General features: G+C 50.2%; 1 protein-coding gene and 1 long non-coding RNA gene across 43 annotated transcripts; both read right to left on the bottom strand.

Annotated features, from left to right (window-relative positions):
- Positions 1–28,901: 28,901 nt before the first annotated feature.
- MYLK4 (myosin light chain kinase family member 4) lies at positions 28,902–97,867 on the bottom strand. Of its 42 annotated transcripts, none has more exons than XM_081523377.1 (15): positions 97,686–97,867; positions 96,167–96,506; positions 56,162–56,240; positions 55,367–55,811; positions 54,049–54,221; positions 51,929–52,034; positions 47,926–48,019; positions 47,745–47,854; positions 46,506–46,647; positions 43,584–43,654; positions 42,676–42,804; positions 41,747–41,899; positions 39,809–39,887; positions 36,578–36,650; positions 28,902–32,935 (listed from the first exon to the last, which is right to left on the bottom strand). In XM_081523377.1, the coding sequence occupies exons 2-14, from the start codon at positions 96,317–96,319 to the stop codon at positions 36,603–36,605; spliced, it is 1,782 nt and encodes a 593-aa protein (XP_081379503.1). In that variant the 5' UTR covers positions 96,320–96,506; positions 97,686–97,867; the 3' UTR covers positions 28,902–32,935; positions 36,578–36,602. The 42 variants fall into 42 exon arrangements, with proteins under 42 accessions (XP_081379503.1, XP_081379505.1, XP_081379515.1 ...); XM_081523379.1 differs by having other exon boundaries at positions 47,748–47,854; XM_081523389.1 differs by having other exon boundaries at positions 54,118–54,221.
- LOC145518591 (uncharacterized) lies at positions 64,373–69,684 on the bottom strand. The gene is made up of 2 exons (XR_014063009.1): positions 67,306–69,684; positions 64,373–67,266 (listed from the first exon to the last, which is right to left on the bottom strand). It is a non-coding gene; the product is annotated as an uncharacterized LOC145518591 (long non-coding RNA).
- Positions 97,868–104,020: the final 6,153 nt, after the last annotated feature.

Here is a 104,020-nt window from a genome sequence, read left to right as displayed (position 1 = left end):
ACACATGGCCAACGGCTCAGCCTGCACTCAATGAGTCAGGCCTTCACGGAGCACTTTGGGGTTTACCCACTCTGAGGTCCCCGTTTGGAGTCTGGGCCCCCATGGGACGTGGGGATTGGCTTTACTCTGAGAGACCCCAGGTGAGTTTGGTAAAAGGTTGTAATGTAGAAAATTTTCTCTACAAATCAGGAAAGCAACTGATTCTCAGGAGATTTTTATATGTAGGTCAGTAAGTTTGCTGAACTTGTCTTTCAGGTCAGAAACTGGAAGAGATCTTATTGGTCACCTGCCTTAACCTCACTGTTTGCTGATCACAGTAGTTGGGGCCCAGAGCAGGGTGACGGGCCGAGGCCACCCACCAGCAAGCGCAGGGCCACGGCCAGCCTGCAGCCAGAGACTCCAACAAACCTCCTGGGTTCTGGGGAAGTTCTTTGTTTTAAAAGTTAAATATTTCTGTCTCAAAACAGCTGGACTTCCTGCTTCTGTAGGGAAAATAACACGTGTGTGTGTGTGTGTGTGTGTGTGTGTGTGTGTGTGTGCGATCGCGCCTGCGTGTAATCAGGAGGGGCTTCCCAGGTGGTGCTAGGAGTAAAGAACCCGCCTGCCAATGCAGGAGACATAAGAGATGTGGGTTTGATCCCTGGGTTGGGAAGATCTGTGGAGGAGGGCATGGCAAACCGCTCCAGTGTTCTTGCCTGGAGAATTCCACAGACAGAGGAGCTTGGCGGGCTATAGTCCATGGGGTCACAGAGTCGGACACGACTGAGTATCTTAGTACTCCCAAGTGTGTAGTCAGGAAAAAGTGGTAATAAAACATCGTGCCATGTGAGAGTGTGATGATGGCATTCAGTTCAGTTCAGTTGCTCAGTTGTGTCCGACTCTGCGACCCCATGGACTGCAGCCTGCCAAGCCTCCCTGTCCATCACCAACTCCCAGAGCTTGCTCAAACTCGTGTCCATCGGGTCAGTGATGGCATCCCACCATCTCATCCTCTGTCGTCCCCTTCTCCTCCTGCCTTCAATCTTTCCCAGCATCAGGGTCTTTTCCAGTGAGTCAGCTCTTCACATCAGGTGGCCAAAATATTGGAGCTTCAGCATCAGTCCTTCCAATGAATATTCAGGACTGCTTTCCTTTATAATTTACTGGTTTGATCATTTAAGAGTGTAATGATGGCATTAAATTGGTATTAACTTGTAATTATGGTCATTCAACTCTTTTCTATTTCGGAACAAGTTGCTGGCTTGAACTGTCTCCAGATAAATGTGCCTCACCTTATAACCCATGCTACTGAGATGTCATGGAAATATTCCTCTTCTTAGACATTGCAGTCAATTTGCTTTGGTTAACAGAATCGTGTGTGTGAATCCCATTCGGTCTCCTAAGTGACACACATGTTAATTTTCCTGATATGTCAAGTGTTTGAGTTATCTGCTGCTGCATAAAAATTCTGCCTCCAAACCCTAAAAGCATATTGTTAAATGAAAGAAGCCAATCTGTAAAGGCTATGTGCTATATGATCCCAGGGATTTGACACTCTGGAGAAGGCAGAACCACGTAAAAAGACCACAATGGGAAGATCAGTGATTGTCGGGTTGGAGGGTGGATGAGGGAGGGATAAACAGTGGATCGCAGAGGATTTTTAGGGCAGCAAAATTACTCCGTATGATTCTGTCATAGTGGACATATGACATCATAGTGTTAGTCAATTCGGTCACGTCCAACTCTTTGTGACCCCATGGACTGTAGCCCGCCACACTCTTCCATCCATGGGATTCTTTCCAGGCAAGAATACTGGAGTGCTATGCCCTCCTCCAGGGATCTTCCCCCCTCAGGGATCAAACCGGTGTCTCTTAAGTCTCCTGCATTGGCTGGCAAGTTCTTTACCGCTAGCGCTACCTGGAACGCCCTATGACATCATACATTTGTCAAAACCCGTAGGATGTATAACATGCTGCAAGAAAACTAAAGCCAAACAGCATTGTTTCCTGCTAATCAACAGGAAGGGTGGCTTAAATCCATGAAAATTTTCAGTTATAGAGAAACATTACTTTCAAGCAAAAGAAGTCATTAGACGTAGGCTAACGGTATTTCTTACTAAGCTCTTGAATACTGCAGCAAACACCCATCCCATAAAAGCCACCAGGAAGGGACAGGTAGGTCCCTCCGGGGGCCTTCAGGGCTGATCTGGTTCTTCCCTCCGAGACAGGGCCCAGAGTCCCGGGGGCAGCCGGTGTCTCCCAGGCCGTGGGCACCGCTCCTCGGGGGCCTGCCACCTCTCCAGCGGCCCCTCCCACCCTGTTCCCCGTCTCGAGGAGTCTCTCTTCTGGCCGTGCCCCCCTGCTTTGGCGAGCACATCTGGCGGCATCCTAAACCTTTTCTCCTCTAGTGACTTGCATTTTGGGTGCACAGAAGGGCTCCTAGACCATTTTTCTTTCTGGCCTGGGGCTGCCTCCAGCAAGTCTGAAGAGACTCGGACGTTATCTGCCAGAGGGGTCACTGAATTCAGTGTCACGGAGGGAAGACGAGCCAAGATGAACTCAGGCTGAAAAAAATCCGTGGACAGCAAAAACAATGAAGTCACAGGGCTGTGGGAGAAGCAGAGTGTGCCTGTCACGATGGACCTCATGTCAGGATGGACAGATGCTCCGAGGGCTCCCTGGAAGAGGAGGTGGGAGAGGGTGGGGGAGAAAGAGGCAATGAAGGACGAAGAAGAAGATGCCTGCAAGAGAGCCAGGGTCCATGGGGAGCCGGTGGAGGGATTCTGACAAATACTTGGATGCAAGATACTCTGCAGGAAGGCCCAGGCGGGAAAGGCCCTCCTGTTTCTGGGGTGCTAAGGCCAGGAGTCCATAGGAAGCCATGAGCAATGGGCTGGGACTGCGGGGCTTGGGCTGCGGGAAAGCTCTCCTGGGAGGCGAGCGGCAGGCGTGAGTCCCCTGTGCTGACCGGCTGGTGGGGGCCGGGGGCCACTCAGCGCAGCCAGCGGGCAGCAAATGGGCACCTGCAGGGCCCCGCCTTTGTGACAGGGACTTGCGAGGCATCGAGGCTCTCGGGGTGAGGGGAGGAGGGGAGGATCGCGAATCCCCCTGCAACCTGAGACTGAGCTTTTGGAAAGGAATGTTTTCCTCATCTTTTCCCTGGATGACAGCAGCCAACTGTATCCAAAGTTTGTGTCTCAGGACTCGGGCAGGAGACACTCTCCTCTTGGTACTGGAGCAGTTAGGAAGCTTTGGAAACTTTATTTAAAACAAGCGAAAGTTCATCGTGTAGCACGCACCACCTAGAAGGGATTTTCAATTGTTTGGAGTATTTTGTGGATGTAAGTCAGCAGGGTGTTCTCCCACAGTTGCCCTATGAACACAGCCTTTCTGCTTGGAGAGAACAAAAATAAACTTTAGTTAATGCTCCCAACCCCAATTGCAAAGCTGGTAATCTACATGCTCCTCTTTGTCTTTGTACCACTTCCATTAGAGAGAGAGGCACCCATGACCCGTATCAGCCCACAGTAATCGCACAGACGTCACTCAGATACTGCGCTCTCGGAGAACATGGGGGTGGATGCCAAATGGTGTTTGTAACTGGCTAGCGAGGGCTTTGCCTCTTGAGCACAGTTACTCAAGTTCTGAAAATCATTTCCATCTGAGGAGGGTTTGGGGGCCTGGTGTGACAGGAGGGGACGGGGTCAGCCAGTAATCTGATCGCCACGAAAATCGTCACAATTATCACCTGCGTGGGTGGTCTGGTCCCGGGTTCAAACTGACCTGGAACAAAGCAAGCATCGCATCGCTCTTTCTTGTCCCTGGAGGCATGGCTCTCGCAGCGCCGAGGCCCTCCGTGGTTAAGGAAAGGGAAAAGGCACGCTGTCCGCAGGGCTGGAGCCAGCACAGGACTCGAAGACCCCAAAACTGCTCCCCTCAAAGCCCAGGACATGGGCTCCAAGACCTCCACCCTTGGTGTGTGCACGCCTCCCAGCCATTCGGTTAAAGATGGTCCTGAGCACTGCTGTGAAGGGCTTTACAGATGTCAGTAAGCTCCCACGTCAGCTGACCTTACCGCGGGGAGGTGACCCAGAGGGCTCGAGAGTCAGAGCAGCAGAGGACCTGACCCGCCCTTGCCGGCTGAGGGGGGAGGGCCCGTGGTGAGGAGGCGACCCCCGCAACCCCACAGCAAGTCTCTGCTGACACCGGCGGAGAAAGGACCCCAGTCTTGCAACCGCAGGGAACTGGATCCTGCCAATAAGGAGCATGAGCTCAGAAACTCCAGACAAGAAGGCCGCCAGACCGTGCTGGCCCTCTGATCTACAGACATTAGTAATATCAAGATAACAAATTGTAGCTTTCAACCACTATTTGTGCTGGTTCATTATTCCATGGTGGAGAACGCACACAGCCCCCTTTGAAAGTGTTAGTTGCTCAGTCATGTCCAGCTCTTTTTGACCCCTAGAACTGTAGCCACACACACCCCCACCGCAGGCTCCTCTGTCCATGGGATTCTCCAGCCAAGCATACTGGTGTGGATGACCATTTCCTTCTCCAGGGGAACTTCCTGATCAGGAATCAAACCTGGGTCTCCTGCATTGCAGGCAGGTTCTTTACCACCTGAGCCGCCAAGGAAGCCCCCTTTACATCCTTCCATATTTATCTTTCATCGTTTTCACTCACTCTCATCCTCTATTTCTGATGCACATTAAATAAGGTAAGCCAGACAGAGAAGAATAATTTTACCTCAAAGAGCTTCCTCTTACAGAAAAGACCCTGGAGATGCAGGTTCTACCCCTGGGTCAGGAAGATCTCCTGAAGGAGGAAATGGCAACCCACTCCAGTATTCTTGACTGGAGACTCCCATGGACAGAGGATCCTGGTGGGCTGCCGTCCATGTAGTGGAAGAGTCAAGATCAGACGTGGCTGAGCCACTGAGCACATGTGCGCTCTGAAAAAAGAGGGTTCTTATGTGTTTAAAATGGAATTCAAGCTTTTATCACAGTGTTTTGGCATCTACAGTCTTGTGTCATACGAAAAACAAAATAAAATACGTTGTTGTCTGCATCAAGTGTAGCCCATCTCTCCCTGCAGTGTGGTGGTTCACAGCCCACGACACCCGCAGCGCTCAGATCCTCAGAGGTGGGAAAGCGGGGCTGGGACGAGAGTGAGACCAGGACGCAAATTCAAGGCGAAGAGGAAGAGGCGAAAAACTCAGTCGTTAAGGTAAATGGCGCATCAAAATTCTGATCAAACGCACACAACACAGAATGTGCCTTTTAACCATTTTTAGGGTCAGCGGCTTTAAGTGCACACTGCCGTGCCATCTTTTCCTCCCTGGAACTCTTTCCGTCTCGTGAAACTGAAACTCTGGCCCAGTCGTACGGTAACGTCCCAGTAAGTAACATATTAATGCAATGTTTGTATTAAACTTTAGTTTTTAGGGAAGCCTTAGGTTCACAGCAAAATTGAGAGAAAGGTGCAGAAATTTCCTGCCTGTCCCCTACCCCCCACACAAGCCCTGTTCCCACATGATCGGCACCCCCACTGGGGGGACAGTCGTTATGATCGATGACCCTACGCCGACACACCGTCAGCACCCAGAGTCCGCTGTTTACGTTAGGGTTCACTCCTCGTGTTATACATTCCATGGGTTTGGACAAATGCTTAACGGCACGTATTCATCACTCCGGTGTCCTACGGAGGAGTTTAACTGCCCGCCCGGACTCCTCTGTGTGCTCCGCCTGTTCTCCCCTCCTTCCCTCCCTGCCCCCCAACTCTGGGACCCCCTGATCTCGTCACCGTGTCCATAGTTTTGCCTTTTCTGGGATGTCATCGAGTTGGAATCACAGCACACAGCCTTTTCAGATTGGCTTCTTTCATTTAGTAATATGCATTTAAGTTTCCTAGTACAATATTTTTTTTCAAAGATCAAAATTAATACCAAAAAAATCCAGGATGAGCAAAATATCGAAATGTAAAGGCTAGCTGGGTCTTCACACGTCAACTCACTCTGCAATCCGATCGTGTAACAGACTCCGTCCTGTAATAAAACTGGGACGTTTGCTCTGGCCATTCGCTGCCAACAGTTCCGCTTATTTGAGGAGGTCGTCTACATGAATTATGGAGCTGGCCGTGACAGATTGGACCTGGAGCCTGGCGGCCACGGGCATTCCTGCTCGTCCCGCCCCTCCCCTGCCGGACGTTTCTGGGAAGTTCATAGGTGGTGGGTGGTGTCGATTACAGCTGAGAAATTAGTCCAGATCATGAAATAAATAAGGCCTGGAGAGTCGGCATGGAGCTTGCGTCCTCAGCTTCCAGCACAAGCTCCCATCACTGTTTCCAGAGCTTTTCCTGGCTTGACTTCAAAATAACTGCGTTCTGAAGTTCAGCAGGAAAGTGCTTCCAGGGATGAGAGAAGTACTTTGTGCCGGGAAAGGCAGGGTCCTGTCCCTTCCCAGCCCCCGCCCCGCCCCTCGGGCGGTGTAAGGTGGGGTGGAGGGGCTGCCAAGGCTGGTCCCCTCCTTTAGGCAGGAGGACCACCCCCGCCAGGAGGCAGCCCCACAGCCGACAGTGCTGAGCACATGTGACTCACCAGGACTAGCATCTCCAAGGAGCTCATCGAGGGGACCAGGAAGGGAAGACGTCACTCCCTTGAGCCCGGTCCAGGGAGGGTCAGAAGATGCCATTTCTAACGCCCTTCTGATGGAAGAGGGTCTCCAGGATTCTCCCAGGCCAAAAAGAGACTTGGCCAGAGTCAGTTTCTGAGGGCGTGGGGTCCGTGGAGGAAGGAGGAAATGCCCCAAGCCTGACAGCAAATGTATGGGGAGATGGAGGAGAGAGAGGGTGATCGGGCCGGGCTCAAGCAGGCACGGGGAGCAGGCTGAGGGCTCTTCTGGGCGTGAGAAGCTGTCAGGTGCTCTTTCTTGCTCAAGAGATTAAAAGGCTCCCCCTCCTGCCCCCAGGGGAAGGGACTCTTTCTGAAGTGATTGTGGATGCCCACAGCCCCGCAGGAAAGAAGCACTCGCCACTCTCTCACATCCGTCCTCCTACCCTGAACGCGCCACGTGGACGTGGAGCACGTGGTTGTCGTTCAGTCGCTCAGTCGCGTCCGACCCTTTGTGGCCCCGTCGGCTGCGGCACGCCAGGCTCCCCGGCCTCCGCCAGGTCCCGGAGTTGACTCAAACTCATGTCTGGCAAGTCTGTGACGCCATAAAAGAACTGGTTTTTATCGCTGATCTTCTGGCTAAGAAGTTCTTCTAGCTAAGAACTAATTCTTAGCTCCTAGAGCTGAATCTCCTTGAGTTTTCAAGGACTGACAGAAGCAATGGCTGGGAGTTTTGCATCTCTTCACGTCGCTTGTGAACCTTGACTCCAGGAGAACAAGGCCCACGGCCTGCACTGGAGTCAGGCCTTTCCACGGCAGGGAAGAGAGCAGAGGGAACGGGTCACCTGTCATCTCCTGGGCCGCTCTGGAGCTTGTTGGGCGAGGGCTCTGGGACCCCTGGGTCTCCACCCAGGCCTGGCAGAGGTTGGCTCTTCTCTCCTGCCCTCAAGTAGAGGCTGGGTGCTGCTCCCCTGCTCTTGCCGAGTGTCTCAGGGCTGGGTGACGAGGGGTGTCTGAAATATCCACATTCTCTCAGGGTGAAAAGTCCAGCCCGAGCTGCCCAGGGGCGGCTGGAGTGGGCTTCCCTGGAAATTCCACCCATATTGAAGGATGTCATGTAACTACCAGGGCATCATGCTGCCTTTCCATCTCTTCACAAAAATAACAGCAGTGAAGTTCAGCCCTAAACCGCCTCGTTCACCAACACAGCACTTCCCTGAAACAACCTCCAGGACACACACACACACCCCGCCAAGATTACCTCCCCTGATGGTGAAATGCAAAGCAAGAAGCAAAGAGGAGAGGGGAAAGGGAAACATTTCAGACCGAACAGGTGCGCTTCTGGGTCACCCTTTTAGCAGGGAAGTTTATACAAAAACAAAACAAGATGCAAATAAAGACACACTCTGGAGCATCGAGTGTTTATTCTAAATCCGTCCCCATTGGCGTTACCACTTGCTGTGTCTTTGCTGCATCCTGGGCCTCTAATTGTGATTTTCTTTCCTCCCCCGTTGGATTTTTGTTCTTTTGAAGTTAGGAAATGTCAGTGGTTTCTTTCAAGCGTTTTTGGGCAAGACTCTTTTTTTAAGAGTCAGAGCAGGAAAAGGCCATTCAGCTTATCTCGTTCACTTCCTGAAATCCAAACAAGCTCTCAGAAAACCGCATCACACCCCATCCATTCAGCAAGGGGCTCTGCACTTGGACAGGAGATTTCAGGGCCATTTCGCTTTTATAAAAACCTTCAGAACTGGATCTGAAAAACCTCCAGAGATTTGGAGAAATAACGTGAAAGCTTGAGGCTAAAATTGGGTGGTTATTTCCCTCCTGAGGAAATGATTCAGAAAAAATCCTTTCTTTCCTCAGAGAATTCCATCCCCGCTGGCCGCCCAGAGCCCCCACGTGGACCGATGGCTGAGTTTTTCAGACTTGTGGGCTAATTCTGTGTCTCTGCTGAGCAGAGGATGCCTCCAGCCGTGCCCGTCCCTCCCTCGGTCCTAACTGAGGACCAGACTTTGAGATCCGCATGTGATGGGAAGGAAGAGTTCTGAATGAATCTACTTGCCCCCATCAAATAGTACTTGTTTAAGAGTCATTTGCAGGGACTCCCCTGGCGGCACAGCGGAAAAGAATCCGCCTGCCAGTACAGGGGATGCATTGATTGCTGGTCTGGGAAGATCCCACAGGCTGCAGAGCAACTAAGCCCACATCTCACAACTGCTGAACCCCGAGTGCCTGCAACAAGAGAGGCCACCGCAGGGAGAAGCCCGTGCACCTCAACGGGAGCAGCTCTCACTCGCCGCAACTAGAGAAAACAATGAAGACCCAGCACAGCCAACAAAAAAGAAAGAACTTTAAAAAGTCACTTGCAGAACATCCATTTTCTCACTAAGGAAAAAAAAAAAATTAGAATTCCAACCCCCAAACTCTAAATCTCATTTTCTCAAAAACAAAAAAAAAAACCAACGTTTGAAGGTCCCTGCCTTAAAAAGACAATTATGAGAGGGCCAGTGGTCAACACAAGTCAGCTCTTGGCACCGTGACAGCAGCGTGAGTCCTTAACGCTGCAGTCATCAGGGCGACTAATGACCGTGAGTGGTCGCATCTCTGAGTAGAAGCTGTCGCTCCCGGGGGCCCGCGGGGGTCGCTGTGTTCAGCGCTGGCCGCAAGGAATCTGCTCAAGGCAGACAGTCCACCTATTCATCCTTCACCCCGATGCGTGGCAGTGGAATCCTGAAGCCCACTCGTCAGAGGAGCAGCAGAAAAGGGCCCAGTCATCCAACATGGGCTTTTTTTAAGTTCTATTGTCAAACCACAAGATTTGTCATCAGATTTCATTGTCAGAGTTTAAAAAAAAAAGCCAGTCCCCAAATCATGACATCTGATTCTTTCTATTAGGACCCAATTGCTTGCTGTGTTTTTTGTTTGTTTGCTTGCTGATTTTGAACAAATTCCAGTGACATCGTGACCATCAAGCTTCTGTGATAAAGGAGACACTTGCTGAGTCGCTCAGGAGGAGAGAGCCTGCTTATCCTTCTGGGCAGCACAGTTTTATTTTGAATCATATATGTTTTGGTTATATTTTTTTCCAAAATACATTACAAACTTCTCAGCCCTCCTAATGCCTGATTTTTTAAAAGACAGCGACACACATGGCATAAGGCTTGCCACCCTCACCACGTTGAAGCGTGTCATTCAGTGGCGGTAAATACGTCACACTCTTGTGTGACCGTCACCCCTGCTCCTGGGACTGACTATCCTGAATACAAGAGAAACTCGCTTTGATAAAGACTCAGCGTCGCCCATGACCCTCCAGCGCTGTGCGCGTCGTAACATTACTCACGGTCGGAGGGGGGGCACATGAAGTGTTTGCGCTGTTTATGCTGCATATGAGCTAACCTCGAGCCCCTGAGGTTTTGGGGTCGTGAGATGGTTTTTATTGCTCCTGTTTCTGTTATTCTGTCTTCTCCCAACAGGGGGTAACAACCATTTTCTCTGCTTCCAGGCCACTTTTCTGTGACGCCCACTCTTTCCTAGTCTAATGCAGGAAAAGTCAGCGGTCAGACTCTCTAAAATGTGCTTAACTGAGAGTCCGGCCGTGGGGAAAACTTTCCCTTGAGTTAGGGTCAAAATAGCCTGTGAACGGACCTCACGATGTGCGTTTTCTTTGGAAAACATTTCTGCTTCTTCCGGATTCTTCCCTGTGTCTTAGGTGGTGGTGATTGACGTACATCTGACCTGTGGATAAGGGAAGTATCATGCTTGGGGCTCTTGGTTGTCCGGAGCCCCCTTAACTTCAAAAGGCAGCAGTAACATCTGGAAGCCTGGTCCCCACTGGGAAAACAACAGAGAAAATTAAATTAGGGAGACAAAAATTTAAGCGGACTCCCTTTCAGGTTCCTATCATTTCCTGCCATAGAAATAAAAGACAGATTCTTTCTCTATTTGCTCTCAATTTGTCTTGACCATATCGTTTTTACTCATGAAATTATCCCTCCTAAGTGTCGCCAGCGGAGAAATAAACTCAGAACCTAGACCTCGAGGGCAACCTTGGAGAGTGAATCAGGTTGCACATCCTTCCCTCCTTTCTGCCCAGTCCCTGCAGGCAGATCGGGCTGGCGTTTTCTCTGAGAGCATCTGCCACGGGGACTTCACTGTGGGGTTTTAATTAAGTCGCTGGTTCTCAGTTTGGTGCAGTTTTGCCCTCGTGGGACATTTGGCAAGGAATGGAAGCAGCTGTGATTTTCACAACTGGGGGAGGGGGAGAATCGAGCAGGTCGATGCCAGGGAGGCTGCTGAACAGCCTTCAAAATCAGGACCCCCCCCCCAGGGGGGGACTCTTCAGTCTCACATTAGCAGTGCTAAAGTGGGGAAATCAGAGCTGAGAGGTCCCGAGGACGACAGAAGAGACGGATGCTGCAGGTGGGGACAGAGAGGACCTCGGTGACTACTCGGGGGGCCTGTGGGGGGAAGAGTTCCTGCAAGTGGATTTTTTTAAGCTAGAGAACTATTGCTTTTGGGGGTTTGAGCCTATAAAATGTAAATGATCCTTGTTGAGGCTTCGAAGTTGAGCTGAGCTGAGCTGAGCATTCTGAGAATTGTTGTAATTGTATATATTACAACCATTTCATATAAAAATGTATGTTTATATATATTAAATATATATAAAGAGAGAGTGTGTTCTATACCTATACGCATAGAGACATAGATAATTACTTTACACACACACACACACCCACTATTGGTTCCATTTCTCTCATGAACCCTGACGATCATTCACTAACTAGTCTGTAAGAAAAGAATTTGAAGACAGTCTAAATTTCCAACATCAGGAGCCAATATAATGGAATACAAAATATTTATTAAAAGGAACAATTAAGTTTATGCCTTGAACAGCTCTTGAAAACAAAATGTTGAATATACAAAATGGTCCTAAACAAGTACACAACGGGATGCCACTTATGTAAATTTTGAAAATACATAAAACAATCCTATGCCTTTATTATGGAAAACAGAAGTGTAATAAGTATAAAAACACATGACCCACAAGGGACCCCATCGAGTTAATCCGAGCTGTGTCCTCTGAGGAGGGAGTGGACAGGGGCGGCAGGGATGTGGAGAAGTGGGGTCCAGAAGGAACCCAAAGAATTCCAGTTTCCTTGGTGACACTTGGTTGTTTCATAAAAAATGTCTGAGGCATGAAGGACAAGATGTTTGCTCTTTGCAGATGGTGGTCATCGTAGGTAGGATCCTGGTTCCTTCCAACATCCATCCACAAGGAATCCGAGATGGTGGCATCGTTTGGGAAGAGTCTGTGCAGAGATAACTAAACGAAGATTCCAGGTGAGACAGCCCTGGGTCTGGGTGAGCTCCAGGTCTTAGACACCTCCTTTTCATCATGGACTTACATTCCACTTCCACAGTTCTGGGCCTGTTATTCCCAAATATGTTCATATACTGGTGAGAGAAGAGCTAACCTTCACATTTCTTCATCAAATGTGAAAGTTAGAGCTTGTCCTTCTTGAGGTGGTTCCGAATCTCTGACTGTGGCATCGGAATATGGTCTTAAAGCACTGCACCCGGCCTTGGGTCTTCACTTCTCCGTGGCAGTGGTGAGACCTGACAGCTCCCACAGGCCCACGGGGGAAATGGCCAGGACCCCTGCTCATCCTGGGGGGAGAGCTGCTCGGTGAGCTGGCCAGCCTGCACTTGTACAAGAGATCAGCTTTTGTTGCATTAGGAGACCCAGGAGCTTGTTTGTTATGCAGCATGACCCATTTTCCTGACTAATACAAGTCCCCAAGCAGCTGTCTCATTATTCATTCTTCTGACCTCCTTGAACATTTATATTTACAAACCTGCCAGAGAAATTCTCTAATTGACTACGGCTCAGTCCATTCTCCTTCAGATCACAAAACCATTAGTAAACAAGCATTGAAATCACTTCATGATCTCTTCCACCGGGATTTCACAAATACCATTTCACAGCTAACAGTTTACCTCCCTCATCTGACTCAGAAAAACACACTGTAATCAGAACACCTTTTGCACAATAAGGAAAACAAAGGCGCCTTCACAGCTGGTGCTGGCTCCCAAACGCGGCCGGGCGCTGGGCTCTGAGTCCCGGCCAGCACAGGCCTGCTCGCTCACAAGCTCTTCTGAAAGAGGGAGGCCCCGTGCTGGTGTGAGGTGTGTGCGCACCTGTGTGTCTGCTGAGTCTAACGCCTCCTGCCCCTAAACCGCACTTTCCTGTAGACTCTCCCACACAAAGCACCTCCTAGCGACGGAGACGTGACTCAGGCAGACAGTGAAGGGATGCACAGCACAGGCTCCAAGTGCCAGAGGCCAACCCTGGCCCTTCTCAGCTGTGTTCCCACCCAAGCGACTCAGTTTCCTCGTGTGGAAAATGGACCATCATGTCGCCTCGTGGCCTTTCTAGCGACTATTGAAGGTGCTTCCTGGAGGGCCTGGTTGAAGGGAAGCCCCACAGTCAAGGAAGATGAGGGTGGACGCGGTTGTCGTTCTCCAGGACCCGGCCCCGGAATCCTGCCCCCAGCGGCAGAGCTCACACCCCCTCTCGGAAGCTGGTCAGAGCCCAGAGAAGGGGGCAGCGGCCTTGCCCGAGTGGGTGGGAGCAGACATGGGCGTGAGGACACCCTGCAGCCAGGAGGCCCACCCCACTGGGCAAACCTGAAGACCAAAGAGCCAGACACTTCCGGTCGATGAAATGTGTTGTGACTATTTTTCAAGTAGGAAAAACTTGCGTATTGACAAGTTCATCTTGAAATGAACGCAGCAGAGAGACGTCTTCAAGGAGAGTCACTGAAATGTTCCTGGTTACCGACAGCTGATGACATTTGAGATGATTTTTCAGACTATATTTTATAAAAGCAATAATGTCATGTGCACAAGACAAATGAGATATGTTTTCTTATTTATTCTTATTTCGTATTTATGGAAATAACAGGGAAGTGCCCCAAGTTCTGAGTCTGGGCCCAATGTCCAATGCCAGCTCTGCTGCCAGCAGCCAAGGCCCCGAGTGACTCCGCATCTCCAGGGTCCTCGTGTCCACACCTCAGCAAGGAGAAGGCAGTGTTTACCTCCTGGGAAGATCTGATGCGTCACATGCATAACTTACAGCAACACAGCTAGAACAGGATTCGGAGAGCAGTCAATTTTTTTTAAATTCTAACACTCCCGAACAACCTGGCTTCCCTGTGGTTCAGCTGATAAAGAATCTGCCTGCAATGCAGGAGACTCAAGTTCAATCCCTGGGTTGGGAAGATCCCCTAGAGAAGGGAAAGGCTACCCACTCCAGTATTCTTGCCTGGAGAATCCCATGGACAGAAAAGACCCTGGCAGGCTACAACCCATGGGGTCGCAAAGAGTCGGACAGGACTGAGTCACTTTCACTTCCAAACCAACCTACTGGGGAAAGTCATTTTTCAAAGAAGGTACTTCCTGGACACTGATCAGCCCCAGCAAAGTGGGAGAAGGCCGTGTTCCTTCTGCTCCTCCTCCACGGCCTCCAGTCACGGGGGTGGGGGAGTGGGGGGGGGTGGGAAGACTTAGCTGTGGACCCCGGAAGGTGGTGTTGCGTCTCCGTCTGGGTGTGTCTCTTTCGGCCACACTGAGGAGCAGCCCAAAGCAGGGGTGTGAAGCCGCGGCAACTGTGCAGCCCCCCGCCCGCCCCACGCCGAGCGGCCTGGCTCCAGCCCGTCTCCACTGGAATCCGGCACCCGGCTCCTCTCTGCCGGGCTCCTTAGGCGCGGTGGGGCGGAGAGGACCCCGCGCCTGACTACGGGCGCCATCCACGTGTGCTCTCTGCTTCCTCCTCCCCTCGGCCTGCACCTTCCGCTTGCCGCTGTCTCTTTCCAGAAGTTGGCAGGTCAGCTGGAGGCCAATCCCCACCAGCTCCTCTGTCTTTCCCATTGTCAGGTTAGATGTCCCATGAGGGCCGGGGATCCACACTCTGCTCATCAATAACGTCCTCAGCAAATCCGTCGACGTCCTCCCGGCTCCCCTGGCTCCTCCACTCGGTCAGGGCGGCCTGAGCTCCAGCCTCCTCGTCTTCCCACCTCCTTCCTCCCGGGAGCTCAAGCTTTCCCTCCCTGTTTGAATCCCACGCTCGCCATTTCATCGCCGCAAGGAGTCTCAGTGGCTTGTCTGTGACATCATCATTCTTGGGCGCTTGCAATGTTGTAGCAGAGAGAGTTTCTGCCTAAAGCCGAACAATGGTCTTGTTTTAAAAGTGGCAATAAACTAAAGGGATACGGTGTTCAGCCTGCAGGGCTCATGATGAGAGAAGCGAGTTTCCTGTGCAGTTTATCGTCCCCCAATCAAATGGGCGCGGGCCTTGGCCTCGGGGACAGCGCTCGGCCACCCTCAACGGCTTGTCGGACAGGCCCCCCAGGAGTGACCAGCAGGGTCTCCTCCTCTCTCTAGCGTAAGGCGAGGGACCACCAGAAGAGAATGGGCCGCAGGAGACCCTCTGGGCCCGGGTCTTCACAGCAGCCCCGCTCCCGCCCCAAGCGGGGGAGGAGGGCAGACAGGCCCCAGAGCCCTGGACGCTCCTCCTCTCGGCCGGCGGGAAGGCCTGCGGGATGGCCTGCGGGATGCAGGCGAATCCTTCCGAGCCTCTGTGCGGCCAAGCCCGCCCGCGTCTCTGCTTTGTTCAGGACGCAGTGCGGTGCCACTAAAGGACCTGGGAGCAGAGGGGCCTTCGCTCCGCTCCCAGACTTACCTTGTTGGCCACGTAACCTTGACCATCTGCCTTCAGCGTCCTCCTCTTTAAAGTGGTGACGGCAATGGCTGCTCCGCTAGACCGCTGGGAGAACTGCTTAGCATAAAACAGGCAATGCACAGGTTTGATGGGCGGGGACTCAGCACGCGGTCTGATGGGCGGGGACTCAGGGCACGGAGTGTGATGGGGTGGGGGTACTCAGGGCACGCGGTCTGATGGGGGGTACTCAGAGTATACGGTCTGATGGGGGTACTCACCACGCAGTCTGATGGGCGGGGACTCAGCACGCGGTCTGATGGGCGGGGACTCAGGACACGGAGTGAGATGGGGTGGGGGTAGTCAGGGCACGTGGTCTGATGGGGTGACTCAGCACACGGTCTAATGGGCGGGGACTCAGGGCACGTGGGTGCCTGCACCGCTGGAGGCGGACACCCACTCCCACCTGTGTCGTCGGCCGCCAGCCCGCAGCCCACGATTCCACTTGGCCTCCCACAGTCGTGCTGTTTTCATCAAGCTTCTGTATTTTTGTTTGCAGCCCTTCAACGTCCTCCCCTCTGGCTCGCACCCACTCATGGCTTACCCCCTTTCCAACGTCCCAGAATTGGGATGGGGGATATAAGTTTTCAGCTGCTATTACAAAGGCTCCACCTGTAATGACCACCCTGTTCAGAGCACTGTCCCCAGAGGCAGGGTCCCTGGTGTCCGCAGCTCCCCGGCCCGCTCAGGGTCTCAACTACACCAGTTCCCTGAACCATGAGGAGCGTGTTTGGCTCCCTGCAGACTGAACCCAGCCCCCGGAGCCAGCCCAGCTCTGCACGGAACACAAGGGCTGAAGCAGGCCCAGCAGGTCCCAGCTCCAGTGTTTCGATTGCTCACAACCAAAGGAGGTCTTGCCTCTACCTTTTACAGGAACAGATTTGCGCATGTGTCCACTGGAGGGGCTGCCTTCCGTGCTAGCTGGGACACGGGTGGCCCTGGGGCTGACCTCTCTCCTGCTGGCCGGGGCCTTGGCCACTGGGCCCCTTGGGTCAGCAGATTTCTTTCCAGATGTCCACCTGCGCGCGTCCATCAGACCACCTTACGCCTTGCCGGAGTCCCTCCCCTTGCTGGGTAATGCTTCTGCCAGCCTTCTCTGAAGCAGCTGCGGCCAAGGAATCAGCGGAGGAATGGCGCTTTATAAATCAAAAAATAATAACGGAGCGCAGGCTGAGCGCTGGAGGCTGGACGTGCCTGGGCGTCCTTGCCTGCCCGGGAGCCCCGGGCGCTGGTGAATGACCACAGTGCCATCTGGTGGCCAAGCTGAGCTAGCGCCCCAGGGTGCATGCGAACCAGTGTTAAACCACTAAAATCCCAGAGAAAGCATAACCCAGCAATCGAAAGCGTTCCCCCGGAAGGAAGAGTTCCTTCCTTCAAGCTGGGAAGAAGCATAGGAGAAAAATCTCATTTTTTAAGACTTTGAATTTATTTATTTATTTGGTCCTCAAATAGTGAGCTGAATTTCTGAGTTCTTTTTAGTGAGAGTTCACTAAAGAATAGACTTTTTTAGGGCATTTTATAATATTGCTTTTCATAAGCAAAATACTTAAGACACTGCTATCTCTATTAATAAGAGTGACCAAAAATGCTTATGAAACTCGAAAAGGAATGAAAGTTTGTGCTTCCTTTGTATTACGTAAAAATGCCAGGTTTTAAGTTTAATTATTCAAACTGGGGACTTCCTATCTAAACTCAGAGCTCAGGTTCTTTCTGAGCCAGAAACCTGGCTTCTGCCCTCATCCACAAACCCGTGAGAAAGGCATGCGTGACCCTGGATGTGTAAGCCAAGCTTGAAGAAGTCTGCCTCTAACAGAGCGTTTCATTAAAGTTCCAACCTCTCGCTGTAAATGTCTCCAGTCTAGACTGAGGAAAAAGCCGTGGCATATCTGCAAATCAGGGTGGGGTATGGCAGTTCAAGGAGGCGTGTTCCTTCTGGAATTTTCCACTCCCTCGACTGTTTCTTCATAACTGGAAGAACCTTACCACTTCCCGCTCTACCGCATTGCTGTGTGAGAAAGATTCATAGAATGGATTTTTATAAAGCTCTTTGAGCTTCTTTCAAGAGAACAGCCTAGTGAAAGTAACCAGTAAAGGAGCAAAAACTCGACTGACGCTTAGGTGTGATGGTTCCAAAGAGGACGTGCTCTAAACATTACGGATCAAATCCACCTTAAAAGAAATGGATGTAAACTTCAGGGAAGCGTGCAAGTGGCCTTGTGGGTACATTCTACGTTGCTTACATGCCTGATGGATAGAAACGCGGGTGTGAACCAAGGGACATTTTCCAACAGAGCCATAAGTATCACAGTCAGGAAAAGTAAAACCCAAACAAACCAGAGAAATAGACAAAGGCCCAAACGACAGGAACCGAGTGCTCGCCCCTCCTCGGATCCAGGAGAAACTGACCAGAGCCCCGTGTGCAGAGGAGCAGCAGCCGCCGTGGGTGCAGGGGGGCGTGAGCCCGTCCAGGAGTGCAGACCAGCTTCTCCACCTTGAGAGCACCTCGTCCCCGGGGTGCAGAGCTGCTTTCTTCTTCTGTTACCAGGTGGCTCAGACAGCAAAGAGTCCGCCTGCTGTGCAGGAGACCTGGCTTCAATCCCTCGGTCAGGAAGATCCCCTGGAGAAGGAAAAAATGGCAGCCCGCTCAGTGTCCTTGCCTGGAGAATCCCACGGACAGAGGGCTGTAGCCCATGAGGTCGCAGAGTCAGGCACTGAGTGACTAACACAACAATAGAAAATTTACCATCTTAACCGCTTAACGCATATAGGTCAGTAGCGCTAAGAACAGTCACACAGTCGTGCAACCATCACCACCGTCTCCAGAACTCTTCTTGCAAACCTGAGACTCTGTCCGCATTAAACATTCACTCTACCCACTCCCCTACCCCCTGGAAACCACTTTCTGTCTCTGTGAATCTGCTCTAGGGAGCTTGTATAAGTGGAATCATGCAGAACTTTTTCTTCTGTGGCTGGCTTATTTCACTGAGGATGTTCTCAGCGATCCTCCGTGCTGTAGCAGGTGTCAGAATCGCCTTCCTTTCTGAGAGTGAATCGTAAGCCACTGTGTGGATGGACCGCATCTTGTTTACCCACCGTCCATGGACAGGTGGGGTGCTCCCACCTTTCAGCTGCTGTGGGTGCTGCTGCTGTGAACAGGCACCTTCTTTGAGTCCTTGCTTTTCATTCTTACGGGCATACACGCAGGAGAACGAAATTGCTGGTCATGGAGTAACTCCACGTTTAAGGTTTCAGGAACAGCTGTGCTGTTTTCCCTAACAGATGCACATGCTGCGTTCCCACCAACAGCGCGCCAGGGCTCCACTTTCTTGCCAACGCCGCCTTTCGGTTTCTTTGATGGGGGCTCTGACAGGTTTGAGCTGACAGAGTGCCTTCCTCTGGTCAGTGAGACCCTCACACCCCCTGCCTGGGGGCTTTGCAGAAGGTGACTTCTTCCCGCGACGTCTCGGAGGAGGAAGTGCCCTGCTGGACGTGGCCGTTAGCTTTCCTCTGCGGGCCTTGTGATGGGCCTGTTTCTTCTGCCCCATCTGCCTCCAGAAGGACCTTGGGAGCTGGAGGAGGGTCTTCCCCCGAGACTTGGGGACCCTGGAGGCCATGTGACTCGTGCCCGGGTAGCATCCAGAGGCCAGCAGTGCCCAGGCTGGACCTTCTGCTGCCTCTAAAAGCCCCCGCACCCCACACGCATCAGCATTGAGGGCCAGTGGCCACCTGGTTGGGGGAACTGTGCAGATTATAAAGGAATGAGACTGAGACAAAAATGACCCAGGGGAAGCCAGCGTGGCCCCGCCAGGTCTGGGAGTGAGCGGGATGGACGGTCACCCCAGTGGAGCCCATTTACGGCCAGCATGGATCTGCTCATGCAGAGTTTGTGTGCGAGGTGGTCACTGTGAAACAGTTGTTCTCAAGTAGTCATTTTTCTCACTGGCCTTTTATTTACCCTCGAAACGATTTTATTGTAGGGAGCCAGGAATTATAACCCCAGACTTGCTGTGGTTGGAAGACATGCACAGCTTCCCACGGAAGCTTAACTGGTCTGCCTGTCTCAGTGTTTGCGTGTTTAAGACAAGATAAAAATAATCTGGGGGGATCAGCTCTATTTTCACATCTCAACACTCATCTCAATCCCTCAGTCTCCTACTGAAAAGTCTAACGCTCTCTGCAAAGGGTCACGAATATGAACAACCCTCTGTTATGGGCCCATTTTAAAGGGTGGTAAGTGGGGTCACTGGGGAACCAAGGACCCTACAGTCATGGGGACTGTCCTCTTCGGGGAGGAGTGGAATTCCAAATGTGGTCAGAGCTTCCCCCGCAGTGGGACACACCCGGGGGATAAACTGAGTCCTGTCACCCAGTGAAAAACCCTTGTCTTCCTCCTTCCTACCGTGAGGATATTTCCCCGGGTCTCACGGTCCAGCAGCTTCTGCTTGTACTCTGTTCCTTCTGCAGCGAGTGGTCCCCGACCTTGATACCCGTGAGGACCACTGGGGAGGCCTTGAAAAACCCAAGGCAGGTGCGTGTCGGCTGGGAGACCACCGCCTCCGAGCGGAACCCCAGGAGCAGGCTGCTTCCCAGGGAAATCAGGTCACTTGACGTCCTCTTGCCCTCGGTCATGTGGTCACACACGAGAGGGAACAGAAGTGACCTGGGCGGGCGGTGATTCTGTTGACGTGTGGATTTAGCTTGGTGTCTGTTTTCGTTTGAGGGATCTTGAAAGCAAATCCTGAGACGTGAGCTTGGACACAGTTGGTTTACGGGGAAAGTCATCCCACAAAGGAGTGAGGGGAGGAGTGCGGAAGAGCCAGAGGCAGAGGAGCCCGTGGAGCCCTTGTCGCTGGGAACGGGCTTCGGGCATGGGGTGGGGAGTGTGCCCCTGCCCCTCTCCGGGCTGGAGCAGGCATCTCTCTCTGGTCCAGCTGCTCTGGGTTGAGGGTCCCCGGGGCTTTGCTCCAGGGCTGTGCCCACCTGGACGAGGTCACTTCCTGTGGCTCAGGAAGGGGTCCTGCATGTTGAAAGCCAGGGGAGGGCTGGAGCCCCTGCAGCCACCATGAGCCCAGGTGGCTTGAGGGTGTGGCTCCAGCTGCAGGTAGAGTTCAAGCATGGACACCGGCAGGGAAAGTCTTTCTGGCCAAAGAGAACACAGGTCCATCACCCTCTGAGATGCTTCAGGGGCAGGGATCACCTGGGGGCGCTTCAGGTGCCCGTCCGTGCTGCGCCAAGGAGGAGGGTGAACTCAAGGGCCTCCCACTTTGTCATTAGCCCTCTGGCCCTGGGTCCCTGTCACAGCGAGGGTCTCCCTGAGGCAGGAAGAATCAGAGCTGTGAGACTGTCACCTCGCACCTCTCATCCCTAGACTTAGGCTGAATCGTTGCACAGACAGACACGGGAGAAGGGTTAACAGTGTCCAGTCCCTCCAGGCAAGCCAGGGGCATACTTCCTGCCCTGGGCCCTGCAGCCGCCACGAAGGCCCCACATCTAATGGAACCCAAGGTGCACAGGGAGAACCCAACAACCCAGCCTCACTCCCGGGGCCAGTGGATGGGACATGCACGTGTGTAAAGGAGCTCTGGGCCACTAGACGCCTGCCGAAGGCCTACACGTCACCTGGGCTTTTGGAACTCCTCCCTGGAGACAGGGGCCGACCAGCAGGTTTCTGCCATTTTTGAAACATCAGCTGAATGCTCCCAGCCTGCTCTGCAGAGGCCTTTCCAGCCCGGACTGCTGGAGAGGCGTCTCTGAGTCTCCACAGAGCTCACATCCTGAAACAAAACCCTTGTCCTCCCGATGGAGGAGAACCGGAGCCCCGAGCAGCACAGAGGAGCCCAGAGGTGAGGGGACGGAGCGCAGATAAGCCCTGAGCCATGACCAGCTTTTATTAACAGCGGTGCTTCTCTGCACCGGGACTCCCAGGGCCTGCTGAACATTCTGGGTAACGGTGAGGCCGGCCTTGCCCAGAGCAGAGTTGACACTTAATAAAAAACAAAAACCCGCACTGATTTAAACTGCTCCAGGATGGCCGACGGATATGAACAAAGCTTTAGACTAGCCGGAAGAGTGAAAATGTAACAGAGTGCTTCCTTGTTGAATGAACAGATGGATCCTCAAACAGACATGATGGGTCAGAGTGTCTAACACGTGCAGCCCGGAAACACGTTTCCCGGGAATGGTTACCTGGTGAGCACTCACCTGGCCGCGCAGAAGGTGGGGGCATCCGGTGACCCCCCCAGACACATCCTCGTCTTCCACTTTGACCTGTGACCCTTCAGGGCAGATGCTACAAGGGAGCGCTCAGGAAGCCCTTCCCGTGAGCACCCAAGTGCATCTGTGTGCGATTAAACAATTTTCCATCCTTAACCCAACTGTGCTCCGATGTTTGGTGTATGAATTCATGATCATTTAACTTAACCTTTGTTAAAGGTTTGCTTGAGGGTAAAATCGTGTGTGTGTGTGTGTGTGTGTGTGTATTCATAGACAATAGAAAACAATACAGTGAACACGGGCCTAAAGAGAGCTTCACTTTGCCCGCTGGTGCCCGTGGGTGCTGGCTGACCGTGTGACCGCAGCCACCAGTGGGCCATCTCGTGAGCTGAGGCAGCTTCTCCCAGTAAGCCCCCGGGAGCAGACACGTTTCTCGCAAGGGAGAGAGTCGCAGGTTCTCAGGTTTGCGGTGCTCACCCGGTTTCTCCCCTGCCCCGTGACTTGGAGCCACCTCACCAGGCCAGCCCTCATCAGGGGTCACCTGCCTGTCTGTGCACAGGCCGTGGACGCAGTCAAGAGGGAGAGGGTTGCTTTGTGATTTGGGTTAGAAAGACCTTAGGATAAACCCATGTCCACACTCACAGAGAATCACCTCAACCTCACTGTGGAGGACACAGCTTTCTGGGGTGGAAAATGGCATTATCGTAGGACCAGCACCTCACACAGGTTACCCTGGAAGTGAAGTTAGAGAATGAGAGTAAATCTTACACACAGGATCCAGTACAAAACATCTGCTTAATTAATGGTGATACGCATGCGTGTCATACGCCAGATCACTGACTTTTTATGCACATAAATACCAATGCTTATGTTGACTGAAAAAAAAAAGCACAACGTGAGAGTTACGTTTTCTCTGGGGCAAAATGAAGACTATAGCCGGGAGGCAGCACCGCAGAGAGCCCTGAGCAGCTGCTCTGAACAGGCAGGGGAGGCCAGTGCACGCGTGGTTGTGGTAAAAGTGCAGTCCATGCAAGCAAGCACACGTTTTTGCAGAAGGTTTCTGCGTCTTCTGAAGGCTACTGCTGGTCCTGAGGAGCAGACATCACCATGAAAAAATTTAGTGCTTTCCTAGACATGAAGAGACGCAGGAATTGAGCTCATAAAATCTTCTGGAAATATCTAACTATCTAAAGGTGTGTTCTGGCAGTTTTTCCCAGAGCACAGAGTGCCTCACTCCTGATCTCCACCCTGAACTCGTTTCGGAGGGTGTTGAAGGTCAGTGGTCACGGCAGTTTGTGAATTAATCCTTGTAGAGGCAGACGGCGAGTGCCAGCCTTTGGGTGAAGCACATTAGAACCTCGCTTTTAATGGTACATGAGAGCAAAAACTCAGCAACACTGCTCTTCCACGGGCTGTATCCAGGGAGTGTAGTCATGAAGGAGTTAATTAGTTTTGTCTGCAACGATGCCCGTTGAGAGGGCCCCATAGGCAGTGCTATCAGGAGACAGCTGGGTACTCTATTTTATGATGCTACCTGGATGGCCTCCCCCTTGTATCACAGGCTTCCTCAGGGTGACAGGAAAAGCGATACTTAGGGAAACCATTCACCCTGAGTGCCTACATTAGAAAAGGAGAAATATTTCAAATCAACAGCCTATGTTTCCTCCTCAAGACATTTTACAAAAGGACCAAACTGAACCCAAAGTAAAGAAAAGAAAGGGAATATAAAAGATAATAATAGAAAGCAATTAAACAGAAAAGAGAAAATTAATAGAGAAGACAGATGGGTGGAAAGGGTTAGTTATTTGAGATGATCAATAAAATTGATAAACTTCACACCAGATTGATCAGCAAAAGACGTTCATACAAAGACCCGCACATGAATGTTCATAGCAACTTTATTTGTAAAAGCTAAAATTTGGACCAAAAAGGCTGTTTTTAACGTCAGGAAGTCCATCACCATATATACCTATCTGAAGTATGAAGTGTTAGTTGCTCACTCGTGTCTGACTCTTTGCGACCCCACGGACTGTAGTCCCCCAGGCTCCTATGTCCATGGGATTTCCCAGGCAAGAATAGTGGAGTGGGTTGCCATTTCCTTCTCCGGGGGATCTTCCTCACCCAGGAATTGAACCTGGGTCTCCTGCGCTGCAGGCAGATTCTTTACCACCTGAACCACCAGGGAAGCCCCGTGTGCCCACCTAAGTCTAATTTCTGTTGCGAGCTGCCTCTTTAACGTCACCACGTAGTAACTACCAATGACTAATAAAGTGGCTGTTAAGTTTGTCGTTGTTCTTTGTCACTAAGTCGTGTCTGACTCTTTTGTGACTTCATGGACTGTAGCCTGCCAGGCTTCTCTGTCCGCAGGATTGCCCAGGCAAGAATACTAGAGTGGGCTACCATTTCTTCTGCAGGGAATTTTTCCAATCCAGGGATCAAACCCACACCTCCTGAAATGGCAGGCAAACTCTTTACCACCAGGCCACCAGGGAAGCCTGACATTTACGTTACTCTGCAATAAAACTCCTATATGAAGGCTAAACAGTAAACTCTGTTTGCTGCTTATTGTGACAAAATGTAAACCTTACTTTGCCAACATGGACAAGGCCTCCTCTTCTATTTTGAAGAGTATTATTTTGAAATTTCAAGTCCCCGTAGATTGTCACAACAGGAGCCATCATTACTCGATTTGTGGTGGCTCAGCAGTTAAAAAAAGAAAAAAAATCTTCCAATGCAGGAGGCTTGGAAGTTCAATTCCTGGGTCAGGAAGATCCCCTGCAGAAGAAAATGGCAACCCACTCCAGTATTCTTGCCCGGAGAATCCCATGGACAGAAGAGCCTGGTGGCAACAGTCTCTGAGGTCAAAAAAGAGTCGGACGTGACTTAACGGCTAAACGATAACAACAAAGTAATATCCTGTGTGTTCAAGTACCTTAACCAAACATGTTTTAAGAAACAGGTGGATGTCAGACAAATTTCTAAGGTAGCACAGCTGTCCCTGAGTGAGACAGAAGGAAAGTGAAAATTGCTGCAGGAAAACCGACCAAAACCACAGCATCTGAGACTCGAAAAGTCAGTAGAAGGCAGTGTTGACAGAGAAGCAAACTCCTGCCCCTTGGAAAATCGTGAGCCCTGCTCACGAGAAAAGCTGCTAGTGAGTTATGGAATGATAAGATTTGAGATAAATAGGAAAATTTTCCGTGAAAGGAGTTTTTAAAAACAATTTTTAAAGCATTTATAAAGGCAGACTGTACATTGTCGTTTGAAAAAAAAGTAGGAAAACTTCATAATGTTTTAAAGTTCAATTTTATTAAACATATGGGTAAGTCTGAAATTATTCAGAATATTAAAATTGATTTGAGAATAATTAAAATTCAGAAAAACCTCAGGTGTGTGTCCAAGTTCTGGACAACATTAATATAGTATAAAAAGTTCCTGGGAAATTTACAGTGAACAGGTGTGTGAAGTCATTGAGGGGGAAAGACGTTCAGACATTAATTAGCAAGAATTATGAATTTCCTCGTTAGGTTGTTTTCTTTCAAATTGACATATTTTTGAGCATATGCACAGGGGAAATATTTTTAAAATCATGAGTACACATGGTAAAGAAAATCTTACTTATTAATAGTATTCCGTACTTTTGCCATCAATCACTTCATAACCGAGTGCGCTTCGAGGGGACCGAGCTCTGCAGGCGAGGCCCTGAGCACAGGGAAGCATCTTTGTCGGGAAACTATTTGTCCCCACGGCGACATCCGGGGACACAGGCAAGCTCTCGGGGATCCCAGTGACGGGAGCAGGAGCAGAGACTTACTGAAGGGGGGCTTTGGAACCCTCTCAACCCCTGATGGGTCTGGATCCCAAGGTGGGGTGGGGCCGCCTGTTAGAGGGGGCCGGGGAAGTGACCACGTGTCTCCCCTGGGATGCAGGTGAGGGAGACCGCCGGTCCCCTCCCCCCAGGGGAGGCCGAGGTGAGGGCCCAGGAGGAGGGAGCAGCCCAAGCCCCCAGCCCCAGCGGGCAGACACTCCTGGGAAAGGGTGGAGCTGGACCCCGGGCCCACTTGTGCCTGTATTGGAGGCAGAAGACTGCGTCGCTCCTTGAAACACTTCTGACAGCGAGTGTGTAGGGCTTCCGCACACAACCGCCGTGACACTCGCCTGGAGTTAGCGCAGACCCCGGTCCCGGGCTCAGTCCCTCAGGCCCCCCACCCCCAGACAGCCTTCTGTCCAACTCGACTGCAGATCACGGCTTCCCAGGACGCCTCCTAGGCTGCCACCGTCTTGAGTCGATGCTTGGTCCACAGAACCCAGGGACTGCCTTCACTCCCGGGGAGCTACGAAGGACATAGTGAAGGACACGGACGAGCAGCCGGAAGAGACGTCCAGGGCGAGGCCTGCGCAGGTCCTGGGAGCAGGAGGCTCTGACCCGGTGGGGTTAGGGTGCGCCCCCTCCAGCACATTCATTAACCCAGAACCTCTCCAGGTCCCTTCGTTCAGCGTTCTTAATAGAGGTGTCAGTACCCAGGGATGACGGATCAACTCTGGGCCACCGGTTCTAGCTCGGTCCCGGCTCCTTCCCCCTCCCTGGGGGCGGGGGTGGAGGGGCCAGGGGAGCGTGCCAGCCTCCCCCCACCGTCCCCCGATCCTGAGGTTGGGTCCTCAGACCACCAGCCTCATCTGCCCAGAATCACCAGAGGGCAACAGCTCAGGTGTGGCCACTCAGGAAATTCCGGGGCATTTAGGAGCTCCGGGCCAGGACCCGGAACCTGGGTCAAACACACGGCTGTGGTTTGTGTCACAACATCACAGAGGCCCAGGAGGGTTCCTCCTCCGGGAAAGAGGTCAGAGGGCCTGGCCTGACACCGGGTGGGGAAGCCTGAGTCTCGAGTGAGTAACAGGGTGTCTGTGTGAACACAGGGTCCATTGCTCCCAGCAGAGACCCCAAGCATCCCAGAGGGACCATGCCAGCCAGTATGAGTGGGCAGCCACCCCTGAGGGGCTAGACTAGGGATGCTGGCCTGGCCCCACATCATCCTCAGACAACGGCTAGGTTCAGAGCCCTCACAGCAGCGTTCCTGCCGGGAAAGCGACTGGAAGCCCCAGGCTGGGCAGCCGTTTCATCCTGAGTCCCTCAGCAGTAGGTCCTCTGGGGTAGACACACACCCCTCTGGGTCTGAGGAATCACCCCAGGGCTAAAGGAAGGGTGAGCTCCTGCTAGCTGCCTTCGTGATTTCTCACACACGGTGCTGGCACTAGGTGCTTTGTATTTATCTCAGTCTGTATCTTTGTGCTAAAATTAGGGGAAAACCCCTGCAGCTTGTGTTGGTTCCTTGCATCCAAGTTGGGGGAGTAGTTTTCCCCGGGGCTCCTGTGGATGGTCTGGGGCCCCTGTGAGTGTAGCCTGGGTTCTTGATATCATCAGATGTCATACACCATCCTCGTCCAGAGGAGAGCATTTGCATCGCGTTTGCCACGTCCACAAATTAGCTCATTCAGTTCAGTTCAGCTCAGTCCCTCAGTCGTGTCCGACTCTTTGCGACCCCATGAATTGCAGCAAGCCAGGCCTCTCTGTCCATCACCAACTCCTGGAGTTTACCCAAACCCATGTCCATCGAGTCGGTGATACCATTCAACCATCTCATCCTCTGTCGTCCCCTTCTCCTCCTGCCCCCAATCCTACCAAGCATTAGGGTCTTTTCCAGTGAGCCAACTCTTCGCATGAGGTGGCCAAAGTATTGGAGTTTCAGCTTCAACATCAGTCCTTCCAATGAACACCCAGGACTGAGCTCCTTTAGGATGAATTGATTGGATCTCCTTGCAGTCCAAGGGACTCTCAAGAGTCTTCTCCAACACCACAGTTCAAAAGCATCAATTCTGCGGCGCTCAGCTTTCCTTATAGTCCAACTCTTACATCCATACGTGACTATGGGAAAACCACAGCTTTGACTAGACAGACTTTTGTTGGCCAAGTAATGTCTCTGCTTTTAAATATGCTATCTAGGTTGGCCATAACCTTCCTTCCAAGGAGTAAGCGTCTTTTAATTTCATGGCTGCCATCACCATCAGCAGTGATTTTGGAGCCCCCAAAAATAAAGTCTGACACTGTTTCCACTGTTTCCCCATCTATTTCCCATGAGGTGATGGGACCAGATGCCATGATCTTAGTTTTCTGAATGTTGAGCTTTAAGCCAACTTTTTCACTCTCTTCTTTCACCTTCATCAAGAGGCTCTTTAGTTCTTCTTCACTTTCTGCCATAAGGTTGGTGTCATCTGCATATCTGAGGTTATTGATATTTCTCCCAGCAATCTTGATTCCAGCTTGTGTTTCTTCCAGCCCAGCGTTTCTCATTATGTACTCTGCATAGAAGTTAAATAAGCAGGGTGACAATATACAGCCTTGACGTACTCCTTTTCCTATTTGGAACCAGTCTGTTGTTCCATGTCCAGTTCTAACTGTTGCTTCCTGACCTGCATACACGTTTCTTAAGAGACAGGTCACATGGTCTGGTATTCCCATCACTTTCAGAATTTTCCACAGTTTATTGTGATCCACACAATCAAAGGCTTTGGCATAGTCAATAAAGCAGAAATAGATGTTTTTCTGGAACTCTCTTGCTTTTTCGATGATCCAGCGGATATTGGCAATTTGATCTCTGGTTCCTCTGCCTTTTCTAAAACCAGCTTGAACATCTGGAAGTTCACGGTTCACGTATTGCTGAAGCCTGGCTTGGAGAATTTTGAGCATTACTTTGCTAGCATGTGAGATGAGTGCAATTGTGTGATAGTTTGAGCATTCTTTGGCATTGCCTTTCTTTGGGATTGGAATGAAAACTGACCTTTTCCAGTCCTGTGGCCACTGCTGAGTTTTCCAAATTTGCTGGCATATCGAGTGCAGCACTTTCACAGCATCACCTTTGAGGATTTGAAATAGCTCAACTGGAATTCCATCACCTCCACTAGCTTTGTTCATAGTGATGCTTCCTAAGGCCCACTTGACTTCACATTCCAGGATGTCTGGCTCTAGGTGAGTGATCACACCATTGTGGTTATCTGGGTCGTGAAGATCTTTTTTGTACAGTTCTTCTGTGTATTCTTGCCACCTCTTTGGGGCCGGGGGCGGCAGCCGACAGGGGCTAGGCAGGGCTGGGGGCCGGGGGCGGCAGCCGACAGGGGCTAGGCAGGGCTGGGGGCCGGGGGTGGCAGCAAGAGGAATTACCCAAGGCCCAAGGAGCAGGGGCTGGGTGGGCACAGGAGGGCCGAGAGGAGTTACTCCACGTTCAAGGTCAGGAGGGGCCGTCCTGAGTAGATTAGCTCATTAACCAAAGGATTAACAAGGTCCAAGTTTATTTTTCAATATGATACATATATATGACTGTTACACATCTTTATAGGGAAAAGGAGTACAGCTGAATGAAACTATGCCAGAAATAGAAAATACACACGATATATATGGTCACTGCTTTGGGGCTCCATTTTTGTTTCTTGTCTGCACTGAAAAACTTCGTCCAGAGGGCTCACCGGCATCTATCCGTCGGGATAACTACAGAATGTGCAGGACTCAACACAGGCCCACACGGTCCAGGACTCTTCTGCCCCTTCGAGTGGGCAGCAGCAGGGGAGTGAGAAGCCTTCACGGAAGGTGAAACTGTCCACAGAAAGACCACCAGGGACGACGCACCTGCCTGAATCAGAGCTGGGAGGAGAAATACACTGACCCTCTAGGGCGACAAGCTGTGAGTTTCACACAAGGCCCAGAAGTCATCCTAGCCGAGGAAGTCCCGCCCACTGAGTGCGCATCCCAGTCCTTCAGGACAGAAAGCAACTCGCATTGTGCAAACATAATTTTCATCTCAAAGAGGTTCTAGGGGAACATGGTGATAGATAAGAAGCCAGATTTTGATTTTAACTTAAGAAAAAGAGAAAGAAGTAAAATATTTTAAAAGATGGGGCAAAAGTAAAGGAGGGCATCGTGGCCGATTTGAGAAGGGTGCCGGTACAGAGGAACGGCCTGAACCCAGGGCGGAATCTCCAGCGGAGAGAGCTGAGCTCGACCCCGCCCTGCCCCTAGTTATGAGCTCACAGATCAGTTTCCAAAGGAGGCCCCTCAACTGGCCTGGAGTCCAGACCGAACAGGCTCAAGTCTAATATTGGCCCTCCCACAACCCAGAGGCTGGAGTCGGGGTCGTGGGAACAGAAGGATGAAAAAAGAATAAAAGGAGAGCCTGCTCACTTCCCTCGTAGAAAATCCATATTTGGTTCTAAAACGAGGACAAAACGCTGCTGCACTAATTTCCATAAAGATGGTGAAAACGTTGGTTCTCACAGATCTGAGACTACATCACTCAGAGTCTGCCTCGCGTGACAAATCATCACGCCTATTTGCATCTTTGAGAAAAGAAAGCAAAAAAATGTCAAGTCAGACAGAAAGTGACTCCAGGCAACTCTACGGCACCCAAAGACGTGAGTCACCCAACCTCAACCGGACATGGTTTCCTCGGTTAATCCAGGTGGGAGCCCGTTCTAGGGGTTTTTATGTCATGAACAGCGTGAGCCCTTTTCTCCCTGATTTTTAAGCAGCAGCTGATTCCGGGTCCCTGTCGGTCTCTTTTTCCTGGACGGCTTCTTTCTCCCCAGGCTGTGGGACATGCTCCCACTGGCACTTAATTTCCTCCATTTTCTGGAGGAAGAGTGACGGCCTAAAGCAAGGCCACCACATGCGCCGAGAGGATGGAGAGGCCCAGCACAGCCTCTCGGTCCTGGTGACTTCTGGGGAAAAGGGATCACGAGGACCCCGGTCCAGCCAGACTCTGCTTCTGGGTCCACGCTTGCCTGTGGCTTGATTTCTCCAATGTGCGAAGCCCGTTTCCCATCAGAGTCGCCACGTCCCGCAGCAGCACGAGGGTGTGGATGGAGGGGAACTGCTGAGCAGGAGACGGGAACCCCCCCATTTCGTGTAACTGGAGGGCAATCATCGGCTCTTCAGCACACTGTCCTCAGCGCCCTTAGAAAGCCCCCCGCACCCTGCCCTGGCACTCCCCAGCCAAGTGTGCAAATCTAACTACGCAGTCTAGGGAGAGCCACTTTCAAAGCAGAGTCTCCTTTCTAAACCCTAAAACCCACGCCTGCTGACTGCGGGGTCATCAGTGGGTGAATCTGGCAAGCAAGCACTCGCTCACGTGGCCCGAGCTGGGTCCTCCGCGTGCGGTGGGACCGGGAAAGGCGACCAGGACCGAGGTGACCCACACGCCCAGCGGAAGGTCCTCCGCGTGGGCTGGAGGAGAACCCACACTCAGGCCAGAACACGCCCTCCACGAGGGGCTTCTGATCAGACCCGTGTCCCGTTCAGCAGCTGAACGGATGCCAGCTCTCTGCGGGCTGAGTATTAAACCTGGACCACCTCGTGTTTTTCCAGACCTGATGAACACCAGCAGCTAAAGATAGCGAGGTAACATAACACTCGGTCACGGGGCTTTGTGTGCGTGTGTGTGTTTTAAGGAAACCAAATGAAACGCGGAGCAGAATCACAGAACAGGAAGGAGAGAAGCCAACCTTGGCTGAGCGTGCAGGCCCAAAGGAGAGAGATGCATCGCATTGCACGACCGGTGAGCTGGCGAGAGGCCTGAACTAATTACACGTGTCTTCTGTCTCTGCCTCCCCCGCCCCTGAAACACGTGGACAGGCGAGGAGGACTCTCGGGTGGGATCAGAGAGGATGGGGAACTGTCAGCGCCTGTCAGAACCCCCTCGCCCAGGCGGCCCCCGGAGCTGTTCTTAGTTCATTTCATCACTATCGAGACAACTGGAGCCTAGAGCGACTTAAGCTAAAAATAAAGACATTATTATAGCTGATCTCAACACAACAGGTATTTGCAAGTGGAAAATGTGAGAGAAGCTTAAGAAGTGAGTGATGGGCGTGGTGCTGGACGCGTAACCACCGTCTCAGCTTCCTGGAGAAACAACCCCCGTTTCTGCAGCAGGGCTCGGGGCCCCTGTTACACATGAAGAAACAGCACACGAGCTCAGGAACAGAAGAGGTTCCAGCTGGACATCAGGGTCACGTCCAAGCAGGGGTGCCCTGAGCAGGGCTGAGCCAAAGAGCCGCCACGTGGTGTGGCCACTGGTCCTATTTACCCAGGTCGCTCGACAGGAAGCCCAGCACTGTCCCCCTAAGGACTCACCAGAGCCACCCCTTCTCGTTCCAGCCCCATTGAGGGAGGCTCTCAGGCCAGGTAACGTTACTCTCAAGGCCATGAATGGGCAGACTAACCGTCCCCTGCCTCTCGAAGCCCGAGTTTCATGTGGATGACGGTTCCCTCGGAAGAGAGTAAGGTGAACGGCAACAACCCGTGTCCGTCAGCAGAAAGTAGACCAGCTGCTTGGAAGACTGCTGCTCTCGAAGGAGATCTCAAAACAAATGGAAGACAGGCCATCTGATGCCTATTGCTCAGAATTCAAAGAAAGCTTATGTTCCAGAAAGCAAATTACTCATCAGTTGGATTCACTGGATTTCAGTCCAAATCAAAATAATAAAGGCCGAGAAACTAAGCGGTCAAGGGTTCACCGGACTTAGAACTTTTTCTGGCAACATATTCACCCCTTTGAAAGGCAGTGCTCCCTCTAAATGTACCCAACTTTTTTTTTTAATGTATATCCACATTCTTTCTCATATTCTTTTCCATTATAATGAGCTGACTCATTGGAAAAGGCCCTGTTGCTGGGAAAAGTTGAGGGCAAGAAGAGAAGGGAGCAAAGCAACAGAGGATGAGATGGTTGGATGGCATCATCAACTCGATGGAAGTGAGTCTGAGCAAACTCTGGGAGATGGTGAAGGACAGGGAGGCCTGGCGTGCTGCCGTCCACGGGGTCGCGAGGAGGCGGACACGACTGAGCGACCGAGCGGGGGCACACGCAGCGGTCTGCCCCACGACGCTGAGTGCCAGTCCCTGTGCCAGGCGGCAGGGCCTCGCAGTTCATCCGTCCTGTAGATAATAGTCTGCTGTGGCATCCAACACAGTTTAAACCCCCAGTGGTCTCCCATATGACCACTCCAGTGATCTGAGACGTAGCAGAGACGAGGCCCGCTGGGCCCCAGCAGCCAGGATGGAAAGCTTCAAGCTCAGGGTGGCGGGGACCGTCTTCTCGGGTGTGCCCTGGCACAGGGTGTGAGGAGGGGGTGCAGGCTGGCCTGCCTCCAGGGCTTCAGCTCTCAGTGCCCCCTGCCCCCAAGCCTGGCAGAGGTGCTCAGAGTTCAGAGTGGCGGCTTCCCCCACCCAGAGCCACCCGTCTCCGTAGGGGTCAAGGCATCAGAATTGCTGATTTTTCCAAAAATCTTCTCAAGGCAGCAGCAACCGCAGCAGTTTTCCTGCAAAGCAAACAAAATATGACTCTTGTTAATTCAGCAAGGCTTTTAAAATTGTAATTAGTTGGTTGCGCCCCTTAGGAAAACCACAGAGGACTTTTTATAATGTATGTGTGTCTGTGAGAAAAAAAGGAACCCCTTGAAGGATCCCACTGCTTACAAGAGCTGGGTGGGTTTTGTGTGTGTGTGTGTGTGTTTTCAGTTTATGCAAGACATTTCGGTACTATGTGCAGGATCGAAGGACAAGGCCTCTTTGTTTCACCTGAAGCACAGCCAGCTCCAAGCCGCTGCCACCCCTGCCTCCCGCCAGCTCCATCGGCATCAAAGTGCGGCCGGGGACGCGCATGGGACTCTCTCCACCCGCTCTTGGCCACGTGTGGCCCACGTCCTCCCTGCAGACCCAAGGGCTTGGCCCCGGCGCACATCTCCTGGGCCGCGGCCAGGACAGCAGGAACCAGAGACGAAATGCCACCTGGTTTGTTTTTAGAGCGCTTCCTCAACCCACCAGAAAACCTCTGACAAATTGCAGGAGATTTCTGTCCTCAATTTGCGTTGCGGGTTATGCTTTATTCATAAGGCTCTTTTTCCACAGGAATCATCTCCAACCACCAGATTTTAAAAATCAATATTATCTCAAAATTGGTTTTACTCATGTTGTGTCTTGCCAAAGCTCCCAGCTCCTCCTGGCAGGAGAGATTGTGAAGCATGATCTACTGCTTTTACTACAGCATCCTTCTCAAGGAAGGCTGCCCCCAGTGTTAATTTCTTAAGCTTACATTTTAGTTTGAGAAAGAAAAAAGAAAGTGAGAAAGCAAACCAGGAAGCCCCTGCATTGCATGGACAGTCACTGTGACCGGGGTGGGTTTCTGTGGCCCCTGGAGGGGCGGAGGGGGGAGCTTCCTGGGGGACCCAGGAAGGGAAGGTGGCCAGCCCGAGAGGCCGGCACGGAGTGGACCAGGCCAGGTTTGGAGTGGTCTCGCTGAGCATCTGCGACAAAGATGCTGCGTTGCCAGGGCGACCGGCTCAAAGCGCTTTGTCCTTCGGGAAGGTCATGTATCCACGGCTACATTTAAAATGGATAACCAACAAGGACCTAAGGTACAGCACACGGAATCTGCTCAGTGTTGTGTGCCAGCCTGGATGGGAGGGGAGTTTGGGGACAATGGGTATATCTACACCTACACATACAGCTGAGTCCCTTGACTATTCACCTGAAACGACCACAACATTTTTAACTGGCTATACTCCAGTACAAAATAAGAAGCTTAGTTTGGGGAAAAAAGAAACTCAACACTTTGTCCTGTCGCCCTGGCTGCCACCACCTTCCATCGCCTTGGGTGGAAGAGCAAACCTCCTCGGAAGGACTCAGCCGTCACCCACTGCCTTTTCGCCTCATCCTTCCCACCAGCCCCTGGCGCCAGGCCTCCTCCCTGGGCACCTCCTGGCACCCAGTGACCTCGCTCCCACCAGCCCCCAGAGCCTGCCCGGGGCTTATGGTGGGAAGGTGGTTTGTGGCAAACCCTCAGGGCTTGTGGTCGCTGGGGACGGAGCTGCCTCTGGGCGGGGCTGGGGGAGAGAAGGACGGCCGGGGTGCGCTGCCTGCAGACCTCGGGCTCACGGCTCACAGTGAGGCCAGGATGCCCACCTCAGGGGGCGCAGATAGCCCTCCTTCTCCACCATGTCACCAGACATGAGGCTGCCCCCTGCTGTTCCCAATGCCAACTCCCTGCTATTTTGGACAAACAATAATGGTCTTTGTATGTCTAAAGCAAAAGCTTTCCCGTTGACGTCACATCAATCTCTAAACAAACGGTAGGGTCCCCAGTAAGGGACCCTCGTGCCAAAGCCGGGGTGTTCACCGACGCTGATTTGTGACTTGTGTGGTGATTCTGATTTATTTCTACCCGATGTTACTCTCCAACAGATTCAAGGCAGCTTACAAGAGCACATACAGTCAACAGACCAACAAAACCTCAGGGCCAGAGTAGATACTAGTCAGAGTGAGAGTTCGGACGGGCCGGCAGCAGAATGCCGCCTCACGAGGCTCGAGTCCAGCAGGGCCGCTGAAGCCGAGCTGCCCAGCCGGCCACGAACTCGCAGCCCAGGCGATGGAGCGGCCCCCGAGTGTCCCCCGCACCGCACAGGGGTGCTGGGGCTTCTCGAAGTCCTCTGTAATAGTGCACCGCCCTCGGCCTCTCCTTTGGGCCACGCGCGCGTGTGCGCGTGTGCACGTGTGCGTGTGTGTGCATGTTGCATGTGCGTGTGTGTGCGTGTGCACGTGTGCGTGTGCCCAAGTGCATGTGCTTGTGAGTGCGTGTATGTGTGTGCGCGCGTGCGTGTGTGTCTGTGCTTGCACGCGCGTGTGTGTGCGCGTGCATGTGCGTGTGTGCGCTCGGTCTCTCGCCGTGATCGATTCTCTGAGACCCTACGGGCCGGAGCCCACCAGGCTCCTCTGTCGATGGGAGCCTCCAGGCTAAAATACTGGAGTGGGTTGCCATGCCCTCCTCCAGGGGGTCTTCCCAAGCCAGGGATCGAACCCGTGTCTCTTATGTCTCCTGCACTGGCAAACGGGTTCTTTACCACTGGCGCCACCTGGGAAGCCCCCGTTAGGCCATAAATTGGACCATTTATTGATGTAACAGCACATGCTAATGTGTAACACTCCTTCTCTGAATCATTCTGACAAAATTCTAAGCAAGGCAGAGGCTTTGTATGAAGAGGCAGTTCCTTGGGGTGCAAGAGGGGGTCTGGGCCTGGAGACAGCTTGGGAAGAGGAGAACAATGAGCAGACTCCCCGAGAGGGTCAGGCTCCACCGTGCCCCGGGGAGTGCCCCTGGGGGCAGGTCCTCAGACCCCCCGACTCTGCAGACCGCGCTCCCTCCCCTGCTACTTCAACTACGTACAACTGTGGCAAGGACTCCCAGGAACCTTCTGAGTACCTACTGGGCACCAAGCCCTGGTCTCCAGCTTTGCTTGGGAGGTCTGGTTGGAGCCACTCAACAAACATGGGAAATGAGACCGTCCCCAGTCCACACAGGACAAGACAGGGCTCTCTGCTAGGGGACAGCCGAGCAGACCCAAGCACAGCCGTCCGGCCTCGGGGTGAGACTGTCCCCAGTCCACACAGGACAAGACAGGGCTCTCTGCTAGGGAACAGCCGAGCAGGCCCAAGCACAGCCGTCTGGCCTCGGGATGAGACTGTCCCCAGTCCACACGACAAGACAGGGCTCTCTGCTAGGGAACAGCCCAGCAGACCCAAGCACAGCCGTCCGGCCTCGGGATGAGACTATCCCCAGTCCACACACGACAAGACAGGGCTCTCTGCTAGGGAACAGCCCAGCAGACCCAAGCACAGCCGTCCGGCCTCGGGATGAGACTATCCCCAGTCCACACAGGACAAGACAGGGCTCTCTGCTAGGGAACAGCCGAGCAGATCCAAGCACAGCCGTCCGGCCTCGGGATGAGACTGTCCCCAGTCCACACAGGACAAGACAGGGCTCTCTGCTAGGGGACAGTTGAGCAGACCCAAACACAGCCGTCCGGCCTCGGGGCCTCCCCAGAGGAAACGCCCCCCGCTGCCCGCGCCGTCAGACAGCCACACTCTCCCCGCCCTCGCTCTAGGCTCAGAGGCCCCTTCAGACCAACCTTTCAAGAGGGCACTTTCCAGACACTATTTGGTCACCGGGTCCTGGGCATCAGAGCAGCAGTTCTTCCTCTTCTAGGAAAACCAAGAAGACATTTCAAGAAGGGTCAGAACTGACGGTCTGACGATACCCGAAGAGGCAGGGGTTCCTACAGAGACGTTGCTGGACCCCGAGTGGCTCACAGCCGCAGAATCCGGCCCGAGGGCGTCCCCCTCCCTCTTCAACTTCCCCGTCATCACCGCTCTCCCCCTCGGAGTCCCGGACAGAGAGGCTCACACCCCATGACCCTGGGCTCTAACACCTGTGTGTTTAGTCGAGACTCAGGTGGACGAAGCACAAGAGTCAAGATAGACTGACCACAAGGATGAGCCAGACACACACATGGCTGCTGGCAGACGGTCTCAGACCAGCAGACGAGAGCTAAGTGACCCGGGAGAAGCTCCAGAGGACACAGGAAGCCCCTCTGGTTGGCGCTGAGCAGACCGTCCTGGAGAAAGATCACCGAGAGTGGACCTCGGACACGGCCCAGGACTCGGGCCGACCTGGGCACGGGGCTGGGGCACCAACACTGGCACGCGCCGGGGGTGAGCTGCTGGGCATGGGGGCTCAGGTTGCAAGAAGGGGAAGACTGGGAGATTCTCTCATCAGGGGATAATATGGTCAGAGCTGTAATTAAGGAAGGGGTGATTTGGTGACAGGGAAGAGAGCGGGTGGACATAGACTCTGAGCGCTTCCATTGTCATTAGCTCCGTAGACGGGAAGCAGAGGATGAGGCCAGCACCCGGGAGACGGGGAGGAAAGGTGGATGGTCACGAGCCGCGGGAGGACAGAATCGGTCCCTCCTGCTCGGCTTCCCCGCCTCCAGCCCCAAAGCGAGGACTGTGTCTGCACAGGGCTGGCCAAGGGCTCACAGGTTTGCCCTCCGGTAGGCTCTGTGTCTGACGCCGTGGGTCCCATGCGGGCTGTGGACACAGAGGGATGGCGGGGACCTGGTGAGCCCAGCTCAGGAGCTGGAGACCGCGGGCCTCACTGTCTAAGGAGAATCCTTCTAAGTTCGCGGATCACAGGCACGCTCAGTGGTTGGGAAACAGGAAGTGCTTTTAAGCACGAAACAATGAAAAGAGACAAATAGAAGTTTATTACGAAAACTTTGAAAAATCAAAATTTAGATTTAAATGGTTTGGGTAAGAGTTGAATTTTCAGTATGAAGTTGAATTCTGGTTCTACAGGACATGGAAACAAGATTCTCTGAGAAGTGAATCTCCTAGAAAAAATTAGTCTCAATATTTCACCAAAAAATAAAAGATATTAAGCTTGAGTGTTGTCTTTCAGTAAATGAAAGATGTCATACAAGGGTGGTCCTGGAAATGTCACAGGCCCCCTTGGCACATCAGCCTGCCTCCAGCGGGACGGCAGAGTGGGGACCCTCGTCCGACTCCAGGGCCCGCTGCCTGTGGTGGGATCCTGAGGGAGTCTATAGCCCTGTCCTCGCGGCCCATTCACATAAAGGGAATGATGGCATGTCTGTTTCAGAGCATCGACCCGAGGGCCAAGTGAGTTCATTTTCCTGAAGCCGTCAGAACAGTGCTTGGCACAGTGCTGTACAATTATAACTCTCATGGTAACTAACTGGATTTATACAATGGAATTTTTTTTTTTTGTTTAATCCTCACCATCCCTGAAATATCTATTCACCTTAGGTACCAGCAGTTGGATAAAATAACGAAAAGGTGATTTTTGTTGTTGTTGTTTATGGTTTAAAAAATATTTTTAAACACTTTTACACTGTATAATGTCATTAATTTTCTGTCGTGGTTTCCATATTGTCCACCACGTCAAAGTGTATTTGGACACCAATAAGCTTGGATAAAAATACATGGGTGGAAAATTGGCCCAGAATAGGTTGGTAACCCTAATAAGCAGTTTATGCCGTCTGGGTGAGGTACCTACCAGGGAATCAGCCTATTTTTACTTGACATCCGCACCAATTATCAAGGAAAGGTATATTCAGGCACAAATACAACTTACAACTGATGCCGAATTTAGAAGTAATTTCAATAAAAACTGGATGTGGAAAAAATGAGTACCTGGGGCCCAGTCATCCCAGGGTTTGGTCAGTGGAAAGGCTCCACTGCAAACCCCACAGGAGCAAAGATGGAGGGAAGGGGGGTGTATGAGGCCGGCCAGCCGCGTCCACGGCGAGTCTGACGGCAGGGCCTGCCCACTGCCTCCCTGAGCTCCTGCCCCGTTGACCAGGCTAAATATTCAGGAGAGCTGCTTAGATGCGACCCGTCTGCCTCCGTGCTGTTTTTGAGATCCACGGTGATCTGGATGCGGACATCGGCAGGAGGCGATGGTGGTCACTCAGGTGACAGGTGGCCTCAGCCTAGACAACCATCATGACGGTGGGGACTGTGCAGATTCCAGGAATAATCAGTGCAGAATTTGGGGGCAAATTACAGATGAGATGAGGGGACTGCGGGAGGGAGAGGGAGCACGCAGAGGCGCTGGGTCTGGGAGGGTAGTGAGGACGGCGGGACGGGGGGAGACAGTCCAGGCAGAGATGGCCAGCTCACAGGGGAGTATTCGGACCCAAAGCTTAGGAACGAGACCTGTGCTGGAGGGGCCGACGAGGGAGGTGAGATGTGAGCGCTGACTAGGGCAGGAGAGGCGGTTGGGAGTTTGCGTAGGAAATGACCGCACGGGGTGGCCAGACCGCTCCCAAGGTGGACCCCGCCATTCAGTCTGTGCTCAGACTTTGGCGAGAGTCTCCTTCACACGCGCTTACGTTAATCTCTTGTCCAAGCTGAATAGTACCTTTTTTTTTTTTTTGGTGCTTAGAGCACAGTAAACCAGGCAAGCAGGGAAGTTAGAATTCTAAGCAGGAGATTTACCTTGAATGTACATTAGCATGTATTCTCTGAAACTTTCTGCGTCCCTATGCCCTAGGCTAAACGTGTAAGTGTGGGCACTTTGTCATGGATACAATAATTAAATAATGAATGTACTACCTAGTTCTGCTGAAAATAATTCTCTAGTGTAGTTAGCATCATTAAAAAGCACAAATTGCTCAATAAAAGCATTTTAAGCAATTTAGCACTAGCACAAGATTAGAAGGCTGTGAGAAACTAATTAGAAGGAGCTTCACTCAAGGCTAAGATGCCGCTGGCATCTGATCATCAGAAGGTTGAAGCCAACTAGAAAGAAGAGGAAAAACAGCAGCCGTGGTTACCTGGGCGCTGAGCCTGGAGTGGAGCTTGTGATCCGACAGCCAAGGGTGCTTGAGAGCCTCACTCGCGCTTATTCTCCAGCTAAAGGGAAAGGCAGGGGTTATCAGGGGCCCAGCAAACAAGACCTTGGCTCTGGCCACCGCCTTTGGGAGACCAGATGGCCTCATGTCAAGTTGCCAGGCAATTCTGTCTTCCATGGAATTAGTATCAGAGACAGGTTACCATCCAATCCCATTGGGGTAACACTATTGGTAAGACAAGCAAGACAAACAATTCTGAAATCTTATTGCTACCTGAACATCTTCCTTCAAAGAGAAATAACCATTCTTGATGAGATGATGAGTTCATAAATTGAACTTCTACCTTCCTGACCCAGGGATTGAACCTGTCTCCTGCTTAGCAGGCAAGTTCTTTGCCACCGAGTCACCAGGGAAGCCTGATCCTCAATAAATGTTCACCGCATTGGATTTAAGCCTCTTTTAAAAACTACTCTTTTGAACTGCGGTGTTGGAGAAGACTCTTGAGACTCCCTTGGACTTCAAGGAGATCCAACCAGTCCATCCTAAAGGAAAAGAGTCCTGAATATTCATTGGAAGGACAGATGCTGAAGCTGAAGCTCCAATACTTTGGCTACCTGATGTGAAGAACTGACTCTTTGGAAAAAACCCTGACGCTGGGAAAGATTGAGAGCAGGAGGAGAAGGGGACGACAGAGGATGAGATGGCTGGATGGCATCACTGACTCGATGGACATGGGTTTGGGTAAACTCCGGGAGTTGGTGATGGACAGGGAGGCCTGGCGTGCTGCAGTCCATGGGGTCTCAGAGATGGACACGACTGACTGACTGAACTGAGCTGAAAACTGCTCTTCTCTTCTATTAGATCACAAGTTACCCAAAGGCAGGGACTGGGCTTTATACATCTACCCTCAAGGCCCCAGATACAGTTCCTGGCGGATCAGGGACAGTGCAGTGCACGGGAAGGAGCATCTGGGGTCAGCCCTGGACCCCGCCCCACTGAACCGCCTGTCTGCTGGTTCATGGTCGTGGTTACATAACTTACAAGCTGTAAGACAATAAAACAATAAAGCAAATGTTAGTGGCCATGAACATCTTAAATGACATCTATCATTATATGTTTTATTATTGCTCTATTTTCTCTCATTAGTTTTCCATCTTGGAGGTTTCTTGTTTTCCTTTTTTTGTCTTTTTAAGGCATTTTTCTTTTAAAAATTATTTTTATTTATTTATTTTTAATTTGTTTTCTTTTTTCTTTGTATTTTTCTTTTACGTTTTTGGGAGTTGTCTTTTTTAAAATTGTTGTTATTTAGTTTTATCTTTTGTCATTATATATTTTAGCCAGAATCATCTGAAAAGTACGCTTGACTGGCTCACCACGACCCTCCACCCCCTCCGTGGCTCTAAAATGTGAGCCCCTGTATTTCAGTATCAGTACTCCTCACCCACTGAATTCTGAATTATTAGCAAGGCGGAAAGCAGGCCATTCATACGTAACAGTCAAGTGCACGGCCTTGTGTTGATTCTTGGTTCTGTCACTTAACTGGCCGTATGACCTTGGAGTATCATCAAAGAACATTATTGATAATGCCCTCCTCCCACGGAGCTGGGAAGGGGTAAAGAGAACATGTCTGCGGAGCAGTGGGCGGGCCTGGCCCACGGAGGCTCTCCCATGAAACAACCGTCATGCGTTCAGCGGCGTGGAGCCACCTAGCCCCATTCAAGCCCTGCGATCACAGCAGTTCCAGATCTCAGGAGACCGGGTGGAGAGCATCGAAGTCACTCTGTCTACAGCTCCGCAGGTGCATCAGAGAGACCACCGCGGGGGCTGGTGGCTACTCCTCTGACTGCGGTCCTCACAGCCCCGGGGCCCCGCCTCTCTGTTCTCCCTGCCTCCTCCTGAGCCCAGAGGGGACGTGGTCACCTCTTCTCCTTAATGAGAAGCTTGGAGATGAACTCCCGGGCCTCCTCCGAGACGTCCTGGAACTCTTGGTCCTCCAGGTCCCACCTGCAGGCCAGGATGTTGTTCAGGGTCTCCGCATCGTCATCGCCCAGGAAGGGGGACAAGCCGCTGAGTCTGTAAGACACGGCGTCCAGGGTGAGAAGTCTTTAAACACCCTCAGACTCTGTAGAGACAGGTGCCTTCTTGGTTCTGTCATTTAAAAAAGAAAGAAGACACATAACCAAGAATTGTGGCTCAGTGATAAAGAATCTGCCTGCAATGCAGGAGTTACAAGAGATGTGAATTCAGTCCCTGGGTCAGGAAGATCCCCTGGAGGAGGGCACAGCAACCCACTCCAGTCTTCTTGCCTGGAGAAACCCATGGACAGAGGAACCTGGCGGGCTACAGTCCACGGGATCGCAAAGAGTTGGACACGAATGAGCGACTTGCAAGCTTAATTTTATGTTTATAAGCAGTGGTGGTGATGAAGGCACAGCTACCCTCAAACACAAATCTCACAGAATAACACAAACACCCTTTTAACGTGTCTTACTGCAGAGTGCCATCCCGTCCTCAGATGGCAAAGGCCAGGAATGTCCCCCGGAACTGTGAGGCTGCTTTGTCACTCAAGGACACAAGTTGGGGTATTCCTTAAGTTACTTTTAGAGCAGAGGATGGTGTCCTAGGAATCTGGGTGATTAGTGAAGAAGACAGACTGTTGCTTTTTCTGATGATATAAGGAAAGATTTTACTCCTTTACCTCCCAGAGTCAACAGAACATGGGAAGTACCTGAGTATGGGGCAGAGTTATTTATCTTTGAAAGATCTAACTTAGGGCTTTATTCAAAATAGCAAATGGACTATGCACGGCGATTGAGGCCAAGTGCGCGAGGGGCCGGGGGTCTGCTTACAGCATGTAGGCGATGACACCCACGCTCCACATGTCAGTGGGGAAGGAGACGAAATCGTAGTTTACGACTTCAGGGGCGAGGAATTCAGGAGTTCCAAAGTTCACCTTCAGCTTCTCTCTGGGTTTGTACCTGAAATTTAGGAGACAACACGGAGGAATGAAGAGGGTCAGCCGAAAATCGAAACTCGAGGAAAAAGAAAGGATGCAGTCTATAAGCAAGATGATTGCAGCCACACAGCACATTTAATATAAACAGCCTTTAAAGGAAAGCATATATTAAAGAGATAGGGTCCAAAACTGGTAATGAAGCTTCCCACCAGAGAGCCTTAATAATCTGAAATGGTTGTGAGAAAAGCCACTCAGAATAATTAGAACCCCTGAATTATGAAACATGACTGAAGGAGCCGTGATACAGACTGGGACCTGTCCACGGCTTAAATGAGCCTAGTTTAATGAATAGAAAAGATGCAGCGGTTCACGACCATCTAATACTCTCACTCACGCGCTGAGGCCCATGTAAACTCTGTTCCCGTAAGGAGCTCGTCTCTGCCCGAACCCTTTGCAATCCTGCTCACACAATTACTTTTTAAAAGCAAATCTTCTCTTTACAGATGGACCAAATACAAAAGACTAAGACAAACTCTCACAAATTATGAATTAATGTCTTAACATTTAATAACTGCACTGTCCAGTTTTAATGGCTTCAATTTTCCATATTTTTCTTGCATGCACTATAGAAAGTCCTAAACGTTCAAGTTCTGAAGCCAGCGAAGTAAAGCTGAAACATAATTTTGGTTAATTCTAAACAGGGATACGAAACCAAGGGGTATATCAGATTTATCTTTGCAAAGAAAATCACCCATCATGTTCTCTAACTCAATTCATACACCTATGTCCAAATTGACATACCTTCTGGCCAATCCAAAGTCAATAATTTTTATTTGTTTAGTGTCCCGATTCACACACAGGATGTTCTCAGGCTGCCAGGAGAAAGAGACACATTAGCAATGAAAACAACCATCCTTCACTCAAATTGTCCTTGAACCACAACTAAAAATACAACGATGCTCAGGAAAAACATATCAGGCCTTTCACTTCGGGGCGGGCTTGTCTGTGTGGGTATTTTCTCCTTTAATTATGTGGTGGATGAGGTTGTGGGCCCCCGCCAAGCCTGCAGGGCCCTGCCTTCCCTCCCCCGCCAGCTCTGCAGTTGACGACCATGCCTGAGTTCAGGCCAAGGCCTCCCGCCTCAGGACTTTCCAAATGGCCTGGTGGAGGCCGTCTCAGACTTGACATCCGCCCCCTAAAATTATTAAGTATGAATTTCCCCTTCTTGGAGGAATATTTTTCCCGAGGATTTATGAGTTCCAGGAGAAATGGCCTGCTTCATTCCACCAGCCACACTGAACACGCACCCGAACGCAAGCAGCCCTGACCCCCGGCTTTCCCTGTGCGCTCAGTCTATGGGAAAGTCATCTGTAAGGGGAGGACTCCTCCACCCCCGGCATTCTTCCTTCTCGGCAGTCCCAGAGATTTGCTGAGTTTGGTCTCAGTGCCTGAAAGCCTTGACTAAGCGTTCCCTTGGAGTTTGCCTCTGGAAAGACTTGACCCTGCCCATGGGATGGTCTCGGGGTCCAGAGGAGAGAGGTAGATAGCACTGCAACTCGGTATTTATAGAACATCTGACAAGTGTGCCTACCTTCGCTAGGACAGGAGACCTGAGGGATGGGAAAAATAAGGGATCTGACTTAAAGTCAAGGTCATCCATAAACGAGAAATAAAGGTTTCAGAGAACTGCCTGAACTCTCAAGCTCTAACTAAGCCCAAATCTTCCCTAAGTGCTAGGAGGGGACATCAGCCAAGGTGCCAAGTCCCCAGGATTCCACGTCCCACCCTTCATATGGGGTCATGGCTGCCCCCTACCCTGCCTGTCCAGGTGGAGGAGAGGGTAGAGTGAGATCAGAAACACAGCAACACTTTGCAAAATGAGCGAGTACCGGCTTGGTGGTGGTGATTAATCACTAAGTCGTGTCCAACTCTTTGCTGCCCCATGGACTGCAGCCTGCCGGGCTCCTCCGTGCCAGGCAAGAGAACCGGAGTGGGCTGCCATTTCCTGCTCCAGTGGTGTCTGCTTGTCAACATTCAATTGTCCATTTGGTTGGGCATAATGTCTTTGGAAGCTTTCTTCCTAAAATATCTCTAAAACAGATGTCTCTATGCAAAGGCAATTTATAGAGAAGTGGGTGCTACACAGGAAGACTTGGCCTCGTGCTTACAAGGCTGATTGATTATGTATCAAGCTGTCCAATTGCCAAAGAGCACTGTGACACAAAAGAATTGTTTGCAGAATATTAAAAAAAAACAAAAACAGCTCTGAGGGCACTTCAGAAAGTTAATTTTTTTCTAATTATAAAATTAAAGCATATTCATTGAATAAGATTTACAAAACACAAAATGCAGGAAGGAGACCACTTTAAGTCACCTATAATCTCCCCTACAGAGAGACAAGCCTTTAGTATTTTTGGCCCCTCTCCTTCCAAGGAGCTTTCTGAAAGGACGCCTGGTCCTTAATGACCCATCCAGCTGTTGCCTTTATTGCATCTTTACATACGAGCCACAACTAAAGCTGCCCGTTGCAAGTCCTCAATCAACATTATGAAGCCACATATGGAGCTGTTTGACTCACGACGGGTCAGGTCCTCACTTCAGCTGCCAATCAAACCCCTTTAGGGATATTTGGAGCATATCTACACTCAATGAAAATGCTCTGTGAAAGTATGCATTATCAAACCGGCTCATAGCCATGGGCTCTGCTAACGACTTTTAACCTCTGGCTCTGTCATCCTATCGGCCACTTCCTTCTGCCCTGTGGATGGGAGAGGCAAGCACATAAATCAGAACGGTGAGAGGAGCCAAGTTACAGGAACGGAGGCCCATGGAAACCTACTCAAGGAAGCTGAATTTATTTAGCTCTGGGGTCCCTGATGACTTGCAGTAGATGGTATGTTCTACAGAACGTATATTTTATCTCCCTGTCGCACTGAGCAAACAGCGAAACGAGAAAACGACCGAACCACACAAGGAGATGCGTTTGAGGATATGAGAGCTGCTCAGAGTTATCCGGCCCCGCATTTCGCTGATCGTAACTATGCACAGTCCGATTACAGGGACTTCATAACGGGAGAGAGAGTGAGAGGGAAAGGTCGTAAAATAAGAGGAGAAAGAGGGTGGGCTCCCCACGTTTACAACAGGTTTGCACCGCTCCCAGGCTGGTGCCCAGCCCCACCCACCACCCTTCTGCCCCTCAGCCTCTCAGCGCCTCCCCCCAGCTGCCCTGGATCCCATTCTGCCATAACATTCTCCTCCCGGCTCTAGCAGGCTCGTAGAAAAATAATCCCTAAAGTCCAGAGCCTCCTGGAGGGTTTTAGAGGACTGCTGGGGATTCTGGAGAGCTGGGAAGCTTGACCACAACCAGGGAACTGAGTTAGCTAAAATTCCTCCCACCTACTCAAACTGATAATGAGAGGATGCAACCAGGATGCAGCCAGGATGGTGGTGATGGTAGAAACCACCTCCCTGAGGGTTCCTTTCACATAAGCAACTTAGAATAAGCCTCTGAACAGCAGTCCCTAAGGATGGAGACAAGCATGTGCCAGGCACTGACAGACATGGAGACTAGGGAGATGAGGCTAAGAGTCCAGAGTTTTCAAGTTCCTGAATACGTGGCCCAGCGACTGGCTCTGTCTCCCAGGCGGGGTCCAGCACTCAGCGGGGCCCACAGGCCCACCTGGGGGAGAGGCCCACATCTCCTGGGAGGAGGGGTGCACCCACCTTCAGGTCCAGGTGGAGGATGTACATCTGATGCATGTGCCGTATCCCCTCGCATATCTGTCTGATGAACAGGATGGTGTCAAGCTCGCTCAGGGCGCAGTTGTCGTCGATGATGCGGTCGAAGAGCTCACCCCCGTCCACGCTGCGGGGGAAAGGGGGCGAGCCCCGAGTCAGCGCCCTTGGAGAGCACCTGCCCCTCGCATCTGAGCACCTCCGACCCGACCACCAGACGTGTCTGCAGCTGTGTCTCTACCTGCTCGATGAGATGCCCCTGACGGTGGTGGCCCTCCCTGCAGCCACAGCACCTGCTCAAATGGAAAGTCTCAAAACCCTCCCTTGCAGGGGCTGCGGCTCCGGGGTGGGTCCACCTCTGCCACCTCCTAGGGGGCATGGAGACCCAGGAGGGCACTGGGAAGGCAGGGGTGGAGGGAATTCCAGGCTCCTCGGGAGGGTTAGGCTGGTTCAGCGATAATGTGCTCGTGTGGAGCTCATGCCGGGTGTTTTATTATCCGAAATTCCTATCGCACAACGACAAGCAAACCCGAAAGGGGGGCTGGGGGTGGGGAGGTGAAGTGAGCCACAAACGCGGATTCAGTGTTGCTTAGAATGACTCACTTTCTAACTAAACACTCAAGTTTTTATAAAGGTGATTTTATTTTCTTTTTTATAGTTTTTTTAAAGATTTTTTTTTGATGTGGACCATTTTTAAAGTCTTTAATAAATTTGTTACAACATTGCTTCTGTTTTATGTTTTGGGTTTTTTAGCCATGAAGCATGTGGGACTGTAGCTGCCAGACCAGGGATCGAACCCGCAACCCTCGCGTGGTAAGGTGAAGTCTTAACCACTGGACCGCGAGGGAAGGCCCTGTAAAGGTGATGTTAAACAGAAGCCTCTTAGCTCTACTTATAAGAGTCTGACATGAGTTTTGTTTTCGCCATCAGGTCAAAAGTAGGACACAGTTCAAGGCTCACTCGTCCAAGGTACCCAGACCAAGAGTTAAGGTGGGGTCTCGACAGTACAGCTCGTGTACGAAGCTAAACCTATGTGGTTGTCCTGCTTAGCAACAGAATCTCACGTGGAGATCCCTTCCTGAGTAATTTCCTTCCCGCGGCGGATGCAGTTCTGACACATCCAAGTCAGAATCCTGGGGTCCAGCGGGGTCCAGCAGCTGGAGGCAGGATAGGGCGGCGTGCTGAGGGATGTGAGCGTAGGATGGGGGTGCGGGGTGGGGGACGTACTACTCCATGACCAGGACGATGTCATTCTTAGACTCAAAGGCGTCATAGAGCTGGATGAGGTTCACGTGGTCCAGCTGGTTCATGACGCTGATCTCGTTCTTCACGTCGTCCTGGGGGAGGGAGGGCTGGTTGAGCGCTGGGCAGACGGCAGCCCGTGGCGTCCGCACCGCGCGGCCCTTACCTTGTCCTTCACGCCTCTGGTCTTGATGATCTTGGCTGCCAGCTTTAGGCCCGTGGCCTTCTCCTCACACTTGTGAACTTGGCCGAAGCGCCCACTGCGGGAGAAGAGGACACGGCCCGGGTGAGGCTCTGTCCCCACCAGCCACTGCCCGGTGGACACTGAAGCTTTCCAGGACCCCTCTTTCTGACTTGAGTGAGCAAGCCTGATGCTCCCCTGCCATTGCCAAACCTCCTAGACCAGGTCACGTTCTGATACGAGTCTCTGCCCTCAGAGTCACCTGGGGGTGACGCCCCGGCCCTACTGATGCAGGAAGGCTGGGCCAGGCCCCAGAAGCCACATGTTCACAGCATCCTTTGAGTGGTTCTCATGCACCCGAAAATTTGAGAGCTTCTATCATAGAGAAAATAGAATCTTTCGGAATGCATGTGAATATAACAAGCTAGGTTCTCTAAGCATAAGAATGCTACAGGCTGTTGGTTGGGCAAGTCAGATTATTTTTGGAAACTTCATATAAATAAATAAGAAGTAATCACAAAATTGCATATAGACACAGTTAATCAAAGCATACACTACACATTTTAGCTTGATATCAATTTAAACGCACTTCGTAAGGCAGCTTCTTACAAACGTCACCACATCCCGAAATACACACTCATGAGCAGTCGTCTCATTTGACCTGCTTGCTGTGATTCCTGACTTAGTGAAACGGCCGGGGAGCTGCAGGAAGTCACCCCAGCCCACCCCACTCAGCCACACTCCCTGCACAGAAGCAGATGCGTCCTGGGGTGGGGGTGGGGGGACATTACCGAAAGCGCAGCCAAGTGTGACCTCAATCCCACCCACTGTTCCAGACGTGCTCTCTCTCCTGGAGCCCAGGAACACAGCCCCAGGCACTTCAGATGTGGCTGCTCATTAAGAAAGGGCTTTTTCCCTTAATTAGCAATGGCCCCTAGATTGGCCTGGCCCAGCCGTGGTGCCACGTCACTGCTCAGCTTCAGCACCTCCTTCCATCCCTCTGGCAGGCTTCACTCTGCAAGGCTTGGGGTGGAAGGTGGCCTCATAGGGTCCCTGCTGGCCCGCTAGGCTGATAACCTCACGCTAGGAATAACTGACCGTGGTGAGCAGCAACTCTAATCACCCCACAGGCAGGGAGAGAACCCCGGGAAAATGGAGGGGCCTGCCGCGGCGTGCAGGGCCCCGGGGTCCCGGCCCCAGGCGGTGGCTCTGCCAACTCTGCAGGACAAGGGGCTGCACCTCGACTCACCCCTGAGAGGAGGTCCCCACTGACAAGGTCAGCACGTCCAGCTGACCGCCCCTCTAAGTTTCTCACTGAGCCTGGGACGGGGCAATGGGCGGCTGGTCCCGCCTGCAGCCACCAGAGAAGACCCCGAAGGGGCAGGAAGGAGGCTCTGAGAGTCACTAAGAAACCTTGACCAGAAACATACACAAACCCTGGGGTCGCTCCAAAGCCGCTTCTGCAAATAACTTTTCTTCTTTAGAGAAACGGTGGCTGACTTGCCACCCCAGTCCCTCAAGACCCTGACAAGCTAATGCTTGCCGTGAAACTAGGGGGTCCCAGGCACTGCCGCCTGCTCCGGAAGCCCCGTCCCCCTTGACCGTCCTCACAGGCTGGGGGGGGCATCTCTGCCATCAGCCAGCCGAGGAGGAGAAAGTTCGGGTGCGTCTCATGATGGAGGACAAAGGAGCTGTGGGATTGGAAAAGCGAGGAAGGGCTTTGCAGAGTCAGCCGAACCCCTGACCACAGGCAGAAACACGCGCGCTAAGAGCCACACATGCTTTCCCCGTGTTGTAAGTAAATTTCTACATGTTGAAGACATGTACCGTTTTCCTGCTTTCCGCCTCTTACTTTACATAGATTGCTGGTGGGAGTCAACTTAATACTTTAAGAAACAAGACCTCACGGGTGGTCGTGGCTGAGGTAGGAGAAGGACCCTCCTCCCTGGTGGACTCGCCTCCTCCTTCTTCAGGGAGGGAATATGTGTGGATGTCCTGCCAGCAAGTCCTTCATAGAGGCACGTTACCGACTGAAATGAATGATAGTAACTCATATGGTATCAGTGCAAATGGAAAACCAACGATGATTAAAAAAAAAAAATTTAATATGTGCCATGAGATAAACAGTGTTCATGCATTTCTACATTTTGCTCCTCAGCGTTCAAGCTTCTAAACCTCTTGGGGATTCACACTGCTTTCCTCTCACTCCAGACAGGACAACGCAGAGGGTAGTCACCACATCAACCTTTCTGGCATCAGTGACAATTTTCAGAAATGGTTAAAATCACTTAAAATAACCGTATATGATGTTTCTGGTTCTCCAGTTGAGACTGAAAAACATTTATGAAATTCTTAAGATCCATCTCTGTTTATAGCAGCACTATTCACAACAGCCAAGGCATGGAAGCCACCTAAGTGTCTACCAATGGACGGAGGGTGAGGGACGTATGGTGTATACATTCAGTTCAGTTCAGTCGCTCGGTCGTGTCCGACTCTTTGCGACCCCATGGACTGCAGCATGCCAGGCCTCCCTGTCCATCACCAACTCCTGGAGTTTACTCAAACTCATGTCCATCGAGTCAGTGATGACATCCATCTGCCATGAAGTGTTGGCTTAAAGCTCAGTATTCAGAAAACTAAGATCATGGCATCCACTCCTTGGAAGGAAAGTTATGACCAACCTAGATAGCATATTAAAAAGCAGAGACATTACTTTGTCAACAAAGGTCCGTCTCGTCAAGGCTATGGTTTTTCCAGTAGTCATGTATGGATGTGCGAGTTGGACTATAAAGAAAGCTGAGTGCAGAAGAATTGATGCTTTTGAACTGTGGTGTTGGAGAAGACTCTTGAGAGTCCCTTGGACTGCAAGGAGATCCAACCAGTCCATCCTAAAGGAAATCAGTCCTGGGTGTTCATTGGAAGGACTGATGTTGAAGCTGAAAATCCAATATTTTGGCCACCTCATGCGAAGAGCTGACTCATTGGAAAAGACCCTGATGCTGGGTAAGATTGAAGGCAGGAGGAGAAGGGGATGACAGAGGATGAGATGGTTGGATGGTATCACCGACTAAGTGGACGTGAGTTTGGGTAAACTCTGGGAGTTGGTGATGGACAGGGAGGCCTGGCGTGCTGCGGTTCATGGGGTCACAAAGAGTCGGACACGACTGAGCGACTGGACTGAACTGAACTGATGGGACCGGATGCCATGATCTTTGTTTTCTGAATGTTGAGCTTTAAGCCAACTTTTTCACTCTGCTCTTTTACTTTCATCAAGAGGCTCTTTAGTTCTTCTTCGCCTTCTGCCATAAGGGTGGTGTCATCTGCATATCTGAGGTTATTGATATTTCTCCCAGCAATCTTGATTCCAGCTTATGTATATTACTCAGTCATAAAAAGAAGGAAATAATGCCATTTGCAGCAACATAGATAGACCTAGAGATTATCATGCTAAGTAAACTAAGTCAGACAGAGAAAGACAAAGACCGTATGATATCACTTATATATGAGGCCTAAAAATACGATACAAATTAACTTATTTACAAAACAGAAACAGACTCACACACCTAGAGAAGAAACTTACAGCTACCAAAGGGGAAAGGTGGGTGGCATAGCTCTAAATTAGGGGTTCAGGATTAACCTATAAACATTCCTCTATATAAAATAGATAACCAACAAGGACATATTGTATAGCACATGCAACTCTACTCAATATTCTATAATAACCTGTAATGGAAAAGAATGTGAAAAAGAATATATATCTATATATATATAGATGAAATTGAACCACTTTTCTGTACACACAAAACTAACACAACATTATAAATTAACTATACTCCAATATAAATTAAAAAATCTGAAAAATCAGTACAAAAACCAAAAAAAGTGAAAATAAAGAGATGAAACACATAAGAATTTAAAAAAAGACCTGTGTCTCTGAAAGCACTCTTTCTTCCTTGTCAAGAGGGTGCTGAAGAGGAGCGTCACTCACCCTCCTAAGATCTCTGTCCTGCTCACGGTGTAGAAGCTGTTGACCGCGGCCTGCCTGGCCGTCACGATGCGGTGGTCGAAGGGCGCAGGCGGTGCCGGGGCGTCGGCTGGGAGGCGAGAGGAGAAGGGCTGGTGAGAAGCGGCCCGCGTGCCGACGTGCTTGTTTAGAAGCAAAGCGCGAGCAGCCCCCTGGATTTCTAAAGATCCAGGGAACACAGATCTCATTTCTTGTTGTGATTTGTGGCTCACGAAGGTGACACCTGACACTTTTGAGAAAGGTTGTCGGGACCTCGGTCCCCACCTTCTTCGGGACAGCTTTCAGAAACAACAAAACAATCAAAGATCTCCATATAATGTCCAAACAGGTAATACTTCCAAGTCTGAGTTGTTTACACCCAAACCCCTGACACTGTTTGACCCATTTTTTTTGAAAGCACAACTGATAAAATTCACAATTTTGATTAAAGGAAAAAAAATGAAAAATTTCTTCCATCATTGAAAGGTTTGATATTACTAAACATGACTTTCAAAAATATTTTAGCCTTTATTTAAGACACATTTAAAGCTTAAAGGGGCTTCCCTGGTGTCTCAGTCTGTAAAGAGTCCACCTGCAATGCAGGAGACCTGGGTTTGATCCCTGAGTTGGGAAGATCACCTGGAGAAGGGAAAGACTGCCCACTCCAGTATTCTTGCCTGGTGAATCCCCATGAACAGAGGAGCCTGCTGGGCTACCGTCCATGGGGTCGCAAAGAGTCGGACACGACTGAGCGACTAAGCACAAAGCTTAAAGACGAATTTTTCCTGACTAGAAACAAAACACCCAGTAGCATTGGCTAAGTGTATATTCTCCAGCTCGCAAATTTCTCCCACTTTCGACCTTCCAGCCCAAGCGTTTAACCTCCAGTCCACAGCAGCATCTGTTCTAAAATACATTGTTGTTTAGTCGCTAAGTCATGTCCAACTCTTTGTGACCCCATGGGTTGTAGACTGCCGGGCCCCTCTGTCTGTAGGATTTCTCAGGCAAGAATACTGCAGTGGGTTGCTATTTCCTCCTCCAGGGATCTTCCTGATCCAGGGATCAAACCGGTGTCTCCTGCATTGGCTGGAAGGTTCTTTACCACTGCGCCAGATTGGAAGGCCCTAAAATACATAGTTACTCACTAATATTCTTCCAATATACTTTTCACTTTTCCAGAGTTACTGTAAAACTTTTCTTGCCATGAACCTATTCATTTCCCCATTTATTCATTATTTAATCACCTACTGCATGCAGCTTCGGAGAAGGCAATGGCACCCCACTCCAGTACTCTTGCCTGGAAAATCCCATGGACGGAGAAGCCTGGTAGGCTACAGTCCATGGGGTCGCTAAGAGTCAGACACGACTGAGCGACTTCACTTTCACTTTTCACTTTCATGCACTGGAGAAGGAAATGGCAACCCACTCCAGTGTTCTTGCCTGGAGAATCCCAGGGACGGTGGACCCTGGTGGGCTGCCGTCTATGGGGTCGCACAGAGTCGGACACGACTGAAGCGACTTAGCAGCAGCAGCAGCAGCAGCATGCAGCTTCTTACATGTGCCCAAAGGGTACAGAGGAAAGTGAACCGATAATAATTTTGCTTTTAGAAATTCACGTTTATTCAAAATGTAACCCTTAAACATTTATCTTGTGCTAGGCACTCTGCCAAGAGTTCATATTTTTTAAGATTCAGATAATGATATTAATCTCTGGGCATCTGATCTGATGAGGACATTCTCCTCTCACACCATAAATATGCTGAAAAATGAAGAAGCTAGGAAAGATTCCTCATGATGGCACTTGTCTCTTCACCGCCCCCCAAAACAGTGATGGAGTTACAAACACAAATGGTATCGATATGTCATAAGGTCTCCTGCAGGACATTAGTCTAAGTGAAATTTAGTCAGAAATGCTTGCTGGAAAAGGTTAAGATGCTTTAAGGGGCTGGAACCAAAGCCGTTTCCTACCCAGGGGGTTCTCCAGAGCTTGCTGCCTGGGGGCCTCTGCCCCAGAGGACGCGGGGGCTCTGCCTTGCGGGGTGCTCCGCACGCCCCTGTGTGCCCCGCGCGCCCCCGTGTGCTCCGCGCACCCCCGACTCTTTTACCCGCCGCGTCTATCCTGCTCTTCTTGCTCTCCTCCTGGACCAAGCTCTCCTCGCCTCCTCTCCTCTTACCGCCTCCCGAGGCCTCTGTCGGATCAACTTTCTGCAAGACGGGTCTTGTCGCTGCCTTTCCCACGGCTCGTGACGGGGGCGTGGCTTTTACGGAGCTGACACGCCTGGAAAATAGAATCCAGCCACAGCTCTCAACATTCGCAAGAGAAAACTCTCAGATGGTCACGTTTCTGAGCCTGAAAGCTTCTTCGCGACGATGCTTTGCTGATGGGACGCAAGCTTCAAGACAGGGAGCTGGCGATGTCGGGTTTGGGGTGAGATGGAGCTGGGTGCACCTCCATCATCCCGAGCAGTTGGAGACAGCCCACATCCTAGAGATGCTCCCTACCGACCTCACGGCGACCCTGAGTTAGTTCACTGACCCTTTACAACAGCAGCCATTTTATGACTCCCTAACTAACTTGATCTTCATTTTTCACTTTCTTCCTTAAAGAAGAGGGAAACCACCACAATAAAGCGTTAAAAACAACAAAAAAAATAGCGATGGTCTCTGAATAGCACCCGCAGTGGAGGAGCCTCTATTGGTGAAAGAATCGACCTAATGTCCACTTTCCAACACCTCCAGACTCTACGAAACCCATCTCTTCAGTGAAGGACTTCCTTCGTAAACATTAGAGTTTACATGTAACTCTTGAAAAATTAGACTTCTCTACAAATAGCTTCCAAAATACATTATTCAAAAAGGAAGTAAGCATTTTATCTTCGACCCCTAAAAAACACCACAGATGTTTGGATCTGAGCGCTCTTTGTTTCAAGTAGATTCTTGGTTCATCGCAACATAGATTCATTCATTTTAATTGGCTGCGTAACTGCCTGAATTCCTATGTGAAACTTCGCAGATGAAGAAGCATGAAATAACCTACGCGCACTCGGTCCTCACGATACTTGGGGAGCAGCCACTGTACCATCTGATCAATCTGATCATGGCTCAGTAATCGATCTGAGGAAGGATGTGCTCTATATTGCTAAAAATAAGAAACTTTTACTTGATGTTTAGAAAATACAAAACGTATTGCTAGTAATTACCATGTCTGTCTGTCGGTTGGTAGGTGACAGAGGAAATGATAAACTGCCTGAAAATGTCACAGCAAGAAGAAAAAATAATGGCAAGAAAAATCCATGCCACTGGGGCAGCGGCTTCTAAACCGTCATTTAGAAGCGTCCCTTCAGTTATCCCTCAGAATGGCCCTAAATTGCACCTGGATCTACAGAAAACGGCGGTTGGGGGTGGGAACGCTGTAAACCCTACCTTTCGTGGGGTTGACCATCTGTTGTGTCACCATACTGCTCTTTATCTGAACTCCTGTCTGGCCCTGTTCTACGTGGAATCTCAGATCCTCCGTCTTCTTTAGCTCCTCCATCACCAGGCTCTCCCTTAGAGCGAAGCCCCTTTTCCTGCCCTTTGAACACCGGACGTTCACTTTCAGCGGCAGAGCCTCGCTCATCCCCAGAGCCGTGAGCTTCCTGTCGGCTCACTCCTCCTGGGCATGAGATGTCTCTTCCGTCCTCACTCTCCCTCGGCTCTGTGGAATTTCTGAGGGCAGAATCTCCCGGTTCATCATGTGGTCTTTCTGTCTGAAATGCAGTAGAACTTCTCTGAGCTAGAGACACAGGGGTCTTCTCAGCTTGCTTCTTGTCGAGCTTGTTAAACGTTTCTTTCTCAGAGGAGGGCAGGTTCTTCTGGGAAGATCTCTCTAAAAGCCACCATAGGACACAAAATATTTTAATGAAGGTCGCACGTGACCGGTGTCATTCTGGCTTCACAGAACGGCACCTCTATTCAGGGTTCTCTTTATCAGCAGATACGAGCTTTGGGAAGCAAAGTAGGAGAGCACGTGGCCGATGGCCTGAGAGTTGGGCCCCCAAAGATTCTCTGGTCTGCAGCGAGGAGGACCCAAAGCCAATCAGATAAAGGTATTCAAGCAACACTTGACCCATCACAGGGCTTCACAAAAGTGTAACTTCCTCTGGATAAGAACAACAACAGGACTTGCCTAACAGAGCCCTCTTCATTCATAGACACCTAATCTTCTAGAAAGATTACCTGCGGGAGCTGCTGTCCTTTCTTCGGTGGCAGGTGCTGTGTCCTTCAGGCCAGGGAGTGACCACACTTGCTCCTTAGCCTGTGGGGACACAATGGAGTAATCAGCAACGTGAATTACACATCACAGCAGGCTCTGTTGACCACAGTACTTCTGATGCTTGGGGCTGGAAAAGTTTTTATTATGGGGAATGTCTCTAGAATTACAGGATGTTTGGCAGCAACTGCCCACCAGATGTCAACAGTATCCTCAGGTGACATATCCAAAAACAATGCCTCCAGAAATTGCTAAATGTCTCTGGTAGACAAATTCACCCCAGATTGAGAACCACTGCATTACACAATTCAAACACAGACAAAAATACCAAAAATAAATAGTAATTTAGAGGGCAGAACAGCCTGAATTGATGAAGCCCTGGAGCAACTAGAGTATTTGAAAGCAAATGAACTATTTTAAAAGAAATTTTATACATCTCTGGCATTGTTTGTAGAAGAAGGCCCATCTTCTTGGATAGATTAAAGGATATTGACAAGGTGTATGTTACCCTTGACCTCTGTTTATTCTGTCTTGATATCGTTCACATATAAATCAAACAAAAATCAGAGGCTATATGTGAATGGGTTTTGCAAATCAGAAAGTAGAAGACTACAGTAAGCTTTCATTAAAGAGGCTTCTGCACCACTTAGAACAGATGGCCCCTTTCTAAGGAGATGAGCATTCTTCCAACAGTCCTACTTTCTCTGAATTAGTTTACCAAACCCTTTTTAAATGCCACATGAAAGGTAAACATTAGCCCAATCCACCCAAATTATCACAAGTTCTGAAGATATGCATTATAAATTAATGAAATTCTATGGATGTTCAAAGAATCAGTCTTTTTTTTTTTTTTTAACTTTGGAAAGAGCAAAATTTGCCGGTGAGTGAGTTGCAAGCATGAAACACTATGTAAGTGCAGGTCACAGATGTCAAGACAAATTATAAGTGTGCTTTTAAACAATCCAAGAGGCAGTCCAATAAGTTCAGAGCATTTTCATTTTTCAGATAAGGACCTTCAAACACAGAGGCATGTTTAGTAAATCTGCAGAAAACCAAAATTAGAGATTAGAGCCTAGTAGTCTGGAACTTTGTTTTTTAGTGAAACCCAGGACGACGTCCTTCAGCTTCCCCTTGTGTACAGATGCAGCAGTCGGCACACCCCCGCCCCAAACAGCATGCAACACTTTCTTAATGCTTTTATCATCAATTTCCCACTAGATTGTAGGTCTCAAGTGGGCAAAAAGACAGATTCATCTTTGAATCCCTGGCATTTACTCAAGGATATAATGTTGGTGGAGGTGATGGTGGTGATGGTGGTGATAATAATGCTGTGGCTGCTAAAGATGATGGTGATAGTGGTGATGGTGATGATGATGGAGATGCCAGTGATAATGATGGTGGTGATGGTGGTGGAGATGGCAGTGATGATGATGATGGTGGCTAGTATATACTAAATACTGACTACATACCAGGCATGTTTCTAAGCACATTACATCATTAATTTCTGGTTCTTCATAGCAACACTTTGACATAGATACTACTAACTCCATTTTATAATACAGTTGGATAATTTCACAGGGTTATGTAATTCAGAAATGGCATAACCAAGGTTCTAACTCTTAACTACAGCTGTACTGTCACTCTGAAAAAAGAAATAGAAAATTATAGACAAGGTGTACCGTTAATATTGGTGGAATATCTACCACACAGCTAGCACCATAAGAGACAAGACAAAAGGTTACAAGAAAATGGCATCAAATGGAAACAAATTACTAAAGAAATAAATATTTATTGGTCAGAAGATCAGAATTAATATGGAAGAGAGGAGAGAAAGAGAATTTCATTCAGATTTTGAAAATGAGCCAGATAAGGTAGTTTAATAAATTAAGATATTTGATAGCTTTGTCTTTCAAGGCTTCTCTTTTGCAGTGAAAACCCCTGGAGGTGCTGTTCTTCTGGATTTATACTGGATGGCATGAATGTGACGGTAAAAGCACAGGTGAACTCAGGAAAGAAAACTGGTGTGTGCCGGTGGATTTCAGTCAATCAAAATGTGCAAAATGGATAATGTGGCGTGCTGACCCCAGGTGCTGCCTCTAGGAACGTCTGCAAGAATGTCGGTGGTGGGTGCCCACAGGATGCGCGCTAGGTGCCACGGTCTGATTTGACCAACGGGAGAACTATTGATTCTGAGGAAGGTAAGAATCCAGTTTCCAAGCAAGGCTCTATTCTGTCCCCTTCAGTTGCATATCAGGTACGCTTTACCCTTTAAATAAGGTAAGAAGGTCTTCCCTCGTTGCCACAGGCTGTCATAGCCTCATTCCCCTGTGTCATACTGACATCTAGAGGAGCTTGGACCTGACAAGCTCCAAACACACAGCAGCTGTAGTTCTCCTTGCTGTTTGAACAGACACTTCAGGGTGAAGTTCTGACTCCATGCACCATCCTTGCCTGGGGCCCAGACCTTTCCCTGAACTCCGCTCTGCAGCACCGCAGAGGGGGCCTGCTGAACCCACGCGCGAGAAGGAAGACGTGCTTTCCGGACTGGTGACGGTGGGGCAGGAAAGCCCCATCAGGCTGCACCGCTGGAAGCGGGCTCCCCGGGCCCCGCTGAAACGCACCTGCCTCTGACAGTCTGCATCCCTGAGCTGATGCTGCATGATCGCTGCAGCTCTGTGGGGGGGGATTACAGCTGCCTCAGAAAACTGCTTTCTTCACATCTCAATGGGACACGACTGAACTAACTGCCTATACGCTGAGCTGAGGGTATATCACTGCTATTGAGGTGCCAACGTGAGCACTTTGGGTAACTTTAACCTAACGCCTTAGAAATAAAAAAGCAACATTATAAAAGCTGTAATGTTAAATTGTTAAACTTTGTTTAGGCTCCTCACAGCGGAGAGAGAAAAACAAAGCCTAAAAGAAGACAAAGGAAAGAATTTTCAGAAAAATATTAAAACTGTGTCTCCTCGCCTGCTCCTGGAAGATGACTGTAGAGATCATTTGTAAGAGAAAAGGGTTCTCTTCATCTTTGGCGCACATGCAAACTCCCTGGGCCTTAAGGGAGAAAACTTCCTACAGTCCCCGGCAGATACAATCAGCTTAGCGAGAAAATGAGTCTAGGGGTGCTTGCCCAGCAGACTGCAGACTCCTCTCCAAGATGATCTTCCGGGGGATCTGGAGAGAAGGGAGCCAAGGGAAAGCCCGCATTCCTACCCATACCCCTGGTTCGCCCCTGAAATCCTCGCCTTGCTTCCTGGTCAAAATGCGGCCATTGCAAAGGATTGGATTCTTCCACCCAAATGCAGGTGAGCAGAGGAGGGGAGGCTGGCTGCCGTGGGGAAACACCACCTCCCAGGGCCCGGAGTTATTTGCACCCTTCACACAAAAGTGAATCTGAAACCCCCGAATCGCGGCTGCCTCTGTCTTCTTAGGGGTCTGTCCCCAGAACAGCACCTGCAAAGTTGCTGAGGAATGGCACTGGGTGTGTGTGTGTGTGTGTGTGTGTGTGTGTGTGTGTGCGTGTGTGATGGCACTGGGTTTGTGTGTGTGCGTGTGTGTTAATAACTAATTTCAAGCTCAGGTACAGATAGGATCCGAGCTCCTTGATGTGCAGTTGATTTAATTGAGTCTTACTTAGTATAATTCCTCTCTTACACAACACAAGACCCAACCTTGGAATGTTTTCACATGGAGTTTACAGCGTTTTTTCATCACCTAATAAAACTCTTTGATTTCTCCCCGCCGCGGACAGTTTTATAAGGATTCATTTCACATGGTGTTCTCTGTATGCGTTTTAGTTTTTATTTTACGTTCGCTTTTATCACTCCATCTCCTGTGTCCTGCCCCGAGTAAGCGGCGGGCGGTCCAGCCCAGTCCCCTGGGAAGCTGGCTCATGGGGATGGGTGCGCTCTCTGGGGAGCCCAGTGTTCCCCAGGGGGAGGGGCTGTGTGGCCCCTTGGTTTAAGGGAAGTTCAGAGATCTGAACTCAGAGTCACTGAGCAAAATACTGAACCTGCCATGGTTTGCCTTTCCGCGGCTTCCCCAGGGCAGCAAGTTTTGCAAGCATGTTACAAAGCAAAGCGGCTTTAAAAGGCTTCTCTGAGAAGTCTCTGAACATGGAATGTGATGTGAATGCTGTAGATATAAACTCGTCTGTGATGACTCTCCCCAAAGGTTTAGTTGGCTGGTCCCTTCTACTCAGAGTAGGTCTGTTTCTGGCTCCCCCGAGACCTTGTCAGAAACGCAGACTCGGTGTTGAGTGCAACTTGCCTTATGCGCTTCAGAGACTTAACGAACGCTTGTGATGATGAGGAGGAGATGAGGTTAGAGGCGGGTGCTGGCACTGTCACATTTTACTTCATGAGGATCATGAAACCTAATTTTCCAGGAGGCAAGAGCAAGCCGCAGCTATTTCCTCTGAAACGTGTGATTAGCTTTCTTTGTGCATCACCGAGCTCGACCCTAAACCGGGGGCTCAGTCCGTGCCTTTGCTGCTGACACGGAAGTCCTTCCCTGTATCTGTCCTGGGACCAAGGAGCCGGCCTACCCACCGCGTTCACACTCTACCGCCCCTGCAGCTCGCAACGTCTGCGAGGCCGCCGACTCTGGACTGAAGCCTGGCGGAGTTAAACGCACACTCCCAGTCTTTGTCTGCCGGCAAGAAACCGCTTCTGCGGGGCTTTTCCAGGCACCTTCGCCCTTGGAATCGCTCTTCTGCTGTGATGACGATTTAGTAACCAGATGCCCGTGTGGAGGTGTCTTGAGGGCAGATCACAGAAATGTGTGTGCTTGCTGGTTTGTACGTGACTTTCTTTCCATTTCTCAGCTGGTGAGAGTTGCTTCCACAGAGCTGACTTCTCGCCTCTGTCTCGGGCCCTGTCCACATGGAGGAGGGTGATCTCTCGCGACCTTTACGAGAAGACTCGCATCTCCTCCTCTCTCTAAGGGGAATGGAATGTGATGGAGGGCTTCTCCTCTCTTCCCTAGCATTGCTCAGGGGCAGTGGCTGGGGGACTGGCTCCTGAGATGCGCACTTCAGCTCCTGTGTAACTTCCTGGTCTCAGGCAGCCCTGGCATTGAGCCTGTCGTCCTTGCTTCAACGGGAGAGAACAGATGTGTGGACGCCGTGGGGGAAGGAGAGGCCGGGACAAATCAAGAGAGCAGCATGGAAACACAGACACACCACGTGTAAGAGAGGGAGCCCGTGGGGATTTGCCGTATGACACAGGGAGCTCAAAAACAGGGCTCCGTGCACATTGACGTATGGCAGGAACCAACACGATATCATAAAGCAATTATCCTCCAATTAAAAATAAATTTATTTTTTTAAAAAGAAAGCGCTATCCACTGATTCCAATAACAATCTCTTGTTCACAAAAAGATCGCTTCGTCCATGAACAAAACTAATACATGTGGAAAGGTAGCATTTTTCATTAGGGAAAAAATGCTTTTTGTTTTCCACAATGACTGAAGACAGAACAAGGAGAAACCCACAAAATCACCTTAGATGTTTTAAAGAAATTGAGATAATGAAAGTAGTTTGCTTCCCAACCCAGTGGATTGGATACTCCATTGTTTCGTACTCCCAACCACACAGTTCACAGTAAAGGAACACAGTGTTTTAAACGTTCAAAATAAAACAAAGAAATAGAAAATGTACTAAATCATGAAACTATTTAGAATTTGAAGAGACCTTGAAGAGCACGCAGGCTTGGGCAGCTCGGCGAGAGGAGGGACGTGGGTCTCCCCACGCAGGCCTGGGCGGCTCAGCGAGAGGAGAGATGCGAGTCTCCCCAGCCCCGCTCAGCTGTGGGGGATTTGAATGCTGCTGCTAAGTCGCTCAGTCGTGTCTGACTCTTTGCGACCCCCTGGACTGCAGCCCACCAGGCTCCTCTGCCCATGGGATTCTCTAGGCAAGAACACTAGAGTGGGTTGCCATGCCTTCCTCCAGGGGATCTTCCCAACCCAGGGATCGAACCTGGGTCTCTTCATCTGCATCTCCTGCATTGGCAGGAGGGTTCTTTACCAAAGAGCGCCAAATGAGCTGAAGCATTTCTGCTGAAAGGGATGGTTCTTGTGAGTACTGGTGACTTTCCCCACAGCACCTTCCTCCGTAAAGTGCCAGCTGGACTCACGCTACACAGACTGTTCTCGTTTCCTCTCACTAAACACCCACCCACCGCAGTATCTTCTCCAAATGGACGCAAAGTTCTCCTTGCCCCATGTGTTACTACACAGCAGTTTTCTAGACACTTAGAACAGGCAACTGGAGAACTGTTTTATGTTATGAACCGGTATAAACATAAGCATTAATCTGTGTTTTGGTATCGGGTGGCCAGAGTGAGAAGGACACAGGTCAAGTAAACTTTAAAGTGACTACTTTTGTTTGGAGGGAGAACTTCTTCTCAAATAAGGTCTAATAGTGGGGATTAAGGGAACTCTATTAGTGCCTGCAGTTGTGTCCAAATAGAGTAGATTTGGGCTGGACAGGGTCTGAAAACGAGGAGGGGCTGGTCTACTTTCCTCGGCTTGTGAGGGACCCACCTGGAATTCCCCGAGGGTTTCCACAGGAAGCAAAAACAGCGCGTGGTTGCTCGCCCATCTTCCTGGAGACTCCTAGCCAGACTGCCCCCGGAAGGGCAGGAAATAAATCAGTGCCCACGAGGAGGCGACAGCTGGCCGCAGCCCACGCAGCGCTGCACCATCCTGGGTGCAAACTGCAGCTGCGGGTATTCCAAGCTCAGAACTGAAGTCTGTTTTCAGTTAGCAACCTCGTATAACCCTCGTCTGCGTTCACTCCCCGCCTCTGCAGCCCCCTCCTTGAGTTTAATGAAGTCTTTCTTCCCTGAGAACCTGACCCGTACACACAGATGACTGCGCCAGGTGAAAGTCATGAGCAACATGCTCACGTGAAAGCGCCAGGGCCGACGCCGAAAACGCATCCTCTGCTCGCTGAGACGCACAGCGCGTGGGAGGCTCCCATGCTAGGCTACTCCATCCAACTCCAGCAAATACATCTAAACTGTGAAATGAGAAACTGCTAAAAAAAAAAATTAGAAGTAACTTTTTCCAACTCTTCTGGTCATGTCTCATTATTTTCATGTATTAAAATTTAGGCAAAAGTCTAAATATACTTGAATTTCACATTTAATGAGATCAGTTCAATTTGGCATTTAACAATCACTGTAAAATTTTTCATTTTGATTTAATTCAGTTATAAGCAATATACTTTTCAAACTGACCTCATTATTGCTGGAGTACACTTACACAAACATGTAACTTACTGTAGCTACATGGGTCACATCTGAACCTGAACATTTCTTCACCTGCCAGTACTTTGCTGTTGTTCATTTTCTATTCACTCCCACAAAATTACTCATATTGGCACGAACTTTTCCTATTTAATAGAGAAGTAGTGTTATTTAAAAATAAATAAGTTCAGTTTCTAGGTAGATGTTATAAAAAATATTAAGCCCTTTTTATGAATTCTACTCTTGGTAGCACCTGAATTTTCTTTCTCGACTAAAAGTTATGACAATTAATGTCGAAGTCAAATGTGCGGCTTTTTTTTTAATTTTAAAGAAAATTAACCAGATGAGGATTCCAACACCTATGGAAATCCATGTTCTATAAAATGGGGACTCCAGCTGCAAAAAAATCCTTAACTCAAAAATCCTAAAATCTAGGGATTTTTTTCAAGTGATTAAATAACGAAGACTAATTTATGTTATGACATGGATATATATATATATATATTTAATGAAACAGCATACTATCTATATGCATTTCATAATCATTCATATTTTTATTAAACCTTGCTCCCATCAATACTGATTTAACCAAATTTATGTCTGAAAGTGTCCATAACCTTACCCCCCAGGTAATCTGATATCGTTATCAAAATTAAAAAATAGGAATTTTGATAGAATTAGTCTCATCTTTATATCTAAATATACTGCCTCTAAACAATGTTTTATTTTAATAATTCGTAATGTTAAATAAGTTTCCTTACTAAATTCAAGTACTAGCCAAAGAACACCAGCTCCGAAGCAGAAGCTGGGAAAGCTGACTGAATCTATAAACGTACTTATGCTTAGAAATAACAAAAATCTGTGCTTATGAGTCACGTTCTCTGATGAAAATTGTTTTTTTTTAATTTGCCTTTAAGCATTATATTTTGTTAGCTTCTTTTCAAGTCGTTTTTCAAATCATTTTTTCAGAGGATACCAGAGTTGACCTTAAAGTTTAACTTCACAGATCTGCCATACAATGTAGCCTTTGTCGTCATGAATTTCAGCCTTGGAAAAAGAAAAAAGCCACGTCTCCTGTTTGCATTCTCCCCACTAACAAGGCAGAAGGAATTGTCCCCTCTCGGATTTGCTGTAGCCTGGGCCATCGGTCTCATTAGCCCGAGCTAGCACAGGAGTTAATTAGCTGCTAATGGGCTCGAGGATTCTGCAGCGCTCAGCTTCTCACAGGGCTGTGTTTTGTTTATATCCAGGACTATATGTTCCTTCCACTTAATCTTTTGGCGTCTTACTTTGTACTCCAACTCAAATTAAAAGCTCTGGCCTCTTCCCTCCACGGCTGCCTTGGTGCAGAAGTCTTTATTAAGACCGGGTTTGTCTTCTGGCTAGGACACCTCGGTAATTTTCCTACAGAGCTCACATCCTTGGAAACACGATCTAGTTTCTTTCTAAATGAGCGCCTCTGATAGGGCACTCGTAAAAATATCCAACAGTTTAGCCTTCCTTCATCAGGCACGCGCTATCAGGTTGCAGACGATCCCATCTTCTCAGACGATGCTGTCCCTTCATCTTAGACCTCATCCCAGGAGTGGTCCTCAGGGTGCACACATGATCAGGAGCTGATGGCTGTTTGACGCGTTTCCTGCCTTGGCCACCATCACGCTTCCCGCCTTGGCCACCATCACGCCGCTCTGGGCTTCTCCTCCACCCTGTGTTTGACATCTGTGAGCGCCGAGCCCGTTTTTTTCTCCTTGGAGGACTCACGGACACTTTCAACCAAACTCTACACAAATGATCTCAGAATTCTGTGTTTAATCCCATGATTCCAATGATTACTAGATCTTACCACTTGGTCATGCTATAAGGATTTCAAACTGTACAAATCTAAAATGAAACCCACCATTTTACACTTGCGTTGGCTTGCCTTCAGGGGTTCCAGTCTCCATCCACAGCGCTGTGTCTTATTTGTAGATCTGCCAGGGAGGCGCAGTTGTCCAGCTCAAACAACCCAGGGCCAGGCCTGACCTCATGCTCGAGTCTCCGTCCTCCCACTGGGCACTGTCCTCAGAGAAGGCTTGCCCACCTCAGACCCAAGGCCGTGGCAAGCTCCACAGTTCAGGCGTGTGACTGGCACCAACAAGTGAGCAGAGAAAGGCAAACAGGAATCCAGAGAAGCACTGCTGTGGATCCCAGCTGGAAGGACAAACCCTGCAAGGCTTGCTGCTGGCTAACAGGTCCCCGATGCAGCTTGGGCCCCAGGAGGCAGCGACAGTCCCCAGGGAGGAGCCCGAGGGGTTTAAGGCCTAGACTTAGCTCTCACACACAATCAAATTTGGGGGAACCAGCAAAGCCTGGCCCTCCTCCTAATCTGAGGCCTCCTTGGGTTGTGGGGTGCCCTGGTGTGGGGACTCGGGTGTAGGAGGCCCCCCTGAGAACTCAGGGTGCCCAGAAGCTGAGCATCACCTCTGAGGACCGTGCAGAGCCGGGAGCAGCATCATGTGATGGTGAGATGAGCCAAAGGAGCCCAGCGCCTGGGCACAGACACTTCTTTTCTGGAGAATTCTAACAGGGAGAACTTCCTAGAGTAAAGCTCTGCTGTCTCAGGAAGGGCAGAGAGGTCAAGGCCGGCTCACAGCTCCGGCTTCTCCCCATGCCTGTGGTTCACAGACCCCCGCTGGCAGCGCCTGGGGTCCCAAGGCCCGGGATACCTTGGAAGGGAAACGCAGATGCTTTCAACTGGAGGTCACAAGAACAGGTTCAAGGTCGAAATGCACCCTACAGGACAGCGCCCCACAACCCCAGCTGCAGAATAGAGTCACGTGGAGAGCCTCTGAAACACCCCAGCCCTGTGCCCCATCCCAGGCCAAATTAGTACCTCATTTCAACCTTTTCTAAAGCCTTAGCCTTGTCAAGTTTAGCAAATGAAAACACAGGACACCTACTTAAATTTAAATTCAGACAAACAACAAGTAATTTTTTAATATAAGTGTGTCCCTTACAAAAAAAAAAAAAATCATTCTTTATCTGAAATTCCATTTTAAGTGGTGTCCTGTATATTTTCTTGGGCAACTCATGTAAGGAATGCAGTCAAGGGTGGGGAACAGTTGTCCTGGGGTTAGCTCGTCAAGGTCCTAGCCCTCTAATTTGCAAACTCTGTCTTAAGTGGAGAGTTCTGTCACAGCCAAGACTCCCCGGTGAGGTTTGCGAACTAGCGTTTAATTCACCAAACTTCTATGGCATGTGCCTGAGACAGCCAGGGTCAAGAGCAGGGAGGCCAGCAAGATGGGGTCACTGTCGTCCAAGGACTAGCTGTCCAGAGGCGGAATAGAATAATAAATCATTTCTTATAATTTCTTACAATTCTTTAAAATATTTACCCAAATGGTAATTGATCATGTTGACATGTCTATTTATCAGAGAAGTCCATTTGCAGCAAGACTTTCAGAAATCAAAACTTGTTTTGAAAACTTTTGGATGGGACATCAAAGCTTCATTTTTAAAAATTAACCACTTTTATGTACTGGCTTAAAGCTTCCCTCATCTGTAGGTTTTCTGGTCCTGAAAGCCTGCCCCTGAGATCTGAAGCCACCTGTCACGCAGGCTGCTCTCAGCCCTGGAGCTGGGCTTCCCCGGGAGACTGGAAGCGCACTTTTCAGTGTCTTTAATGCTGGAGTTTAGAATGTTGCACAGGGTGAGACGAGGGGCAAGGTCACAGCACAGCCTGTTTCACTTCGGGTCCCTCACAGACGCTCACACACTTTGTTACTAACCGTGTCCCAGGCACTGAAATCCGCTAGCCATCCATTTTCCGGATCGGAGGACTGAAATCCGCTAGCCGTCCATTTTCTGGATCGGAGGACTGAAATCCGCTAGCCGTCCATTTTCCGGATTGGAGTGGTGAGTTTATTCTCATAATACTATCTCTCGCCCTAACTTGTCTGGAGGTGTGTTTTCTTGAGCGGCAGGGAGCTGGACTGCAGACAGCAGTGCACACGAGTCCGGGGTGGGAACAGCCGTCCTCTGACCACGCCACAGCAGGAGGGACGCGGAGGACCACGGCTCTGGGCTCCCGTCAGCCCCCCGGGAACCGGTGCTGAGGATGGTTCTCCAGCCACAGCGTCACCCGCTGTGCTGCTAGCCAGTTCACATGCCTCTGAATTTCCCACAAGACATGGCAAGAAATTTAGTTGCGGAAATTAATCTAAGTCACGGCACTCTCACCTCAGCCAGCTTAATAACTCAGGAGGAAAAAGAATGAGTTTAGCACAACATTTCCTTGATGGATGCAACTTACACCTTTGTGGAGGGATTTTCAGCAGGCCCTGTCTTCACCCCCAGATGGGCTACATTCTGAGTATCCTCAACTCACCTGTTACTTCTAAACTTTCTCATTAAATTCTCTCACCTCTGGCTCAGTAAAGGTGAAATGAAACGAGGGCAAGACTTTTTATTTTTGAACTGTGTTTAGTGTGACATAGGAGGAAACCTTCTGGCTACCCTTCATGAGCCTCTGCGTGGGGTGTCAGCCCAGGGCTTACGAACACACTCTCACAGGGTGGTATCATCTGAGAAGCTATAAAGCGCTAAGATGCTCTGGAAGGGCATCTCATACGTAACATTATCCACTAAGTAAAAACTATTTTTAAGTAATGCTAACGTTGGGTATCTTTGGTTAAGAGAAATAAGGCAGCATTTCAGGTCTATAATTTTTAAGTAGGCTCTGAGGAGTCGTTCTGAAGAGCGACCTAAGAGTGACTGATGATTGTTTTTTCTCAGAAACAAAAGCTCTTTCTTCCAGTCATGGAAGAAAGAAAGAAGGTGCTTCTGTAAAGATATAAATAGTCAATCTTGCAAGTCAGTATATAACAGAATACACGTCAGAGGTGGCGTGTGAGGTGGGTTTTTCTCCTCTTTTGTTTAAAGCAGAAAAGGACAGGCTGTGAACGCGTCCATTTGAGGAAATTGTCACTGTGTTCCCACTAACAGTCACGTAACCTGAACCCCCAGGCGCTGACTCTGCTGTCCCTGGAACAACGGCTTCATCATGCCCCGGGGCTCGCACTCAGCAGGGGCCACCCAAGCCAGGGGGATGACCTCTGTGGAGCGATGCCGTCAAGCCCAGCTGGCTGCCTTTGTCCATCAGTGGCGTCCACCTGCTGTGTCCATGAGCCCCTATGCTCTCGGCCACTCAGCTCGCAGAGAGCAAGTTCCAGAAGACAGACCGGTTACGCGTGGGCTCGTGTTTGTGCAAGCAGCCTGGTAGGGGCCACCCAGACCTGTATCTACTTTGGGCCGCCTGAAGTCCAGCAGGGAACCACCGGTCACTCAGAGACCTTCTCTGATGACATAGAACTTCACGTGATCTCTGACTCAAGCTACTCAGAGCAACAAGAGACAACACAGGGCATTCCTCCGCCTACGGCGTTCATGTTTGGAGAAGCTGGTTTTAACCGTCACAAGAGTCATCAGCAGAGGTTTCTAACCTTAAGCTAAGCAGAGTTAACCAGCCCTGGTCTCGAAGGCTTGTGAGGGGCACTAGGTGGTACCTGCCAAGGTTAGGGAGGCCCCAGGGGTGTGCCCATCTTCACAGAGCTGGTCTTTACTGCCAGGGTCTATGGAGAAAGGGCCAGACACAAGCTACCCTCTGCCACTGCTCGACAGGATACTTTGCTTGAAGCCAGAAAAAGTCCTGAAGAAAGCAGGCTCTTCAAATGCACGAAATCTTTCCTCCGGGAGGGGACCATCTCTGTCCGATGGATCACGGGCCCACGGTCAGGGGGCTGGGTTCTAGGGCGTTTCTGCTAACCAGCCGCGTCCCCTGTGGACAGCGTCCCACGTCAGACTCGGGTTTTTCACCCCTGGTTTCAGAGATTATTGAGGGGCTAACACATACTGACGAATGCGGGAGTGTTTTTGGAAAAAGCAAAGCATCACAAACACCAGCTTGATGCAGGGTCTCCAGAACAGGCGGGTCAGCTGTCTGCATAGACTCCACCACCCGGGTCAAGTCCACCTCCACCGGGGAGGCGTGTCCACGCCTGACCCCAACACTTGGAAGAACACTCTCCCGTTGACATAAACGCCAGCACACAGCCCTCACCAGTATTTTGTTAGAGCAGGCCGTTCCCACCCAGAGTCGGGGCACGATTTAACACTCAGGAATCCCCGGGGAGGTCGCTGGGGGTCAGCCTGGCCGGGCGGTGCAGGGTTTCCCAGCCAGTTTAAAGGTCGGATCCCTTATTTGGGCCCAGACGTTGGCTGACAAACACACCCTGGGCCACATCCCACGGAGAACTTTGCTTTTGCCATTCCTCCTTAAAACACTCCCACCCAAACCCAGAATGAAGGATGAGTTTTCTTGAATGAAGAGTAATATAAACCAGGGGACTTCCCTGGTGGTCCAGTGGTTAAGACCCCAAGCTTCCACTACAGGGGCCATGGGTTCAGTCCCTGGTCAGGGAACTAAGATCCCACATGCCACGTGGACAAAAAAATAAAATAACATAAGCCCCAAACCACAAGATACCACACCACACCCATCGTGCCTGGGAGCCCGGCATAAAAACGGTAAGTGTTGGTGAGGATGTGAAGACGGAATCCTGTGTGCTGTGCGTGGAAACGTGAAACGGCACAGCCACGGGGGAAAAGGGTAAGGCGGTTTCTGCAAAGATGTGACAGACAGCTACCGCGTGATGCACAATCCCGCTTCTGAGCGCGAACCCGAAAGATCTAACAGCAAGAATGCAGAAACATATCTGCACAACCCTGTTCACAGCAGCGTTATTCACAATGGCCGAAACGTGGAAGACGCTCAGGCGTCTGCTGATGGGTGGGTGGATGGGTGAACGCTCTGCAGTCTTGCTAAGTTAAAAATAGCACTGTATGCACTAGGAATAAACAGAATGTGTGCAAGTTTGATCCTGCTTGGATAAACTCTTTAAAGCACATGCATACATGCTGGCATTCCCACAAAAAGTCACAGGAAATTATCGACAGCGTTCACTGTGGAGAGAAACCAGAGTTGGAGCCCCAGTGTAATTTCTCATCATCTTCAAGTGTCCTGCGCTGTTTGAATTTGTTTCCCCATTGCGGGTGTGTGCACCCACTCATTCATTCATTCATTCATTCATTCAGACAGAATGCTGAATATGCTCATCGGAGTAAGACAGAGCCCTTGACGGAAAATTCTTAAAATCAAGTGAGAAAAACTGAGCAGTGCATTATTAAAAGAATTATCTTGTATGGGTTATAATAGCTTAAGAGACTGGATGCATGTCCTGCCTTGGCTGTCTCTTTCTAGCTGTATGATCTTGGGAGAGCTACTTAACCTTTCTGTGCCTCAATTTTCATCTGTAAGCTGAGGATAATAAAGGTTCTTACCTTACCCATCTTTCATAAGCATGAAGTGAACATATACGAAGCACTTAGACCAGTGGCTGGCACGTGGTAAGCTCTTAATTAGTGCCTGATGCTCTTACGATAAAGATGCAGACAGGGTTACCCCGGCCCAGGGGAAGGAGGGCATCCTCCGGGGGCTCCTGGTTATGGAGGCTTTGAGGCGGCGTTGCCCTTTGAGCCAGGCCTGAACACATACCCAGGTTTTTGCCTGGTGAGTGGGAGGGAAAGGCCGTGTCAGGAAAAGAGAACAGCTGAGGGCAGGTAGGGCGGTGTGGCTGCTCGGACAGCCGACCCGAACAGGCAAAGTGAACTCCTGAACTTTCCTTCTAGGAGCTTCGCAGGGAAATGAAAAAGAAAAAGCGACTTTGTTCATTTTTAAAGTCCAGTACGTAATTTGTGTAGAGGCCGACCGTTCATATGGCATTTCAGACTGCCTGGTTAAATTGCTTTTTTATAGTCTTCTTGGTGGAAGTTCACACCTGATCAAACATCTGTAAACGAGCCAGTATAAAAATGAAACTCCTGAAACACAGGGCAGACAGGCAAGCAGACCCCCAGGGCGGGCGGACTGCAGCGGGGAGCGGCCCCGCACCCGCGGAATCCGTTTGCACCTGCTCCCTGGGCCGAGCGGTTCACAAGCCGCCTTTTGGCGCTGGGAATGACCTGGTGGCCGTCCACCCCAGCACCCACCCTGTAGGACTCCAGGTGAAGGTCCAGCGCCTCACATCTGCCTGGGGGTCCCCCCGTCCGGGGTGGGCCTGTGACCCCGGCTCCTCAGGTGAAAGCCACGCTGAGTCAGCAGCTCCATGTGCGAGGCTCGCAGCCAAGAGGCCTTTGCAGACCCCAGCTCGCCGGCCCTCCCGGGAGTAAAGGCGAGCATTTCCTCCTGGCAGGGGAGAGCTGAGCCTCTAGGAAGTCAAGCAGCTTGTCCAGTTTGACCATCACTCAGGATGTGCGCCCACTGCTTCTCACTCTGCATTCAGCACTCCGTTTACTGCTATGAGCTGCCTCCTCTAGGACATGCTTTACACCCAGCCCCACAAGACCCCAGTCTCTGGAGTCGGAGAGCTGCGGACACCGGGGCTGGGGTCTCTGGCCCATGTGCGAAGAAGCCCCTCACTGCCCACAGTCCCAGGCGCTCACTCGGCCTGGTCTCTGAACAGACCACGTCATAGGTTGCTAGCAGTCTGTCTAATGTCCTTTCCCCATCTTCCCTTCTAAGAGATACCTGGATTATGTGTTCGGCTGAAAAGCTTCATTCTTCAGCCTCCTTTGTAGAAGGGTTGGCCGTTGAGACATAAGCATCAGAGAGTGAAAATCTTTCAAGGAAAACTTCTTGCCCTTACAGTCCTCAAGCTGCAGGGAAAGCAGGTCTGTGGCAGGAGCCCCAGCAACCTCCTTGGGGCCCCGTGAGGGAGAGACCAGAGGGTTTCAGAGAGCTTGGCTGTGAACCAACCCTCTGGACCTCTAGACTCTCAGGGTCTAAACCTACACGTACTGAACTCACTAGAGCGTGAGTTCTAGAAAGTGTCAGTCACTCAGTCATGTCCGACTCTTTGCGACCCCATGGACTGTAGCCCACCAGGCTCCTTTGTCCATGGAATTCTCTAGGCAAGAATACTCGAGTGGGCTGCCATTCCCTTCTCCAGGGGATCTTTCCAACCTAAGGATCGAACCCAGGTCTCCTTCACAGCAGGCGGATTCTTTACCGTCTGAGCCACAGGGAAGCCCTCCTGTTTCCAGAAGCCGCGTACAGTTCCTAAGTGGCTCACTGACTGAACACGGGCACACACTGACTCTGACCATGGTTCACATGTTTGTACACACCAGTGTGGTTGGTAAAAGTCAAGTCTACTTGACAGAACTGACGCATAAAAATAGCTTTTAGTCATCTATTTTCCCAACAGGAAACAAAAGAGGTACAGCTGTGTTATGAGGGAGTCTGAGTTTGTAAATTTTACATTCATAAGGCTGAACGTCACTAGTCTCATTGGAGCCCTCGAGTGACTTTCCGAGGCCGGCTGCCTGAGTTCTCTTTCACTCCACTGGCCTCACTCAGGACTGCTGTGGTAGACAGACCAGCAAGGGGTGAGCGAAACTCCCAGGCTTCTGAGAGAAAGCCACACTCTACGTACACACACACCCACTCACACTCGCACACATTCACACACACACTCACTCACACCCTTCAAAAGGCAGGACGTGTAGCTAGGTCTGGGCTCACATCCTTGAGTCACATCCACCCACACACGGGAGAAAGCGCGCCATCAGCCCCGGCACAGGGACCAGGACACTGGAAGTTCATCAGGGAGAAGGAAAGACAGAGACAGGGGGACGGGGCAGGGGGGTCACAGTGGAGGAGACAGACCAGCCTCACTTCCGGGGCGGGACGGCCGAGGGGCCGCTGCCCCGGGTTCCGTGACAGGCCCTGAGGACAGAAAAGAGAGCCCTGCTTCATAGGTAAATGTGTGAGCTTGAATGCAATTAAATACAGTAACTTTCCACCTACCTACAGAATTGAACATGCCAAATAATTCTGTATTAACTGACTGTGAAAAGGCATGGTGTTTTATAGCCTTGAATTCCTTGCCTGTGTTTAGTGATTTATTAATTAGAAATGACATGTTATAGTTCACAGTTTGTCTTCTTGTTATTTTCATTAGAGTAAACACGCCACAATTCCAAGTTCAGGTAGACTAAAACTAAGTAAAAAAAAAATTATGAAATTTGTTTAAAAAGAAGGAAGAGTTTCATCCCAGTTCTGTTAATTCAGTGACACAGATTAATAGCTACTGAAGTGTGGTTCAGGGTAGAGAAGATCAGATTCAGATCAGCAGCATCTGTAATCACAGCAACTTGTTCATTTTCCTGCATTTAAGTTCTAGTAAGACCCTTGAATATTTTTCTCTTAATCAGTTTACCAGTTTGCAATCTTGTTTACACTAATCTTTTAACCAGAACTAATAGAGAAAAGCAAACTGAACCAAGTCCGTTATCACTAGTTATAAATTAGTAGGGATTCCCTCATAGCTCAGTTGGTGAACAATCTGCCTGCGATGCGGGAGACCTGGGTTTGATCCCTGGGTCAGGAAGATTCCCTGGAGAAGGAAATGGCAACCCACTCCGGTACTCTTGCCTGGGAAATCCCATGGACAGAGGAGCCTGGCGGGCTACAGTCCGTGGGGTCACAAAGAGGACTTAGTGACTAAACCATAAATGAGGAAACACTGACCATATGAGGTCTTAACTGTACAGCTGAGGGTGGTGCCAGTGCTCTCATAGTTAAAGAAAATCTCGGTGGATTTTAAGGGAGTAGCCCCTTTTTGAATAAATGAAGCAAAGTTAAAGTCACTGCTGATACATCTGTACCTATGTCAGTATCCACTAGGACTGAAGGAGAAGGACCCTTCCTCCTGGTTTGAAACTGACCTCCTCTAAGAGCCCTTCTTTTCCTCCATGCTCCGCTCCTTCTTCAGACCCTATTAAAACAACAATAACAATAAATGGGTCATACACACACAGAGTCAAAAAGTAACATGAGAAGACACAGCAGGAACAGAATCTTAGACACTGAAGGCAGATGGGTAAGTGGTCCAGACAGGAGAGCGGAACCTTAGGACAGCCGAGGAGGAACGTGCAGAAGCAACCGGAATTATTCCACAAAACACTGGAAAGCTTTGAAAAAGACTAGTTATTTCATCTTAGTCCCAGAGATTACAATTTAATTGGTCTGGCATGTGGTCTGGACGCTTGAGTTTTTAAGGATTTCCTGATGATTCTAATATGCAGACAAGTGTTGGCATTTCTGCCCTAGTATGAAAAACAGAGGCTAAAACTAATGAAGCAAAGCAAGTTGGAGGCAGCAGAGGTGATGCAAGAAAAAAAACTTTAAATGAAAACTCATCAATATGCTCACGAAACATGTTAAATCTCTGTTACTAGAACAGAATTTAATAAAAGAAGCACTCAGAGAATAGGAAAGGGTTGTTGGAATTGATTCTAATAGTTGACAAGAGAACTTAAAGGAACCCCCACAATAAAGAAAACTCCCTGAAAGCGGAGCAGAGAAGCAAAACAGACAGGAAAGGATAAGAAATTCCAAGGTCGGGCGATCCAACACTCAAATACTAGGAGTTCCAGAACGAAAACGAGAGACTATGGAATTGCCCAAGACAGCTTCCCAGACGGAAGGATGCAACAACGTCCCGCAGAACAGGAGACGCAAAGGTTGCTCATAAGTGCTGGGGGACCACGTTCACCCCAGGCTCTCCTGGGGCGCTCCCGCTGTCACCGGCACCCCGGAGACTGCGTTTGCTCTTTCACTTATTTCCCATACTTCCTCCTCATCCAGCCCAGCCAGAGCACCTCATAAAGTTACGGTTTTGGCTTTTGGCATCTTCAGTCAGAGCTCGGGTGGAAGTGGTCGGGCTGCGGGTGCTTCTGGCCCCAGGCAGCCCTGGCCAGACAGACGCCCTTCCTGAGGCTGTTAGCACTCGTAGGAGCCTCACTATTCCTGGGCTCTTCTCCACAAAGCGATTCTGTCTGTTTCCATCCCCATCACCCCGGCTCTCTGGTGGACCATTCTGAAGATGGCCCTCCCCCCTTCAATGCCCTACGGCCAGGAACGGCATTTCTGCTCCTCCCCTGGCACCTGCGCAGATGGGCTGGACTTACCGGCACTTTCCGGTAGCTTCTTAGACATCATCACCAAAGCCCTGCATCCCAGCGCTCCTGCTCTCGAGGGTCCAGAGGGGGCTTACTCTGGTCAGGGGTATATTAGGGAAAAACAACAGGAACCCCAGAGGGTCCGGATCCAACAGGGCTCTGAAAAAGGTGCTCTGACTTTGATGCAGCTGACTCAAGCCCTAACTCAAGCAGGAAGACATTTAGACATCCTTGGAGACCCTAGCTGAGGAAGAAAAATGTGAAGAATCAGTGAGAGCCTTCTGGAAAATTGTGGGAAAGGAATAATGGTTGGTTTTTTTTGCCAAGTATTAATAAAAAATTCATATCACAGAAACTCATCCTTTAAGCTAGCCAAGGTTGCTGGCCTCTTACGTACCGAGGGAAGAAACACCAGGATTCCACATTGAAACAAACCAAAAGACCTTACAGTTGGCAGTAGCCCGAGTGCATCCCATCCTCACTCCTTTCAGGATATCCTGACACCCAGGTCCAGATTCGGCCCACGGCTTGGCCAGGCTGCCCCAGGAGGGAAAGACCCCAGTATTCGGAAGGTCCTTCTGGTCCACCAGGGCTAGCACTCCTCGCCTCTTGTCTTTGAGAGTTTCTTGTCTCACCGAGGAGCAAGCACAGCTTCCCTCATTGTGAGCTGCACGTGTCAACCCAGAGGTAAGGGCAGTAGTTTCTAAAGAGGTGAGGAAGCAACCAGCATCTCTGACGTACACGGCTGTGGACGTCCAAAAATGGTACTGAGACCCTGTAGCTGCAGGACTGCAGAAAACATAAGGTGTCTCAAGTTACAGACAGACATCGTAAAAGCAGAGATGTAGTGGGTGGCGGGGAGGAAGGGGGTCAGGCACACAGCACCGACATCATTTGCCAGGAAATGGCTCAAGTATCTTGAGACCGTAGGTGAGTGGTTTCTGAAACCAGATCCCAGTGTCAGGCATCCGCCCAAGGAAATCCCACCCTTGATGTTGTCCCCTATGGCCGGACTCAGAGGAGACAAAAGCCGTCGTGGGTCGTCAGGCGGTCGTGGGTGTCAGGCGGTGACGGGAGACATGGGGGATTGAGGAGCCTCAGACCTGACGCCGTAATTAACTGCAATTAACTGAATTGTCCTTCAGGCTAAATCAGACTTCTGTGTACATGTCTTACTACCGGCTTCTTCCCTCCCAGCAGGAGAGACCGCTCCCCTGACGCTCTGAGCTGTGACTATGTCACAGGCCTCTGCTTTCTGAAGTGGGGTCCCCGTCGAGTCCCTGTGGGGCTTCGGAGAACATGGATGTGGGCAGACGGGTGGCACCCCAAGAGCTTCAGGAATTTGCTCTTCTGGGTCAATCTTCATGACTCTTGAAGAACTGGCTCCTTTAACTGAATCAGAGACCCTTGAAAATGAAAGCGATCCACCAGGACCTCAAACACTCGCCCTTGGATTCTCTCACTCCACGCTTCTGGCCACAAGGAAGGACAGGGGCCCTGGGGAGCCCCACAAGGTTCTGGGGGTAAAAACGGGAACTGAGAAGGGAGGTGGGGAGGTGCCAGGAGAGCGGCTGGGAAACCCCTGAGGACAGACGCTCCATCACAAGAAATGCACTTTCAGACTTCTAGAATCCTAAGAATCACCTGAGCAGAACTCGCCGAGATCTGATGTTTTGGTCTGGAGAGGTTGGCCCACATCTCACCGCTATGTCACGGTTGGCAGCGACCGCCGTCTGAGGACGCATAATGGCCTGGTGGCCCCTGCTTAACCCACCAGGCGGTCACGTGCCCTTCCCTCCACACAGGCAAACCACGCCCAGAAAGTGCCAAGGGACTCCAAGGGCACTGAGCAGGAGGGAGCAGCGCCTGCCTCTGTTTCTAAAGGCAGGCGGGTACCACAGCTTGACCAAGGTCCCCACAAGGGCCAGGTGACCCTGGGCGGTGGTCCTGGGTGGGCAGCCTGTCTGTCCTTGTTTTGGGGAAGGCCATTCTCAGACATAGAACTCGGAAGTCAGCGAGACCTCCCTGCTCTCTGCAGGGGTGCAGTGCCCCCACCACTCTGGAGGGGCCACTTGCACGTCTGTAATACAGCTCGTCATGCACTCTTCAAAGAAGGGACTCAACAAGAAGAGCGTCTGGTGATTGCAGCTGCAGGAGATTCACGCCTTCATCGGCGCCTGGGGCCTCGACCAGCCTGCCCTCCACCCTGGGAGCCTGCCACCTCCATCTCACCCAGAGCCCATGGGGCCCTTCTTCTCCTATGACTTGACCGCCGGGTCAGGCTGGAGCTTCAGAACCCAGCAGGGCCGTGGGGCCATTTCTCTTCCGTCCTGGTTACCATGGTGACCAAAAGGCCTCTGTATCCGGCCGTCACAACGTGGAAACCCAGGACAGTCACACCTGCTGCTTCCTGACCATCACACCAATCCATCAAGCCCTGCCTCCCCGTCAGCCTCTCTCTATCCCCTACAGGGTCCCCAGGCCTCCTTGTCTACAGCCCCGCCCTGTGTCCCTCTCCCCCACTGGGCTGTGACAGCCCCCGGCACCATAAGGACGTCAGTGCCCCTGCAGTGGGCCACGGGAGTCCCCACGCCCTCCTGCTTCCGGCCCACCAGCTGTGCCCACACCTGGCCTCTGGGTTCCAGCATCAGCCCGCGGCCATGACCACAAAGAACCTCGTGTGCAGCGTGCTCACAGGCCGTGCCCTGTTACCATGTAACTGAAAAAACAGGAGGTCCTGTGGAATTTGAACTTCAGAGAAGCAGTGAGGAACTTTGGGGTATAAATATGTCCTGAATACGACACGGACATACACATGCTAAAGCTGATGCATTGCTTCTCTGGAATTCAGGTTTCGGGGGCTCCTGAACTTTACTTGGCAGCCCTGCCTTACCCCTGCCTGCAGCACTGGGCCAGACGCCCTCCTAGGCCTCGGGGGACACTTTCCAGACGGTGGGCTCAGCTCATCAGATGTGCTGTCGTGACTCTGAACCTCCTGGGGAGATGCTGAAGGCCTCATTTTGTTTCCTTCTAGGAGGCTCCCGCTCGGAGGTATGTCTCAGAGTTTACACACCAAGACCCCTGGGAAAGCAGTTTTTGGCAAACTACAAAGGAGCCTCTTCAAACCCACACTGGAAGCCGCGGTCTCTGTGAGTTTTCACTGATGTAACCCAGAAGGGTCACTGGAGCCAGTCCTCCCAGCAGGACCCCTGGGCCAAGCAGCCAGGCCCCGTCCAGGTGAGGACGCTGCCAGCAACCATCTGTCTCCCTCAGGCACCATCCATCCTCCTGGGAAACCCATCATGCTCCCTTGCAAATGCATTATTTTATTTGGAGTCTTAGGAGTAAACTGACAGCGGTTCCACAGGAATGAATGGACAGTTGGCTAACAGCAAACTCGCCGTTCCAGCAAGACGTCCGCTGTGTGTGGTTCACAGGCTGAGCAAAGCTGTCTGGGGAGGAGACGGGTGGATCGAGGGTCAGTGGTGGTTGAGCCCCCGGGGCTGAGCCCACGGAGGAAGGGGCTTCTCCCATAGGCGTCACCAGCTGGCCAGGACGTCAGGCCACCAGGCTCCTAGAAGGACGTCCCTGCAAATCTACCACCCTAGAGGGAGCAGCTCTGAAAATTTTGCACCAAGGAAATTTGCCAGCTTGGAGTGACCCTCAAGTCCAGGAGGATCACTCAGCGTCGGAGGAGAAAGGGTGAGAAAACAAAGGAGGAAGTGAGGCCTCAAAAACCCAGCTTCCTTTAAGGGCACCTCGAATAGAGAGCTCTGGTCAGCCCCGGAGCAGGTCCCTCTGCGGTTAAAGCCTTGGGCATTTACTTACGAGGCTAATTCTCAGGCCACATTCTCTTACTCAGCACTTTTAATCCAAATAATCAGTCCAGTGTCTGGGGAGGACAGGGAAGAAGGAGTCAGTGTAAGAACCCCCGGTTGCTAATGAAACATTTAAAAACCCAGGACAGGGATGGTCTGTCCTGTTTAGTACAGAGGAGGCTCTTACCACACACCCCCATACCCTGGGGTTTCTCTATTTGCAAGGGGGAAGAAATAGAATTTATGCACCTTAAAAAAATATGAAGTGAAAAATTATCCATTAGCACAGCAAAGACCCATTTCCAGGAAACAGGTTTTAAAGGAAAATTCTTGGCGTCCTGAGGTTAAGCCAGGAGGTGTCATGACTTTGAACGTGGACGATGAAAGAGCCACTGTGTCCAGGTGAGGCTCAGGTCCGCCTCGTTTCATCATTAAGGGAGGCTGGTTAAACCTCTGGTTGGGATCCAAAAATATCCTGGCAGTTAGCATCCTGCATTAAAATTTATAAACCACGAAAGACCTTTTCTCACAGAAAAGTTAATTCAGGCTGGATGGCCTGGAAAAAAAAAATAGTATTTAAAAGGGGTAGTCATCAGAAGTGGTTATGTGGAAAACTAGAGGTAAGTAATGCTTTTTACTCCCCTAAAACATACTAAAAATATAGAAATAGTAATTTCAGAAGGAAGGGAAGTGGCACCAAGTGTAATTTCATTTCTAAGAAGTCCCAGGAATGAGGCCTGGAACCACCAGAATTAACTTTCAGGGGTGATAAAATATAGGCAGGGCTGTGAGCAGGAAGTTGGAGCTGGGGGGACGCCCCCAACTTGGTATCGGGCTCCATGCAGCCCTGAGGTTCCCCCTCTCTCAGGCCAGGCTGGTCAGCAAGGGCATCTTCTTCTCTCCTGCCACCTCCCTCCCCCTTCACTCCAAGCCTTAATTATTGAGCACCTCCTGAATGCTGGAGTGTCAGGTGAGAGCTGAGACGCCACTTGCTCCGGGGACCTTCCCAGCGCCCAGACTAGGCAAGCCCCCAACACCTGCTCCACTCTCAGCCCTGCACGCCCCTTTCTCGCCTGCCTGCTCCCTAAGACCGAGGGCAGAGGGGAGCCCTGCATACGCGTCGCCCACCCGCCCACCCCACACTCCCGCTGTGTGCTCAAAGAGTAGCCGGGCCAAAACCAGATTCCGTGAGTCCAGCTTCACGGACCCAGTGTCTCTTCTATTCCAAAAGGACCTGGAGACTTGGCTCTGACGTGAGCATTAAGGGGACTGGCCGAGAAGAGGAAGCGGCAGCAAAGAGTGGCCGTCGCAACGGCTGGCAGGGGCCTGCCCCTCGCCCTGCAGTGAGGGGTCAGCAGACACCTGCCTGCACCTGGGCTGACCCCGCCCTGCTCACCTAAGTGAGAGCCGAGAAAGCCCTGAAGGGGCCCGCCTGCAGGCCCGGCCCAGACAGCCAGCCAGATTCCGGAGAACCTCCGGCCCCAAGAACCGCGCTGGAATGGCCCATCTGGTTTTCCTCCTGATCCAGACAGCCTGACATTTTAACCTCAACTAAACGATGAGCTTCTAGTCGAAGCAGCGGTGTCACGCGTCTGCTGCGCTGAGTGCTTTCCGTGCAGACTGGGCACACCTGCGCACCAGCCCCCAGGAGGGTAGCATCACCAATGCCCAGGTCACCATCAACGAGGATGGGTGCCGGGGTGGCCAACAGCTAACAGGCTGGGCTCTGCAAACTGCATTTCTTTGTCCTCCTCGCGGGAGCCCAGCAGGAATGGGACTTGGGAGGCATTTAGCAAAGGCTTCCACTCGGCCTGAGCAGAGCCTGTGAGCCTCTGCACTTCTGGTCACAGACTGCTGGGCCCCCACGTCCAGAGCGTCCGTCTGAGCTGGGTCCTGGCCTTGACGAGGTCACCGGCATCTCCAAAGGGCACCCCCCGCCCTGCCTGCTATTCTGTGCGGGCCGTGCTGAGGGAAGCCCAAGGCCCGCTGCTGTCCAGGCTGGTGTGGGACTGGCACTCTGGGAGGGAAGCAGAGGCTGTCAGTTGGGCCCCAAAGCTGGAGATGGGGAGGGTTTGCAGGAACGGCCACAGGGACTGCCCCGGGCTTTGCGTTCGCTCCCAGAGGCCTCACGCTGCAGAAGCCAGGCCTTCTCTCCACCTGGGCTCAGATGTTCCTCCCAAACATTCCTCCGCCGCCACCTCCCCTGACCCGGTGTCCACAGGTGCCCTCTCCAGCTATTTGTGGACGTGTGTAGGGCCCAGAGCGCTCAGGTTGGATTTCATTCAGTCTCTCAAGTCGACTCACAAAAGGTCCACTTCATTGTAATTCTCTGCAGAGACAGGCCCATCCACCTGCTTGGACGCAGGGTGACCTGACTGCCGGTTCTTCCTTAAACCTTGTGTAATATCTTCCTTCTGCTAAGATTATTCTTAATCTGTTGGTTTTACTGTCATGAATCCTCTTTTGCTACCCAACTAACGGCACAAAATGTTTACTGCAGCAACTAACTCACACAAAGAGAAGAGAGTTATGGTGGAAACACACACCCCAAAACCAGTGTCCCCACGGCTCCCCACGAATCCATGATCCCCAGAGACCAAACGAGCACTCGGAGGGCAAGAATCTCAATGCCATCAGCCAGCATTCACCTGTTCTCAGAACCAAGAGCCTTCTGACATGTGTGCTGTGCTCAGCCTTAATCTACAGACAAGGAGATGTCAGTGGTCATAAGACTTGATTAGAAGACATGCGTGATGAGTACACATCACGCAAAGAGACCAAATATTTCAAGTATCATAAATGTTTTCTGGCCTAACCAACCCCCAGCAGAGACACATTATCATCTTTTCAGTTGGCGGTGGGCGTCTTCTGATGCCAGCAAGTCCCGAGAGGGAAGGAGAGTGAGCTGGATAGGAATCAGGTGGGGTCCCTAGAGAACAGCTGACTGACCACACTACTCCTAGAAGCCCCGGAGAGCGTTAAAGGCACAGGTTCCCTCGTGGGGAGTCTGGTGCTGTGCTTTCAGGGGCCTGGGGTTGGAACATTCACCAAGCTCTAGGTGAGTCTCACCTGCAGGAGAGTTTGGGAGATGCCGCCCCAGGGCTTCCAGGTGGTGCTAGAGAGAAGAACCCACCTGCCAATTCAGGAGACGTAAGAGATGCAGGTTCGATCCCTGAGTCAGGAAGATCCCCTAGAGGAGGAAGCAGCAACCCACTCCAGTCTTCCTGCCTAGAGAATCCCTTGGACAGAGGAGCTTCGCGGGCTATAGTCCATGGGGTCACAAAGAGTCGAACATGACTTAAGCGACCTAGCGCACACGCCCTGGATGAGCAAATATCAGAGAGCCACACACGTGCTCAGAGTCAAGGTCACTTGTCTAAAGTGAGGGGCGGAGCCCAGGTGGACTCAGGAGCTCCAGACACAGGGACCTTCCCCCCAACCCTGGGAGCTTCGGGAGGAGGGCCACCCTGAGTAGACCCACTGGATCCAGCTGCCCCCCACAAGATGCTGTGCCTGCACTCTATAAGGGCCTCACAGAAGACCCCTGTACTCAGTTAGGCCGCCTGCTGCCTTGCGGATAAGGGCTGACCGAGGAATTTCCATGACGCAGCGGCTCATCACGGGCCCCTGCCTTTCAAAGGGGCCAGGAACTTGGGGTCCATCTGGAGAGGACCAGGGACCTTCTCAGGGGAGGCAGGCCACACCCAGCACCTCACATGTCCCTCACCCCAGCTTATCTAACTGGCCCTAGTACAACTTTTGTATTTTGTCTGCCTGAGAAATCTAATGGAAAGAACTATTCTTAGACATATTTATTTTATCAAGGAAAATATGTTCTTAAAATGTTCTTAATATTATCTGGTTCCCAAGAAATAGCCTGACAGACCCCTGGAAGGATGTACACACTAAGTATACACACACACTCATGCACACATACATATACACACATGCACACAAGCATTGTGGATGTGTGTGTATGTATATAATGAAGGGCATCCCTGGGGGCTCAGATGGTAAAGAATCTGCCTGTAATGAAGAAGACCCAGCTTCGATCTCTGGGTCAGGAAGATCCCCTGGAGAAGGGAATGGCAACCCATTCCAGTATTCTTGCCCGGAGAATTCCACGGACAGCGGAGCCTGGCGGTCTACAGTCCATGGGGTCACAAAGAGACAGACATGACTGAGCGACTAACGCTTTCGCATGTCTATAATATGCAAGCATGTGTTCACAACCGTGGTAGCAACTGTTTTCCTGTCAGGAATTTTTTAACAGTAAACTTGAATGAACCCTTCATTCTTCAACTGCAGGAGGTAGCGAATATACTGCTTTTTACCCTTTGATGCGCACAGGAGTCACCAATGGACCTTGTTAAAATGCAGATTCTTCCCCAGCAGGTCTGGGAGGGACCTGATAGTCTGCACCTCTAACCAGCTCACAAGCTGGCAAGCCATGGGCCACCCTTTGAGTAACAAAAGTTCTGGTTTGTGGTGAATGATCATCTTCATCACACAGAAAACAAAGACTGTCAAAGATTAGAATACCTCAGAGAAACAAATAAAAATCGTGTTCAAATAAACTTATTCTTTCTTGGAAAATTAATCTCAAAACAGACCTAAGAATCTATACAATGCCTCTTGGCCTTGACTGTGAACAGTGTTCCCTGGATTTTGTGAGAGCCGTTTCAGAACCCAAGCTGGTGGACAAATTTGACTTGAGAGAAGGAGACAGCAGGTAACCAGGGCGACAGTCTGATCTGTGCGTGAGGGAAGCACGCTTGTGCGCGTCAGACCACGCCGACCCCCAAAGCCGACCCTGCCCGCGTCAAGGTGAGCAAAACACGTTGAAACACGTCCTCGTGGGGCTCCCAGGGAAAATCCCACCGACGCTACTCCAGACATCCTGCTCTTTGGAGGGCGGCCCTGCCCATGACTTTGTGTGAATAGTTGAAATAAGTATATTAATAACCATCCTAACTTCTAAGGTTTAGAGTAGGAAACAGTCCCTAAGCCGTGTTAGGAATAACTAGCTCACAAACAAAAATGGACACGCGTGACACGGGTGCCGTGAAAGATACGAAGAAATAGAGCAGGTTCCCACGGGGAAGAAGCCCCAGCTTTTCAGGAGCAGAGGCCAAACCCAAGGTAATTACCAGAAAGGGCATCAGAACTGCCCACACTCGCAGCGCAGGGCACGCACGGTGCCCTGGAAGGACGACGTGGGCGGGTGGATTAGAACCAACCGCGGTGGGGTTTGCATCTCGCCCTGGGGGACACAAGGACCCCAAAGGGCCCAGAGAGGAGAGAGAATGAGGAACCGTGCAGGGAAAGGCCTCCAGCCCCGTCCCCAGGAAACCGGGCAGGAGATTCCGGGCGGGAAGCGAGGAGAGGAGAGGAGTCCCTCGGGAAGGCGGACGGCGGGGCTCTCGGCAGGAGAGCGGTCAGGCCACAGAGCGGACCCAGTGCCGCGGACAACGCCCACCCACCCTGTGGGCTGTGGAGCCCTCTCTCTGCAGCAAGCCCTGCATAGCCCGCTTTAGACAACAAGCCTGTGGGGTCGGTACTCCTGACCCCAGCTGAGGAAGCGGGTGAGAGGCTGGATAACACACTCAAGTGTCACAAAGGTAGCACAGGGGACGTGAAATCCACGCTTGTGGTCTCACACTAATCTGTGCGCACAGCAACCACGGCTCAGCTCATATTTTCTCACAAGTACAATGTGTGTAAAAACAGCTGCAGAAATACCAAGCACCACGATAAAAGCTGAACAAGGTGGTCCCTGGATTATCCACCTTCCCCGTCTGTCGTCCACCATCGAAAGATAGTGGAAAGTCAAATCCGTTCAAGAGTCCGGACTTACAACCACAGTTAATGAACTATAGACTACAAAAACGGTTATGTATTATACAACAATGAAATGAAGTATCTTAGGTACACTGACACACAGCATTTAGTTTATAATTTTACAACCTTATTATATGTTTGAGAAAATCATTAGTTCCAATGTTTTTTTCCTGGCTTCTCCTCTGCCCAGGAATCAATGGCTGAGAACAGGCAGACGGCAGCCTCAAGACATTGGTTTCCACAACTGGAAGGTGCAGCCACTGTGGGAAAGAGCATGGAGGTTTCTCAGAAAACTAAAAACATAGCACCAGACAGTCTTGCAATCCCACTCCTGGATGTGTATCCAAAGAAAACAAAACCACAAACTCAGAGAGACACACACACTCCAGTCTTCACTGCAGCACTATTCCCAATAGCCAGGATATGGAAGTAAGCAGAGAGTCCATCAATAGACAAATGGATAAAGATGTCTTGTGTGTGTGTGTGTGTGTGTGTGTGTGTGTGTGTTTATACAGTGGAATATTACTCAGCCTTAAAAAAGAATGAAATAATATCATGTAAAAGAACAAACCTAGACAGCATTATTCTTAGTGAAGTACTGTATGATATCACTTATATGTAGGATCTAAAAAATTATATGAATGAATGTACAAGCAAAACAGAAAGAGACTCATAGACATAGAAAACAAACTAGTGGTTACAAAAGGGGAGAGAGAAGGACGGGGCAGCAAATAAGGGGTATGGGGTTAACAGATGCAAACCACTATGTATAAAATAGACTAGCAATAAGGATGCATCATACAGCACAGGAAAATAAAGCCACTATTTTGTAATAACTTTAAATGGAAATATGAAAATATTGAATCACTATGTTGTACACCTGAAATTTTAATATAATATTGCAGATCATCTATACTTCAATTAATGAACTAATTAAACAATTTTTAAAACCCAGTTGGAAGAACAGGCCAAAAGTGCTCTGACCTCATGGCAGGACTGCAGTAACTTTTGCAGCTTCTTCCCGCAGGAGGTCACTGTTACATCAGTTCCAGAAAAGAGCCTCAATTTGCTGAGAAAAAAAAATTAGCCCTTTTTTTAATCTGTCTACCCAGTCTGGCTGTATTTGCATCAAGGGGTAGAGCAACTGACCAAAACAGCAAAGGTGAAATGCACATCAGATAACGTGAAGAAAATATAAACTGTCCCTAGAAAATTCATCAGAGGTGGTTTTAAACTTAATGTTTAATTTCTGAAAGCTAAACTCCAGTTAAATGGTCTGCAAGTTAAATTCCAGTTAAACGGTCGGACACAACTTAGCGACTAAACAGCAGTGACAAGCGGCCTACAGATAAACCTAGTTGCCTGTTTCCTGTGTCGGGCTAACTGATCCATCCAGATGGAGTATCGTGGTACAGAGCTGCGTAACTCTGGGAGACTGGCCTCACTAACCCTTGGTTTACTCATCTGCAAAACAGAGAGGATAATCACACAGCTTCACGGGAGCACTGTGAGGATTACCTGGGACGAAGGGCTGAGCGCGGTGCCTGGAACGCAGGAAACACAGCACAGATGCTGGTGAGCGTTACTGTCATTCTTAGAGCTGATCGCGGTGGTGCCCACAAGGCCCACTGAGGAGGTGATGCCATCCAAGCATCTCATCCTGAGTTGCCCCCTTCCCCTCCTGCCCTCAATCTTTCTCAGCATTAGGGTCTTTTCCAGTGAGTAGGCTTTTCGCATCAGGTGGCCATGGGTAAAATACAAACATAGCCTTAAGAATGTAGAAACTCGCCTATGTTATCCTATCAACTCAACACGCCCATCCTAGAAGGTTGGGAAGAAACAAAACCTTACTGGTGTCATCATCCATTTTTAAATTTTGAAATAACTAAAGGCCGTTGAGGGTTCTACAAGAAGACTCCATCATGAGCCCCTCTGTGTAAGCATGCTGAGCTGCAGGCTCTGTGAGTGAGCCCTTTAAATAAACGACCCCGTTTCATCAAACTCTGCCTCTTCTTCATTCAGTGGGCGCTTGGAGATCCTTCACGGAGCAAATTAGCATAGAATTCAGGCACAAAGATTTAAGTGAAAACTTCAGCTCTGACACACGTCATCAGATGCATTTTTCTTCCCGCTTCACCAAGCACATTCTCAAGGAAACCTGGCTCTTTAGAAAACAGAAACTAAAGCTTCGAGAGTCTGGAGGGGAACGCGGTCACTAGGACACCCCGGTGCCACGGCCTGATTCTGTGCAGAGGTGCTGGCAGGTCTCACTCATCATGGCCTTGATGTCATTAGTGCGAGTGTCAAAGCAGCAGAAAAGGCAGAAATTTTAGAACAGAAAACAGTTTGCCCATGCAGATCCCCAAAAGAGTCTTAGGGTCCCCCAGGGGGTCCAGGGACCTCGCTGTGAGAACTGCTTGGTTCCAGGACAGACAGAGCTGGTCAGCGTAGACTCCTCACGTGTTCCCCTGGCCTGTTCCAGCCTCGCCTTCTCTGGCCCCTTTGGGAACACCCCCTTCTTAGGGTTGAGGCTGGACGGTCATTGTGTTGAGCATCTTCTGAGCCCTCTCCTGAGAACCCAAGGGGCCTAAGAGCCTCAGCGGAGTCTGGGCCTGCACAGGCTCTGAGAGCTTATACCTCCTGCTGCTGCCTCCCTGCTACCCCCGGCGCCAGAGGGAGCTCCAACCCCTTTTAGATCGGGGAAACATCCTGCAAACCATACACATGCTGGACTCAAATACACCCAGGCTGGACGCAGCCCCAGAACTGACAGGTGCCCTGGGGCAGGCCCCAGGCGGAGCAGCACCTGCCAGGGCCCATTGTCTGCCGGTCAGGTGTCTGCAGTCAACTGCCTGGCCCACCTGCGGGTGCCAACTCCAAGCAGATCAGAGCTGGACTTGGAATTGCACGGCTAAAAGGGGCACCATCATACAGCATCTACAGTGTACAGAAGGGAGAGCCATCTCTCGGGGCCGCAGAAAAAAATACATTTATGAATTAAAATCTTGTCTTCATAATTTCTATACTTAGCCCCACCTTAATTTTGTTCAGATAAGCCCTCTGTTCTGTTCTGTTCAGTCGCTCTGTCATGTCCGACTTTTTGTGACAAGATGGACTGCAGCACACCAGGCTTCCTGGTCCCTCAGCATCTCCTGGAGTTTGCCCAAGTTCATGTCCATTGAGTCGTTGATGCTATCCAACTAATAGGGCCTACATGGGGGCTCACTGATAAGATGGCTCATTATGTTTACCTCGCAAACAATAAAATCACAGTACAGTGATCCTTGAGACTGACCAAATTGCCCAAATGACGTTCTGTTTTCTCACTAATGCCTACCTTCTCAAAGCTGCAAGACCACCAGATTCCAGACCTCTGACTACATGACCATCCCTTCAGAGAATTTTTCACTGGCGGGGTATGAGAAAGACGCCGTCAGGGAGGACACAGGTTCTCCTTAAGGGCCAGTCACCCTCTCGTTTCCCTCTAATACGTGTCCTTCTCTTGCCTGGCTGCCCAGCTTGCCTTTTCTCTCTGCACGCACCGTACACCAACCATCTCATCAGATAAGCCCTAAAAGGGATAAAGAGCACGGCAACAGGAAAGGTGGCATCCGCGTTCACTGCTCACGTTCGGAAGGCAAAGCCTGCAAGCTAAAGGTCCACTGGGTAAACCAGAGGCTGGGCTCACACCCTCACTTCCAGTCTGGTCTCTGCCTCTTTCTAGAACTTCCTGATACCTGGCCACGGACCGGAGCATCGTCCTGCTCGCCACGACCCCAGCCTTGTTGCTCAGACTCCCAGCTCCTAACTTGAGGCCTGGGGGTCGTTCCCAGGGCAGGAGCCTAAAGAACAGGGGAGTCGGGAGAGGTGGCACCAAGGCCAGAGGCCAGGGCCTGGGACGGGTCAGCCACCCTGCAAGACCTCTGCCTGCTGACCCAGGGCCTGCCTCGCGGCTGCTGGCTGCACCCACATGGGAACAGCCAGATGGAACTTGGTAGTGACCTTGCCAAGGGCTGCCCAGCCCTTGTGAAGAAGGCTGCCCTCAGAGAAAGACCTGGAGCCGCTGACCTCCAAGGTTTGTGCTTCCCAGCCCCCTGACCTCCCAACCATCACGGAAATGCCACAGTAACCTGTGCTCCCTGGGACCTCGGGTGGACGAAGCCAGAGCCACGCTCGTGGGGCAGGCCTGGGCTGTGTCTGTTGCTTCTGCACGGCCAGTGGACTAACCAGCCAGTGTTTCTCCGTGACCAAAGTTGTAACTGAGGGTGCAAGTCACCCACACACAGCTGAAAATTCCGGGGGTCTATCACCTTGCAGAGGGCCCTGGGGTGACAGGAGGCAGAGGATTGTGCCCCCACCTCATCCTCTGAGGCCCTCCTACCTGGCGATGCAGGCCCTTCTCCCCACCCCCCGTCCCTGAGTCCATCCCTAGGACAACCCCAGCACCTGCACATGCGTGCCCACCTTGGCCCCACCTTCTGCTGGGACCTCAGTGAGGGGCACCAGCTGAACTTGACCTGTCAGGGTTTCCTACGCATCTGCATCTCCACCACTGTCTGCTTATCACTCCCTGTCTTTGTTATCATTGCTACGCTTTGAGCAGAAACTTCAAAATAAAGCCCAAAGTGCCCAATGGCCCAGGCAGAAGACTTGGACACAGTACCCTGAGGCCAATGTCCAATGGTGACATGGAGTCACCTCTTTACTAGAAGCTTGGGGTGATTTGGGGGATGTCAACTAAGAAACCATTTTTAAAATTTATTTATGTGTGTTGTTGTGTATTTGAAAATCTAGAATAAGCACATCGAAACCATGATTCCACTCTATTCTTGCTTTTGCTAAATATTTTTAATGACTTGATATGTGAAAATATTATACTAACTAATAGGAGTAAAAGTAATATGTAGATGTAGCAAAAATCATGAAGGGAGTGTGAGAGAAATTGGTCTGGGAAACCCCGATAGACAAATGTGCTTATTACAGTTGTGACGTCTTAGATAAGTGGATCAGGACACAGTTTTGTCAATTGTATCTAGAAATTTCATTATCAATATGCTAATCATTTTCTAACTTAGGAACACAGGCTTGATTTGCAATGTTTGTATATTTTACTACTTTGATTTAACTTTTAGAGAGAGAAAATAAGACTTTTTTTCATATCACACCAAATGACATAAAACCATCACAGTTTTAATTATTCTGAGAAACCAAAATGACACAGACATAAACTGGGACTCTCAGAATCTCATATGAGTAGAGATCTGCTCCCAGGGTGTTGGGGGACCTTTCCATTGTTTTATGTCTTTAGTGAAGACTGACATCCAGACAGTATTCTCTGACACCCTGAAAAGGGAGTTCCTAAAACTGCTCTTGTAGACACTTTTAAGACAAGAGGTCGCCTACATTTCCAAATAACCATTCACCATGGAAAAGAGAAGAGAGTATATTGTAAAATCTGATTTAAGAGACATTTTCTTTACCGTTAGAAAGTTATAACAACGTTTTATAAACACACCAGAGCACCCCTAATGAGCTCAGCTCCCTGCCGGCCCCTCCTTCGGGACACACCTGGGGACCACCTCTCAGAGCCAGGGGAGAGGCCGTTCTTTACCACGCGTCCCCCATAGACAGAAATCTATATGCAGGGATAGGCACATATCTGCCAACTCCCCCAGAGGCGTGTGTGCAACAGCCAAAGATTCAGGCTTGGGCAGCAGTGACAGAAATACTCATCATGTCAGCTCCTCGGAGACGCGCAGGGCCACTGCGGAGACCTGGCTCCTCGAGTTCTGGCTCCTCGAGTTCTGGGTCCCCTGAGCACCACTCAGACGCAGGGCTGGCGGTTTCTTGTTGAATAAGACAGAAATCTACATGCAGGCATAGACACATGTCAGCCAACTCCCCCGGAGAAATTTTTAACCATAAATGTATGCATTTTCAATGGGGGCCAAATCCAAAGAGGCAAAAATTAATTCTTTCGGAGGGGTGAAAAAAATCTTACTGTTTTCATGCACAAAGCACAGAACCACCTGCAATACACACACAGGTACAGCGTGCATCTGGGACAGTCCCGTCCCCAGGCAAGGGCTTGGCTAAGCAGAAAAAAGCCAGAAGTCCCTGCAGTGGGGGAGATGGAGATAAGCAGCTCTGCTGACAACCACTTCCTGTAGGAAAAGCAACTCAGAACACCTCCTGGATTATTTGCTAAACTGCCTCTATCGTCTTAAAAATAATTCACTCTATGCTAATTGATGAAAGAATTAAATATGTAGAAAGAACTGATTTCCCAGATACAAGACACTCTCTCTTGGGAAGCGCTAAAATCTTTAGAATCTGAATTCTTTCTCTTTCTTCAAAATTCTCCTGTTTTCCTGACTGAATCCCATTCCTAGAGTAGCTGTGGCATCCCAGGAAAGGCACTGAGGGGCAGCGGTTCCAAGGAAAAGGTACAGAGGCCATCTGTGCTTGGGAGCGCGCTCAGAAGAGGTGGCCACTCTTCTGCAGACACTTCTTAACGAGGGGAAAGGCCGTTGTGCTTTGGTGCCATTTTATTTCCCTCAGTTACATAAGAAGCAGGAGAAGAGGAGATGCTGACGTTATTTTTAGCTCTCACAGACAAAAATAGAGCACCAGCTTTCACACACGTCAGGAGTGACTGCCGCCAGGTTCCCCGAAAGTTGGTGGAGAGTTGGAGATGTTGACAAGGGCTGCCTACCTCTCCTGATCCCAGCCCCGCAGGGTGGCCGTCCCGGGGGAGGACGAGGCAGGACACGCGTTCCGCCTGCCGGCGCGAGCCCGCTCCCCGGCCAGAAACACTCAGCTAGGACAGCAACCACGTTACTACCTGGGTGTCCTCAAGAGCAGGCGCCTGTCGGTGACCTCCCCGGGTCATCACGGACCGGAGCACACGCCAGAGGACGGGAGAGGACAGCAGGCACAGGCTGCCTGCGAGCCAGACGCCCTTTCTTCCAAGCGACAAGTGCATCCTGGCCTTCCCGCCCTGGCCCGGCGCGAGCACGTTTCCAGGCAGAGCTCTGCTCGCGGAGGGGTCTGCGGGACCCCGCGGTGACGGCTCCAGTTACACCATCAACGGCTAATCTGCCTCTTTAAAAGGAAAAATATGATGGCCCGGGTGACAGATCGGAAACAGGTGCAGGGGCAGAGGGAGACCGGCTGGCGACAAGTGACACCACAGAGAACGCGCTTGTCTCCCAGTCAAGGACGATTAGCACCAGGGAACCAGGGCCACCGCCAGGGAGCTCTCTCCTGTCCACGCGGGCACGGAGCATGGGGCGGGCGAGAGGGGGACGCGTGGCTTTAAACACCGCAAACCCTCCACCCGCAGCTACGTTATTTTGAGATCTAAGTTATAATCACAGTGACCACCGCTGATGCTACAATTTCACCGCAATGAGGCAGGAAGGGCCACCTGCTATTAAATGCGCCAACTGCCTTCGCAACAGGGAGACCCGAGCTTTCTCCCAACCCACTCTCGCCTACTCACATCCTGATAATAGACAGTTTGTTCTGTTTGGTCTTTGGAGCATTTGTACCCAGTGGTTCAACATTCCAGGAGCTGTGACCCCCACCCCCGCGTGGTCCCTTCCTCCCCGTGGACCATACCCGTTTGCAGGGGCGGGGGCTGAGGACCAGAGGACAGGAGGTGAGCACAGATAAGCCTGGGGAGAAAAAACACGGGTGCATAGAGCCGGTGGGGCGGCAGAGCGAGCAGAAAGAACCACAGGGGAAAACGCACTCAGGTTGCTGAGAACAGGAGCTCCCTGGTCTTCCATTAGGCAAACAGAATGTGTGTGTGTGTGCGCACGTGTGCGTGTTTGTGTGTATCAGACAGCAAGTCAAATCCGAGGGAAATACAGCATGATGGTTAACAGAGAACTAACAAAAGAGGAAAACCTGGATTTGATTGTGTAAAAGGAATGCTAATTATAGTTATGAGAGTCGTTATCACTCTGAGTTAATGACACACACAGTAGCTATTAAACCATCACTCACATGTGCCACATTCATTATTTAAGTTTCACTTTGTTGCAACACCATATTGTGTGGCTTTCCATCTGGTTTATTGTAGTGTGTCTGCTCTGGGCTAAGTCGCTTCAGTTGTGTCCGGCTCTGTGACCCCATGGATTGTAGCCCTCCAGGCTCCTCTGTCCATGGGATTCTCCAGGCAAGAGTACAGGAGTGGGTTCAGGGACCCACTCCAGAGCTGTGCCCTCCTCCAGGGACTCTTCCCGACCAGGGATTGAACCCGCATCTCTTAATGTCTTCTGCATTGGCAGGCAGGTTCTTCACCACTAGTGCCACCTGGGAAGCCCAGTGTATCTGTTACAAGCTTCTAAAATCCTACACTATTTAGGTGATTTTGAACACTCTGTAGATATAAGAGACTATAAGAAAAGTCTTTCAAGTCAAAAAATAAGTCAGAGGAACAGAAGAAGGAGAGGCAAAAAATAAAGCCAGAAGAGGAAAATGACTGAAACAGAAAAACCTGGTTAAGAGCAGGAGAAGAAGAATCTGAGCTACACTGAACTATGTTGATAGATGTAAGTTGTGGAACGCACAGACAATTTGTTCTTGTTAGGAGAGAAAAGACTCTTCTAGAAGGAACTTGCGCTTCAGGCCTTCCGAGCAGTTTGCGTGTCAGCAGAGCGTGTCCGCAGAGCGTCTTCGATGCAGAGTCAGTTCTCCTCAGGGCAGTGCAGGGAGCGTCTCTGCTATGATTAGCTGCGCTCCTTCTTCTCAAAGACAGAAGGGCTGAAGAGGCAGGAGAGGTGGACAGAGTCATGGCGGGCATGTGTTCATGGTCCCTGGAGAGAAAGGCCTGGGATTGGGAAGATTTCCCGTGGCCCCAGCAGGAGATGGAGACGTGTCAGTCCAGCTCCGTCTGCATTCCTGATGACATCCGAGCCGCTGGAAGGCCCTCTCCGCCCAGCCCTGCCAAGGCCTGCTGGCCGCCCGGGCACCCACTCACCAGGCCAGTGAGGGCCTCCAGGGCTGTGGCCTCGGCAGACACAGAAAGGGGAGGAGCTCTGTGCCTCCCACCCTGGGCCCGTCCGTCCTCCGCAGGGCGAGAGAGAGCCGGGGAAATTTACTGCCGACACCTCTGGGCCCTGAGCCACTCAGCAAGAAACTGAATGGGGCACGCGGCAGTTCCTCCCCACCTTCCGCGCGGCCGTGAGAGCCGGGCACCAGCGCCACCCGACAGCAGACCCGTCGTATAGGACCTGCTCTTAGGACCTCAGGATCAGCATCCTCAGGCGTTCCCTCAGAGGTATCCTAAAGTGTTTCACTTCCCAGTCACTTGATTTCTCTGGAGCAGATCATCACCAAAACAGCTCTTCCTGAAAATCTTCGTGTTTCCACCTAGCACCATCTTGCCTACTTACTAAACTTGTATCACAGAACTTGGTGAAAAACCGTCCTGGAAACCCAATCAAACTCATGGAAACTATTACAAATCACTGATTATTTCAAAGTTAGCCTATAAGAATACTTCGTCTCCCCCATTCCACAGAAATTAATGAACAGAAAATGAAACCCTTCTGATTATTCATTTGCATTGCAAGCAGACCAACTGAGGAAGTCCTCGGATCTGACTTCAGTTTTGCCGAGGAAGTTTCTTCTTAGTGTGTGCTGGACAAGACGTTAGCTCACAGGGGACGGGAGGTCTCCAAACACCATGCTTCAGCCTGACTCGTTCCCTCTATCCAGCACGGTTTATCTCCCTGCACTCACAGTGAAAAGGCTCCTCCGCCTTTTATAACTAATAGGTGCGTTCCACTGCTGTATCTTAGAAATGCCCTTCCTACCTGGACAGGGTTTTTCGGAACAGAAGCTGGACGAAGAGGAAAGTGAAAGTGAAAGTAAAGTCGCACAGTCGTGTCCGACTCTTTGTGACCCCTTGGCCTGCAGCCTCCCAGGCTCCTCTGTCCATGGGATTCTCCAGGCAAGAACACTGGAGTGGGTTGCCATGCCCTCCGCCAGGGGATCTTCCCAACCCAGGGATGGAACCCGGGTCTCCCACATTGCAGGCAGACGCTTTACTGTCTGAGCTCCCAGGGAAGGACAAAGAGGGATGTTTCCCAAGCTCGCTCTGATTATTAGAAATAATGATCTCTGGCCCTCCAGGGGAACACGGGGGCACTTAATCAGACCTGTTCGTTCTGCAAACGTCTTGGTGCCTGTTTGGTACTGTGAGCAGGAGAGAAGGCGAGGTGGGCGACATGAGGTCCCGACCTTGAGGAGGGCGTCCGGGGCAGGGTGACAAGTTCAAACAACCGCAGGTGAGGCCCCCTCTGGGCGGGAGGGAGGGGGAGGGGACCCAGGGGGCCGAGTAGGGGACAGAGCCCGCCGGTCCACACCCCCTGGACACCCCTCACCGTGACGGAGCCGGTGCTGGGTGCTTGGCATGCATGCGTGTCAAGCAGCCCCGGTCCACCGCTCCGAGCCGCAGCCCCCGCGCTCGGTGAGTGACCTCCCGAAGAGCCGGCTGCCAGGACGGGGCCTGCTGCCGGCAAGAGCCTGTCCCCGACCCCAGCGGCCACTGTCGACAGCCCTGACCCCTGCTCCACGGGGACTGCGGGGTCCTGAGGGAACTAGAAACTTGTGCAGAGCAGCTGTGGGCCTCCCGTGCTTCTCCAGATTTCATGTCCAAACCATCCCACCTAAGAAACTGCGCTTCCACACGACCCCGTGACCTCTAAGCCGGCCGAGACCGTGGTGGGGGCAGGGAGAGCTGCACTTTCAAAGGCCTCCCAGCGGCGACAGCACCCACCTGGATGCAGACCTCTGGGGAGGCGACCGCACCCACCTGGATGCAGACCTCTGGGGAACGAAGCGGGGCTTTGCCGGTTCATAGAGCTTCCTTAATTCTACACAAGGGATGACCACACAGACTCTGAAAACCGTCTGACAGGTGGGGACAGGCGTTGCTTCGTGGGAGAAAACGTCAGGCAGGGCTGAGACCTAACCCCCAAGGTACCTGGCTCTCTCCAGATCTGGAATCTTGTTCACCAGCACTGCCTTCCAGAAAACACTTCTCCACCTCCTCCACGCACTGGAAAAGGGCCATCGTCTCCAGCTGCTCGCCGCGGTGACGCGCGTGGATTCCTTCCAGCCTCTTCACTGTTAGCATCTTGGTGGTGAGTCCGAGGAAGTTCGTGTCTGGGGCGTGGTCTCTGTGCCCCTCGGTCTCTGGTTTGTAAACGAGGACACAGTCGTGACTCTTCTCTCCGCTGCAAGGGGGAGAGACAGCGCTCCCATCACCGAGACACACGTTTGACTCTTCGGGAAAAGGAACAGTGGCAAGTTTGAGGTTGCTTCTATTTAAACGAGAGAAAGGGCCCCAAATGAGGAAGAGAAATGCAAATATTAACCTTGAGTTCCACACGTTGGAACTTTGAAAGGAAAGAGTTTTCTCTCCCTTCTTTTTCCTACAAAAGCAAATACAAGCAACCTTGAGTGTCACGGGGCCGCTGACGGCCCCCTCACTGCCTCAGAGAAGATCTACGCTAAGCGGCCGGTTTAAGGAGACAGTTTCTGTGGGGTTAACTGGCTTGCTGGCCTTGCCCCTGCAGCCCCAGTGGGAAGGGCGTGCTGTGTGAGGAAGGGGCCCCCGGGGCTCCCCCGGGAATTCTGCCCCCTCGGGGGAGTGGTTTCACCAAATGCGCCATTTGCAGAGCCTTTCGCTGCCTATGTCTTAAAGTGTTTATTTTAAAAAGAGTTTGGCTTCCTAACAGTCCTCTCACATAGATGAGATTTCTCTGCGTCATTATCAGACACCTTTCTCTGCGTCATTATCAGCTGAGCACCGAAGATTTCACACCCTAGATACACTTTCCTTACAAATGAAGTAATAGGCTCATTGCTGCTCTGATACGAAAGCCCACACGGGTGTCTGTATCCATGCATCTTCTGACCATTTCGGGGAGGCTGATGTGAACTTGTGGCTGGTTCCTTCCGGAGGCCCCCTATTGGAGATTTTCTGGAAATTGCTTCTTCCAGCTTTTTCTCAATTTGAAATCATCTGTAATTATCCCTACAAAACTTCATCTTTCATTTCCCCAACTCCTCTAGTATAATAAAATGATACCTTGAATTCTAAATTATTTAAAATCCAATGCTCTACACAATTCTACTGAACCGTAGGAAGACCATAAACTTATTCACACTAAAATGTGAACAGAAGCAACTAGAGCCCTGTGAAATATACTACAGACCATCATTATTGTTCTTACAAGTTGCCCTGAAAAAATCTGTTATTATAATAAGGATTTCACGGCTACGTCTAAGACAAACTATAACTAAAATCTAATACATCATTGTAGAAGGTACTCAAGTTGGCTCAGGAAGCCACATAAGAATTAACACATTAAAACTAAAGCTTGGGTCCAAGATAAAAATTTTGCAGAGAACTATTAAACATTAAGCTCTGCCTGGAGTTTGATAAAACTTGCCATGTAAGACTACATAGAAAGAAAGAAAGAAAACAGAGTGATTACCATTTAAAAGAGGACATGCTGGGGTCCAGACCACTCCAAGTGTAGGGCACAAGTTCCAGCAAGTAAAGGGGGGTTTGCAGAGTTCAGAACGACTACTCAACTCCCTGGTAAAGGTCTTGCCTTGCAGAGTAAGTCTTCTGAAAAGACAAGTGTCCACTCCGGGAGGAAGTAGCCTCTCTCTCAAATGCCGCTTTGAGCCCCTGTTTAAACTCAGATGGTGCTTGATCTCATGTTGCTCAGCTGTTGCCTTCTTAGTCAGATGGGGAAGAATATTAATTTTAGACACCGGGCTTTTCAAAGCCGATGGCTCCATTTCAGAGGTCAGGTAAGGAAAGGACGCACCACAACAGTGGATGAAATATCACCTTCACCTTCTTGTCGCGTCACGGTGGTAGCAGCCTCAGGACGACAAAACTGCGTTTGTCTTTGACATCACACGCCCCGCTCTGCCGCCCTTTTCAGTCTTGGTATTTCGGACACACTCCCAGGTGGGGGGTTCAAGCGTGGGAAGCCCACCTTTTTTGCCCACCTTACACTTTGAACACATCCCACTACAATAGGAGAGAGCTTCTGCCAGCAAAAGCACTGGACAGTTTTAAGGTTCTCAGTGCTTAAGATTATTTGTAACATCTCCAGCTATTTACAGCTCCGGGGAAAGTTCAAAGGCACAGGCGTGTGGGGGAGTTACAAAGAACAGGAGTGAGGTTTCATAAACTCTCCCTGCAAACGACACTCTGCCTCCCCCTGTCTTCCACCCCAGGCCAAGAAAAGAGAATCCTGTGCCAACAAACCACCTGCCTGATCCCAACAGCAGGGGATTCCTAGACTTACTGAAGTTGCTAAAACCTTGATTCCCCAGAAAATAGAACTGATACAGATGATCCTACAGTTCTTTCATCTTCATCTTTCAGAGCCTTTGCCGACCCCCTCTCTCCACCCCAATCCGTCTCTAGTGACCTCTTGCTTTTCAAAGATTAAAGTTCTTATCTTTAATTCGGATCAGTGTTTTCCATATTAAATAAGAATACATTTTCATTTTGAGTAGAATATAAAGAATTATAGTAAAATCTTTTAAAAAGCCAAACTTTGGATATTTTTCTAGGACCAGAGAACTTCGCTCTTCAGGCAGAGTAACTTCACAATATTATGTGTTTGTGAAAGATAGATTACGTGACAAAATTGTCATGAAAAGACTGAACTAATTTGAGGTTATCGATTTCCTTGGAGTAATTAAACTGTGAAGTACGGATACGGTGACAAATCCCCACACCCAGAGAAAGCCAGGTGAGTGGCCTTCGGCTAACTTGATGGCATACTCTCCCTGGTGGCTCAGACGGTAAAGAATCTGTCTGCGGTGCAGGAGACCTAGGTTTGATCCCTGGGTCGGGAAGATCCCCTGGAGGAGGGCATGGCAGCCCACTCCAATATTCTTGCCCTGGAGATCCCATGGACAGAACAGCCTGACGGGCTGCAAAGAGTTGAACATGACTTAGTGACTAAACAACAACACAAACAAATACCTTATTCAGGCTTTATGAGCTCCTCCCTAGTCTCCCTTCCCCACACTGGAATCGCATCCAGGACTTCATACTCATTTAGATCCGCGGGGATTTATGACGGATTGGATGTGAGGAGTGAAAGGAGGGCGGAAGGCAAGGACGGCTCTCCGCGTTTCTTCCTGAGCGTGTGGAGGAGGGAGCTGACGTTGGCTGTGATGGAGAAGTAACGTCGGGGGGAAGTCAGGACCTGCGTGTTTGGCAGGTCTGTTAGATACCTGGGTTGAACAGGTCGTGAGACAGAAACCTGGACTTCAGGGGCAAGGTCCCGGTCGCAGACATGAAGTCATCACAGGCGGACAGTTTCATGCACAATATGTACTCGATACACATCTGTTGATTGATCGCTAGCGAGAAGGTTTCTAACTGTGCCTAACTGTCCTGAAGGAAAAGTCAGCTAAAAGCACTACTATCATACTACTTCTCTTTCAAGATTAGATGACAGTGCTGCGGTTCTGCCATGTCACATGGCCTCCAGCTGCTGGGGGCACCGAGCACAAGCAGCCTGGTAGGGTCCTGACCACCAGGAAAACCAGGTATTGCAGGCATCCCCACTGTGGCCTCTCCACCTCACCGCAGCGAAGTCCACACCATAGGATAACCTAATGTCTCTAAAGACGCTGTTACTAGCGGAAAACTTCACAGTAGAGGTAGAAACAGCTCCAGACATTTTCCCTGGATTGCCCTCTTATTTTGGAGCTACAAATCTTTTATAAAAATACTAATCTTAGGTAAGGAATCCTCCTGCAATGCGGGAGATCCGGGTTCAATCCCTGGGTCGGGAAGATCCCCTGGAGAAGGAAATGGAAACCCACTCCAGTATCCTTGCCTGGAGAATTCCATGGACAGAGGAGCCTGGAGGCTAAGTCCATGGGGTCGCAAAGAGTTGGACATGACTGAGCAACTAACACTTTCACTTTCTTCAACCTTAGAAAACGTCATTCCACAGAGCCATAGAAATTGCGATTGCTTTCAATGCACATTGACCAGCAAGAGAGTGTCCTGTCATAGGAGCGGGTGAGGCAGGCCTCGCCAGGGACTCTGTGTCCTATCTGGTGTACAGACAGCTTGGACCACGCTAACAGCTTCTGCATTAGCAGAACAGCAAGGCTCCTGCATATCGACACACAGGAGTGCAGCCATCTTCACAAATACCAAAATGCAAAGAAAGGCCCCCTGCTATCTACACAGCTATTAAATTTTCCTTTCAAAAAGCATCATTGACTATGATCCACGAAAGCAAACACTGATACACTGTACTCACCAAAATTCAAAATTTGCTCCTCAAAAGACACCACTGGAAAATGGAAAAACAAGCTCAGGACTTGGAGAGGATACTGTGAAACCACATATTGATAAAAGACTCATATCCTGACACAGACTCTTACAAATCGGCAATATGAAAGACAACCCAGTTCTAAAGACGGACAAGAGATTTGAAGGACATCTTATAAAAGAAAATATATAATAGTTAATACGCACACCAAATGCTCAAATATCTGTCATTAGAGGGATGCAATTAAAATCACAAGGAAATAACATTTCATACCCACTAGTAGAGCTATAATAAAAAGACAGATGAAGGAAAATGTTGGTGAGGATGTGGAATAACTGGAACCCTCAACATACATGTTGGAGGAAACGTAAAATGATGCAGGTATCTTGGGAAATAGGTTGGCAGTTTGTTAAAGTTATTCTCCACCCAAGAGAAATGAAAATACATGAACACACAAACCCTTGCATGCAAATGTTCAGCAGTTATTCACAATAGCCAAAAACTAGAAACAATCCACTGTCCCGCACTGGATTCAGTGAATGGAGAAAAGTACTTGATATATCTATTCAAATGGAATACTACTCAACAGTAGAAGTGAATGAAGCACTAATCCTGGCTACAACCTGGATAAACAAAAACACTGTGCTTAGTGAAGAGTCAGAAAGAAAGACTTTATATTGTAACTTTCCATTTGTATGAAACATCCAGAAAAGGCAAATCTGTAGACACAGGAAGTAGATTCGAGCTGCCTCAGGCTGAGAGTAGGGACAAGGATGAACTGTAAGCAAAATCTTACGGGGGAGATGGAAATGTTCAAAAAACATTTTGAACAATTCAGTGAGCTTCCTAACACTTAGTTCAGTTGTCCACTGATGATGGGTGAATTTTAGGGTGTGCGAATTATAGTTCAAAAAAGTAATAAAGAAAGTAGAAAGCCCAATAATATAAATAATGAAAGGGAAACTCGTTAAGAGAAAAAAAAAAAGCACCACTCAACAGTTGGTGGCCGGCTGTTCCGGGTGACCTAGACTGGACCCGAGGAGTCGAGGAGTCGTAAATCATATCCTGCACTCGCCAGGTCACCTGGGGCCAGAGAAAGGAAGAGCGAAGGGTGAGTGGGAGCGAGCTAAGATCTAAGATCGCACTCTTCTCTCCTGGAAGGAATATCGCATGGTGTAGGATTTCTAATTAGTAGAAAATTAATGGAAATTTAAAGCTAATTTGTATCTCTTACTTTCTGCTTGTGGAGAGGACACTTAGCCAGGAGGACAGCGATGTTATGGAACATTCAGACTTGTTTACAACCCAGCTGATATTAGACCCTTAAAATGTCCAGGTGACAGTGAGTAAGAAGCTAAATTTCATGTAATAAAAAATGAAAATAGGAGGATTGAAAAAAACTACATGAAAATACATCTAGGGCCCTTTAAAAATTAGTCTCCTCAGAAATACCAAATAATGTTTCAGCTCATTACTTCTATAAAGATTGCACAATTCGTTCACATAATTATATCCTTTTTTACTTTCTCGTAAAACGTAAGCATAAGTCATGGAGTTAATCTACTGCTTAGAAAGCATATATGGTATTCAATAGGAGCAAAGTACATGGTATAATATTATTCTTAAATTCAGAAATACATTTCTGAAGCTCATACCACTTTTGTATAATTTTCGCTAGTTATGTTTTGTTTCTTTTTCAGAACTTGAAACCTACAAAGGATTTGCATGAATCAGTTCAGTTCAGTTCAGTTCAGTCGCTCAGTCGTGTCTCACTCTTTGCAACCCCATAAATCGCAGCACGCCAGGCCTCCCTGTCCATCACCAACTCCCAGAGTCTACCCAAACCCATGCCCATTGAGTAGGTGATGCCATCCGGCCATCTCATCCTCTGTCGACCCCTTCTCCTCCCGCCCCTAATCCTTCCCAGCATCAGGGTCTTTTCCAGTGAGTCAACTCTTCCCATCAGGTGGCCAAAGTATTGGAGTTTCAGCTTCAACATCAGTCCTTCCAATGAACACCCAGGACTGATCTCCTTTGGGATGGACTGGTTGGATCTTCTTGCAGTCCAAGGGACTCTCAAGAGTCTTCTCCAACACCACAGTTCAAAAGCATCAATTCTACGGCGCTCAGCTTTCTTCACAGTCCAACTCTCACATCCATACATGACTACTGGAAAAACCATAGCCTTGACTAGACAGACCTTTGTTGGCAAAGTAATGGCTCTGCTTTTTAATATGCTGTCAAGGTTGGTCATAACTTTCCTTCCAAGGAGTAAGCGTCTTTTAATTTCATGGCTGCAATCACCATCTGCAGTGATTTTGGAGCCCCCAAAAATAAAGTCTGGGGAAACAGTTTCCACTGTTTCCCCATCTATCTGCCATGAAGTGATGGGACCAGATGCCATGACCTTAGTTTTCTGAATGTTGAGCTTTAAGCCAACTTTTTCACTCTCCTCTTTCACTTTCATCAAGAAGCTTTTTAGTTCTTCTTCACTTTCTGCCATAATGGTGGTGTCATCTGCATATCTGAGGTTATTGATATTTCTCCCAGCAATCTTGATTCCAGCTTGTGCTTCTTCCAGCCCAGCGTTTCTCATGATGTATTCTGCATAGAAGTTAAATAAGCAGGGTGACAATATACGGCCTCGACGTACTCCTTTCCCTATTGGGAACCAGTCTGTTGTTCATGTCCAGTTCTAACTGTTGCTTCCTGACCTGCATACAGGTTTCTCAAGAGGCAGGTCAGGTGGTCTGGTATTTCCATCTCTTTCAGAATTTTTCACCATTTCTTGTGATCCCCCCAGTCAAAGGCTTTGGCATAGTCAATAAAGCAGAAATAGATGTTTTTCTGGAACTCTCTTGCTTTTTCGATGATCCAGTGGATGTTGGCAATTTGATCTCTGGTTCCTCTGCCTTTTCTAAAACCAGCTTGAACATCTGGAAGTTCACGGTTCACGTATTGCTAAAGCCTGGCTCAGAGAATTTTAAGCATTACTTTACTAGCGTGTGAGAAGAGTGCAATTGTGTGGTAGTTTGAGCATTCTTTGGCATTGCCTTTCTTTGGGATTGGAATGAAACCTGACCTTCTCCAGTCCTGTGGCCACTGCTGAGTTTTCCAAATTTGCTGGCATATTGAGTGCAGCACTTTCACAGCATCATCTTTCAGGATTTGAAATAGCTCAACTGGAATTCCATCACTTGCATGAATAGTACAATGAATATCCATACACCCTGCACGTAGATTCACCAAGTGTTTATATTTTCAATGTTTGTTGTCTCTCTCTTTTCTGAGTTACAGACCTCATGAACCGTTACCCCGAAATACATTATCATATGTCTCCTGATATCAGAGACAGGATCCAACCAAAAATCACACAGCACATTTTGTTGACATGTCTTTTCAGTCTCCTTTTTATCTATTCAGAGAACAAAAACAAAGTTTTTTTTTAACCATTAATGACATTGATATTTTTTATATTTTTGACTCTAGACCAGTTTCTTCAT

The sequence above is a fragment of the Giraffa tippelskirchi genome, chromosome 8 (assembly GCF_054371585.1).
Source record: "Giraffa tippelskirchi isolate mGirTip1 chromosome 8, T2T-mGirTip1v1.2.pri, whole genome shotgun sequence".
NCBI classification, from domain to species: domain Eukaryota; kingdom Metazoa; phylum Chordata; class Mammalia; order Artiodactyla; family Giraffidae; genus Giraffa; species Giraffa tippelskirchi.
Note: the sequence above shows the minus strand (reverse complement) of the source record. Positions and strands in the feature narration are given on the sequence as shown.

Bases quoted from the DNA above. Each gene is read 5' to 3' on its own strand.
- MYLK4 (XM_081523370.1), bottom strand. From the start codon at position 96,319: ATGCTAACAGTGAAGAGGCTGGAAGGAATCCACGCGCGTCACCGCGGC. The intron at 55,812-56,161 runs GTAATCTTTCTA...GGTGGCTTTTAG, and splicing joins AAGGACAGCAGCTCCCGCAG to AGAGATCTTCCCAGAAGAAC. The intron at 43,655-46,505 runs GTGGGTGCACCC...TTCTCCTGGCAG, and splicing joins TCCTCCACCTGGACCTGAAG to CCTGAGAACATCCTGTGTGT.